Here is a 102500-nt window from a genome sequence, read left to right as displayed (position 1 = left end):
CCCTCCATCTTGTCCTGCGTCTGAGGGGTGGGCAGTAAATCATTCCATGGTAATAATTCCACCCAACTAGCCTACCTGTTTTGCTGTCCGTCCGTCCGTCCCCGCGAAAGAAAATAAAGTTGGCAGGTCGCCAAAAGCAAGTGGCCAGGTAGACATCGCTGATGACATCACCAATGCCAACACAAAGTCGTCGATGATGGCACACCGATGACATCACTGATGACATCTTCACAGATGACATCACAATTTTTCAAGTGACGTCACTGATGACATGACTGATGTTTGTACTTTGTGTTATGATTATGCTCCTATGTTGTCTTTACTGTGGATTTGTGGTTTTATGTTTGGAGCACTGGACCAAATGAATTTCCCTGTGTGGGATAATAAAGTTGATCTGAATCTGAATTAAAGTATATATAGTATACATACAGCTAGGGCCATAAAAGCAGTAAGCTAACATCTAATATTAGCCAACCACTTTTGACTCCAACCAGCTGTTTATTCTGATTACACAGGCCTTCTACAGACAGTTTAATACTGGTAATATAGAAAAAACATCACATGGATGCAACTGGGACATATCATCAGTGATGTACCCTGGGGTCATAGGATGTTTCGGGTACTGCAACATCATACACCCTCGCCCAGGTGACCCAGCCGGGGTTGATCAAGCCCCGACTTACGTCCCAGTAGCTACCCACGGTAGCTACTGGCCCTCTTAGGCAAAGACAGGGCCACTCAATCCGCTGCTCCGGAACTACTCTGCCGGGACCGGGAGGCACGTGGAGGGACTGGGCTCTGTGGGTTGACTCCTGTTCGGGCTCCTATGTCTCACCAGGTCCAGGACCTGTGCATTGCACCAGACTCCCCCGCTCCCAACATTTCATTCCGGTATGATGTTTCTTGGGCCGTGGTGGTACTGCAGGCTCCACTTGTGCCTTGAATGGCCCTCCTAAAAGGCCTCGTGGATTTAATAAGCTAACATGGCAAAACTACAAGCTAAGACAACAAGCTAAGGTCCCTCCATGAATCAAAAGCACGATGTTGACTCGTTTTCTGACGACGTTGGTCACTTGCTGCTGTTTGGCCAGACGGGGTCACTAGATACAGCTTTTTTCTTTTTGTGCTTATTGGATGTTTCTTGCTTATTGTTGGACTCTTGTGGTGGGTCTTTTGATGACGTTAGTTGGCATCTATCTCACTGACTATCTCACACCAGAGAGACACCCAGAGATGGAGAGGGACACACACACACACACACACACACACACACACACACACACACACACACACGCTCCAATGGGTATCAGCAATTAGTGATAGTACTGTGATAGCAGGTGGTGCACACACGCACGCACACATGTGCACACACGCACGTGCACACGCACACGCACACACACACACACACACACACACACACACACACACACACACACACACAGTGATTGCATGCTCCAACGGGTATCAGAACTAGTACTTTGGATAATGCTAATCACCTAATAACATACTGTATGCTAAAGCGTGTCCACTAGTATCTACCAGGGACACAGAGATGATTTTGGTGCCAATGCTCTAGTCAGATATTGGGTAAGGTCACCAATGGGCCAAACCATATAGGCATCATTTACACTGGGGATCATTTGGACATGTTGCCATCTGACTCCACCACTTTTTAAAGCTCCTTTAATGCAATCAGCCATGCCACAAACAACCTTTCAGCACATGCAAATGAACCCTCAGATTAAATACAAGCTGTCAATCATTCCCACCTGCTGCCAGCTCCGTCTCCCTGCCAAGCGGTGTTTGATGTTGGCGGGTACAGCTGTCTGACAATGCTAGACGGGACAATTGCTCTAGGCCGGTTTTTACCGTTTTAAAGCGCAGAACCTTTGGCTCCCTTTTCTGGCGCTTCTGGCAGTGAAGGAATATGTGCTGCATTCATCTAGTGTCGGGGAAAATTAGTCCCCAACTGTTTCCTTTGCTATTTGTTGTCACGCAAAAACTGGAAATGGCTATCAACGTGTTGTTTAAAAGTTCTGAGCAATACAATACAATAGGCTACATCTTTGTAGTGTCCATGTTGTTTCCACATTATGATTTAAAAGCTCATACACACCAAGGAAGAACAAGCAGCGTTTGTCACAGGCTACGCCATAGCTATAAAACAGTGGATAAATAGTTTTGAACGTCACACAGCCCGCACACAAAATGACTTGTTGATACATTCGATCCAATAACATTTGGAAGGTCTAGAAGAGCCGCATGACTGAATTATTTATCATTGAGCCAGCTAGGCAGGGCAGAAGTCTCTGGTGTGCATGTTCCATCCCAGTGTGGGAATGTCGCTGGACGACAAGGCTTCATCAGCATTGTGGGAACTCATTTGGCAATGGCTTGAATGTAACAGATGTTAGGGCGTCCGGGTAGCATAGCGGTAGATTCCCTACCTACCAACACGAGGGTCGCAGGTTCGCGCCCCCGTGTTACCTCCGGTCGGCCGTCCATACAAGCACGATTGGCTATGTCTGCGGGTGGGAAGCCGGATTGGGGATATGTGTCCTGGTCGTTGCACTAGCGCCTCTGGTCGGTTGGGGCACCTGCTTGGGGGGGAAGGGAACTGGTGGGAATAGCGCAATCCTCCCACGTGCTTCGTCCTACCGGTGCTACCAGGTGAAAAGAAGCGGCTGGCTATTGCGGATGTCTCGGAGGAAGCATGGTGCTAGTCTATGGCTCTGCCCAGATCAGTAGAGGGTGGAGCAGTGACCGGGACAGCAGGGGGAAATTGGCCAAGTACAATTGGGGAGAAAATTGGGAATAAAATCAGAAAACGTTCATTCATATCTAAAATGTACGCACTCTAGCTTTAACAGGTAAGACCAGACTTAAGCGTGAGAAGGGTGTAGCCTACTAAATATATAAATACCTAAATAAATCGAATGAGTCACATTTTCACTGTCCCAAATTTACTTTAACTCTTTATAGTGTAATCCAGTAGGTGAGAGAAGAATAAGAGAATAAGAAAAAATGAGAACAAAAACAACAGAGCAGAAGAAGAGAGAGAGATACAGAGAGAGAGAGACTGGCTTCCCATCTCGGCTCGCATCAAATTCAAGACACTGGTACTGGCCTACAGGGCAGTCCACATGTCAGCCCCTTCGTATCTGCAATCTATGGTCAAGTTCCAAACTTCTCATCGCTCCCTCCGCTCCTCCACCCGTCCAGATCGCCTCGCTCCTCCACCGCTACGTGGGCTCAAAAGTCCCGTCCCGATCGCGACTCTTTTCGTCCCTGGCCCCTCAATGGTGGAATGAGCTCCCCCCTTCGGTCAGAACGGCCGAATCACTGCCAATCTTTCGGCGGAGACTAAAAACTCACCTTTTCAGGCTACACCTGGGCCCTTCTTGAACTAACATCTTTTAATAAAAATAATAATAATAATAATAATACTAATGCTACATGTTACTTATTCCTTCTCAAACTACTTCCTACATGGTGCTAGTCTATCAAAATATCTTAGCTGTCATTGATTGTGTTGCATAGTGGTTTTCTGTACTGTTGACAAATTGTGATATTGTAAGTCGCTTTGGACAAAAGCGTCTGCTAAATGACGTAATGTAATGTAATGTAATGTAATGTAATGTAATGAGATAGTATCCCCTCACCTGAGCTTCCTTCACGGCCATGTGGCCGGTGCCTCGGCTGCTGTTGACGCCCTGGGTCACCCTCCACACCCTCTCTCCTGGCCGCACCCTCTGGACAAAGTTAGCAGGGAAGAAGCCCACCTTGTCGCCACTCTTGCCCTGGAAAACACCGTGTTGCAATAATACAGTAAACACTCCTTAAACGTGGTATTATGAATTGATGGTTCGATGATTACTTTCATGCTCAACCCAATGTGATTTAGTCTCAGTGTTAAAATATTGTTTTTCTAAAAGTGAAAATTTCCATTATTTGGGTGAGGTAACAGTTTGTTTCCAACATGAAGTCAAGAAGGCAGATCACGCACATCAAGAATTGGAAATAGGTTGTTTTGCAATGGAAACAAGTGAAGTTATTTAAGAAATTTACCACGAGAGGAAGGGGGTTGTGGCCACATTTACCACTGGTACAGGGTTGTGGCACGAGGCGAATAGCTACCACATAATATAAAAAATACACAATTGTAACATTCAATTCATTTATTTACAATCATTACTGGTTTCAGAATACATTTATCCTTCCGCCACAGAATATAGTTCCATTGACAGTCCCAGGTTCACTCCGTGACAACTCAAGCTCAGCCAGTTCTCTCTCCCCAATTTCACCATGTCGTTCTTTGTTCACTTCACCTTCATCTTCATCTAACCACTGCTCAAAACTCAATCCACCCAGTAAATCAAACGTTACTACGAAATCGGACATTTCCTTGTTAGAGATTTGTAGACTGACAGGCTAACAGTGGGCGGAGTCAGCACAGGTGTTCTTCATTCATCAGGGAGCGGAGTGATACTGCGGTTGGAGCCGAACTGTAGATTGTTGGCCTATTTACCACTGTTGCTAGCCAATCAGAATCCAGTATTCACTCATGCTGTTGTAGAACTTCAGTTATTGTCTCTCCATGCAGGCATATTTTCTCCACCAGTTTTAAGAGGAATATGTCTCACCAGTAGCTGAAATGCCTTGTTAAGATACAGATACATGTTCTATTATTGATTTGTTTTTTTTATTTATTTTTAGTCTTTCTGTTTTGTCGTTTTTTTTCTTTCTCTTTTTTTCCTTTCCCATGTGAACTGTAAAATGCATCCAGATTTTACTTGTAAAACTGAAAACTTAATAAATATATTGTAAAAATAATAATAATACAGATACAGAGCAGCTGCACACCACTTTTGTCTGTTAGTGAACAAACAAGACTTCATTAGAGACCGTTAGCCTGGTATCATAGGAGGCTAAGAAAGCGTCTCATTATACAGCAATATTTTGCTGTTTATCACCCTGAAGCCTCCAGCTTTGATGTGTTTATAAGTGATTCACAAAGTATACATAAGTAATGAAGTGTTGATTCACAAAGTGTGAATAATTTAAAAGCTCCCATGGAAAGGCAATGTTGGTTTAAAGTGTTGCTACTTTACTTAAGCTATTCATTCTCCTGCCCAGTTGGCCCGTTAACAGAGGATGTGCAGACTTTGCGCTTTAGCCAACAATCTGGGCTTAAGCCTGAGAGTCTCTTCTTTTCCTGTGACACACACACGCGCACGCACACAAGCACGCACGCGCGCGCACACACACACACGCACACACACACACGCACGCACGCACGCACGCACGCACACGCACACACACACACACACACACACACACACACACACGCACGCACGCACGCACGCACGCACGCACACACACACACACACACACGCACGCACACACACACACACACACATACACACACACACACATTTCCACTGGGATTGAGTGAAGCTCATTACAGACTCAAAGACCTTGCAACACTACTTAAGTTGATTATGTTAAACTCTTTTAGTAATTTTCAGGGGAAATGATGTTCTATTTCTGTCCGTGACTGCCTGCGTGTTGAGAAGCAAAAATGGAGCAGGTGTTGCAGTATCACACAGAGTTCTCACTCAAACACACCTTGTGTACACTTCAAAAAAACACATGCTTACGCATGCAGCCAAACAAACCAATGCACATGTACACAGTGCACGCACGCACGCGCGCACACACACACACACACACACGCGCGCGCACGTATGCACGTATGCACGCACACACACACACACACACACACACAGACGCACGCACGCACACGCACACACACACACACACACACACACACACACACACACACACACACACACACACACACACACATGCACACACACACACACACACACACACACACAGATATGAGTCAATGATTTATTACCCACCTTCCACCACTCCTCATTGGAGTCATCAGTGACCTGCACCCGATCACCGGGTCTAGGAGCGATAAGACAAGATAGAAGATGAGAAAGAGGAGGCATATGAGGGGTGGTGAGTGGGGAGCAGAGGCGAGGAGGAAGGAGAGGAGATGAGGGAAGGACACATGATGGGGAGGTGAAGGAGGAAGGAGAGGAGAAGAGGGAAGGACACATGATGGGGAGGTGAAGGAGGGTAGGACACATGATGGGGAGGTGAAGGAGATAAGGACACATGATGGGGAGGTGAAGGAGGGTAGGACACATGACGGGGAGGTGAAGGAGGGTAGGACACATGACGGGGAGGTGAAGGAGATAAGGACACATGATGGGGAGGTGAAGGAGGGTAGGACACATGATGGGGAGGTGAAGGAGATAAGGACACATGACGGGGAGGTGAAGGAGGGTAGGACACATGATGGGGAGGTGAAGGAGATAAGGACACATGATGGGGAAGTGAAGGAGGGTAGGACACATGATGGGGAGGTGAAGGAGATAAGGACACATGATGGGGAGGTGAAGGAGATAAGGACACATGATGGGGAGGTGAAGGAGGGAAAAGATAGAAAAAGAGAGAAAGAAGCGGATGGAAGAGAGTGAGTGAGCACACATAAGATAACATGATCAAAGCCCACACACAATGCTGTAGCAGCTAAAGCTGACAGTTTAAGTGTAGATGAATCCCACTGCCTGCCTTTCTGGAGTGCAGTCAGACTAAATGACACCAAAGTCATAAGGTTGACATGAAATATGACTCTGTTCCGCCTACTGTAATGGTGAAGGGCGGATCTGATCTGCAGCCAACCTGCCTGCAAATGATACTACTGATTTTATGATGAGCCTTGATAACATTCCCTATACACACACGCTGTACCCACTGTCCTAGATACACAGGCACTGCTGTCCCAGTTGCACTCGTTGTGTATATGTGGCGTCTCCCGGGTGTCTGCTCTCACTACTGCCCTATAATGTCATCCATCACAAACAAGTGTGCACACATAAACTAGGGTTGGACCGAAATATCATGGAGGAGATTGGCCTTGTTCACCTCCGATATGATGGAGGCTCCTCCGTGACCACAGCTACATCAAAACTGTAAAACCTGAAATGAGATTTTCTAACCAAAATGCACGTGGCCAATTCCCCCTGCTGTCCTCGGTTGTTGCGCCGCCCCCTCTGCTGATCTGGGGAGAGTTGTAGACTAGCACATGCTTCATCCGATACATGTGGAGTCGACAGCCGCTTCTTTTCAGGGGTTTCAGCTTTCAGCGGCAGGACGAAGCGCGCCGGAGGATCACGCTATTCCCCCCAGTTCCCCTCGCTCCCCCCGGACAGGCGTCCCGACCGACCAGAGGAGGCACTAGTGCAGCGACCAGGACTCATCCCCTCCCAGCTTCCCACCCGCAGACATGGCCAATTGTGTCTGTAGGAAAGTCTCACCAGGCCGGAAGTAACCGGGGTCTCCGCGGTGGTAGGCGAGTCCTCTACAATACCCAGATGCCCCTCTTCTTTGCATATTTCATTAATGTAATTGTTCATGTTAATTCTTAATTGAAAAAGGACCCCAGATATTGCCTCGAAGAGCTGCTAGCCCCCCCCAAAAAAAGGTTTTTTTAATAAAAGAAAAAAAGAAGAGGCAAACGCTTGCATTTTTTGGTCATAATTTTTTTTTAATTTAAATGATCAATATTAGTACAAAATATCGACTATTACTGACTCCAATCCCAAGATATCAGCATCTGCCTTCAAAAACTCACAGTGGTTTAATCGTAATGCTAATGCAGAAACATGCTAGTAGCTCTCTTGCCTTTATTGGTTCCCTTAATTTGTACACTACACCCCTCCATACGATTCACCTACTACCCCCCAACACACACACTCTCACACACACACACACACACACACACACACACACACACACACACACACACACACACACACACACACACACACACACCTCCATACGATTCACCTACTACCCCCCAACACACACTCAAACACACACACACACACACACACACACACACTCACATCCCCTCCATACGATTCACCTACCCCAAACACACACACTTAAACACACACACACACACACACACACACACACGCACACAAACACACACTCACACCCCCTCCATACGATTCACTATACTACCCCCCTCAACACACTCAAACACACACCCTGCCCTGGTTTTACTCCTCCCTCCTTCCTCTCATCTCTTCCTCCTCCATCTTGGCTGCGTTCACTTCTCCTCTAGGTGCACTGATCACCGCATTACTCCCTCTGTTTCTCTTTTGTCTTGTTCCCTCTTTGCCTACGATGATCATCTGAAGCTGTTTTCTCTCCATGCAGTCTCCCCTTTACACCTTTACTGTATCTCTGTTCGCCCTTTCATCTCTCATTTGTTGAGCATCTTTATTCTCTCCCCCCTGCTGGGAACACGGCTCTGCTGCCAGCTCTACGTGGGGACAGTGATGGGCTCGCAGTTTATAATTAGTCGTCCTTAAGGGCGCCCCGGCACTGTCCTCTGCAGATGGTGGGGACATTTTCGTCCTGCAGAAATGACAGCCGTGCAAAACACTGGGAGGGAGGGATAAACACACACACACACAGAGACACCCACAAGGGGCCCGCGGACACATTCGTGCACATGAAAATGCTCCCTCACACACACACACACACACACACACACACACACACACACACACACACACACACACACACACACACACACGTCTCTTAGGCTTTGACTCACTGTAGTTCCAGGTCATTGTGCTCCTGAGGCAGGAACTTGTAGAGCGCTACGTAGGTGTGGATGGAGTGCACCTCAATACGCTTGGGGGCCTACAGACACAGGGAGACACGGATGGGACGGGGTGAGCGGGAGGGCAAGAGTGGGAGGGACCACTCTGAGGAGGAGGAAACATTGTGCAACAAACACGTGTAACCTGCGCTGTGTTGACCGCACTTGCAGCAACCCTGGGATTTGAACCGGGATTCGAACCGCCCACCTCCCGCTTCCAAAGCGCACACGCTAACCACTATACCAAGAGAACTAGCTCCCTGATTAACGGGCCTTTATACTGGGGGGAGTGAGTTTAACCATCCCACTCGCTACCACTCGGGACTCATGAGGACTCTAGTCATTCGGTTACACACGGACAAACACAGGCAAACACAGATGTTTGTTTGGTGTGCCAAGGCTATCTTTCCTTGTTTGGAGATGTTTGATCACATTGGACATGGTCATTCCTGGTTTGTCTGTGTTTAGCCCATGGCACACCAAGTAAACATTCTCCAACAACTGCCAACAAAAATGTTGACATTCTCCAACAACTGCCAAGAACAATGGCAGTTGTTGGACAATGTTTGATCGGTGTGCCATGGGCTTTAGACTGGTCAGCGGCCTACTTCAATATCAGACATTAAACAACCTCTAGCGGTCGCCTCTAACAGCCAAAGAAATGTTGTAACAATTTTAACACAGTTTCTGTGAAACCACGTTTTTGGGCTGTGGACCACAGTTTTTTGGAGACTGTGTGGGAGTGGTACCTTCACACTGCTGTCCTCCGCAGGAGTCTCAGCTTGCTCACTGCCCCCGTTCTCCTCCTCATCGATCTCATTCTCAGGGACCGCGGTGTCTGGCAGGGTGAGAAATGTGCTTAGACAGTGCTAGTCACGCACACACACACACACACACGCAGGCACGCACGCACGCGCACACACACACACACACACACACACACACACACACACACACACACACACACACACACACACACACACACACACACACACACACACACACACACACACACACACACAGGAAATCATATGTATGTAAAACCATAGATATACACTTATAGATATGCAAATTCACATATGAGACAGGCACACAGCAGTGATTACCTCCTGGCTCCTGAGGTATCTCTTCCTCCATGCTGCACTCTCTCTGCTCCCTCTCCTCACTCCCCTCCCCCTTGAGGGGAAAAAAGGGAAGAAAGAGGAAACAAATCAGGACAGGAAGAAGAGCTGGTACCAGGAAGTTATACGAGGATACGATACATTTGGGAGTGGGAGTAAAACTATCTCTCTTCTGAATTATTCAGGATGCACACAGAACATCAGTAGTTCTCACTCTCACTTCGAAACCAATAGTGTTAGCATAGCACTTATCTTATTGTTCTCATAAAACTGTTATTTTCAGATGAAAAGTGCTGATGTACTAATGTGGGACTATAACCCCAATCTCATATATGACTGACTTCATTTGCATTTCACATTAAATCATGAACTCATTTGGAAATCGTGCTGCCAGATCAGATTTTTATGCTGGTCAATCATGTATTCATGGGATATTAAAGGAATCTGGGAGATTGGCCAGTGGGTGAATTTACCTGTGAAGTGATGAAAACGGACAGTAAAATCACCCATCTGTGTCCCCACCCTATAGTAGATCTTTGTTTTAGTACTCCATGAACTTCACCTAAAAACAACGCAGATTTATTTTGCACGCGATCTCACACATATCCAAAATTGTAAACCGTTTTGCAGACAGTTATTGAGAGTTGATACTGGTCCACAACTGCATTGTTTTTCTGTAAAGTTCTCCTTTAAGCTACGACTATCTCAAAAGCGAGAAACATTGCAGCAGCTCTAAAGCTAGATGATGATTTCTCTGGTTCCATAGAAAGTGAAGGTGGTGGGTGACTAAAATCACTACACTGCGGTTGAAATGATGCTCACCAGAAATAAAACTGGTTACATCAGCTATATTTGGTTAATGATATTCACATTAAAGATCAGTCTTCTTATATTGGATACTAGTCCTATGTGCCTGCTATCTTAACATAGCGTATGCTATGCTGTTAGCATGGAGCAGTCTGGGGGACATGGATTTTTGTTGTTGTCCATGTTCTCATTACTTAATGGGAAGTTGACCCATGGACCAATTTCCCAGAAGCCTTCTATATTTCTTAAACTGTCCCCTGTCCCCGCCCAGAGGGTGATCTCATACCAGGCTGCGCGTTGGTGACTCTGACACACTGCCGAAACTGGATCGGCTCATCTGCGCCAAGGACGTCCCGTAGCGCAAGGCGGCGTAAATAGGGTCTACACGCCGGGCAGCCTCTGAAACTACACCCCCCCACACACACACACACACACACACACACACACACACACACACACACACACACACACACACACACACACACACACACACACACACACACACACACACACACACACACACACACACACACAACATGAGAGTCACACTTATACTGTATACATTGAGTACATGCAAGTATGTACATATGCCTGCATGCCACACACAAACACTAAGACACACACCGCCACACACACTTTCACAAGTACCGTCCATTAGTCATTGAGATTATGCTGTACATCATGACTATTCTGCCAATCTGGAGGAACCAGATGGTCTAAATATAACTGTAGTAACGCCGTCAGTCCCACACCAAAGTGACCCACTTTAAATCTGATAGAGGACAGCAGCCAGTCACACGTAAAGGTGACATCGAGACAGTCGAATGAAACTAGTTTTTAATTTATCTTTCAGTTTTAATTGAAGTAATGTATCCGGGGCTAGTTGAGTTTTAATTGAAGAAATCTATCTGGGACTAGTTGAGTGCCGGGAGTGACACTGACTACAAGATGAGATTCAAAATATGGAAATCGTCAAAAAGCCGTCATGGTAGAATGTCATGTTGATGGCAGAGCTACAACACTTTAATTGGAGTTAGGAATTAGGCCTGTTTCCATCCAGTTCAACACGAGCCAAATGAGGCTGGATCGACTTTTCTGCATGGCTGATGTGCTGTGTGTGTGTGTGTGTGTGTGTGTGTGTGTGTGTGTGTGTGTGTGTGTGTGCGTGCTCGTGTGCAGGCTTTAGTCATGGTCATTTGCAGTTTCATATTAAAACACCAGTGCTAATTCTGCACCAGGAAATTGTAGCGTGTGGCTGGCCAAAGTCGCTGGACGTGATAAAGCTCATTGCATTCTACACACGAATTGAGTGTAGCAGTCTGAAGTCACGTCTAACTATAAAGCAAGGAATCTGTGTGTGTGTGTGTGTGTGTGTGTGTGTGTGTGTGTGTGTGTGTGTGTGTGTGTGTGTGTGTGTATGTGTGTGTGTGTGTCTGTCTGTCTGTCTGTCTGTCTGTCTGTCTGTCTGTCTGTCTGTCTGTCTGTCTGTCTGTCTGTCTGTCTGTCTGTGTGAACCACTCATCCGATGTACAGTACTTTACACATGGCGGGTGTGTTGCTGGGGACCCAAAGAGAGGCAGTGTCAGATTTGGTCCAATTTGGACACGTGACACATTTGACACGTGACATTGAATTGGAACCAATCAGAACACGGCTTCACCATACTCTTCCTTCTATGTCTATGAGTGCAGAAACAGTTTTAAGGTGAATTTGGCATGTGAGAAAGCTTCATATTTGTCTTCATCCATCATTCACACCTATCTTTGTCTACCTTCATCCCTCATCCAGTTGTTTCTTCACAGCTGCATAGTCCAACCTGTGACTAATACAGTATCTCAACCTCATCTATGGATTTGTGCACACATACATGACCACACTATTTATGACGCTTTTTTATAGGAACAGTTGGCTGTGTGTGTGTGTGTGTGTGTGTGTGTGTGTGTGTGTGTGTGTGTGTGTGTGTGTGTGTGTGTGTGTGTGTGTGTGTGTGTGTGTGTGTGTGTGTGTGTGTGTGTGTGGCAGGTTACAGGCTCGGCTGGCCCTGGCACAGGCCCATGGTGCGATGCTTGAGGTGCTGGAGCTGTATAGGTTAATTGAGCCCTGATTCATGGATAGTCCAAGGAGGTGACAGCATGAGGCGCTATAGGCCGTATTCAGTGAGGAATGCAGTATGTGAGGTGAAGGACAATCTCTCTCGCACACACCTGTTCATTTGAAAGCAGGGCAACGTCATCTCTGAATAGTCACAGAAAGGAAGAACAAATGCAGCTCTTCGAGGCCAGAGGAGAGGACGCTCTAAAACCGTCTTCATCGGCACAGAAGAAGCCACGTGTTTTTAGCATAAAGCCTTCATCAAGGTTACATGACAGAGACTCAATGGATTTTAAAGTCATAATGAAGATCGTTTCAATGATGAACAGGACAAACACAGAAAGTGACTCTGTGCTGTAGGCATAATGAGAATCTTGAGCTTTCACAAATTCCAGATTCTTCACAAATGTGTAAATTTCAGCCAGTCGGAAAGTTTGACTCGATTCTACTCTACCAGCGGTACGGACCAATCAGCATCCGAGGAAGGAGGAGGCGGTCCTAAGTGGTTGCAAATAGGCCGACACACATTAAATCAATTCCCTACATCTATGGATATCACATTTTGCATTAGAACTCTTTGTTCATACCATTTAGAATACAGCTGAATTTCTTCCTCCTTTCAATTGCTTTTTTTCACTCACTCACACACATACACACACGCACGCACGCACGCACGCACACACACACACACACACACACACGCACGCACACACGCACGCACACACACACACACACACACACACATTTAATGGGGGAAATACATCTAAAAATTAACATACAACATACAAGAGCAAGCACAAAAATAAAAGACACAGAGACATGTACTGTATACACACAAACATTTGGTATTTGCTCTCTCTCTCTCACACACACACACACACGCACGCACACACACACACGCACACGCACACACGTGCGCACACACACGCACGCACACACACGCTGTGTACGCTCACCTTGGCTCGGTTGGACTTCCTTGACCACAGCCAGTTGGTCGTTGACGATAATCGGCGAGCTGTAGTTCCGCTTGAACGCCCCAGACTAATGGAGGAGAGGTGAAACCATGCAGGATGACTTTCCATCCCCATTACTTCCTGTTTATAGACCCCATTACTTCCTGTTTATAGACTGAGCTGTGCTGAGAAACTGCCTCTATGTAGCAATTCTAGGACATTAATGGAGTCATTTTAAAGCTACTGAATTGGAAACGCAGCGAGACCGCCAGTCAGTCACCGACAGTCAGTGAGGCTTGCGTTGACAGCGAGAGTTTAATTTCTGCCACCAAGCCACTAAAATAAAGCAAACATCAGCGTGGCCTTCCTGTGCCGCTACTTGTGAACCTGCACAGGTCCCACCTACCACAACGCTCGTTACTGCTGTGCTGACCAATCATTTGTGCACACACTCAGGCTGTACACACACAGGCACAGATGTGTGTGTGTGTGTGTGTGTGTGTGTGTGTGTGTGTTTCTGTGTATGTGTGTGTGCCCAGCCTTTTGTAATTTCACACTGAATTAAGCACAGTGAATGTCTCAGCTGAGATATCGACTTGTCCTCGCCCCTGACTTGCAGATGAGCTATTTGCTTTGTCATAATATGGTGAAGCGAGTAACACAATTTGGATCAATCATGTGAACGCCTTTGTTCCTATGAAGATGCTTTTTCAATCACTCCCTTCCTCAATCTCCTACCAGTCTCCGTCTCTCTCCCTCCCTCTCTCTCTGTGCTCCTCCACTAAACTGCACTAAACCCTTCTGGATCGCCTGCTTTTCAAATTTTCCAAGTGTGTTTTTCAGAAGGTCTCGCCTCTCGCTGCATGCCAATGTCCTCTGCCCCGCACCAGAGGATAAACACACAAGCCAGGGTAACAGTTTAGATGGATATCCAGTGTTTCAGGCCGCGCCCCAAAGGGAAAGCGATGCCCACTGAGTAATGGCTCCGTTCCGGCCACATCAGCGCTATCTTTTCACATATGCTGACTGAATACGACATTCTGCCCTTTACCATATATATCTGCTTCCTGTTAGCATTTTCACTCCAATCGCACGCATGCGGCTGAGACCTTAAGAAAGACAGACTGAGCCCTCAGGCCAAGACTGCACGACTCCCAAGTCTGTGTGTGCACAATGCTGTTTGCACTGATGTAATGCTAACGTAATACTTGGCAACATTTCGATACAAATAAATGTCTGTTTATGATTGATACAAAACAGTATGATTCAACCTACTGGATACCCAGTTCATGAAAGATTTATTTGCTGTGATGATCACTGGTAGCTCTTTCATGGGAAAAATGCCCTGGGGCCGAGGAAGTGATGTGTTTTCGTTTGTTTGGAATAAACAGAAGAAGAACTGGGTGGTTAGCATGAGCAGCTATACCCACAATGGCTGAACAAAGAAGAGAGCGCCACCTACAATGTTTTGTGTGCGCAAGCAAATATTGGCAGCAAACGCACCTTCCCGTGACACGGCTGCTGCGATAGCTCTGAAGTGCACCACAGGTGAGCAGCCATCTTGCAAGTTTTGCATCGAAGAGCTTGTTTGGAGTTACCTGCGGAAAAGGAGGGAGACGGGAGAGTGAGAGTGGAAGACGCAGACAAGAGTGAAGTGGGCGACACAGCAGACTGAATCCAGATAATGACACTCTTGAATACACGTATCTGATTTTTCATTATCCTATATGCAAAGTTTTTTTTATTCACAAAACAAAGGTTTTCTAAATCAATACCTGAGATCTCACCTTTTCTCATAGAACTGAATTCTCTACTTAAAGCAGCTACGGGGAACTTTCATTTTGTTTTGACTGTAGCGGCGCCTGTGGACAAAAGTGGTACTGTTCGCCGGAATGAAAACTGCATTTCCTGAACACAGAGGCTCCTCCCGCTGTGACGCATGCCAGACAGGGCTTCTCCGAGTCAGCGAGCCTCCCCCGCTGTTTTATTTACTGCATAAGTTTAACGACCCTTTTCATTCGCTGGCCGGAACAAAAGTGACAGTTTCACACGGACGTGACATGCGATGGACGCTGTGCCCGCTCAGCACGCAGGCATTTGGAATAACAATATAGAAATCGCCGATCTCCTCACCGATGGTCACATTTGCTGATGTAGGTAAGCTGTATGACATCAGTATTACAGTTTGACTGTTTCATAACCAGTTAATTCTCGTAGCTGCTTTAAATCACTCAGTGTATTAAACAACAACAACAAATAATAACAAGCTATTGAAACATTATGGAACTTTTTCCCTGAAACCTCAGACATGCTTATAGTTGTGTATATATGTACTCTGTTTTTTACCGTGGCGCTGGACCAGCCGGGGTCATAAGGTGGAAAAGTCAGTCAGTCAGTCAGTCAGTCACTCATGGACGTTTAGTGAGTTTATTGGGAAAATGGCCGTAACTAGGGATTGGAAGGTGCTAGAGAGTCGGGATTCAAGGGGTGGGTATGATTAGTGGCTGGCGGATATGGGTGGTGTTTGGGGGGGAAGGGCCATGGTCTAAACGTTTTGCGCTTGTTTATTTTTATTTAGGGTGTATTCACACCTATCTCGTTTGGAGCAGTTGTTCCGAAACAGAGAGCATTTTACCCCTTGGTGCAGTTCGTTTGGGGGAGTGTGAACACAGCAATCGCACTCGGATGCGGGACAAAACAAGCGGCCCGAGATCGCCAAGAAAGGGTGGTCTCGGTCCGCTTTAAACGAACTCTGGTAAACCAGCTGCCATAATCAGCTGCGCTGTGCGTAATGGCCTGAAGAATGATAATTTTTATCGTTTAAAAACAACATCTTCATTCAGATCCTGTTTTGGCAACCTGTGAAACTAGCGTTTGCATGGATAAACTTTGGGGGATGTTTGCATCATCACTTAAGCAGTTTGAACTCGATCAACTTATCTGGTCTCCATTAAATAAATGAAAACAAGTCGTGGTAATCAGAGCCAGCGTTCCTTGTGATAAGATTGTCTGGTTCAATCAGACAATCAGACTGATTGCATGTCTTCCTCGAAATGTCCGTAGGCTATTATTAAATTATTTATTCATATTTTATTCCTGACAGGACAGGTGTTCATATGCGTAATCCTCTGAAGTCTCCATGATAGTAATAGCAGAAGTTGCAAGGGTCTTTGATCTTCTATCTCCAAATTCACGATAGATAGCCTAAATAAATAAATAGTAAATAAATACCTTTCTCCCTCTGTCTCTCTCCCGATCCCTCCCTCTTTCTTTCTCTCTCTCTCTCTCGCCCGACGTAGCCTACAATGTAGCTCTAACAAAACGCATTCTTATAATCATATAGGAAAATCTCTGGGAATTATTTTTTCCATCCCGAGAGGCTATCTCCTGGCCAATCCAGGAGGCTTGGCAATACTATTTGGACCGTTTGATTTGTGGCTGTGTGAACACAAACGAACCAAGGCACAAATGCAACAATTGTATCAATTAAGCCCCTGAATCAGAACAAAGCAAACAACCTAGAGGTGTGAATACACCCTATATTGTCTTTTAAACGTTTCTTTCTATGTTCCTCATATACATTTGTCCTTACATTTGATCTGTGTGCTGCTGTTTACCTGAATGTTTGTATAGTAGCCTTTTATTAATAATAATAATAATGATAATAATAATACATAATAAAAATCAACACACAAACACACACACGCACACACACACACACACACACACGCGCACGCACGCACGCACGTACGCACGCACCCACGCACGCACGCACACACACAGCCAAGGAAGCAATAATAAACAAAAGTGGCCTGAGGTTATACAAGCACATTCTGCTCGGCTCAGGTAGAGAGTTTAATCAAGCACGCTGGCCCAGTTATATTAAGCCATGGGCAGCCATGCTAAATGAGCAGCAGCTCCTCTTCCAAAACAACATGCAGAGCAGCTGCAGATATTTCAGTTGTAATCAGTTTGGCTTTGACTCGTCCACTGTTCATCTCTCCTACCACATGCCTCGCTAATACAAGCTCAAATTTTGTCCATATAACACACAGGGAGGTTGCCAGCAAAAGCAGTCAGCATGCTGACTGGTACCACTGAAGTCAATGCTGACTGGTTTTCTCTCGAGTGGCAACCTCCCTGTGTTTTACATGGACAAAATTCCCCTGTGTTTCAACTGGCATGAAGGTGAGTAGATGATGACAGAAGTGATATTTTTGGGTGAACTGTTCCGGTCCTTTACGTATTGAGATGTTCCTGCTCATTCTTCAGCTATTGAGATTCCTGTTCTGTAGTGGACATTTTTAAGATGAAGGGGTTGAGTCCACGTTTACCCCTCCAAAAAAGCAGGATACATTTGTAGTTTTATAGTTGATGTGGATTATATCACTGGTGGTGTCTGTGACTGAGCAAAGCCAATACACAAACAACAAACAAACAAACAAACAAACAAACAAACAAACAAACAAACAAACAAACAGTGTGGCTCGATGCAATTGCTTTTACTTTGAGCAAGAACTAATCTTTGTTAGCTCCTTGGCTGGCTTCACAACAGAGATAGAGCTGGGTCTGTGCATGGGGGGGCGGTGATGAAATACAGCTAGAGTAAGCTGGTGTGTTACAAAAATAAAACCATGATGTGTGCAAAATAAAGCTCTGGAGCACAAGCAGGCTGAGGAGCGGGACGGGGTCTGTAATCAATCATGGCAAGTAGAGAGCATAGAGCATGCTGCCTGGGCTGGGCCTGCTGCCTGTCATGGATAAAAGCATTCACACACCAGCACCGTCTGTTTTCACACAACAGCACAGTCTGTTCAGCTAACCATTTCTTCAGTTAGGCTGTAGTATAAACACTGTGCTGCCATTGCGCTGAATGTGAAGTGTCTGTGAGAGGTTGCAAATACCCATCGTAAAACAAGTCATTTAGTCTAGTCTTTCCTTAATAACAAGTGGGAAAAAATCTGCTGGTGAGGTGAGATCATTCTTTCTAATACAGTTTCAAGAGCTTTCTTAAACAAGTGACACTATCTTCATCGTCTACAGGAGTCATCTATCTACATCTCACGCTGGTCTATCAGACCTTTGCTACAGCAGCTTTAAAGATTATTCAACACTAGACCAAATGACTTGTTGATGGATATTCTTTTGCTGTAGTAATGTAAGTTGCAGGTAAGGTCTAACATGTTTAATGGTCTTATTTATAAGAGTTGGTGTTTACCATCTGCACTGAGAAGCCTAAAGGATAGTATAGAGGGGCCCGACATATAGTGAACACTGCGGCGGAGCGTTCTTTCTCCCTGGGGGGGTTAGACTCAGCAGCACCTTACCCAGTATCATGATCTTGCAGTGCTGGCAGTTGGTGGGCTTGCGAAAAGCATGCTCCTGGAAACAGTGGGTTATCTGAGGCCTGGGAGGCTTGGTGGACAGCGACGGGGAAAGGCTGAGGGAGGGCGAGTGGGAGCAGACGGACAGGTTCGGGCTGAGCGAACTGGGCGAGATGGAGGGCGAGCGCTCGTCGACGACAGGAGAGCCGGGCGGCAGCGGGGGGGACGGGGGCGGAGGGTCGGTGATGAAGTCCGGGGGTAGACGGGCCTCGCTGTAGGACCTTTGGAAGAAGTTCTCCACACTCTTACTGCGCATGATGCTCTTGAAAGACAATGAGCGTTTCAGTCTCTGGAGCTACACGCACACACACACACACACGCACACACACACACGCACACACGCACGCACACACGCACACACACACACACACACACACACACACACACACACACACACACACACACACACACACACACACACACACACACACACACACACACACACACACACGGAGACAGAGTAGGGGGAGAAAAACATTAAGAATAAACAATGGACAAAGCAAGAAGAGTGCGCTACTATTGACCAATTACCCCCTCAGGAAATCACAGGCAATATAGCAGCCTCCATAAACGCTCCACGTTGTTCTGATGTGCACACCGTGGGGAAAGAGGAGGACTCGTGAAATATAATAACGTCTCATCAGGAAACAACACAATAAAAGCGGCGCCGCCTGCACCTTCCCTCCAGTGAGAACAAGCCTTGCTTTTGCACAGTCACATTGAACAGGGTGGCCTGTGCGTTTGGCCCGTGGTCAAACAAGATAAGGCCTTTCTTTGACTTGTATGTATCGAGGAGCGGCGTGTGTAAATGCCATTTCCTTGGCATGGGATTGGGCGGCAGAGGGCTCGGCAGATGAAAAGAAAGAAGACAGTTTGCACAGCCTTATCTTCTATCAACAGCCTGTCCTCTGGCCCCTAATCTGAATTATCTGATGGAGCCGCTTCATGCTTCCCACTATACACACAGGGCCCATGGAGCACCTTACCTCATTGGCAGGGCTGCTCTCTATACAGTGAAGACTGCTCTCTATACATTAAAGACCGCTCCCTATACAGTAAAGACTGCTCCCTATACAGTGAAGACTGCTCCCTATACAGTAAAGACTGCTCCCTATACAGTAAAGACTGCTCCCTATACAGTAAATACTGCTCTCTATACAGTAAAGACTGCTCCCTATACAGTAAAGGCAGTGATTCACAACCTTAATCATATCAAGGACCCCCTCATGTAGTAGGCTAGACATTAGGCCCACAGACCCGCATTTCACACAAATCTGAGAATATTTGTATGCCTCCGCCGGTGATAGCCAGGCCAGAGGCATTATGGTGTATTCCATGTACGTACACTATGGCCATGTTCACATTACAGGCCAATCTGATTTGCTGATAAAGTCATTACAGTAATCATCATTATCTTGATTGGTTTCCCAAATCTGATTTGAGAGTGTGTCCGCACTGCCACAAATCTGATTCTCAAGTCGGATCTGTGTGTCCAGACCTAAACAGCCTATCTGCATGGGTTGCTATTGTAACGATGTGGGCATCAGTAAATACGTACGTTGGTGACATGGTTTTCCTGCACAGAAGCATTTGATGACGAGTTGCGAGTGACGTTCAAATCAGATTTGGTGGATCTGCGCGTCCGCACTGAAGTTACATCAGTCGAAAGCAGATTGGAAACTACCTCCTATGTGGTTTGGGACAAGTGACACAACTCAGACTTGGAGCGTCCAGACTCATAAAACCAATCTGGATAAAGTCACTAATAGGTCACTAAAGTTCACAAATCAGATTTGGCCTCCTAGTCTGAACATGGCCTAAGTACACAGTATCTAACCGAGTGAATGTGAGTCCTCTTGAGTCCTGAGTGGTAGCGAGTAAGTTGGTTAAAGTCACTCTCCAGTATAAAGTCCCATTCACCAGCTCCACCAAGGGAGCTAGCTCTCTTGGGCTTGCGGTTAGCGTGTGCGCTTTGCAAGCGGGAGATCGGTGGATTGAATCCCACCTCCACCCCTGGGCTAGCAGTCAACATGGGTTCCTGCTAGTACTGTCAACACAACGCAGTCCGTCCATCCCTCCGATGCTCGTTAACGCAATATCTCAGGAACGCCTTGACGGAATCTCTTCAAATTTGGCTCAAACGTCCATTTGGACTCAAGGATGAATTGATTAGATTTTGGTGGTCAAAGGTCAAAGTTCCGTTACATGCTCGTTAACGCAATATCTCAGGAATGCCTTGAGGGTATTTCTTCAAATTTGGCGCAAACCTCCACTTGGACTGGCATGGGCATAGTGAGGGAAAGGGGCGGGGGACTTGTAGAGTGGGGAACCGCGAGGCGGTTATTTCTAGTTTATTGTTAATTGCGATTTTCTTATTTCTTATTATTCTAGGTATAGAGATGACAGTGAAACGAATAGCCTAGTCTACATTTATTCTACATTCTCTCATTGTGTTAACTTATTGTAAATAATGGCGAAGTTTAACAATTCATACTTTTGCTGTGGACCCCCTGGAAACCCCTCAAGGTCCCCTGGTGGACCCCGGACCCCATGTTGAGAACCACTCCCCTATGGCCTTCATGATTTACACACACACACCCACACACGCCTGCAAACATACAACAACATCGCATCACATGTTGCTGTATCCCTCTGCTGTGAATTGACGTGACTAGCCTTGCTTGTATCTGTATCTTATTAGCTGTATTGAGTGAAAGTTCCTGGATGATTGATGGCCACTGCATTTCAACAGCCGGACGATCAGCCGACAAAACGTCACATCAATGACCATCACTCCTGGACACTCTGCTCTCAGCATCCAGCCAGCATTGATTAGCTAGATAAATGCATGTCTCCTGACACTCGGCCCTGGGTCTGGGCACAGAGAGGATGATGCTTTCCCCCCGGGGAAGCGGGTTATTTGATACCAACATGCAGTGGCAAGGGGGCATCATAGACAGACAGGCAGACAGATAATCAGTAAGCCACAGACAGACAGACAGGCAGACAGGCAGACAGACAGACAGACAGATAATCAGTAAACCACAGACAGGCAGACAGACAGACAGACAGACAGACAGGCAGACAGATAATCAGTAAGCCACAGACAGGCAGGCAGACAGATAATCAGTAAGCCACAGACAGGCAGACAGACAGACAGACAGACAGACAGATAAACAGTAAGCCACAGACAGGCAGACAGACAGGCAGACAGACAGATAATCAGTAAGCCACAGACAGGCAGGCAGACAGACAGACAGACAGACAGACAGACAGACAGACAGACAGACAGACAGACAGATAATCAGTAAGCCACAGGCAGACAGACAGACAGATAATCAGTAAGCCACAGACAGGCAAACAGGCAGACAGACAGACAGACAGACAGACAGACAGACAGACAGACAGACAGACAGACAGATAATCAGTAAGCCACAGGCAGACAGACAGACAGATAATCAATAAGCCACAGACAGGCAGACAGGCAGACAGACAGACAGACAGACAGACAGACAGACAGACAGACAGACAGACAGACAGATAATCAGTAAGCCACAGTCAGACAGACAGACAGACAGATAATCAGTAAGCCACAGACAGGCAAACAGGCAGACAGACAGACAGACAGACAGACAGATAATCAGTAAGCCACAGGCAGACAGACAGACAGATAATCAGTAAGCCACAGACAGGCAGACAGGCAGACAGACAGACAGACAGACAGACAGACAGGCAGACAGACAGACAGGCAGACAGACAGACAGACAGGCAGATAATCAGTAAGCCACAGACACTCCCTGTGCACACAATCTGTCTGCCTGCGCTCATGTCAGCTCCGCTCCAAACATAATGACTTCACAGAGAGATGCTGTTTACAGCTCTTTGTCCCTGGGAATAACAGATGAAAACAGTTTGTCACTGTGTGTGTGTGTGTGTGTGTGTGTGTGTGTGTGTGTGTGTGTGTGTGCGTGTGCGTGCGCGCGCGCGCGCTGCGTGCGTGCGTGCGTGCGCGTGTGCAAGGGCACGTGCGTGTGTCTAGCACTTTGTTGTTTTTTCCTTATCTGCCTTATTCCAATGCTTCCCTATACAACTGTGCTCTATCTCAGTGGTTCTAAAATTAAGTTTCAGGGGGTCCCCATTAAAAAGGGGGATCATTTATTTTCACTATAATTCCATCCATGAGTAACACATTACAGAATGCATGACTATTTTGGTCTGTAATACTGTAAAACATCTAAAAGTAAAAAAAAATATATATATATCTTATCAGATGGGGGACCCTGGGAAAGAATCATATCAAATGGGGGTCCGTGGTCTAATTTGTGTCAGTTTAGGGGCCCTTGATGTGAAAATGTTTGAGAACCACTGGCTTATCTCACTCTTTACTGGAGCTTGATAGAGTGTTATGACATGTCAGCAGTGAGTGGAGAGATGATGGAGGACAGCAGTCTCTCTCTCTCTCGGAGGCAGTTCCCTGTGCACGAGCCAGATATTATCATGACATTGCAGGCGATCAATATTGCATATTGGACTATGACACATTCTACCAAGAGTATATAATGTAATTTGTAACAGTCTGGTTTTCACTCTGACTCACTCATCCTCATCCACGAGACATCCCACAGACATCATCACAGCGACTGGAATGAGATGACACACATGATTGGATACTGTACGTACCGATGACCTGGATCAAATGTGGCGTCACATTGGCGTGGGCTCAGAAGCGTCACCCTCTCTGCTAATATTACTGTAAAATGCAAGTTAACAGGACTGATTTTCAAGCTCGCACACTCAGACACACAGCCACACTCAGACACACAGCCGATTCCATTAGCTGTAATTGAGACACATGCTCTATAGGCGCAGCTCGAGCTGCCACGCCAACACTCATCTGCTCTGATTGGGAGAGAGAGAGAGAGAGAGAGAGAGAGAGAGAGAGAGATCAGTGCAAACATGTGAGAAACTTGGGAACGCAACTGTGTGTCAAAGCGCCTTTGTGTCATGTGCAGTGTGACGGCAGATACAAGCCCTGGGCACAATCATCAATGTTAAGGCTTTATCTTGTTTGTCTAGGGCTTCCAACGGCCTTATTGTGTTATACATTGTAATTTTTGAAGCAAATACATAAAGCAACTGCTTTCCATCCTGACAGAACCGGAAGTTCCAGCTTATGTATATTTGCTTTGAAAATTAAAATGTCTCGTAATTTTACATTATTATTTCATAGCGTGGTGAATGCACGAGTCACAACATGTACATGAGAGTACATAGGAGTGTTTTGGTGCTGTTGTAATGTGTATTTGGTGACTTAACGGGGGTAGTAGGCTAGCGATTCCCGCGGCTACCAGTCATTGTGCTAAGCTAACTAGCAGGAGGGGCGCATCGCTACTTTATACTGCACGCACAGAGAAGAGAAGGGCATGTATCTTTCTTCTTGTCTAACTATCTGGAATATGGCAAATAGGCGAATCTCTCAAAATGCATGTTCCTTTAAAACGGACATTTCTACAGCGTAGCCGGTCTTCATCCATGTATGCTGATGAACTGAGATGTATGGAAGGGATGTGGACAATGCAAACGCGTACTCAATTACATCCTTACTCTTCGTCTCTCTGTATTTCGTGATGCACCTCCATTTATGTCTTTGTCCTTCACAAACATACACACACACACACACACACACACACACACACACACACACACACACACACACACACACACACACACACACACACACACACACACTTCATGACTGTTTACTTATTTATACTTATTTATGAGGTGCTTGCAGTACAGAGTATGTGAAAAACGTGTGGTATGCTCTGGAACAGTTACAGCGCCAGTGACGCACAGATCAATCTGCTAAGTTTCAAATCTGTTTTACAGCCTCCGAACTGCTGAAAGTCCCCCCCCCCCACCCCAAAAAAAGACCTGTTTTCTATGCAAGTGTTTATCGCTCAATAAATGATTTATGTGACTCACAAATGACTCACGACAGCATGTCAAATGCATAACATTGCTCAGATGTACGCGGACCTGCACTGTCAATATCCTCCGAGCAGCGCAAATCCCACTCTGATGCAGACCAGAGGCATTCTTGCTGTCTCAGTGGAGGCATAATTGCCTGTGTTTGTCACCTCTTCGATCCATACACCAGCCCCCATACATTCTCACGTGTACATAAATGTCCAAAATCAATGCAGTATTGAGGGATCAACAGGCTATATGGCCATAATTCAGTGAAGCAGCTTTTAAAATGTGATTCTTCCTCTCTCTGTCAGAATTCACCGGGCACAGCCGGAGATATATATATTCCAGCATGCCAAGAGGTCAAGACTGAGCAACGAAGGCTTGGTCCCACTGGGGATGCAATGATAAACACCCGCACAGCTATAACGATTTATTCTAGACTGTGCTAGAGGATTCACCCAATGTCAAACGTGAGAACAAAATGTCGAAACAATGTCACAAAGGGAATAGCTAATTCACTAATTCCAGGTATTTCATCATTTTAGAGGCTGTAGGAGGGGTGGCAGGGTGTAACAGTGCAGTGAGGACGTAGTCTCCTGGCTCGATTCAGTTCTAGGTCATCAAAGAGAATAATGTGGTTACAGACCACATCATCATCCTCAGGTGCTAGGTGCATGATTTCTTTGGGGATCAAATTCTTCGGGTCTTTGTCGCACAGCTTGCGTCGTAGGTGGTTGATTCAAAACGGAACAAGCAAATAATAAACTACTCTCTCTGACTTTTTTCAGTTCAAAAAAGTCCAAGCGTTTATTGTTACTATGCTTTGGTTTAATGGAAGCAAAGCTCTTTGGAAAATGTAGTCTCTGTTCACTTTCCTTTGCCAGTTGCCACTATGCAACCCCCCCCCCCCAGACTCAGCTGGGGCCCTTCGTCTTCGCCCACTAACCGATCAGCTTCGCCCCAGCAACTCATCATTCCCCCATTTGACTCACCCAATCACTGTCCACACACCAGGCCCAGGCCCAGGCCCAACACAATGCCTGTCAGTCTCACACAAAGGGGGATGCTATTTCTGAATGAGGAACAGTGACGAGTATCTCCCAAACAGGTACTTTTCTTCAAATGGTTAGTGACGCACAACTCAAGGTTCAAGTTTTCTTTATTTTCATCTCCCTAGGGAGACATTTGTTTCAGAGTAAGGGCCAGCTGCATACATACATACATACATACATACATACATACATACATACATACATACATACATACATACATACATACAGTTTAACAATACAACATACAACATTACACCATTGCACATACACCCGTTATAAAGTGCTCACTGCTCACTAATTAATTTCATTTATCAGTCTGATTGACTGAGGAACGAATGAATGTTTGTATCTATTATACCTACAGTACACAGAGGTACCCTGTATCTCCTGCCAGATTGCAGTAACTCGTGCTCAGAATTCAGTACATGAGAGGGGTCAGATAAGATTTTGCGAGCTTGTCTCATCGTCGCATCGTCACAATAAAAGCGTAGACACGGTGAATGTGTGGCCGTTTCTTGTGGCCACACGCACTGTGTCCAGCTCACACCCTTGTGACAATGCCACCAAAGTGTCACATCAATTTTCATCACAGCAGTGAAGGTGTTACATTAATTAATGAAGACCTTGGCCCTCTTCGACTAACTGCCCTGCTCAGCTCTGTCGACTGTCTTACCCCCCTGCATCTGAAGAGAAAACACAACCATGTAAATAAGCATTAACTGACCCTTGAAGATGAGCTGAACCCAAAAATGACTTTTTATTTTATTTTAGTTCAAATACCTGGGTATTCAGTGCACCTATTTAATAATGTATGCAAAAAAATACACAAAAATTGAATTTAATATCAGACACATTAGTTAAATGTTAATTAAGGGTTAGTTCATGCCTATTAGGCATAACCCTTACCCTGATTGTAAAGTGTTACCATTATTTTTATAGCATATTTTGTGTGTGTGTGTGTGTGTGTTTTTTTTATCAATCACAAAGCTGTCAAGACTTGGGCGCGCAGCGCATATCAATTAACATTACTTACCATTTCACTTTAGAGCTGCTACAACTTCTCATTTTCTCTTTAGAGATAATGCTAGGCACCTACTATCACTCCACATACAGAACTGGGGTGAGCAATCTACCAGGAACACATTGAGGATTTGGGTGCCTATGTTCTTATCACTTATAACAGGTAAGTTGGCCAATTTCCCAAACCCTTGCTGGACTCCTGTACTCCTGTAAGGCTCTTATATCTCTCCTCCTGCGTTGGGCTTAGGGAACAGCTTCACCACCACCTGTGCACTTTGATTACAGGAGAGGCACCTGAAGCGGCAACAGGCCTGGGAGTTTGTGCGGCTCTGAACGAGGAGCCACACACTACAGGCTGATGGCTGCTGCTGCTCAAGCATCTCAGCTGCCTCTTCACAGACACACATCTGCCAGGCTTGGCGATGGACCACAGTGCAGAGTCCCTACTTCATTCACTGTTAATCCTCTGCCACCATCTCCTGCACTGTTTTTTATTTAAATCTCTCATATATCCATCTATGGTAAATCTGCTGCAGGCTGATTTCAGGCAGCATCTGTTATCACAACTCCCTCTGTCTCCCTGTCATTCTTTTGGTTGGTGTAGCTACACTGTGTGTAGTATATATGTCTCTGATTAGATCGCTTCATGAGAATCAAACCCAGAGGCTCCCTTTTGATTTGATTTGATTTTTATTTGGATCTCTTTTAGCCTATTGGCTAATCTTCCAAGAGTCCCTTTTCACTTGATTAATTAGAGATGGACAGCTAGATGGGTTTAGGCGGGCATACTGAGGTAAGGGACATGGGGCCGGTTGCACAAAGCACCTTAAGTTAAGAGTTTCCTTAGAGTCCGAGTTAAGGTGTCCATAAAATAAAATTGGTTGCACAAAACACCCTTAAATCTTGTGCTTATGTTTTCCTTAAAATGTTTAACCTTAAGGAGAAGATTTAATGGTGTTTTGCGCAAACCGATTTTATTTTATGGACACCTTAAATCGGAAAGGAAAGTCTTAACTTACAGTAACGTGCTTTGTGCAACCGGCCCCTGGTGTATATGAGGCCATTTACACCTGGCGTTAACATGCGTTTTCTACAATCTGATTGCAGAAATGGTTGCCCTCTCAATCCGCATAAAGTTGCTGTATCCAGATTGAGAGGACACATTGCATTTACACTTGTGTACTGTGTACACAATGCATCCCTGACCACCTCCGGAGGTGGTTTGGCCGATTAGATTGCAATCCTTCTTCAATGCGTTTTGGGGGTGTTTACACCTGGCATTTCAAGTGATAAAACACAATCTGATTGCAATCTGATCACAGAAAATGCATGTTAACGCCAGGTGTAAATGGCCTCTATGTGTATTATATGGGCATTTGAGGAAGACATTCTCCTGAACCTCAGCATCTCCTGGGACCAGACCTTGGTTCACGTCAGAGAACAGCTGATATTTACTGCAATATCCTCCTAATAGATTCCTAAACAACTATATGGGTGCAGATTTGCGTCGACCCTTCAGTGGGTGCTGGGCTGATTGAATTCTGGGCATTTAAAGGGAGCTAAAATGATGTGACAATTAACAAACTAACCTAACCTAATAATAGGTGGCTTGTGAACAGTATGTACAGTATGTACAGTATGTACTGTGTGTGTGTGTGTGTGTGTGTGTGTGTGTGTGTGTGTGTGTGTGTGTGTGTGTGTGTGTGTGTGTGTGTGTGTGTGTGTGTGTGTGTGCGCGTGCATGCGTGCGTGTGCGAGAGGGGTGAAGGTAGGCTGAGACAAAAGCTTGGTTCAAGGAAAGTTGTCTTCATAGGCCTAATAATGAATGAAGTGTTGTAAAAGCATTCCATGTGAAAAGCATGCAGCCCTTCACAAAGCTTTATACTGGGTGGGCTCTTCAAATCTCGTTTGTGTCAATAACTAAAATGGAATCATATTGTGAAGATGATTGAGGCAGAGCTATACACAGAAACTCAAACTGTGCAGGCTACACAAATAGAGGAATTGCAGCTATTCTGAAGGTTACATCTCTGCTTATTGTAGTGTGATCACCTACAACTTGCTTGAAAGAGTTATTATTTGACACAATGAGCATGAACATGCAGCGATGTAGTGTGTGTGTGTGTGTGTGTGTGTGTGTGTGTGGGGGGGGGGGGGGGTCTCAGGGGGTCATTAATCACCATAAAGCAAAGAATCACCAATACAATACATAATAAAACATTAATTCAGCTTAAGATCCATCCCTTAAGTAACTTCCACCTGATACTCCTTATTATAATGTATTCAGTGAATTTATACTGCAAAGATTCATAAACACTATTTGACAAAGAAAAGGGTGGGTACAAGGCTGGGTTTAGTCTGCATTGAATCCGGAAACTGACATCAGACCTGACGTGAGGGGTTATGCACTCATGATGAAAGCACCTGAAATCATGTCATGATGTAACAATGATGTAATTATTGACATCAAATACATGGGTTAATAAGAGTACAAAAATAGCCATAACCACAAAACCATCGATTAGTCTACAGGATTCCTCCAAGGAGTGGAGGAAACTCAGAAAAGTTTCTCAGCTCCTAATTCGCTTAGAGATTCATGTAGGCTATCGAACATTTTATGAAAAACAAACAAACCAAATAAACAAACAAAACAAACCCAGGCCCGGTTCTACTGGGGTGCAAGAGCATGCATTGCACCCCAGTTTAATATTTTGCACCCTCAGTTAAAATTTGAATCCACAGCCGATATTACGGTCTTTCAGAGGCTGTAGCGGCCACATTTTTTTAAGCTAGTGAAGATACTGATGTCATATGAAACTAGAAGACCTACGGCATCCAGTGGTACCAACCATGTTAACCTAACCTGTCGAGAAAGGGGCTAAATAATGCTCCAAATGTAGGCAAAATGTTAGCGAGGGAAAAACTGGTATGACCATTCTCAAAGGGGTCTCTTTCAGAGGCTCAGTTTTAAAGAGAGTGAATATATCATGGTATCATATGAAACTAGAAGACATAAGGCATCCATTAGTACCAAACATGCCAAGGGAAGGGACCAAATAACGCTCCAAACTTAGGCTACATTTTGATGAGAGAAATACTGGCATAGCCATTTACAAAGGGGTCCCTTGACCTCTCACCTCAAGATATCTGAATGAGAATGGCTTATATGGCCTACCCACAGGTATCCCCTTCACATGCCCACTTTATGCTAATCCCATATAGTTTTTGACAAAAACCATGCCATTTTTTTGCATGCAATATAAATGTATTATTTCCGCATAATTCTATTTGAATATTTCTGCATAGTGGGTCCCTAAACCTTGGAATTGCACAAATTGGGTATGACTGGAAAGCTGAGACTCTAGGTGGATTCAATGAACCCAATTGTATTCATTCATGTGTGATGTTAGTCTCCATCCTAGCCATTTCATTAGTGAGACCATTTTTCGAAACCTCATCTGTTCATCAGGGACCACGCTCGGGACCCCGACCATAACACCTATACTACACTATTATGTTTCATTGATGTGATGTTGCCAGCCTGCACTCACTACTGCACCCCCACTAAATCCAGGTGCACCAGTCATTCACACACACGCACGCACGCACGCACGCACGCACGCACGCACGCACGCACGCACGCACGCACGCACACACACACACACACACACACACACACACACACACACACACACACACACACACACACACACACACACACACACACACACACACACACACACACACACACACACACGAGACTGTGTGTAGCCATAGGCTGTTGCCTGCTTACCTTGGATGCATGCGTCGGGTGGATGGGCATGGTGTTTGGAGAGCGCTGGAGCTGCGGCTCGCTCTCCAGCTCATTGTTCTCAGTCATCATCGGTATTGTGGTAGAAGATCGGTTGAGACACAAAACAGTAGACAGTTTTAACTCCTCAAAGTGTGACGTGTCGCTAGGGAATGTCCGTCTTCAGCCATATATGAGCTTGACAAAGTGTGACAGATCCACATCACAGGGACTTGTGCGCGCAGCGAGGTGAACGCATGATATCCATTTGCTCTCCACACACACAAAACTATAGAGGTTGATTATCCGATTTACACACACACATAAATGCACACACGCATAGCCTACACAGCAGGTTTATATCTTGAGCAAGTCATGTATTCCGGAGGTTTACTTGCATTGGTCCTTGGTGCGCAAAGCCCCAGTGTGGTACAGTCCCAGATGCCAAAAGGTTTCAAGCAGCAACAACAGCACCGATGTGAAAATATCAGCTTTTATAACCAACTCCAAAGAACGGACAGGTTGTGTAGAAGAAGGTATGGTGAAGTGTAAGTCCAGAACGCACTGTGCTTTCCACCGCATGCAGGTAATTTAATCTAGCCGAGCGCAATCTGAGGCACGCCTTCCCGCGCTTCTGAGGGGCATGATTGGGGCAATTTATTTTACAACTCTGCTCGGATTCGTCTATGGTAATAAAATTGAAGTTGTGTGTCTGTGTGAGTATTTATGCCCGCCCACACCCCAGCTCGGATTGGGTTGAACTGTTGCATGGCGGTGGGTTATTATGGGGTCATGGCCAGGCCAGGTCATCAAGTCCTGAAACCACCTGGAAAGTCCTGGAAAATCCTGGAAATCACCTCAGGCCCACACCCCACCTCGGATTGATCTGGAATTTTGCATTGTGGTGGTTTATGATATGGGGAAGGTTATGGGCAAGTCATCAAGTCCTGGAACCACCTCAAAAGTCCTGGAAAATCCTGGAAACCACCTCATGACCAGACCCCAGTTTGGATTAGGCTGACAATTTCCTGGGGGTTCCAGAAGATCTCCAGAAAATTTCTGAGATGTTAAACTTCAGCATTCTTTCTTCGTTAATGCAATTAGAGAAGGTAGAAGAATGACAATTTTGATCATATATTTTCACGTTATCTCTCTGACTGCAATGCATGGAATTGTGGACAAAATAATATCTAACACTAAAGACAATCTCAGATTTGAGTTCAAGAGACATAATCTCATCGAGTGGGGGTCCATGGCCCTAATGTGGACTAAATTAGGGGTCCTTGATATGAAAAAGGTTGAGCATCACTGCTATTAAGATGCCCTAAAGCAGGGGTCACCAACCTTTTTGAGGTCGAGGGCTACCTGAAGGGTAGAGAGTCATGTGGGGGTCTACCTGTTGAAATTTGCTCGCTTTACCTTTAAATAATGAGTATTATGCATTTAATCGAGACATACACTATTTTCTTTCACTGTTGTGAAGGAGAACTCTTCCTCCCACTCCTTGTGAAATTGGTAATGTTTTTTCTTTCGCTTTTCTGCCATTGTTCTTGCTTTCCATCATTTAGCTTAGCCAACTGATATAATCATTGGCAGCTGGCAGTCGCACTGTCGCAGAGTGAATGACGTAGTGTAAAACTAAAGTTTGACCCCAGCCCAGGCGGATCAAAATAGTGAATCAATAATTAATTATACAAGGACAATAAATTATACAAACAATAAACGTTTTTAAAACGTATGCATTACCAATTATTTTCTACATTTGTGTGTTATTGTGGGAAGGGAGGAGAAAAACAAATAAAAAATACATTTTTCTGATTATATTTTTTTGTTTTGTTTTTTGTTTTGTTTTTCCTTTCTTTTCCCTGTGTCTGAGCCTGTTTGTCTGTTTTGTCTTGTTTGTGTAAATTTTTTTTTTTTTTTTTTTTTTAACATTTTTCCGAACGTGGCCTGCGGGCGCCACAGCGCCACCCCGCGGGCGACCAGGTGCCCGCGGGCGACCAGGTGCCCGCGGGCACCGTGTTGGCTACCACTGCCCTAAAGCCATACGTATAACAAACTCTCTAAACTTAAACTCACTACTCAGTAGGCTCCCACAGACACACTAAGTCCCTATTAGAGCAATGTTACCGGGAACGAGAAGTAAAAGTAGCACCTGCAGAACTTTGTCTCTTTGTAGCCTATTTGATGAAGTTTTAAGGTGGAGCAGTCATCCTTTCCTGAGCACATAAATGACCCATATGGGACAAGTTGGACTACTTTCAGCTTGTCTGAGAGTGGGAACAAAAACAGCATATCTGTTTTTAGCAATCTTGTATCTCTCCACACCTCATTTAGTTTTCCCTGTTTGGCCCTGTAAAGTTATTTACAGAGAGCCACCTGTGTTACTATCTAAAGCATCCAAATAACCTAGTTGTTATTTTAAAACACAGAATTCAGAAGTTGAAGGCAAGGCTGCTTTATAAAGGTGACTGCCCTGCCTCTGGGTTTAGACCTTCATCAGAGACTCGTCTCTCCGGTCTTGAGGCAATTGCAACAAGGCTAGAGGTGTGATAAAGCTGGAGGTGTGTGAGGCCTCTGATTGGAAGTTCATTTCCCACCTAGTTTTTACCAGCCACCTTGGATGAATTTCTATTGATTGCTCCTCCTGTTAGAAAGCCACCTTGGAAAGCGAGAGGGGCAAGGTCATGGACACAGACACTGAACTTCTGTAATAAACTGACGAAGGTGAAAGAAGGGGAGACAGCCTGTAGGGTGATAAATGGCGGTTTTGAGTTTTGTCTTATAATACAGCATGCATCACAGGGCGGACAGGGAGGGCTATATTTAGAGAATACTGCTGAAGAATGTCATTAAAGGTACTTTTCTACCTGCGTTGTATTAACCTATTTCACCTAAGCCCTCCATCAACGTTTGTTCCGTGCTGTCACAAGATGCGAAGGGTGACAGAGTGTGTTGGAGGAAAAGAGAAGATAAGAGAGTCTCTTGATAACATTAATTATTCCTGAATCATAGCACCTGAGCAGTGCCACAGCACAGGCGCTGTAGAGTGACTGCTGAAAGGAACACACACACACACACACACACACACACACACACACACACACACACACACACACACACACACACACACACACACACACACACACAACTCAGAAGTGGCTTTGCTGACTAAAATAAATGCAAGCAATTATCCGGTGATATGTATAGCGACAGTGAGCTCTGATCTGATCCCTCTGTTTTCCAACTTGGAAAAAACACAGACAAAACTCCCCCATCCTGACACCCACTTTCCATCCTCCATCTGATACCCCAGGTCTGTACAAGCCGGCTAAAAATAAACATTCGAACCAGAGTGATACACAGCGACCTCTCTGTGATTTGGAAAATGGGGAAATGATAGCTGGATGCAGGCAGTGAGAGGGGTAGAAAAATGACTCCCGTGGGGGTCGAGGAGAGGCGAGACAGCGGTCGTCATGGTGCCGCCACATCAGGACCAGACCTGCTGCTCTTTCCGCTGATGCATTGATCCTGCTCATTCATCTGTGCTTCCATCTCAGATGCACGCACGTAAGCAGACGTAAGTGCATGCGCGCACACAAACACACACACACACACACACACACACACACACACACACACACACACTAGGGCAGACACAAAACCACTAAAAATCATTCACTTTAAGTGCTCTATTTTGGGATCTAACGGTGACTATAGTTTGCATCCCTACACACACACACACACACACACACACACACACACACACACACACACACACACACACACACGTCCCCCCCCCCACACACACACACATGACTTTGCATGCATTACCCCAGGAGTTCCAAAACGTCCATGTCTATGACTAGACCACCCAAAAAAGGCACACTTTAGACCACACATCCCCATCTAAAAACCATCAGGTGAAGGTTTTTGCATTAAAGTTTTTGTTGTTGTCTGTCTACACTGTAGATGAGAAGAGACCAGTGAGAAGTCAATCCTCTTATCAATGTATTCATATGTACAGTACTCCCATTCTTTTCTCACCCCATGTCATTTGCAGGACCACAAACCACACACCATGGTTCACAAACTATAGAAGTTCACAGGGCCATCTTGTCACAGCTTAAAAAAAAGGAAAAAGAAGGGCATAAAACAACAACAAAACGAAAAGAAAAAAGATGCCAACAGTCCCACTAAATAGCCTATGCAACATAATACAACTGTTTTGTAGCTGGCAGTGCTGGTGCAAAAGTCCAGCATTTTTGCCATTATCTCTCATATTAAAATAAAGGCGATACTGAGACACATATTTGTCTTTTGGGCCCACTTTGCAATCATTTTGAAAAAACAACCACAAACAATCACCAGAATGGAGGATTTTGATGGACATTCTATGGTTTTGAGATGGCCATTTAATAAATAGTTTGGGGGAAGGCTTAACGGTGGAACTACAGCGCTATGTGTTTTGTGGCCAAGTTTCAAATGATGTGGGAACGAAGAGATAATAATCTTTCCATTTTCATTTTGGGGTGAACTATCTTGCTGAATTATTCCCTCGGGAATGATGAGGCCAGATATATATATAGAAGAAAACCTAACGATCTATGATGAGGCCAGTTTGGGAGCCACTGGTGTAACCAATTTGTCTCTTAATGAAAGCAAATCAATGACATGTTGAATAATAGTACATTACATTCTGAACCTTGTTGCAACCACCTGAGCACAGCCATGCCATCAGACATGATGTGAAGAGGAATCCTTACAAGTTGCCTGTTGCTGCCATCTAGTGCTGCACTAAGGTTAAACAGCCATCAAATGTGAAACCGATAACATCCAATACACTTCAGACTGCATCACAGAGGAGAAACGAGACAAAGCTTAATAATATAGGTATATATTTATTCATACGTACATATTCATTTATATCGGTTAATTGTAAAAAAAAAAAAAAAAAAGTAAAGAAAGAAAAGAAAAAGGGAATAGATTTACAGTAATTATATGAACTACAGTCATTGTCAAAATTGTATTTGTAAATCATCAGGTGTCAATCTACCATGGACACACTGTAGATTCACCCCTTGCCCTCTGCTCTAACCCTCAGCCTTACTCCAGTGTTTGGGACCAAAATGTGCATGAAACAAACTGATCCAGAGCATAGTAAAGAATTGTTACTGTTGATACCGTTAAGCAGAGACAAAATAAAAAATAAATAAATAGAACAGTGTTTTTTCTCTCTGCAGACAACTCTGTAGTGTATTTTATTTCATTAAGAGACAGATGAGAAATTAATCCTTCTGTTTGCAAAGACTATAAATGCTTCGGGAGGTGATTGGCTGTACGTTTGAATCAAAGTGTAAATTTCCCAAAAAGCAGCGTACATCTGGGCCGGTGTGTACAGGGTTTGATTGGGGCCAGTGTGTATAGGCTTTGATTGGGGCCGGTGTGTATAGGCTTTGATTGGGGCCGGTGTGTATAGGCTTTGATTGAAAGCGCGCGGCGTTGTCAGCGGCACTGATGACTCGGCATGCATCACATAGAATGCAGGAAGAGGGTAACATCCAGGCTCATACATTAATATCCTATGGCTTCCCCCAGTTCCCCTCCCCATCTAGTTAACTGTCTAACCCCCGGAGCACAGGTTCTAACCCCGGAGGCGAGTGCATTTTACATACCTCCGCCATTTTGGCTCTTGGTTGTCCCCTAATCCTCCATAAAACCCCATTCAAACAAAACAGATCAAACTGGATTACGCTGGATTCTTCTCAGCTTGCATTATCCTGGCCGTCAAATCACAAACTGAATAGAATCACCATTCAGGGGCATCTGGGTAGTGTGGAGGTAAAAGCACTCGCCTACCACCGACCCGGGTTCAATTCCCGGAAGCGGTACTTCCGGCTTGGTCAGACGTTCCTACAGACACAATTGGCCGTGTCTGCGGGTGGGAAGCTGGTGGGGTGCTATGTGTCCTGGTCGCTGCCTCTGGTCGGTCGGAGGCGCCTGTTCAGGGGGATGGGGGGGAATAGTGTGATCCTTCCACGTGCTACGTCCTGCTGGTGACACTCCTCACCGTCAGGTGAGAAGAAGCGGCTGGCGATTGCATATGTATCGGAGGAAGCATGTGTTAAGTCTACGGCTCTCCCCAGATCGACAGAGGGGGTGGAGCAATGACGCGGACAGCCAGGGGAATTGGTCAATTACAATTGGGGAGAAAAGGGGAGAAAATTCCGGGATTTTTTTAGGACAATAAGAAAGTAATCACCATTCATAGTTTTGCTGGTTGGCTTGAATCTTAAACAGAGACAGGGTGTGAAAAGGGGACGTTTCAGTTAAACATTCCACGCTCGGTATACCAGTTTTTGTTCTGTTTGAAATGGAAAAGCAAGGCATATTAAGTTAAAGGAAAGCACACAAAGGGGAGGACTGTTTCTGTTATATCGGCAACACCCATCTGAGGACGACTCCTTGATGGAAACACATTCAACTTGTAAGAACCTAGATCGTACACACACACACACAAAACCATCGCAAACTCCTCCTCAACTCACATTGAACATTTATTACAATTGCACTGGCTCAAACTCTTCCCCTGCACAAAGGCTACACTCTGGACATTTAGTAACATTGGACTCTTAATAAAAACACAAACTCCATCAGACCCAAACGGAGGACTGGAAGACGGCTCAAACTCAACTGGGGAGACACTGAACTCATGACTTCAAATACAAAACAGGCCCACTCCAAACCACACCAAAACAGAAATGCCAAAAGAAAAAGAAAAGAAAAAAGTGAGTAGAGAGCGAGAGGAAACCATGTTGAACAGAAAAGAAAAGTGGTAAAAGACACAATCATAAAACAGACAGGAGACAAACAGAATAAAGCAGGTGCGGGTGCAGGAGAAGATCATCCATAAGAAAAGGCTTCAATACTTCATACGGGGGCTGAAGTCCGTCAGCCCGCCGCTGTGACAAAAATCATTCCATCAGGTCTGTCAGCAGGCCAGAATTGTGCACTTGCTTCAGCTCAAGATTCAGTCCACTTCCTCCTGTAGTGACTCCGCCTGTCTGATTCAGTCGTAGCTGTGTCCCACCAGACAGACGGAGGGGGTCAGGGTGGGGGGGGGGGGGGTGGAAACCCGCTGCCCCCTCTGTCCCCCCCCCTGCAAGGCCTCATGAAAACCGAGGGCGCCGCCAACGCCGCCGAGTGCCTTCCGCTCAAGGCGCCTCCTCTCGACGCTGCGCGTGCTTCACCAGTTCCTCGTAATCAGAACCGTCACCGATGCAACAAAAAAAACAAAAACAAGAGCAACCAAAATGAACCAAACTGAAACTGAAAATAGATACTTTGATTGTTTTCAGTTGGCTTTTTCTTTCCATTGTCCTCGTCTGACAGCACAAACTCATGTAGTGCCGTCCAACTTTGCTTTTTTTTTCTTCCGTCAAAAAGAGTGTCTATATTATTCCGTTGTTGACATGGGCCAGCTTCAGTTCCTCAGTCAAAGTCCAGGTCCGCTACTGGCTCAATGGTTGAATTTTCTCTCCGAAGCTCGGGCACATGCACACTCCGAGGTGCATGTGCGTGTGGTTCGCTATAGTTCCCACTGCGTGACCCGTCGAAGGTGATCTCCACCCACCCCAGTCTCGCGTCGTATTCTGTGGCGCTGCTTCGCTGGCTTCGGCGCTCTGCCTCCCACGGTCCTTACATATATACAATTACATTTAAAAAACTAGAGTTGTTACATGCAACATTTGGCATCTTCTCAAGTCCCCACTTGTGTGTCTCAATTGGTGTCCATTTTAGAAAAATATTTAACTTTATCTTTTTTTCCCTCTTAAGTACGATGAAGCTTCTGATTGTAACACAGAGAGAGAGAGAGCTGAGTGTATAGTGGGAGCAAGCTCAGTGTATGCATTTGGATTTGTGTGTGTGGTGTCAGTAAAATAACAGTCTTATATTCTGAGACGGTTCAGATTCTCTTGGTAAAGTGTCTCATTCATTCTAATGTAAGTGCAAATGGTGCAAATTTACATTTTTAAATCACAAAATGAGCGTCCACTATCCAAACTTTATATGCCTGTGTGTGTGTGTGTGTGTGTGTGTGTGTGTCTGTGTGTGTGTGTGTGTGTGGCGGGGCGAAGGTGCGGGCAGTTCATGGCTGTGACTCTGGCCTTTTGTAATCAAGTACCTGTAGAGGGCAGTCTGTGGAACAAAGCTAGCACAGGTCTTACAAAGGGCAGCTGGAAATTAAGTGCAGTTCTGTCTGGAGGTAGCTTGTAAGTGACCTTCAACGCCGAGGGAGGGGCGGAGGAGGGGGGGCAAAGGGGGTGTTTCAACCTATTCAATAGTCTGCCATTGCAATCTGGCTTGTCATGCTAAGTCAAGTGTCTGGTTGCTCACAAACGCCCCCACATGGTCACTGGAGTGGACGTCACAAAATAAAAATGTCTAGTGAGAGCTTTTGCATCTTGTACTCCTGCCATCCCCAACCTGTGGGCCAGGGCCCACTGGTGGTCTGCGAAGGTATTGCAAGTATTTTTTTGAGATTTTCAAGTGGGCCATGAGTCGGAAAAGGTTGGGAAGCGCTGCTGTACTCCATTTAATGAAGAGTCTAATCCCTTAACAATGGTGATCAGGTTGGATCTTTATGTAACTCTCTATGTAATACTGGTTTGTCTATGGAATACAGGCCGTGGGGATAGCGAGGACTGGACTAGCATTCTACTAGTGGTGGTCTGTCGGTGTGTGTGTACATGTGTGTGTCCAGTCAGTTTGTGTAAAAGTGGATGTGGATGGATGCGTGTGTGTGTGTGGGCTGTGGGGGGTTTGGGAATGTTTTGGGAAAGTTGTCGGAGACCCTGTAGCGTTGTTTGGCTCTCTCCCTCTCTCTGCAGCTCCAAAAAAAGGGGGGGGGGGACACACACCAGCATGTACTTTATAACAGGGGGCTGGAGAGGAGAGGTGAGGGGGGGGGGGGCAGGTCAGGGTATCAGGGGGTCACATGATGGGCTGCGGGGGGAGTGTGCATGGAGAGGGGAGGTGTTGTCTTTACATCATAGCAGGACGCAGCAGCGGCAAAACCTCTGACGGCTCCCCCCGACCGAGGGGGGCGGAGTGACAGGAGCGAAATACGCGTGCACTTTGATGTTAGGCAGATGGGTCTGTGGAGAGAGGAGAGAGAAACAAACACATGGCAATGTGTTAATGCTTCATACCCACACGTTTAGAGAAACAAACACATGGCAACGTGTTAATGCTTCATACCCACACGTTTAGAGAAACAAACACATGGCAACGTGTTAATGCTTCATATCCACACGTTTAGAGAAACAAACACATGGCAATGTGTTAATGGTTCATACCCACACGTTTAGAGAAACAAACACATGGCAATGTGTTAATGCTTCATACCCACACGTTTAAACGCGGTTGCACCAGGCTAGACTCCGTTTCCAGTCTCTATCCGCGACGCGTTGCTCAACTAGAGACTGAGAACTTTCTCCCAGCTTTCATGGTTAAAACTGGGTCAAAATAATTTTCAGAGTTTGGAAAAAGAAAAAGAAAAAAAGACTGCATCGCAGAACCAATCCAGAGTCTTTAGTGCTTGTAAATGGATAAAATGGAATCAAATAATGCAACGTTGCCCGGGACATCCATTTTCAATGTTTTAAAAAGCTGTCTCCGTGTTACAAAATGATTTGCTGTATCTCCTGTTCGTTTCACTACGGAGGATAATGGGGAGAGTGTCATTCCCGGTAACGTGACAAATGGGAAATGGGGGTTTGTTAGCCGCCATTCTCGCCGCCGTTCAAACTACTATTTTTGACAATAAGTTCCCAGACGATTGGTAGGCGGAGATCTCCAATTGTCTGGGAGCCTAAACTAGCACCAGGCAGCTCTGCACTGGAGGCTCCAAATCGCAAAGGGAGGTAATTGTGGGGGGGGGGAGGGGAAGAAGAAGAACTAAAGGCCTAAACATGGTCGTCCGTCCGCCTCGAATTGGAGCCATCTCGCCGTCTGGCGGCGCCAGCGAGCCCTACATGCTCGGACGCCACTACGCCCTCCCTCCTCCCACCCTCCCTCCTCCTGTGGAAGCTCCGTGTGAAAATGGCGGAGATTGTGTGCCAGGCAGTCTGAATGAAATTGAATGTAACGTTCCCAATTCTATGTATTAAATTCTAAAAAACGACCCTCAACATTTGGGAAGGCTAAGCCACACAACTAGTTCGTTATAATCTAACGTCATGCTTTGAAAGGCGACTTTACGACGATGAGCCATGGCAACGGCCAGTCACAACTCTCCTGCAGCTGACGTCACGCACGTATCGTCGGCGCTGAGTCACATTTTCGAGCAGCCCCCGTCAGCCGACGGCGCCCCCTCCCCGTAGGACGGGGCTCCACCCGCCGTCATACGGGGAGGGCGGGGCGAGGCTCTGACAGACGACCATGTTTAGGCCTTAACTTTGATACCCAGAAATCCAGTTATGTGATGTTAGCAAACTACACACTAATCTCATGTTCGGTAACCTGGTCGGGCTGTGATGCTTTATAACAAGGGACAAGAGAGGCTAAATATTTGTGAGTTCAGGTTTCTCTCACGGCTGTATAGACGGTTTCAACTCGACAACATAAACATTCTAAATTGCCCCCAGCTTACTTCCTGTTGCAGGGGTCTGCTAGTACAATAACTGACAGCACATATTCTATGATAGCAACACAATTCTGTGAAAACTGTCTATAGGAGAGAGCTTGGATTTCACATCATGAGAAATATGGTTAGGCAATTAAATGTTTGTCTCTAGTTCCACTTTGTCTTTGAATAGAAAATAGAAGAAGGAATTATTACAGCTGACTCAGGATTTCCATATGACCCAGATTTGTCAGCTAATAAACGTTAGGGTTAGCATGGGGGTGGCTGTAGCTCGGGAGGTAGAGTGGGTCGTCCACTAATCGCCTTGGATAAAAGAGGTCGGTGGTTCGATCCCCACCTCCTCCAGTCTTCATGTCGAAGTGTCCTTGGGCAAGATACTGAAGCCCAAATTGCTCCAGATGGCTCTGCCAGCACCCTGCGTGGTAGCTTGCCGCTATCGGTGTGTGAATGTCTGTGAGAATGGGTGAATGTACCTACTCACTGTAAAGCGCTTTGGATAAAAGTGCTATATAAATGCGGGCCATTTACCATTTAAAGCATAGTTTCAACATTGTGTCTTCCAGCCATATGATTATAGAATATATTTGGGAAACTGTAATTATAAATGAACATTATAAAATGCAATCAAATTGAGAAATTGCTAAAAAATCTTGACCCCAGAACAGACCGACTGAAATGCCCACAAGCGCCTATGGCTGCACAATGAATTTAATATTAATCAAGATCAAGATTTTGGCTTCCCACAATTATGAAAACAAGAAAATCCAAGATCGAGATAAAATCTGCTGCATTCCGTTTATCAATGTTGCTCTCATTTTGTCTTGTGTTGTAAATCCAGCGCACCCCTTTCCCTCGCAGTGGTGTGCTCCGCCCCTCCTCCAAAGCCCAAACACCCTGTGGTGCGTGAAGTTTTTCAGCTAAAGTTGAGAACGGAGAGCCGGCTATTTGTCCAATTATTTTTAAACCTCCCTTGGTAGAAGATATCAGTTCAAAGAAATCCAGTTTTCTTCTTTGTTGTTTTTCATTCAATAAATGCACGATGTTCCCAAAGTTAAATAATCATGATCTCAATATTAATCAAAAATAATCGTTGATTATCATTTTTGACATAATCACTTCAACATTCAATTCCCTGTGTGGCTCCATGGGTTGAGCCTGGCACTAACACTGTTCAGATTAGGAGCTTGATTCCCTCTGGGGCCATACATGCTGAAAATAGATGCACTGATCCTGATACTTTGTATATCATGCACCAAAATAGCATATGCTAAGACAACTAACCGGGTGTTTACAGTACATACTGCATATGAATCGGTGCTTACTCACTGCTGCCAGCCCACGCAACTCACCCTTAGTCTCTTGATGCCGGCGCGGGTGATCTGCTGGCAGTCGTAGAGCTCGATGCGGTCCAGGCTGTGGCAGCTCTTCAGGTGCTCCAGCGAGGCGTCTGTGATCAGGGGGCAGTTGTCCAGCTCGATCACCTCCAGACGGTCGTGAGCGCACGGGCCGCTGCCGAGGTGTCGGATGCCGTCGTCGGTGATCAGCTCGCAGTGAGACAGACTCTGACGGAACAAAGCAGCACCGAGAGACAGGAGCTCCGTTACTCAGCTGCCCATCAGAACAACTCGTGCTCCGTGACTGGAGACATGACGCAGTGGTGGTCGAATGAGACTACGGGAGCCCAGGATGGTCAAAAGAGAAGTGACAGGCACACACTCACCAGGACTTGCAAACGAGGGCAGTGGATGGACAGCTGGATAAGCGTTCCATCTGTGATCTGATGATGCAACAGTAAAAGAAAGAAATATTCACAAGTGCAGGCTCAGTACAACAGCCAATAGCAGGACTGACTTATTATGTGCAGCTCTGACGGAGGTTTTACCTGCACACATTCTTCTAAGTCCATCTTCTCAAGCTCGTGACAATTCTGCAAGGAGAAGAGGAAAAGCACCGTTATATGAATCTTTATTAATGTGGTAATTGAGTACATTTTTAATATAAAAACACAAACTGCACTTGAGCTATTCTATCTATGAAACTCGTTTCTGAGACACTTTGAGTGACCAGTTACTCTATGTGTCTGGGAAGATAATTGCTACCTCAACTTGTTCAGATATTTGAATCTGTGTATCAAGAGTCAATAGTTTGGGTGTTTTTTTCTTCCAAAGGGGTCCTCTTTTTCACAGCCTAATGTTGCAGGTGTGTGTGTGTGTGTGTGTGTGTGTGTGTGTGTGTTTGTGCGTGTGCGTGTGCGTGTGCGTGTGCGTGTGTGTGTGTGTGTGCGTGTCTGAGTGTAGGTGTGTGTTTTGAATCAGTAGCCTTGTTGTTATTTAGCCTTTCTGATGCTATTGAATGGTTAAATCATTACATTTTATTTTATGGTTAAAAATGGTATGCACAATGGTATGCACAATGGAAGTGGTCCCTGGGAAACTTGGTTTGGTACATAGTGGTACTTGGACTGAAAGGTTTGGGAACCCCTGCATTAATGCATGCCACACTCACCCGTGCTAATGTAGTGAAGCCCACGTCTGTGAGCTGAGAGCAGCGAGCCACTTCTAATATTCTGCAGAGAGAGAGAGAGAGAGAGAGAGAGAGAGAGAGAGAGATGCTCAATGACAGCCTCACTTACAGTCTTTCACTCTTGCACGCAGAGGGTGGATGGGATTTTAAAGTAAATGGATGAAGTATGGCTTGAGATGGGACTTTAAAGTAGCTGGATGAAGTATGGCTTGAGATGGGACTTTAAAGTAGCTGGATGAAGTATGGCTTGAGATGGGACTTTAAAGTAGCTGGATGAAGTATGGCTTGAGATAACGATATTGCCACAAGGCCCTTTTATCCATTCTTCTGCATAATTCCCATCATTATCTCAACCTTAGCAGCAGCTTTTAATAAGTCAAGACATTTGCAAAAAATTATCCATCTTAGCAAGACAGTCTGAAAGTGAGTATTAAAACCTTGCTTCCTTATAACAAGTGAAAAACCCGCCAGTCAGGGAAGAGAATACCACTTGTTTCCAGTGTGAAGTTAATAATATCACTTCGCTAGCATCAAAGTACGGTCGATCAATTTCAGTAAATTCTTGAAACAAGTTGATTTGCATTGGAAATGAACTCGCATTGAAATGATCTCGCACTATTTGTGGATTTTCCATCCCATATGCTTTAAGAAGAATTTGATTTTAGACTCCATACTAGAACAAAAGCCTTGTTGAGATGGCCATCTTGTTGCAGTGTATATTATGGTAGCAGGTTTGATCTCTAGGAAGTAACCCCCAGGTAAAAGTGGGGAAAGTGTCAGCATGTGAGGTGTGGAGGTTTACCTGAGGCGGGGGCAGTTCTGTCCCAGGGCGTGAAGGATGGCGTCGGTTATGTTGGCACAGCCCGACACACACAGGGACTGCAGGCGGTGACAACCCCGACAAATGGTGATCAGACCCTCATCTGTTATCTGCTGCTCAGAAAGAGAGAGAGAGAGGGGGGAGAGAGAGAGGTGTCACTCAAATCAACATCCACAGTGAAACGCACACCTAACAACTGTCACACAAATCTGACATTGAGGATAATTGGTTATATGCATATTTTCTTTGTTCACTGGTTGCTATCCATTGATGACAATTAACTCATGACCTACTCTATGCATATGCCACCTTGATGATGACAGCAATATCTCTGACATGAACTGTTCATGTCTTTCTTTTCTCTATTCACCGTCGTTTTAAGTAGCACTAAAGATCAGACAAGGAAAGAATGGCTGAGAGAGAGAGAAAGAAAAAGCAGAATAACAAAGAGGTGTAACCAGGACTGTAGTGGTAAAAAAAAAGTGGGTAAACTAATTATAAATGTCTGCGGGAGCTCTCTCATGCGGTTATAAAAAAGGTGGATAAACTAGAAACTTCAGTCACCCCTGAGACTAAATGGCCTGCATTTATATAGCGCTTTTATCCAAAGCGCTTTAGTGAGTAGGTACATTCACCCATTCACACACATTCACACACCGATGGCGGCCAGCTACCACGCAGGGTGATGGGCAGGGTGTTGGCACAGCCATCGGGAGCAACTTAGCGTTCAGTATCTTGCCCAAGGACACATCGACATGCAGACTGGAGGAGGCGGGGTTCGAACCACCGACCTTTCCCCCCCAAAAGCCATTAGTGGATGACCCGCTCTACCTCCTGAGCTACAGCCGCCCCTAAGACTAGATAGAGTATATGACACTAGAACAATTGAAACTGAATCATATCCCGATAAATATAATATTATCATCACCATCATCATTTTCTCTAACAAAGAGGAACCACGTTCTCCAGGTTTTGTACCCAGAGAACCCATTCTTATTCAGATATCTTGGAGGTGAGAGGTCAAGGGACCCATTTGAAAATGTCCATGGTACCAATAGATCTAGAGGTCTTCTAGTTTCATATGATACCAGTAGCTTCACTGTCTCTAGCTTTAAAAATGAGCCCGCTACAGCCTCTGAAAGACCGTCATGTCGGCAGCCTGGGCCCTGGGTGTAACAATTGGCACAGGATGAGAGGAAGAGTTCCCGAGGTGATGGATGAGAGGGAGAGGAGGGGAAGAGGAGGACAGGTGATGAATGAGGAGAGTCTTGGAGACAGATGCCGGAGCAGAAGACACCAGAGAGAAACAATTGCATTGTCTGAGCAGGTTTCACACACTATTACCAGGATGCACACACTTGCTCAGGAGTTTCATAACCGTGTTTACAGGGAGGCATTCCATTTCACCAAGATGAAATGTCAAGTATGATTATAGCGGCCAAACAGGAGCACCGCTGATATGAAACCAAAGCATGAGAATAAAGTTGTTGTGACTGTGAGGTTTTGAATACGACGTGCGGCAGCAAAACGATCATCTTCCAGGCGTGTCGAATGTACTTACTGAGCATGTCTGCAGGTTGAGTGTGACCAGCTCTGGACAGTGAGCCCCAATATGCTTCAGAGCCTCGTCTTCTAGCTGCAGGAGAGATGGACAGTGTCACCTGTAATCAAATTACACCAGCAGCCCTATGATCTAACCCGCTTCCCGCACTCCATCTCACTGGCTATGTGCCATTTACAAGGTCAACGACAAGGCATGTAATGTGATTTGATACATGCTTTAAAAGTAATATCATCTGTGACACGTTCATGTAAATAAATGTCTTGTTTTGATACTCTATCACCAGCTGATACAACACAGTAGTGATTCAACCTACTGTATACCCACTTCATTAAACATTTTAGCATTTGCTGTTCTAAACCATGGCTGAACAGACAAAGAAAAGAGCGTCACCTACAGGAAGTCAACTTCATCAACAGAAAATCCAAGGGAAAAGACGTCACCATAAAGGACAAACAGGGAAGTGCAGTGAAAAAACATCGCAACAATAACCGCTTAGCACCAAAAACAAAGTGAAACAGAAATATGGGGCCACGGTCGCTACGTCACATTATTTAGGAGTTGTCAATGCTCAGATAGATGTCATCTGATAAGGTCACATCATTCAGGCATGTTGAATTCAGGAACAACCATTGGTTTAGTTTGGCTGTTAATCAAAGTCACCCATTTGCGGGATTGGCTAAGCGTTCACACGTGTTAGGGAAGTGTGGACTGTGGTTGGTTGGGACCTGGCTAAGAGGGCGGCCTTGCGAGCTGTCCATCACCATTACCCCGAGGAGCGGGTGTGGTTTGAGGTGATTGAGCGAGAGACAGACACAGAGAGAGAGACAAAGGAGGCGTGTGGAAACGTTTGGCAGACGCTGTATTGAAACACAATTCCACATGGGACTCAGAATGGACTGAAGCAAGTGGACGTTTATGTGTTTGTGTTTCTGGACCGGAGGGTCCCTCCTTTCACACGGTGAGATTCCAGCTAAACACAACAGACGCTTGGACACACCGAGCAGCTGACCGAGAGCCAAGGTGCCCCGTGACCGGGAAAGTGGCGTGGGTCAGCGCAGAGATCGCGACGGGCAGATCTGCGTTGAGGAAAGGCCGCAAAGCCTTCACTACTACTGCTAAATGCTACTCCAGCCCAACCCAATGTACATTTCTAGATTGCGGTGGGATGGCTTTTGAATGTGGGGACCCTAGATAACAATGCCAAATTAAAGATAATGATAGATGAGATAAACAAACACATTCAAACCGTGGCGTAATAAAACAAAACAATTATTTTGGAGATTACTGCTTTAATTGGGTTCTATGTTACGTATTTGTTTACTGTGTTCATTGTGTTTTCATTATGTATTTCTAGAGAAAAACCTGTCTACAAACCAAATGCCCCCTTTTCAAACTGAATTGAAACTGGATCCTGGACTTTCTGACAGACCGCCGCCAGGTGGTGAGAGTGGACAACCACACCTCCTCCCCACTGACCATCAGCATAGGAGCGCCTCAGGGCTGTGTCTCCAGCCTCTTCTGGTACGACCTTTAAACCCACGACTGCGTGGCGACACAGACTTCAAACACCATCATGAAGTTTGCAGACGACACAGCAGTTGTGGGGCTGATCTCCAATGTTGATGAGACGGCCTACAGGAAAGAGATGGATGCCCTGGAACAGTGGTGCCAGGACAAACACCTCTCCCTGAACGTCTCCAAGACCAAGGAGGTCATTGTGGATTACAGGAAGGGGAGGGAGACTCACCCCCCAGTCACCATCAACGGCACAGTGGTGGAAAGGGTGGACAGCTTCAAGTACCTGACATGGGCCAGCCACACCGCCACTCTCGTCAAAAAGCCCAACAGCGACTACACAGACTCAGACGCTTAAAAGAAATTTGGCCTGAGGCCCAAAATCCTCAGAGGCTTCTACAGAGGCACCATTGAGAGCCTGCTGACCGGCTGTTTCACTACCTTGTACGGGAACTGTACCACCATGGACCACAAGGCGCTGAGAAGGGTGAGGCGCGCGGCCCAGCACGTGACAGGATGTGAACTGCCAAAACTGCAGGAACTGTACAATCAGCGGTGCCTTGGGAGGTCCCGGAAGATCATCAAGGACATGAACCACCCGCACAACAGCCTGTTCTCCCTGTTGCCCTCAGGGAGAAGATACAAGGTCCTGAAAGCACGCACAAACTGTTTGCGGGACAGTTTCTTTCCGCAGGCTACGAGACTCCTCAATAAATAAACCCTCAATAAACCTGGATTATTGACATTTGCACACCTCTTTGCACATCTGGACACTTTTATATCTATTCCATCTTATTCTATTTTAATACCTTATTATTCTATTTTAATACCGTATTTTAATACCTTGTTATTCTATTTACATACACTGTTTACATTGTTTTCCCTAGTTAACTATGTTGCACTATTGTTGTTGTTGTGATTGTGTTTGCTGTGATTTTGCACATATTTTACCTACTGCACCTTGTCTGTAACGGAGCCTACACGGCATATGAATTTCACACGTGCGTTCTTGTACCATGGAGGGACAATACAAATCTTGAATCTTGAATTAAAGCAGACATTGAGCTCCGTCAGTCTCCGCCCTCAGCCCGTCCCCGTACCTGTGTGCAGCCCTTGAGGAAAAGGCCTTTGAGCACGGGGCAGGATCGCACCAGAGCCTGGATGCCGTCCTTGGTGACCTGATCACACCAGGAGATGTTGAGCTGCTCCAGCAGGGGACAGCCCTCACTAGGGGGGAGGGAAGAGTGGAGAAACAGGTGAGAAGTTGAGCCATAACTTACACACCAACATTCAACCCGTCACATTATTCCCATAACCTGCCCACAATGCATGTGCTCAGCACAGAGGCAACCATCTGCTGCAAGTCAGAGGTGCTTCCTACTCAACATAAGTTGACCCCTGGCCTGCGCACCTGAGAGCTTTGAGGGACAGGTTGGTGATTGAGGTACAGGAGGCGAGGTCCAGGTGCTTCAGCTTCGGACAGAACTTGCTGAGGCTATTACATGTGCTGCAAAAGAGACAACAAGAGAGTGCTTTGATGGAGACGTGGCCTTACACTGGGCAGCACCGTTACAGGCAGTGTTGTAGTCAAGTCGAGTGTCTGACGTGTCCTGGACTCATTTTCAGGACTTGAGCAGTGATGATGATGACGACTCGGCCTTTGACTTGGACTCGAGCATTCATGCATTCTGACTCAGAAGTTGGAGACGAGGACTCGGACTTGTTCATTGATAAAGACTGTTTTTTGTTTTGTTAAGTTTTTTTTAAAGGCCCTAATAATTTGCCATTAGATATTGTTACCTATATTAATACCATGACATTATTCAATTGTTACCTATATTAATACCATGACATTATTCAATTTTGTGCAAGGGCAGGCACGTGTGTTCCACTTGCATGTGGAGTCACGCTCATGTTCAGTAACTCCGGATTCAGGTGATGGGGACTTGACATGAACCCGACTCGGACTCTTCTATGGTGACTCGGACTTGGACTCGAACACTGGGGAGTCAAGACTCGACTCGGACTCGAGACATAGTGACTTGACTACAACTCTGGTTACAGGAAACAATAACACACAAACCTGTCAGTGATCTTGGTGCAGCCGTTCAGACTCAGCAGCTCGATGTTCCTGCAGTTCTGGGAGAACGTCCTACAAACAAACAAAGAAAAAACAAACAGAAAACATAAGCACTCACATGTTTGCTTGTATGTAGGCTCGTCCCTCTTTCTACAGGATCTGTCCTTGAACAAACCCCACCACTGTGACGGCACAAACTCACCTCAGGGCACTGTCTCCCACACCCAGGCACCCGCGCAGGCTCAGCTTCCTAAGGAAACCCCCACATCGCTTTGAGATGTTCTCCACCACCCGGCCCTAGGCATACATTACAGTTTGAGGTGAAAAGGAGAAAATACAGGAGGAAAGACAGACTGAAGTTACTGGTTCAGACAGAGTAAAGCGGGTCCGACTCACTCACCTCAATGTCTCGCTGAAAGTCGAAGAGGTCGATCCGTTGCCAGTTGCTGCCATCCAAGGCCAGAACATTCCAGGACTGAAAGTAGGGAGGGAGAAACAGGTTCAAATAAATGTTCCTCTCAAACTTTACACACACACACACTGAAGGACAGACAAACACACACACGTTGAACACAGACTCACCCGTGAGACCTGGGCACAGCGGCAGAGTGTCACCACATCCAGAAAGGAGAAGATTCTGGAAGACAGAAAGGGACACACACACACACACACACACACACACACACACACACACACACACACACACACACACACACACACACACACACGAGTGAATCTGCTAATATTGTCTTTGACTGTCAGGCAGGATAGATGTGTTTACCCTGTTTGCAGGAGAGGCCTGTTTACTCTAAGCATGACGGCGAGACGTGCCATCTCCTTTTGGAGCTGGAGAGGCTGTGAAGGAGCCACAATGCAGGAAGAGAAACGCTGCTGTTAGGGCTAAAGCTGGAGAGGCTGAAGGAGCCACAATGCAGGAAGAGAAACGCTGCTGTTAGGGCTAAAGCTAGAGAGACTGAAGGAGCCACAATGCAGGAAGAGAAACGCTGCTGTTAGGGCTAAAGCTAGAGAGACTGAAGGAGCCACAATGCAGGAACACAAACGCTGCTGTTAGGACTAAAGCTGGAGAGACTGAAGGAGCCACAATGCAGGAACACAAACGTGCTGTTAGGGCTAAAGCTGGAGAGGCTGTGAAGGAGCCACAATGCAGGAACACAAACGTGCTGTTAGGGCTAAAGCTGGAGAGGCTGAAGGAGCCACAATGCAGGAAGAGAAACGCTGCTGTTAGGACTAAAGCTGGAGAGGCTGAAGGAGCCACAATGCAGGAACACAAACGCTGCTGTTAGGACTAAAGCTGGAGAGGCTGAAGGAGCCATGCAGGAACACAAACGCTGCGGTTAGGACTAAAGCTGGAGAGACTGAAGGAGCCACAATGCAGGAACACAAACGCTGCTGTTAGGACTAAAGCTGGAGAGACTGAAGGAGCCACAATGCAGGAACACAAACGCTGCTGTTAGGACTAAAGCTGGAGAGGCTGAAGGAGCCATGCAGGAACACAAACGCTGCTGTTAGGGCTAAAGCTGAAGAGACTGAAGGAGCCATGCAGGAACACAAACGCTGCTGTTAGGACTAAAGCTGGAGAGACTGAAGGAGCCATGCAGGAACACAAACGCTGCTGTTAGGACTAAAGCTGAAGAGACTGAAGGAGCCACAATGCAGGAACACAAACGCTGCTGTTAGGGCTACAGCGGGGATGCAGCGAGCCCAGGCACAGCCCCACAAATCAGGCCGCTGCACCTGGCCGGGCAGTGCAGAGTCAGCAGCCGCAGACCAGGCAGCTCGGCTGGCAAGGCCCCGGCTTGAGTTATGGCCTCCATTTTCTGTTTGCTCAGGGGCTCTTCACTTTTTGGGTGTCTTAAATCGATTTGAATGTTTTATAGCCTCAAGCATCTGTTTGTAATTACACTTTTCTCATGGGGGAGGGCAGAGGAGGGTACATTCGCAGCATGGTGGTCTGTTGCCTTGGTTTAGTTGACGAATTAGCTGAGGAGAAGTGAATGGCTTTATCCATTGCTCGAGGTTTTGTTGAGCTCTAAATGTCAATAACGTCAAGTGAGTGTACTATGATGGGGAGCTGCACGGTGTGTGTGTGTGTGGTGTGGAGTGTGGTTGAGAGGTTGGGTGTGTGTGTGTGTGTGTGTGTGTGGGTTGGGCTGGTGGGCTGCAAGGTCATTGGTGCCCTTTGTGTGTGTTTGGACGTGCTAATCGGGACCAGAGAGTGGGCGGGGAGCGTTGAGTGCGCAACACGCCATTTTAACCCTGGAGAAACTGACTGAACCATTTAGAAACATCACTCACCGTAGCAACAGCTCCTTAGGTAGCTTCTTGTTGATGACGGCCTCGTCGCTGTTTGAGAACATCTGAAAAGGGGGCAGAGGATAACGTTAGCCCTCGCAGGCTGCGTGGTGGTGGTGCCTCCTCCATCCACCACGTGACTCAAGGACGCCTCCAGCACATAACCAAGGTTAACCGTCACAATCTCATCAAACACGTCCAATGTCAAGGCTCGGAAAACACGGAGGCCGGCAGAGGATGAAGCAGATGTGCAGGAAGGGTTTTCTGTCTTCTAAGCAAAAATAATAGGACCTTGTACCTCCTCAAGAGCTGCGATAGCCTCTGTTTGCATGCATATTCTTTCCTTATTCAGTTTCATGTTGTTTTTAGACAATTACATTCGCACAGTGTCCACACATCAGCATGTACTGAGGATGTATATTGGAGTTAACGACAATTATATCTTTTGTGGCTCTCTGAAGAATAGCGGCTGCTTATATAATTGCACGGTCTGTGAAGACAAATACTAGCCTATATTTCATGGAAATGCCAACAGACAGTGAATTAGCATTTAAAAAGACCCAGCTACCCACTCAGGACCGCAGGCTTCCCACAGTTTGTTTGGAATCTTCCGCTAGATTGTAAAGTCCAATCGGGTGAGAGGACGACGGTCTATAAGCTAATCTGTGAGCAACATCTGGCTCAATCCATTTTACTCTATGGACTCAGACAGATCAATCTAATGTTTTTATTTATTTCTTTTCTTTTTTTCCTGTCTTTAAAAGGAGGAAGGAACAGGAACATGATATTCACAAGAGGCAAACATCTGTACACTAAATTAGCTAGTCGTTATTTGCACTTCCTTGCAGATAAATATAATCATTCAACAGTAAATGTAATGTTTCTTCACTGACTTTAAGGCAAAGGAATGATTCACAAGTCCAATGGCAGTATATTAGTCAAATTGGGCATTAGTCAGTCATTTGATCAAGGGAGATACAGTATATCTTAAAAACATATTCACAACAGCTTGTTCTTCACCAAGCAGATATATCAATTCGGCAAAACAAACTTCTGCCTGTTGAAATTTAATGATGGGACTTTCAAAAACACAGCGAGCTCTAGGTCAAAGCCTCTTCTATGTCTCTCACACACACACACACACACACACACACACACACACACACACACACACACACACACACACACACACACACACACACACACACACACACACACACACACACACACACACACACACACACACACACACACACACACACACACACACACACGCAGGGGCTGCCTGCCAGCACCGACGTGTAAATGTTGAGGGAGGATGGGGCAGACATTTTGCATTTGGATTTGGGGTAAATTGACTGTGACAGCTCGCCTTTCAGAGCACTACTCAACCGGCCAAATAATCCAGGGCCGCTTCCAAAAGAACCAGATGCGCATGGTCAACGGGCAAACACTGTCCCCTTTTGAACCTGATGCTGCATGAATGTGAGCATTATGTTTCCTCTGCTGGTCAGTGATGTGGAGGGACATTAAGAGATGGGTGAACTGTGACCTCCAGCTGGTGTTTATTGTTAAACATCACAAAAATCAATTATGTATGTTGCCTTAAAGACCCCATTCCCAGAATAAATTTACATCCGTTTGAATGATACTATGGATTTATGTAGGTAATTTATGTCAGAGTGGTGGGTAAAGTGTGTTGGGTTAGTTTATCCCTAAATCTATGAAATGCCCATGGGAATCTGTCAGCAATAAATTTAGATTGTGATGTTGATTGCAGCTTAAATGGCTACACCCTGCTAACATCAAGCCCATATGGACAGCGGAGTGGTTAGGTAATGTCAATCACAACTAGTTATTATTGACAAATTCCATTGACTGACAAACATAACAACATGTGCCCAGTTTCCAGACTGTTGTAGTCTATTGTTGTGGTGCTAATAAATGAACTACAGATCACGTAGGCTTTCTACCGCAGGGCTGTGTCAAGCCAGCCAGAAAACATAAACAAATTTTCCGGTCACAACTTTCAAAATAAAACTGACCAGCATGGGTTTTTGATGGCTGATAACAACCAACACTTCTGTTTTGCAGTGGAGCTCCTAAGAGCTAGCCTGGCATTGCCAGACATGGGCTTGCAGATTCGTCAGGTTCCCAGGCTAAAGAGCTGATGTTTTGTGGCAATATTCTATATTTTTTAGGGGTGTAACATGTACCCCATATTGAATTGAACCTTATCGTACCATATCGTATTGGACCAATATGCATTGCAAACCGAACAAATCTTTCACTGCTGAACAATTCAAGTCTTTTATCACAGTAAACTAAAACTGAGACAAAAAAGACGAAAGGTGAAGGTGACTGAAAATAACAAAATAAATAAGTAGAATAAAGAAAATAAATAAAGGAAATTTCTCTGGCATTTCTACTTGTTTGCTGTATCGAAAAACGTACCAAACCGTGACATAACTGGGACTCTCCACTGAAATCCAGGATAATAGTAATGTCTATATTCAATAATTCACATTTGTGTGGAATCCAGTCAGTAATCATGCAATCTGGGAACCCTAGCCCTACCGTTTTCCCCAGCTTCCTGTACAGCGAGCCTCTCCTGCCACCATCACTTCCTTTTCAGCGCTCCATTGTTTACAGTCTAAATAGCAACTTGCGCCGCAACTTTCCAGTAATTTTCCACTGTTGTTTTAAGACGAGTTGACGTCTTCTATGCAATGTGTTTATGCGTTAACGTTATTACTAGTGAATAGCCAAAATGGACGCGGAAAAGGAAAGCGGAAGCGACGGAAAAGCCACCGTCACTTCCTTTTCCGCGTCTGTTTCGGCTATTCACTAATAACGTTAACGCATAAACACACTGCATAGAAGACGTCAACTCGTCTTAAAGCAACAGTGGACAATTACTGGAAAGTTGCGGCACAAGTTGCTAAGTCTGTAAACAGTGGAGCACGGACGCGGAAAAGGAAGTGGCGGTGGCAGGAGAGGCGCGCTATACAGGAAGCGCGCTGTACAGGAACCTGGTAAAAATGGTACGGCTGTCCCAGAGTCTATTTTTCAAATATAAATAGACTCTGGGTTCCCAGATTGGTAATCATGTTATGGGCTTCCCATTGTCAAACAGTGTATCATTGTTTAATCATGCAATACAAATTTAATTAAAGAAACTGCATCACATATGATGTTCGCGGTGAATGGCATTGTCTGCATGATATCCAATTTTGAAGGCAAATATCGACCTGAGATGTCATCAAATCAATAAATTAGACAAACCCTAATTGCAATATTTAGTAATAGAACATTCCAAAATGAATATATACAGAGGAATTTGCAGTAAAAAAAAATGCTGGGGATGTTTCAAATTTCCTAGGCTAGATTAGCTCCTTTCAGGACTGTGTTGTCACTTTGCTCCTACACAGTCCCTTATACGATTGTTAGGAGAGGCACACAATTAAATCCTGAAAGAGGCTTAAAGACCAATCAGAAAATTTGGAAGGGTGACTGCTGTCTTATCAAATTCTGTTTAAACCCATTAGCTATTGCACATCTGTCCCTAAAGTTTTGTTTAGGCCAGGGCCTAAACAGACCACAGAAGAGGAGCTCCGAACAGTGGCAAATTTGCGCTTTTATTTTGAAGGCAAAATCGCCTTACTTCCGCTCGTCACCTGTCTGACTGCCGCTAGCTTCACATAGCTCCACCGCAGCTGTCGGGCCAGAAGGTAACGGCCTGAATCTTCTGAGTCGTCAGCTGTTGCACCGTTAAAAATAAATAAAACCACACACAAATCCCACGCTAGCTAGGGATTAAACAACACCGAGTGCTCTCACTGTAAAGGCCAATGTCACGGGGCGGATACATAACGTTAGTGTCTTTTTTCAAGTTTTCACCATAATATTTCACAACGCTGCCTGCGACACAAAGTTTATTATCTGCGGTGAATGCTGGTGAGCATTTATGTATGTGTACAGGTCTCTGCTCAGTTCAGGTTTATATTGTGTGCTGTGTAAGCCATGCTAGTCCAGTGGAGCTATAGTATGGCTGATCCAACACCGGGTCCATGGTTAGCAGTCACAGCCTGAGGCCCCCCGCAACCGCAGCGGCCATGGACAGCTCATCAGACGGCCCCAGAAAATGACATAAAACCCCATTCCCGAAGATATAGACGCACTTATAAAACACCTAGCGCGTCGTACTAAAGTGTAGCCAGGAAATACACGTTCGTGCTTGATGTTTGAATGTGTATGTGAGCTGTCTTCGGCGTGCTGTGTGTACAGCCTCTTCATTGTCTTTGTTTTGACGGGGCGAGGACATTTGAGGACCTTTAAAAACCCCAAATGTTTCATTATCGAACAGCACGGCAGGCTAAACGGAAACCACCCATTCGGGTCCTCAACGAAATAACATGCTAGCGTTAGCTGTATAATGATGTTGTTGTTGGGACAAAACAGCGTTTGACCTAATCCAAAACACTGACTGCGGAAGCTGCACCAAATAGCCGTTTTACACTAAAATACAGCGACGAACATCAAGTAGGCCCGCATCCTAACGTTAATGAAGGGTCAGTTGAATGTATGTCAGTCACTGTCAATTATTATACATAGTCAACTCACCTCAAACCGGCTCCGAGAAACGCCGTTTACCTCCTTCCCCATGTCGGACGTGGGTTTACAGACTCAATGAAACTGCTGTAGGCGCAGTAAAATGTAGATACGGGCCCTCTTCTTGCCGATTCCCTTCCACAACTATCATGCTACCGTCCTCTCGGTAGCTCCAAAGGTGCAATCCCGTTGTTTTTCGGCCTGTAACACAAACGCAAGAGCTCTCTTTTTCTGGGATAAAATATACACCAGCCGACAAGCCAGCTCTCTTATCTGCTCACTTCTCCCTCGCCGCCTCCTCCTCCCCGTGTAGCCTCCCATCCACACAATAGCCCGATATGATCTAGCCTAAAATGAAGTTGATACGCCTAATGTTACATCAATTAAAAAATATCAATAGCAATTATATAGCCTAATATTGCCCAAACATAAACGACTATATAGGCTAATTGCATGTTGTTTACATAGGCTACTTTTTTAGTTTGCCTTTTATAACAAAAGCTCAGGCGTACTGCAGGAGGCCTTGTACATGTTTATCAGCACACATAATAAAGTGGTCTGTCAAAAAACATATAAATAGTATGGCTACCCTCATTAAGGTACCAGTAACGTTAAACTCAAAGAGGTTTGTGGACAGATTATTATCGTTTTTAATGCCACCTAAAGGAAGACACCCATGAGATATAATCAAATATGTTTTTTTTATGACAACAAGCGTCCTAGAGTGCCTGTCTAACTTTGGTCGGGCTCCACTTGAAGGCCTGTGACCTGTGAACCAATTGTTCATAATTCGATTTATACACAGAGACCCTCAGATAAGATACTGTATGGCCTCCCGTGACACAATCTACCCATCATGTGCCATTTAAACCCTGATCTCCATTCTGTGACATTTATTCAGCAGGGGTTGTAGCCATTTATTTCCACCAAATATACTAATTGTAACTTTTGTTAGACTAGTAGGAAAACGCCACTTCCCGTTTGTCGCTGGCCCCGCCCCCAGCATGGCAACGCATCCAACCAACACGCGCGTCAACCGCGCGTCATCATAGCGGGAAAGGACTGGCGTAAAAAATGTAACAAACCCCAAAGAAGCAGATAGTAAAATGTAACAAATGTCACGTAAGTGTTTTTTTCTTCTTCTGTCGCACACATAGATGCGCATTAAATAGTCTGTGATCAAACATTTTCTGTAACACTACTGGCCTGACACAAAATACTGCGTCGCTGGCGCGCGACCACGAGTACAGAAGGCGGGTTATCTCTCGTGATAGGACGTTGCTAAGATACGTCGAAGATTGACAGCGTCCCGAGTTTCCGGTTCATCCCACTGTGCGGAAAACCTGCTAGTCACACAGGAGGAGCCACAATGGCGTTTGTAGTCTCCTTCAGACAGGGCTGTGGATGTTATTAAATCCACCAGCATCGCCCTAAATATAGGCCTGGTTGATTCCCAGAGCCATTGATAATAAACTGGAACATTTACTGCACACGAATATACTATGATTTCTGATCAATATTGAGTTTATAGGGGATAAAATTGACATTAAAGGGAACATGTAAACAGTACCAACCGGGTCAAGTTTTCATTTTGTTCGAGAAACAAGAGCGCCTTTTAATGCCGGCCTTTGCTTGTTTCTGAACGCCAAAACCGTAATTCTGTGGAATAAATACACCTTTACTTAGCTTGGCACCGGACAAGGACAGCTTTGACAAAGGGACTTTTTTCTTTTCCACGAATCAGCACGCTAGCTGCTCAGCATTAGCTAGCAGAGCTAGCTAGCTAGAAACGGAGACGAGACCACAATGCTCCGATGTTTGGTTTGGATCTTTTTCATTCATTGACTAATTCAAAGCACAGACTTTACTGCACTGGAAAACCACCTTGGCATTTTTCTACTTTGACAACTATGTTGGCGATCTCAGTGGAATGAACTGGCGTTAAGGAGGACTGGACGTGAGCGGCCTGGTTTGTTTATTTTGTTTATTTTCTCGTCTCGTTTCTGCTTGTTTGTAACAGTTTTTTGTTGGCATTTTGGGGTACCGTTCTCCCGTGAATGAATTGGCTGGGCCACCGAGGCCCGGTCGCACGAGCGGTACCGTCGCCGACGTGAGGGATGCCTGGGTCGGACCGACACCATGGGACCAAGAGGAAACCGGAATCGAGCCTCAGCGGTGGGCTACAGCAGACCCAGGCCCCGCCTCAGACCTCTGCGGGAAGCATGACGAGCAAAGACGACAAGGTGCAGGTAAAAACGTCAACGTCTTCTGTCTCTTCCTCTGCGAGGCGCAAACGGCATAAAGCAACTAAACATGGCCGTGGATCCGCTGTGGCAACGGGCCCTGAAGTTTCTGCCCTCGGTGATACGGCGCCTCCTGCTGTCAACACGGTGAAGCCTCTGGTGGAGTATGATGATATCAGCTCCGACTCTGATACCTTCTCGGACCCACCTTCCTCCAAACCCTCGGAACAGGGGGCCCGGGGCCGGCTGGAGCCCTCCCCAGACTACGACGTGGGCAACGCCGGAGGCAGAGAGAATAAGGGGCAAAGGCAACCTCGAAAAAAGCCCAGGGACCCTAGCAAAGTTAAAGACGCTAGCAAAGTTAAAGACCCTAGCAAAGTTAAAGACCCTAGCAAAGTTAAAGACCCTAGCAAAGTCAAAGATCCTGGGGATGGGGATCTTGGTCAGAAGAAAAAGAGTAGCAAGGACCGTGAGAAGGTGAGCTCTGGAAAGAGCAAGGAGAAGGTTGCCTCTGTGGCACCCTCAGTGCAGGGCTCCTCATCCAGGCGCCAGGACCAGCCTGAGGGGGACTCTGGGTCAAAGCGCGGGGAGCTGATGCTCTCCTCCCAGTCCCAGTCCCAGGTACAGCCTGCAGCCAGTGTAGGTAGCACTACTTCCTCCACATCCTCATCTCGCAGCAAGGAGAGCAGCCACTCAGGGAAGTCTCGCAAAGACAGGCAACAGCGGAGAGAAGGCCGTGGGGAGGGCAGCCGCAGCTCCTCCCAGAGGAGCCGGACAGACAGGAGCCACCGCAAGTCCTCTAAGAGCCACAAGTCCAGCCCCAAGGGCAGGCCTTCGAGCAGGGGGAGCCCCCGGCGGAAGGGCACAGGCTCTGCCCGGTCCCCCAGTGACAGTCCAGTGGGCAGTGGGTACGGGCAGGGAGAGGACAGCCACCACAGGCGCAGGGTGGCCCAGAGCCCCAGTCCCTACCGCAGCAGGCAGAGATCAGACAGCCCCTACGGCAGCAGACACCGATCCTCCAGCTACGAGAGGGACAACAGCCCCTACTCACGGAGACGTTCCATCAGCCCATATGGGAACCGCAGGTCCTCCAGCACCAGCCCAGTGTCACGGTGAGTATCTAGGATCCACTACATACTGGCGTATGTACTGAGAAGCCACAGCTTAGACTGATGGGGAGGCCTTGCAGGTCAGAGCCCTTGATAGCTCAACTGAGGTGACACTGAGCTCCCTATCAAGCAATTACAGTACACATTTTTGCATAGTCGTGACTCGTGACAAGACCAGTCATTCCATCAAAACACATGCATATTGTCTAGGCCTGTCCTTCCAGATTACCATGTATCTGTCAAACTATAGATATGAGCAACTTGCAGATAAAAATTTAAAGTCAAACAGACCTGTTCAATCTGCAGTGGTCTCCCTCCAGCTAAACCCTTGGCTTTGAATAAGAAGCTCCAAACTCCATCGTCCCATAGAGCAGAACAATCCTAAGGTGCGTTGGAGGTCTGAGTGTCAGGAGAATAAGAGGTAGCTTCAGGACAGGAGCATGGCGGCACTAACATTCAGCCATTTTATTTTGGCTTTGCAAGATATGAGCAAACTCGGAGCTGCGGTTGGTATGAGGAGCTTGCAAGAGAGCTGACACTGTGGCGATAAATATAAGATAGTGACAAGTGATAAGATAGACTGGGGGGGGGCTGTACTGCAAAACTGTGAGGACAGATGATACATTTTAATGAAGCTGATGAACTCAAACTCTGCAGTCTTCTTCACTTGAGTAATGGTTAGATTTTTGTGTCTGATGTGATTAATAATTTTTTATTTAAAACAAAAAGACAACACAGACACAACAACAAACATGCCTCAACAACAACAACAACAACTGAGTAATGGTTAGATAAGCCTAAATTAATGGCATCTACAGTAAAAAAGAAAGAAAAGGGAAATGAGACGGGGAACAGGTTATTGTGTCACCCTGATTCACTCTAGTGTTGCATTCAAACATTGTCTGTCTGTTTGCCTACTTCACTCTGTTAATTGCTGATTCATTTCCAACCATAAGGACCAAATGGTTTTGCTTTAATTACAATATGATCAAGAGTCAAGACACATTTTATCTTATGGTTGAAGAGGTTCTTTCAGCTTACTAACAACTATGCACTAAATCTGTTCCTCCCTTTTTAAAGCATTTTCAAAACCCACCCACATACACTCTGCTGTTTTCTACTGACTGCTCACTTCAAGAGGAAGCAATAGGAATTGAATGACGGCGTTCTTATTGTTGTTATTTTTGTAGACGTTCAGGCCGCTCCAGGAGTCGCTCCCCCCTGCTGTACTCCTCTTCCCGTCGCTCCGACTCTCGCTCTCGTACCAAGAGACACACTTCCTCCGTGGCAGCAGGGGGCGCCTCTCCTCCTTCCTCCTCCCGTCTGCCGCTCAACTCCAGCCTGGGAGCAGAGCTGAGCCGCAGGAAGAAGGAGCGGCAGGCTGCTGTAGCGGCTGTGGCGGCCGCCCGCGGCAGCAGCGGCGTTTCACCCCCTCCGCCGCCACGCAAAACCACAAGCTCCTCCTCCTCCGCCTCCTCGTCTCGGCCGGCTAAAGCCGAGGCTCCACCACCGGAGAGAGACTCGGGGGCGGCGGCCGAGCCTCCACCCCCACCGCCACCCCTGCCCCCGCCCTCGATGCATTTACCCCAGGACGCTCCCAGTGGTGAAGATCAGGGTATTGCACCTCCACCATCCACTTCCCCCTCCTCTCCTGCACCACCTCTGCCACAGGCCTCCCCCCCTCCGCCACCCGCTCCCGTCACCCAGGCGCCACCACCTCCACCTCTGTCAGAAGCAGGTTTTCCACCCCATCCCACGGCACCACCAGTCACATCCCAGCCCAAATCTCCGGCTCCTCTTCCTTGCCGCAGCCCGGTCCGCCAGACACCCCTCCTTAAGACCTCCACCCTGCCCCTGCTGCCTCTGCCACCCATGCTGCTGGGAGACGCTCAGGACAGGTGAGACACCTCAACACCTACATACGTCATGCTGCACACTAGCCCCAACACGTGTCAATCGCTTGTATGGAGAGAACATCACACTAAACGCCATCTCTAAGATGTAGTGCCATATTTCTCATTATGTTACATACCTCATAGAACATCACTCAAGTCATCACCTGTTTTGAATCGTTATGATCCACAGGTAAATTCTGTATACTAATGCTGTACCATGCAGTTTGTGTTTTAATAAGATCTCAACTTTTATTTTGTTATTCCTTTTTATTTGAATTTCCCAACTTCGGCTCACTAAATGAAACAATGTTTCAAGTGAAAATTATTTAAAAAACGAAAACATTGTCTGACAAATTCTGCACTTGTGGATTTTTTTCTTCAAAACTTCTAACTAGACTTCATATAAGGAGTTTACTGCTGACCATGTGAGACAGAATTGGCATATTTCCCCTTTAACATTCAAAACATTTACAAAAGTCAAACATGTTTTGGGGGGGACATTTGTAAGCCAAATCTATGGCTCGATCTTTGGACGATTTGGAAAATGTCTTCAGTGATGTTTTACAAGGTTTATAAAGCGTGCAGATAAAAAAAAATACACTACATTATAACAAGAGAGATTGGTGCACGTTTGGGTTGAGTGCAAATACTGTTTCTGTTGGGTTTCTTAACAAATGCCTTTTCTTTCAAACTCAGTCCAAAGTCCAGGTCCACCCCTCCTCACAGGCAGTCCAGGAAGGAGAAGGAGGTGCGCAGCCGGCCGTCACTAATCGACCTCCCCTTGCCTCCCACCTTGGCTGGAGGTGACGCCTCACCCCCGCAGTCCCCCATCCGCCATCCTCCTCCGCTGCCCCAGACGGCCCTGAAAAAGAGACCAAAGTCAGTGTCTTTTATGACTCCAACCCCACGCTAATCTGCCTTTCTTAATCCCACTGTAAATCGAATCTGTTTTTGATGGTTTCTAGGTTTTGCTCCGCGCGATATGGTGAGCGCAAACAGACCCAGAGTGACTGGGGGAAACGCTGTGTAGATAAATTTGACATAATCGGCATCATAGGGGAGGGCACCTATGGCCAAGTGTACAAGGCCAAGGACAAAGACACTGGTAAGAATATGAGCTGGACTCAAGTCATTGTTCTGCCTACATGGAGCTTGTTTTATATTGGAATAAGGGGAGAAGACACCCTAAATGTGACCTGCTTCTGAATATACACTCTCCCTGTACCAGGAGAGCTGGTGGCTCTGAAGAAGGTGCGTTTGGACAATGAAAAGGAAGGTTTTCCCATCACGGCCATCAGAGAGATCAAGATCCTGCGACAGCTCAACCATCGCAGTGTTGTCAACATGAAGGAGATCGTCACTGACAAGCAGGACGCGATGGACTTCAAAAAGGACAAAGGTAAGCCAAGATCAGGGATTCCGTTAGCCGGCATCACGTGCAGCGAGCCGGCAGATTGAAACATCAACGGCCACAGTGGCCGGTTGGAAATATGGCAAATAAATGCATTAACATATTAAATAGCCTAATTTTGTGTGACCTGAATGCAAGCATTAATAGCATATTATAGGCTATCATGATATTGCGTGACTTATTCACCTTATTCTTTGCTCACACATGGACGCTTCCGCATTACGTCATTTTGTAATAGTATTTCCGTTTTGACTTGCCAAAAACTCCGCAGGCAAGATGGCTGCGCACAGTCCGCATTTAAACTGGCAGAATTACTCTGCCATAAACTAACATATCTTGGCCAATACGTATGTAACATGCAAAATAAAACAACCCGTAATATCTTAATTTTATGTAGAATGCAGAGGATATGTAACTGTTTAGTTAAACTTGCATTCCAGGAATATTGTGCTCTTAAGACGACGTTAGTGGAGTGGACGTTAGGTTGCGCACCAATGTTAGGTTGCGTAACCTATGTGCGATTCGAAATAACGCATCCGAGATAGAAACGTTATGAATATAGCCACGTTATAAACAACAAACTAACGCTGGTGATCCGTATGGAATCAGTGTTACTCGAAATGGTTAACGGTTATATCAATTTGGTCATTCAGTGGCATTTTACTGCCATATAACATAACTAACTAGTGGCTAATATTATTAGCCACTAGTGGCCTTCGCAACTAGCACTGAACCGGAAGAACAAATACGTTTGCGTTGAACGCGGAAGAGAGAAAAAGTGGGCGTGGTGAATAAGGTGAATAAGATAGGCTATGTTGCCAGGCCCACCGCAGATACAAGGGCCAAGTAATCCGCAGTTCCGCACAGCTTAGTGGCAACTAAAGCGCAAATGGCCCTCCCGTATAGGCTACCAAACAGGATTCTGGAATGAAATGCAGTCGGGCAACAAGCGCAAGCGATTGATTCATTCATTCATTCATTCGCGCAGGCTGTCAATTTAGTGGAAGTAAAAAACGCTCCTTGAAATGAGGAGATTAATCAAAATGCGAACCACAAATAAATCCAAATGGGAGCCGAGAGCGAGTGCAGGAGAGCTGACGCAGGTGCCAGGTGTGGAGTGGGAGAGATGAAGGTGCGTACGTAGCCTAGGCCTATATAGTGGAGATTCAAGTCGTGCACTGTCTGCACTGACACTGTCGCAGTTATTCATTTTAGCTGCATTGTTTTCTCATCAAGGCAATGTCCAGGCGAGATATTGGCTCATATTAACACATTCACTGCCAGCCTTTTTTTTTTTTACTGTAGGTAGGTTCTGCCAGAGGGTTTTTTTGAGGATTCTGGCTCATTTTACAAGAGCCGAGGATTATTTTCTGCTTGGAGTTTGTGAACACAAAGTTCACAAAAGTACTACCGGTAATAGAATGTGTGCTTTCTCTGTCTAAAAGAGTTAGTTGGTAGAGTTAGTAGTTATGTAGATATTAGCCGTTGAGTACAGCATGGTTTCAGCGTCTGAGAGTGAAAGCTGAGATAATCGCAGTTTTGTGAAATTCAATCAAACAGGCAGAACAGTCACTTTAACCATTTATTTTTGGCATCAGTGAGAGATCAGACATCTAAACAATATAGTTCTGAACGCCCTCTCCTTCAAACTCCTCCCTCCGTGGGCGTGTCTGGTGGCTTTCAGCCTGCGTTTGTCACAAGCGAGTGTTCTGCTGCTGCTGCTGCGAGTTTGAGCAGCCTCCCTCCCTGGCAGCGAGTGTGGATAGGGCTCACTTGTTTCTTGGGTTTGAGAGCTTTGATGAAGCTTTGTGCGATTCTAGGCTTTATGCTGCGTGTTTCAAAGTGTGTTTTCCACCCAGTCTATTTTTGGAATCCCCCACCGCCAGCTCCCAGCGCGATAATGCGCGAAAGTGAAAGCGTTTTCGCCAATCCATTTTACAGTAGAGAATGGTTTCCTCGCGCGTTACCCTACAGTTTTGGCTCTGCTTTTCCTAGTGTGGAGAGCACTGTCGCCACTTAGTGGGTCCGTGGAATGGGTTGTACACGTTCGCTGACTCCAATATTTTTATAGGAGACGTGGGGAGCGTTGATCCACGTCCCACTGTCAAAAAAAAACAAAAACAATTTAAGCCGAGATAACTCGTCCTTGGCAGTGAACCGTTGGATTCTGTAAGCCGAGATAACTCGTCAATGGCAGTGAACGTGTTAAGTGTCCGCAAATGCACATAGATAGCTACAGTAGGAGCGTGCATGTTGTCTGTGTTTCAATAACGAAAACATCCTTACCGAGAATGACATGCATGCCCTGTTGAATGCAAACCAATTAAATTGTCTTGCTGCAAATAATAAAGAATGGAATAAAGATTGACTATAGAGGCTATAAAGAATAGACTACAGAGAAATAAATGGATTCAAAACGTTTATTTAGTAAACAATTATTTTATAGCATCCTTTTTTTAATACTGGTCGGTAGATATTCGATATGGCCGGGATTCTGGACCGTTACCGGCCGCATTGGCCGTCTGAAAAAATGCCTAGCGGAATCCCTGGCCCAGATATGTATGAGTTCAGGGCCTTTTCAGCACGGGATTGCAGGTATTGCACATCATTTAATCACTTATAATGTGGGAAATTCCCGCACACATTGTCTAATAATGTTCAACCAACATTTGCACAGAATGCTGGGCACTGCATCAACGGGCCGAGTCCGACTTCCTCTGACAGCACACCTGGCACACTCCAGCCTCTTTCCCCCTCTGTACAAGGCTGCAAGCCCCTTCTGCTGCTGCCGTATCTCTCGCTAACATAGACTGGTTCTAATGATGTGAACTTGAAGGCATGCAAACATGAACCGCTGGCTAAAAACATCAATCTTAACACTTGCTGTTGGAGCGCAAATGACCGTAACGTTACCAGTGATGTCATTGTTAACGACGTTAATTGTCCGGGTCCTCAGTCAGGCAACGGTAAAGTTACTAAAGGCGCTGACAGGGTTCTGCGCACCCTCGACTTGGAGCCTTGCCGGCGACTAGCGCGACAGCGAGACTGTGCATACTCGAACGTGACTCGCCGCGTTGGCTGCGGTACACGTCCAAAACACTAGGTGGCTTGTGGTACACTTATGTCCGTTACATATGACGTTATCGTGTCGTTTATCACGAACTTGCATGTCGGTGGGGGGTCATTTTATTGTCCCTCCATTTCAAAACTCATTCCGGTGAGCCTGCAGAAGGCTTTGCTAGATGAAGGACAAGCACTGTTAAATGAGGAAATGGCATTTCCTCATTCCTCACAACAAGTACTTATGTACAAGGGAATATGTGCGCGGCCCAAGGCAACGGCCAATCACAGCTCTCGTGCTGGTCACGTCACGTCCGCGTTGACGCCGTGGAGTCACATTTTCGAGGAGCTGCACACCCCCTCCGCCGAGCTGCGCCGAGGGGGCCGCCGCAGCTGAGCGTCCTATCCAGTCAGCGCGGGCGATTTCGTGTGAGCATAATTTGCACTTAAGGGTGAAGCAGACACCTGGTTCAGGACAAAATGCAATCCATGGCTGTCCAGACATGGAGATGTACGGTACACTGCAACTTGACTTGTTGGCAGAGGCATACAACCGCAAGGCAGTTATTTCTAGTTTTACAGTGTAATTCAGCATATTTCACCGCTGCTGATGTGCTGAATGCATATAAGGGAAACACTGAGACTTGTAATTAAGCTCATTAGTACAGTGATTCTCAACCTTGTCCATATAAGTCCATATAAGTCCATACCCCCATTTGATGATATTGTGTCTCCACAACCCAACTCTGAACATATTTTTATGCCACAGACCTTGTTGTGAGCAGTTTCATGTAGGAACTATTTTCTTTCGACCGAACTGCACCCACTAGCTGCTAGCTCATACATGGGCAAACTACGGCCCGCGGGCACCACCTGTGTGGCCCGCGATGGAATTGCAAAAAAAACAGTTTTTACACAGTGCACCTGAACGCAACATGCAAGATACCCGCTGAATAAATGTCCAAATGTTCATGTCATTCTGGCCAATACTCCACTTCTGTTATAGCATTTCAGTCTGGAATATGGAATATCTTTCAATAATCTTTATGACTAAAAGGCTACATTGAATTAGAAATTTAAATAATTAACTCATTGGTTTTGGATTTATTTAGCTTCAAGACTGCATTTTTGTTCTTGTGTGACCCTCAACACAGGCTTTGATCATCCCGGGCCACTTACTGATACTTATGCTTAAATTAACCCACTCATATTCTGATTTATTTCAAGAAAAACATTTTGGCTAGTGGAAATTCTAATTGGCTGGTAACTTTAAAATCTAGCAGCCATATTGGCAGGTGGTCAAAAAAGTTAATTTCAAGCCCTGAGAGCAGGTGGTGACATAGGAGTGAGTGAGAAAAGGATGAAATATTGGTGGTTAAGACTGAATAATGACATCACAACTGGTAATTTAAAATGAGTTATTCCTCTAAAAGTGGCTTCAAATGCACCAAATTTTTCACGCTGGTGCCGTTCAGCCCTCAGCAAAACCTGGTAGCGAGGACATTTTTTGTGGCCCTCTCTATCATCAAAGTTACCCATCCATGGGTTACAGCATAACAATATTTGTTCGGCCCCCGGCAACAATCTGGGTTTCTCATGTGGCCCCCCATGAAAAATAATTGCCCACCCCTGTGCTAGCTAGTTCCCACATGAAACTAGCAGCAGCTAGAGCAGCAGCTAGCTATTGGGTGTAGTTCGGTCAAAAATAGTTCCTACATAAAACTGCTCACAACAAGTCTGTGGATTGTCTTGGGTAACCAGGCCATGATTTCTGGAAAGAGACATTGCTGTTGAGTTTTTCAATTCTATTCTTTTGGCGCTTTGAGCACCACAAGCCGAGTGCAATCCAGTTCCATTGTATTGGAGAGAAGGCAGACATCTCTACGGCTGATATCTCCAAAACCCAGACAACAACACAAAACAATCTAGATGGATAGCACTACAGGTGAGGGGAAAAATATGTATTTTGGATTTTAGGGTGAGCTGTCCCTTTAAACTTTTTGACCTAGTTACCTCTGACCTTCCTCTGCTCTACCTCGTGGTGAGAGAATAGATCGCTTAGCATGTGAAGGCAGCTTTTAGCGGCACAGTTTTCACCCTAGGAGGCTGAAATTGATGGCATGGAGGTCAAATGTGTGTGTGTAGATGTGTGTTTGTGGTCATTCTTATTGGTTAAAAGAGGGGCAGTGGGCGGGTTTAGAAATGCAGAGGCAGAAGGCTGAATTTTGGTATGGAGGTCAAGTGTGCATGTATGTTTGAAGGTGTGTGTGTTTGTGTTCAGGTCAATTGGTTAAAAGGGCAGTGGGCAGGATATTTCAAAATGTAGGGGCAGGGGGCTGAAGTAAGTGTTTGTGTTTTTGCTCATGCTCATGCCAATTGGCTAAAAGGGGGCAGTGGGGGGGGGGTCACATTTTTAAATGCAGGGTGGCAGAGTACAGTGGGCTGCCCCTAGCATCCTGCTTTCTGGAAATTCGCACATGTGGTCGCAACTTTTGCAAATTCACACTTTTTTCTAACTACTGTACCACCTAATGGCAACTTTTCTCAAAATTTGCAATGCAATTTGCAGTTTTTTTGTGGTAAAATTGTTACCACAAAAAAAAGAAGTGTATAAATCCCACCCTATGTTTATTTGTTTATTTGTTTATTTAAAAGGATCCCCATTAGCCGCCGCCGAAATGACCGCTAGTCTTCCTAGGGTCCAAACACAATACACATTATGTTACAAACAATTGTAAACAGTAGACAGTAAAGTGCAGTACTAAAATACCCTATTAAAAATTATAAGAAATATTAAATGCATTGCAATACAGGAAAATCACAGAAAAACAACTAGTAAAAACCGATACAAAATAGGATAGTAAAACAACAATAGTTTGGTCAGCTAATTATATATCTGGCCTATTGCGCAGACATCAACTTGTCTAAAAAGACACTACTATTCAAAACATAAAATTCCAAGTAGTGTCAAAGTGTAGTCCTGAGCATCAATGTGTGTTTGTGAGTGCAGCTGGGATCTTAACTTCCTTTTAAAACCAACCATGAATGGAGGAAATATTTCCTGGTAGACAATTCCAGGCCTTTATAGATCTGTATATGACAGTCTTCTTCATATAGTTGGTGTTGGGTCTAGGCAAAATCAGTTGTCCCCTACTAGCCCCTCTGGTGGAGTGTGTGTGAGTACTTGAGCTATAAAAAATGCTGCTGAAAATAAAACCAGGAATTTGGGTATGAATAACTTTGTGAAAATGTAAAAGTAGGATGGATGATAGTCTCTGCTCCACAGTGAGCCATATGAGACGTGTATGCATGTCAGCTATGCTAGACCTAGGGGAACACCCAAGGACCAGCCTAGCTGCCTTGTTTTGTGCAACTTGTAACTTATCAAGAAGACCTTTAGCTGCAGATGACCACACCACAGAGCAGTAGTCCAGATGACACAAAACTAATGAGACAATTTGGCGAAGTGCCGATGATGTAACAAATGATACACATTTCCTAGTGATGGCAACAGCTCTTCCCATTTTCGCGACCACCTTATTGATGTGATCCGACCATGACAATGTGCAGCTATGTGAAGCATGTAAGGGGTGAATTTCCGCTTATTTTTGACAAATTAATTTCAGGGCCTGGACTTTGTGTGAGAGTGTTGGTGTGGCTGGGATAGTAATTGTACATTGTCTAATCCAGGGAAACCTGGATTTTTCAGGAACACCTGCTTCACAATCACACAGTTCCACTAGGGCTGCCATGATTATTGCATTGCAGAGTCAAGCTGTTTACCGCTTCACCACTCGCAAACAAGCAGAGACGCAGATAATTAATTAGAATTGCAACACGGCTAATACAAGGGCACAATCGAAAGAACACAACAAAGAAAACACGAGCTTTAGAGAAAATATGTATTTTACACGCGCGCCAAACAAACATCACTCTGGAACGAAAGTGAATGCAGTTGGGCACCAAGGCGATTGATTGATTGATTGACCGGAGTAGTTGTCAATTTAGCAGAGGTGAAAAACTTGTATGATATAAGGAAATGAATCAAAATGCTTACCACAAATAAAGCCAAATAGGAGCCCCCACTTGGAGGAGCGAGTGAGGAGAGCCTGGCTGATGCAGGTGCCAGGTGTGGGAGAGAGATGAATGTATGGTTCCCAGTAGGGATGTTCATCAATTATCGAAAATCGATAATTGATCGTTAAGGAATTGAATCGATCATGTGGAATTTTGATCGATTATTGTTATTATTTAAAAAAAAAAATTTTTTTTTTGCGGACTACGTTTGGGTGCAATTCGTTCCTCCTCGCCCCACTCCATTGCACAGCCGACTAACGTGAGGTGGAGCTTCATATAGTCTCTAGTTTTCTGGCTGGGCACGGGCCTTTGTGCCAACAAAACTGTTTTAAACATGGGGAATTCACACCGGCATGCGCCGGGGACACAAACAAACACACCCAGCGGTCTGCGGACCTCAGTGAGGCTCAGGCCTGTTGATTTGACTCTTGTGCTGTCAGCTAAGCTGGAAGACGCCGATTGCCTTACATCATGTAACCTGACATGTAACATGTTTGTTTACCTGGCCACAGCGCTAGTGTCTGATATTCTTACTACACAGCGGCATCGCCATTATAGCTGGCCGAGAACGTGCAACGTTATTACCAGACCAGAGTAAAAAAAAAAGAAGAAAAAAATATATATTATTATTATTATTATTATTATTATTATTATTACGCTATCGATAATTGATAGTAAATTTTCCCGATTTTCGATTATGGAAATTGTTCAAAATGATCATCCCTAGTTCCCAGTTCAAAAAAGAATCATCCAAAATAAATTAGGACTTGCCCATCAAATCATACATAACATCCACAGCTATGCTACTAGAGGCAGCTCAACAGATAGACTTTTTAGATTCAGGATTTTAATAGGTAAGAATACCTTCTTATTAGGGATGCACCGATCGATCGGCACGTGACCGGAAATGGCCGATTTTCACGTGATCGGCCTCGATCGGTGATCTGTTCCGGTCACTCTAAATAGCCGATTCTGTGAGCCGATTTTCACATGACGTGCGCGCAACTCAAAGCATCGAGACAGGCACCCAGCCACCACACCACACATGCCAGCATACCTTCCTCGTTGTGGATTTTTTTCACCGTCAGTGAAGTAGACAAATCTCGCAGTTTGTCACACATGCAAATCGAAAATAAGCCGTGGAGACAGAGATGCGGCCGAGTCCCGCTCGGCTGGAGTCCAATCTGAGCGGCTCGCTTCACCTCACTGGCCCCCCTCTCTCTGCTCTCTCTACCCGGGAAGCAGTGCTGCTGCACCCGGCCACAGTGCACAGCCGACTTGGCGAGGTGAACGCGAGCATTGTGTCCAGTCCGACCTGCCTTCTCCATTCCACATCAGCGCTGGTGCCTCAGCCTGTCAGTCATGTTGTAACGTTGATACAGGAGAGACTATTTGTTTCGTATTGCAAATAGAACGACGGACATAATAATAAAAATGCATCGGACTCACAAGTGTGCAAGGATTTCTGTGCGTGACGATATTTTTTCAGATGGCAGATAAAAATATGCATACCAAACTTCGGACTGTGTGTAAACTCCGCCTGATATTCAGACTGAAGATCGTTACTGTAACTCATAAACTCATTTCCCCTCTACTCAAGAGGACTGGTCTGGAGCCAGTCTATAAACTCCTTGTCCATGGATCATTTTGTTCTGTTGCACCTGTTTTCTTTTGGAAAAGTAAATGCATGATAGCTGTGGGATATAGGCTATTGGATTTAATTTAATTTTTGTATTCATTGTATTTGCACAAAAAAGCTCTGTCCAGTAGCCTAACCTGGAACACTTTTATTTTGAGATGTGTTTGAGTGAGATGGTCCTACTTCATGCAAATGATAAGATAAGATTATTTGGATCCCCATTAGATGTAAGAATTGTTCTATGAATCTTAATTTTCAAACAAAGTTACAAAAACGTTTGTGTAAGCTGTCAATTGTTGTTTTTAGAAAAAAAATCGGAATCGGCAAAAATCGGTATCGGCAAGTCAGACTATTCAAAAATCGGAAATCGGAATCGGCCAAGAAAATGGCAATCGGTGCATCCCTACTTCTTATACTCTGCTGCCAACGAGTGGAACAAACTCCCAGCATCATTGAAGCTCATTGAGGCACAGAGCAGTTTTAAGACAGCGATTAAAAAAGGACCAGCTTCCATTCTCTCAAAATAGCGACCTAGCACTGGTAATCAGTTTTTATTTCACTGTATTTTGTACTTTTGTAATCTTCTACTCTATTTTGTACATTTCTCTATATATTTCTGTATTGTGAGTGCGTGATTATTGTATTTGCACCTGATAATCTGTTGATTATTTCTTCGATTAATCGATTAAAAACAAATGCGTGGATTTTATTTCAACAATTTTATTCGAAAACAAAATCTCCCAAATTGACAGTATTAGAGCACAAAAGTGCTGCTTGACTGGACCAGAGTTGTCTAAACAATATTGAAAAATTATAAATAATAAAAAAAGGAACAACGTAAATCCCTACGTAAGTGTTAACAGGATTTGCTACTTAATAGGAAGACGGAACTATAGGAAGGTTGAAACGCGTTGTGTTTTTGTGTTTGCCCGTATCAATTGAAGATGTATTCTGGTTTGTAACTCTTTGCAGTACGCAGATACAATTACTTCTTATTAACTCATTCTCTGCCAGGGTCATTTCGGTCTGTGTGCTCCCAGTGCCAGGATTTTGAGCATATTTCCTGATCTTCCAGGACCCACAGAATATTCTATGCTAGGAATAAAATTACACAACATATCTCACAATAAAGCAGAGACTCTCTTCTTACCCCTTGTAAAAAACTGAAACTCTACCATGTTTCCTTGTTTAGTTACAAGCAGTGGAATTTAGCTTGTTTTCACTAAAAATGCCCTCCTTGGGAGAGAAATAGGAGAAAAAGAGGTTTTTAGTGAAGGACACTGTTTCAAGCAGAACTCTCTTTTGAGCCTTTTATTTTTTGCGTCAGTGACACATCAGACATATACAGTATTTGTTTTCCCAAATAAATAAATAAAAAATAAGAGAATGTATTTGAGGGAGCTGTGTCGGTCCATCCCGCCCAGTGAGCGGCTACAGAGAGAGAGAGAGAGAGAGTCTGGCCCCTGGGGTTTCTTGACAGATGAGGCTTGGCCGCAGCCTCCTTGCTACAGTATTGTCAGTAAAATGGAAGAACCTCAGAATAAGTTGGAACCTATTTCGAGACATGGTCTTTCCGAAATAGGTGGTGTAGGACTACACACAGGACTAGGACTGGACTGCCCCTCCATCGACTCAGAGTCTGAAAACACAAAATATCAAAGTATGATAAATATGTGCACAAAATCAAATAAATAATTTACTTTTACAGTTGCCATGTGGATTTTTAGCTTAGCTTGATAAAAGCATAAACAAATGGAACGAACCCTTATGTGGTCACACTCACACACTCTCTCTCTCTCTCACACACACACACACACACACACACACAGGAATAACGAGTGCTGTAACGTTAACTGCTGTCACGTTACCTCTCATAACTAACGTTAGCACAGAAGATCACACAATAGCTACGTTAGTGCTGTAAACTTTGAAATGTTTATGTGACACAGACGGCTGTGTGTGATCATTTGATCTCAAACGCGATACAAAAAATAGGCTACTTTTTACCATCGTCATCGCTCTCTCCAAGTGGCACCCATTTCTCCTCCTCCGATTCATCTGTGTCAGACGGATCAGAACGCTGTGAAGGGGAGCCTTCGTCGCCCTGGCGCTCCGTCGTGGAGCAACAACAAAAACGCCGGCGTCTTCCTCGCCATCGTCGCCATCCGAGAACTATGGGTCGGACTCTGTTTCGACCACAGGCTCCACCCATAAATACTAAACTAGCGGGTTCCTTTTATCAGTTTGACTTGAAACAATGTCACAGGCGGGGAAAGTGTCTGATGTAATGTAAACAGACATGAAAGTACGTCCGAGTACGTCTTTGGCACAGAACGCCATTGTTAAAAGTACGTCCAGGTACGTCTTTGGCAGAGAATGAGTTAAATAATAAATATATTAAATAATATATTCTTTTCAAACTCCATGTAGCTCCTTTTTTTGCCTTGCTTTTTTTACCTGCTGAGCTGCTTTGGTCCACATTTTTTGTGCTTTCCTACTTAATAGGCTACCTTTAACAGCAGGCCACGGACTATATGAAGGTAGATTGTTTCTGCAGTAACACTTTCTCCTTCTCTCTCTCATACACGCACACACACACAGACGTGCCAAGCTGATCACAAGCAGCAGACACCGGCTGTTAGATAACGTTAACTGAGACGTTTAACATTTCCTCACTTCAAAACTCAAAGCACTTTTCTAATCTCGTTTACAGTTTTTTAGAACGTTAACCAGCTTAGCCTGCTTGTTGAGCCCATTTCATCCATGGCTAACGTTACGTTAGCGGTTGTCCTCATTACCGTGTCATGCGAGGTCGATTTTCATAGTTTGCAGCTAACACGTTCTACTTGTACAGAATCTGAAGTGCTCCCGTACTTTAGATGGAGTTTAGTTGGAAAGTTTTCACTGCCTCCACCATCTTAGCCCCGGCATGGGGCTCCCGTCTCGTCTCCATGGAGACATGTGACGACGTAGTCAGTCCGTGACAAAGAAAGTGGCCAGCTGCGCGACAGACACAGCAAGTCCGACATAGTAGATATATAAACGTATAATTATTTAGCCCCTCTACCCAACGAATCGCAACCCAACGAATCGATACTGCAATTTGTTGCCAATTAATTTAATAATCGATTTTGATTGATTAGTTGTTGCAGCCCTATTTGGGTAGCTTCACTCATTTGTGTGGTAAGGAGAAAAATCGATATCACGGCAGCTCTAAGTTCCACGCTTTCACAAATGTGTTTCGCAGTGCAAACAGTGTTTTGCTGTTGGCCACTGAGCAGCTACATTGTAGCAGCTTGAAGGAATTTATTTTTATTGTTTTATTATTTTATCTTTTTACATTTTCCATCCCTAACGGGGAACTTTCGTTTTATGTTGATGTTCACCTGCCGGAACAAAAATTACAACCCGTTTTACAGACGTAACACGTGACGGACGCTATGGGAGACCCTGACCAATGACCATATAGTGTTTCTATATAGAAATCACGGATCTCCTTGCTGATAGTCTTATTTGCTGATGTAGGTAAGATGTGAGGCATCAGTAGACTTATAGAGTGTTTCATTACCAGTTAACAATTCCCCCTAGCTGCTTTAGTGTTAATTGTGACAGTTTTTACATGCATGTTCCATGATTAAGTTTTACAATTTTAATTTTATTTCATACTTGCTGATTTCTTTTCTACTTATGATGTTATACTTATTCACAAGTAGAGGCCTCGTATAGGCCCTTGTGGGTCTCTTGCCTCTACTTTGCACATTTATTTTCTTTGTTTATCTTGGTAACTTTCAGTATTTCTGTATGTTTTAATATGTGCTAAAAAAAACAAGAGAAAAAAAGTTAGTTCCGGCCGAGCAATTTGATTGGACAAGAGGTAGCCTAGCCGTGCGGTGTGATATATACACACTGTGTATCACTCCGCTTCACAGCTGTTCTAAACATTTCCTTGATTAGGCTGCGTTCAAACAGCGCTCGCACCCAGGGACGATATGGATTTAACCTTAATTATGAATGCTAAGCTGAAATCCTCTGTGCTAACCTCAAAGTAGCAAACGTTAGCGTAGCTAGCTTGCAGTCTGGAAACTGCAGGCAGCAAGTTTACCTGTTGTTGCTTGCTTGGCAACACTTGGTAGTGCAATCCTGGGGGAACTGTTTTTGTTGGCGGAGGCGAATAACACACAGAAATCATCTGTTGTCGCAAATTATTTAAAACAATGTAATTATTACTTGATGAATTGCTTTCTTTATGCTGTACAACTGTTGTATAAAAGCAATATCACACTCGAGGTCATGTTGTTGTCTAATATCGTTACGGCTGTGCTGTGATTTAGGGCTGGGCGATATGACGATATATTTCGTCTGGACGATAGAAAATGTATTTCGTCTCATATGATGCTCTATCGTTTATCGTTGTGTTGAAAATCACACTCTTTACGGCAATACTGTCCGTCATTTGGATGACGCTGTGCTATCTTGATTCTGTTTTATTTTTTACTCTGCTTTATAAGTGGCACAAATCAGCCGGTGAGTAGGCTAAAGAGCAGGGAGTTGTTACCTCCACTCCGTCCGCCTAGTCTACCCAGGCATTTGCGCTGTGTTAAGTCCACGTTTGATCCATATTTGCGTGTGTCCTCCTAACGTTAAACCTGGCAAAACATCTCCCATCCTCTCATCATCCCAAGGAAATCCATTGAGGGCCGACAACAAAAACGTCTATCGTTAGCTTTAGTTTATAGCTTTCCCTGGGTTTAAGAGTTGTGTTGGTTGGATAATCGTGAAATCCCGGAGTGGAGTACTTTTGTTGAGTGAACTGAACTGGTAACATGGAAATCCCGAAGTGGAGCATTTTTGTTCCTTTTATAAACTAACTGAGAGAACTGGACTGAACTATAGGCTAAATAACTTTTATTCTATCCGTTTTGCTCTAATGTAATCTTTGAAAATCGAACTGGTGGTGTGGTTCAGTTTGTGTTTCATTCTACTGCCCTGCAACTAATTATTATTATTTGTGCTTATCTGTATTCTGAATGCATGTATCCTTTGTGAGGTTTGACAACATTTTAACTGGTTTAACTGCTACTTAAATAAATGGCCATGTGGTCATTTTATATAAACTATACATTTAATTTACAGAAAATATGCTATATCGTGATATACATCGGTATCGGGATATGAAATGACCTATATCGGGATATGAGATTTTGGTCATATCGCCCAGCCCTACTGTGATTATCTTCGGCACTCGGCCTCGTGCTTACGACCCAATCACAGCTCTGACGATATTAGACAACATCACTCCCTCTCGTGTGATATTGCTTAAATATATAATTTAATGCAGGCATTGCGGAACGTGGCAATAGCAGAGACAGGAAGGGGTTCTTACTAGGGATGACCCGATCAAGTTTTTTTTGCCCAGATCCCGATCCGACTAATTTAATATTTGGTATCTATTTTCCTAGATAATACAGTTGCACAGTGCAGGCCTGGAATTAATTAATTTTTAGGCCAAGGCCATTTTGGCATTTGATTAGGGCTGGGCAATTAACCAAAAATATATCAAAAACCAACATTTTGAACCTCTAACCGACTTAATCTTGCTCATGTCAATTAATTGATTGATGTTAATTCACTTAATACTTTCCCAATGTATGCATTCATGAACTGCCTGTCCCCTTAACAAAACTACGTCGTTTTCAGTCACATGCCTCCACCCTGTCCAACTGACATTAATTAGTCCACATTCAGGTGAACTTTGATTGTTAGCGGGCGCTCGCTCCCACGTGTCTGCTAGGACACAGAGGAGATCTGACATCAGTGATGATGTCATCTCTGACATCATTGACATACATGTAATGACATCACCATCTACTTGGCTATGTCATCTGTGGATGATGACATCCTGGTGAGGTCACTTGCATCTATCAGGCCAGAGGCATCTGTCAGTGCTCACTGCCCAGGTGGGATTCAAACCGACGCCTTCCCGGGATGAGGCAACAGCGTTGTATATGGCACCAGCTTTATCCACTGTTCAACTGTGCCTCATCCTCTTGAGCACCTTGACCGGAACCTTCTAACAGCTAGCTTAGTTGGCTAACTTAACATTAACATGATGGCGTTTGGATGTTTTGCTAACATTTGTCATTGGTTTTGGGAGAATGCACTCACCGGAGGCTCATTGGAGCTCCTTGAATAGAGTGTGAAATGATCCATTGGTGTCTCTTTTGAGTAGCCAGTCCTTCACCCACAGATGTTTAGCCTTATGAGCTCGTGTTTTTTTCCCCTCCAGCATATAATAAGCATTAATGCACTCTTCCTATTCTCCCGAACAACCATTATGAAACAAAGTAGGCAGCCAGTGCAAGAGGAAAAAGCAATACAACACATCCGAATTGATATGATCCAGCGAAAAACCATATGGAATAAGATACTAAGATTACAATGACACTTCCCACTTGATATAGTCTAGTGAGGAAAACAATACATCTGAAAAATAATGATATAAAACAATAAGGGAATGCAGAAAAGGAGCAGGTACACTAGATGTCAAGGGAGGAGATAGGATTTCTTATTCACTTTCCTCACCCAGATCTTCCCCAGTTCAGATCTGGGGATTCAAACACGGCAACTTCCAACCTCCTGTGTGTGTGTGTGTGTGTGTGTGTTAGGGAAGGAACGATAACCGGTTTTAATGATAACCATGATAACCGTACCGTTTCAAATTTTCATTATCAGTAAAACCGTGGTACAGTGATTACCGTGGTACCATGATTACAGTGCTTTGAAAAACATGGTCAATACTGTCCATCATCAACCAAAGTTGGGAACCGTCTCCCAGATGCAAACGTGCATCCTTGGAGACATGATTTCTGTTAGTGTATCAGTACTTTTTGAACATTTGCAGCACTTTTTTTTACGAATACCGTGATAATACGATAACCGCGATCATTTTGGTCACGATAATCGTGATGTAAAATTTTCATACCGTTACATCTCTAGTGTGTGTGAATGCATTTAGTTTGTGACGATATATTCCCTGTGTGTTCAGGTGCATTTTACCTGGTGTTTGAGTACATGGACCACGACCTGATGGGCATTCTGGAGTCGGGCATGGTCCAGTTCTCACAAGAGCACATCCGCAGCTTCATGCGCCAGCTGATGGAGGGTCTGGACTACTGCCACAAGAAGAACTTCCTGCACAGAGACATCAAATGCTCCAACATACTGCTCAACAACAGGTAGGGTACAAGCCACTGACACCAGCATCATATACAGTGTTGGGGTAACTCATTACAAAAGTAACATATTACAGGTTATATTACTTTCAGCAGTAACTCGGTAATATAACTTATTACCAATAGGATTTCCGTAATATTATACCAGTTACTTTGTCAAGTAACACAAGTTAGAAATTGAATTCATTTTTTTAAATCAAAGCACATATTTAAATAAAGATACAATCATTTCTGTGCATTTTATGCAAATAACCACTATAGATGACAATAACAAATGAAGGATAACATTTAGAATTTTGGACGGTTACACTGACTTCAAGATGATTGAAATTATTTTTTGGGAGGGTTCCGGGGCGGCGATGTCATTCTGCTACTGCTGTTATTTTGGTGAAAGTAATGCAATAAGTAACGAGTTACTCTACACTGACAGTAATATTGCAAAGTAATTTATTACTTTACAGAAAGTAGTAGAGTGATCTCTACTCCGCTTGTATCTGCAGCTGGGGATGCTCCGATCCGATATCCAGTAGTGGAATATGATCTGATCCTTGAGATTTTTTTTTTAAATTGACGTAAAAAGTATTTGCCATAAACAAGTGTCCTCTACCGCTTACAGCAGCGTGCCACATGGTTTGAATTGAAAGCCGTCATGTCTGCAGTCTGGAACTACTGTAAACTCAACACCGAAGGCAATCAAACAGCTAATTGTAATGTTTGCAATGTGAGTGTTTCAAAGGGTGGCAGCAGAAAAGCTAATTACAATCAAACTAATATAATCAGGCACTTGGACAAACACAATTTTAAGGAGTGCAGTGAGTTCACATGAATAGTAAAAGTAGGAATCTGCACCCAAGATGAAAACAAAACAAGATCAACTACCCCACTACAGAAATAGAGTAATTGGAGAAATCTGAGTTGAGACTTCTGCCCCGTGTCACTTTTGAACATGCACTGGAATCTTAGTTTAGTTTTATTTACTTGCACATATTTTAAAATAGTAAGAGACAAAATCAAAACAACAAAATAATGTTCCAGTAGAAACAGGAGGAAACACTAAGTGTGCTTATTCTGTCTACCTCAGAAATTAAAAGCAATCTTACAATTGCTCAACTGCGCATGCCAGTTGCCAGTTGAGCGGGTGACCTCATCTGCGAGCCCTCGAAGTAGGCGAGACCTTGAGGGTAAACCAACAAGGCACGGTAGAAATGAGAACTGCCAGTTCAGCAGACGAGCCAGTTAGGGATGCTAGAAAGGAGCGCGCTCACTGATGATGTCTCTGTGACACTTGAGGAATTGTGATGTCGTCATCTCTATGACATCATCAGTGATGTCACTTGAGCAGTGGTGTCATCAGTGATGCGAAGTTGTGCAATTGTGCGCTGCGCATGCCAATAGAGCAGGCGAGGCCACGCAGCAGCCGAGCTGCGGGCGATGCCGAAGTTGAGCAATAGACCCTTCTCACGGGGGCCATTTTGTAACATAGGTGCAAGCAAAACACTAATGAGGGTTTCCAACTTCCATGATTGGAATTTGGAAACCCTCATTAGTGTTGGCGCTGCCCATGCCAATAGAGCAGGCAAGGCCATGCAGCAGCCAAGCTGTATGCGAGCCCACGCAGTGTGTGAGCTGCAGGGCGTGCGAGCTAGCGCTAGGAATCGAGCACGCATAGCGCATGAGATTTCTAGTTAATAATAATCTGGACGAAGCATACAGTCTAAACAAAAACAAGAGAAAATAAACAAGCAAACAATAAGAAAAAGAAAGGCAACAGTAAAAAAAGAAAATAACAAAAAAATGAAAACAAAAGAGCAACCAAAATCACAGATAAGTATTCAGTTAAAAAGGCTGTCAGCTGTGTGTGTGTTGTATGTGGGCTATGTGTGATTCATCAGAGAGTTTCTAATCTGCAAATCAATTGTACACAACTATCATTTTATATCTTGCAAATGCAATTGAGATTTCGGCGAAACACCTGCCTGACTAAGGTAAACGATGCACTGAGCTGGATTTGAGCTTTAGATAGATAGTGAGTATTGTGTATGCATTCTCACCCCCATGGTACTGGACTGTCTCCTAATCTCAGATTTGTGCGATCTGTGTGTGTTTGTACAGTGGTCAGATCAAACTGGCTGACTTTGGTTTGGCCCGACTCTACAGTTCGGAGGAAAGGTAAGATATGAATGTTTGTCATGTGCATAGTTGTCCTTTTTGTGTTTTTGCAGTGGGTGGGGGAACACAGCCGCTTGATTCTACATAGAGAATTTCACATTTGCGCTCAATGTACAGTTGAATGTTGTCTCTCTCTATGATGGTTGGTGAGGTAGTTAAACATTGCCATGATGAGCTTCCATTTCACTCCACTCGATACAGGGTACCCTCGGGGCCTTGAAAGTATTTAAAAAAGCATTGAATTTAATATCCTCAAAATAAGGACTTAAAAGTGTTGAATTTAATTTACAAAGTATTGAATTTCATTTGCATGTTTAAATCTTTTAAACATGTATTTGGGAGGAACAGAAACACTCGGGAGTGTTCGGCCTGTTGACTGTTGACTTTGCCACTCTCGTCTATTTTACAAGTGAACAGGTAGTCATCTTAAACGAGCCTTTTGATAAGCTACGTTAGCCTCATCGCGAATGTTAGCTTTTAGTTAAGTAGTTTCCTAATCAGAATCAGAATAACTTTATTGATCCCAGAGGGGAAATTGAGTCATGCTACAGTTGCTCGCACTCAGATATAACAAGCTTATCTGCACAGTTCTCGGGAAGGGGGGGGGGGGTCTGGCTGCAGACCTCTTCCGCTGTCAGGCCAGCTCCACGCTCAGGTCTCTGTCAGGCCAGCTCCACGCTCAGGTCTCTGTCAGGCCAGCTCCACGCTCAGGTCTCTTGTCAGGCCAGATCCACGCTCAGGTCTCTGTCAGGCCAGCTCCACGCTCAGGTCTCTTGTCAGGCCAGCTCCACGCTCAGGTCTCTTGTCAGGCCAGCTCCACGCTCAGGTCTCTGTCAGGCCAGCTCCACGCTCAGGTCTCTGTCAGGCCAGCTCCACGCTCAGGTCTCTGTCAGGCCAGCTCCACGCTTTGGTCTCTTCTTCGTCAGTTATTTTGGACTCCCATTAACATTACCTCAAGCTGCAGTTGTGTGAAACTAGTCTTGTCGCCCAAGCGCATTTTATTCTCAAAATAAAAGCCCTGTGAGGCTGCCACAAAACATACTGTAGTTTATAAAGTATATTTGATTAAATCTCTCTAATGATTTAGCTAAATGTTTTAAGGCAGCAGCATAGGCTATTTCATGACAGTCATGATTTGGGGATAGTGCTAACCAGGAGATATGTAATAGCAGAGCAATAGAAGTTGAAGAAAAGGCACTATGTGAGGCCATGGAGAGGGATGGGGGCTCTGGTGACAACTATGCATATTTATTTTATATTATTAGAGTACACACGTACCCTCATAAAGTTATTGTGTATTACATGTGAATTTCAGTATTATTATAAAATGTTTTATGGAATTCAAGTACTTGGTCAAATCCATGCTTGTTTTCCATATCCTTCATACTTTTGCCAGTATGGCAGGCAGTGAAGTTGACATTACATTTCATTTTAAGTGTTATATTAAAAAGTCTTAAATTTAATTTTGAGAACCCTGGGGGTACCCTGTACATAGTGCTGTCTGTCGCTTTGTAGTCCCTCTCCACTGAAAGCTGAAGTTTGTACATTGGGCACTGGGGGGCATACAGTCTCTATGAAGGTGTGCTGACTCTCTCTGCACTGTTTCTTTCTTCCTTTGCCCCTCAGTCGGCCGTACACTAATAAAGTAATCACTCTATGGTACCGCCCCCCTGAGCTCCTGTTGGGAGAAGAGAGGTATTCTCCAGCCATCGATGTATGGAGCTGTGGGTGAGTATGACCCTCACAGTCATGGCAGCACATCTGCATATTCATCCACTTTAGCTTCTTTTTTATTCATACTACAATTCTAGGGTTGAGACTCTGGAGAAACTACCTTTCCCCTTAACTCACCCTTCTCCTTCTTCTTCTTCTTCCTCTGTGGTGTTTTAACTCATTCATGGCCAAAGACGTCTTTGACGTGTTATCAGGAATAGCCCAGAGGGCCAATGACGTGTTTGACGTGTTTTTGTTTTTATTAGTGCAGCGCGTAGTTCAAACACTTCCCCAGCCTGTGACATGTTATCAGGTCCCTAGCCTCAAAGCCAAGCCGACAACACGCGATCAAACACATACCGCAGCTGTTGTTTTGAAATGAGCAGGAGGAAAAACAGAGAAACGCGCTTCCTTGTAGAGAGGAGAAACGCCATTGAAACGCCCCTCGGCGCGCTGCACTGCTCGCCTTGCTGCAGGGCGAACCTGGATTGTTCGCAGTAGTCAAACCTGTGACGAACATGATCGATCCGGTTCCAGCGCCTGGTCCCAAAACCAAGCCGGACCCGTTCCTGTGTCGCAGCCATGGATTGTATGTCGCAGCATTCGTCCCAGCCCGAACGAGAGGAGGAAAACGATGCAGCAGAGGCAGAGGAGGCTAGACGCTGATCTCAGACCAGATGGGTGTTCCCCTCCTATGCTAATTTGTGGGGGAAGGAGGTGCGATCCAGCAGCAGCTGTGGACAGAACTCTCTCTGTGTGTGTGTGTGTGTGTGTCTGTCTGTCTGTCTGTCTGTCTGTCTGTCTGTCTGTCTGTCTGTCTGTCTGTCTGCACACTCACTCACACTGAGTAAACTATTACTGTAAAAAAGCACTTCATGTATATATGTATATATATATATTTTTTTTTTTTGTCATTTGTGTCATAATGAATAATATTTACATGTCTGATGTCAATACAGTTCAAAATAAAAGAATTGAGAGCGAGTTCTGCCTGAGATTGTGTCTTTTACAAAAATTGCCTTTTCTGCTGTTTCTCTTCTCCGAGAGACCTTTTTGGTGAAAACAGGGTGTATATAAATGGCTATAAGTAGAGTACAGAACATGCTAAAAGCTCACTTTTTTTCCCCTGGTGAACCCAGAGACGTACATCTTCATTTTGAGGTATTGCAAATCACTTTGGTGCTAATAGATAATTTACTGTGGGTCTTGAAAGATGACCAACAATTATGAAAATCTTTGGCCTGTGCTAAATATTGGCAGTCCTAAACTGGCCATGAATGAGTTAAGGCAGTGGGCATCCTTTATGTTGCATTACCGTCTCCTTCTAGATTGATCCATCAACTGTTTCCCTAAAAATGTTTAAACCCGATCGGTTCCCACTCAAATGAATCCTTCCTTAACTCACCCTTGTCCTCTTCTCCCTACTTCTTCTTCTAATGGCTTTCCGGCAAACTGGATGCCTTTGCCACACTTTGCTGCCTCTCACAGAATATTACACACTCGGGGGGTCCGCCCCCTCCTCAATGTTCCTCCCTCCGGCCGCGTTGGTCTCCTATTCGACCTCCGTGTTCCCGGACATCTCTGCTCTCGTGCCAGCATGACGGCTCCTCTTCTCCCTACTTACTGTATACACCCACCACTTATATAGCCTCAGCCAGGAAGGATTTATTACATAACTGATGACATCACAATTGGTAGAGTGACATCACTAATGACATCATGTGACATCACTGATGATATCACAATTGCTCACATGAGATCACTGATGTCGTCATAATTCACCGAGTTATGATGACATCACTTACAGTTGGGTGACATCACTTCCGTCACAAATCGTGACTGACACTGCCCGGACAGACAGCAGAGCCCACTTATCCAATTTTAACTAAATAAGGAGATACATTTTATGCACACTATAACTTTCTTCTTCTCATGTAACGTAGACATATTGTGTTGCAAATAGAACATGGGAAAGTAGCCTTCTTAAAGGTACCATTTAGTGTAAAACAGGATCTTAGATTATAGAGGGCTTGGGCATGCTATATAAACATCATGGTCGTCTCAAAACACATGGGGTCTCATTTATGAATAGGTGCCTAGAATCCCTATTAAAACTATGACTATAACTTGTCCAGTTACTGTCTACTACACGATCCAATCTGTGTTTCACAATCTAGTGTCGTCTTGCAAAGTTATTCCATGCATGAGTAATGACGTAAAAAAATAACGCTTATAAATTAAACAAGACAATTTAGACCAAAAATTTTAGTCACTTCTGACCCTTGCTTAAGCACATTTTGCGACACAAGTGCCCACACCTGCTGCAGCAAATTACCAGTTATCAATCACTGTGGGACTTTCTGCATGTGGATCTGCCACAATCCAACCATAAATGGTCAATGCCAATTACCACATGACGCATATAAATTTGCCTGATTATAAATTGAGCAGGGAAATTGCATGCAGGTATGCGTGCAGCCACTGGCATAGTTTAAATGTCATTCAAACTGTTTTAATGTTTATTTATTGATTCCTAAATAAATTCTGCATGCAGAACATACTTGAAATCAGAGGTCCTACCCAAAAATATTAAGTGGCGGACACGGATCGCTACATCATAAAGTGTTAATAAGAAATGACAAGCAATGTTGATAATATGAATATGACTTGTGTAATGGTGTTTTACACCCCATAAACCATAAACACAATATTTTAAACAACTAAAAAAGCATAAAATGGGACCTTTAATGAACTAGATTATGAGAAAACATCCGAGCTGCCTTGTGTTATTTTTAAAAAGTGATCCACAAACTAGAGGTGTTTTACCAGAGTACAAACATGCCTACTCAAATAGCTCCTCTCACTGGAATAGATGAAAGCTTCCTTACCCACAGTGCTTTGAAAGTCACTGCAAAGAGCCGTGACCCTATTTGTTTTTGTGGAAAGGGAGGAAATCTAGAGGCAGTAAAACTCTTAATTTATACTTAGGAATTTTCACAGCTCAGCCTGTGTTCTGTTGACTTTGTTTGATTACTCGTGCCAACATCTGAGGAACAATCTTCTCTTTTTTGGATCTATACTATTGGAAATACATTACTGTAGTAGTACTGGTATGATTGTTTTGGTCACAATTCCCCGTCTGATATGGATTAGGACAAATATTTGCACTTTTACAATGCGTTTGTTTTTCGCTAGCTAACTGTAGCTTGTACTACCACAAAAATACACTCCGGGACTGTACTTGTTTGTACAGTGGTTAATGACAACTATCCAGTTGAGTATTCCCTTGTTGGTTACTAACTATCTGTACCGATTGCCTGTGTGGCTCAGGTGCATTCTGGGAGAGCTTTTCCACAAGAGGCCCATCTTCCAGGCCAATCAGGAGCTGCTGCAGCTGGAGCTCATCAGGTACACTGCTCTTCCCTGAACACGACCCCTCAAATAACGCCCTCTGCTGGCAGGTTCACGCAACATTCCTCTTTTTCTGCCCCCTACCCAATATTTGTCTCTAATGCTGTCTTTCTGCATAGCCGTCTGTGTGGGAGTCCCTGCCCTGCCGCCTGGCCTGACGTCATTAAACTGCCCCTCTTCAACACCATGAAACCCAAGAAGCAGTACCGCCGACGGCTGCGGGAGGAGTTCGCCTAGTATGTAGCTCTACCAACCCTGCGCCGTGGCCGCAATCGCACCTTTTTGTCCGTTTCCAGTGTTGACAAATCTCCTTCTCTCTTCCCCTACTCAGTTTGCCTGGTCATGCTCTGGACTTGCTGGACCGCATGCTGACCCTCGACCCCGCACGGCGCTGCTCATCGGAGCAGGCTCTCAACAGTGACTTCCTGTGTGACGTGGAGCCAAGCAAGATGCCGCCGCCCGAGTCAGTAGCCACATGGCCTCGGCTTTCACCTGCTGCATCACCAGAATATCAATCTGTCCACTTCATTACTCTCATTCACCTGTCCTTGTAGCTCATAAATACACATTTTCTCATTTGATGTGTTGTGTATAACTGGATTATTTAGAAAGAATGCAGATTTTCATACAGCATATAGTTGTATTTGTGTATTTTCAAATTGTACAGTTTTCATTTTTTGTCTTCTTTCTCTGTTATACTGCTGTTATTTGCACATCCTGCATAATTAATATATTTTCATACTTTTCATTCATATAGTTCAACTTTTATATATTGTAGTGTTGTCGGTTGCTCTATATTTAATTTTCTCTATTCTTATGTGGTTTTCTTTTTGGGCTGTATCCCGTTACTAGCAACTAAATTTTGCCTGTGTGGATCATTAAAGTTTAATCCTAGGCTTGTTTTACTTCTCTACTGCTCTGTTCAGTGCTTCTGTTTCTATCACTGTGGCCTTTCCCTCTTATTTACTTTGTGTATCTGCCCTCTGCATCTCCAGTCTCCCGCACCACCAGGACTGCCACGAGCTGTGGAGTAAGAAGAGACGCCGTGCACGTCAGAGCGGGCAGCCCGAAGATGTGCCTGTGCCCAAAGTGCCCCGTAAGGACCCGACAGGGACCTCTAGTGGAGAGAACAGTCGGCCCCAAGCCAGCCCTGCCGGCCCCCCGCCCCCTCCACCCGGAAGACCGCCCGCCACAGTTATTGCTGAGCTGTCAGGTAACAGCTACCACTCAGAGAATTGACCGCTCCAAGCGGCACATGGGGGGGGGGGGGGGGGGGGGAGTGGGCGTTTGACTCCGCCCACATTGAGGTTCTGCACACTGCAGTCAGGGGTGCTTGCAAGCATTTAAATGCAACAGCCTTAGATATCCTTGGTATCTGAGACACAACAATCCTGCATTGTTTCACAGTGTCTACTCTACAATCATGCAAAAGTCGAATATACCTTTTGTAGGCAGATTTAGGCAAGTTTGATGGAATAACCCAAATAAAAATGTGTTTATTTACAGTGATACATCATTTTATTTTTTATTTTTTATTTGACCTTTGTTTAACCAGGTAGAATCAATTGAGAACCAGTTCTCATTTACAATGATGACCTGGCCAAGCGGCTTCAGCAAGAGTATACTGTATAAAATAAAGAGTCAACACAAAACAACCTGTACAGTACATAAGGAACAGCAAAAGACAGCGTAGGTAAGTAAAAGAATCAATACATACTATGTGCAAGAGAGGCTGAACTCTGAGGAGTATTCCTTGTGGGAATATAAAGGGGGAGAGAGGAGAGGGCTGGTCAGCTGGTACAGCGGTCGGCTCTGACTCGTTGCAGATTTTGTTCGAACGCCTAAAGTGAGGTGAGAGCTGTGGGTTTTGAGTGTTTGTAGTGTGTTCTTATTGTTTCCACTCTTTTTCTGATTTCCCCCCAATTGTACTTGGCCAATTTCCCCCTGCGGCCCCGGTCGCTGCTCCACCCCCTCTGCCGATCTGGGGAAAGCCGTAGACTAGCACCATGCTTCCTCCAACACATGCGCAGTTGCCAGCCGCTTCTTTTCACCTGACAGCGGGGACCTTCACAGGCAGGATGTAGCATGTAGGAGGATCATGCTATTCGCACCAGTTCCCTTCCATCCCGAACAGGCACCCCGACCGACCAGAGGAAGCGCTACCTGCAGACACAGCCAAAACGTGCCTGTATGGACGCCCGACCAAGCCGGAGGTAACGCGGGGCGCGACCCTGCGACCCTCATGTTGGTAGGCAAGGAATCTACTGCTACACTACCTGGATGCTCCCAATTGTTTCAATTCTGATTTATCTCCTAGTATTAGTTGTTTGTTTCCAAAGCAAACCCAAATAATGTAAACACAGCTGACAAAGTTGCACTGCATGTGCATGTCTTAAAAATTAATTTGATCAAGGAAAAATGTATAGGAGCATAGACTATAGACTCACTGAAATCATTTCACCAAGTTTGATATTGAAAACTCAGACCCAAAAGGTACTGATAGGCTCACTGAAATCATTTCACCAGGCTGCACGCCTGCGTCTGGGAGACTGTTGCTAACTTTGGTTGATGATGGACGGTATGAGGGGGGCGCAGTGGTAGCGCTGTCGCCTCACAGCTAGAAGGTCCTGGGTTCGATTCCCACCTGGGAAGCTGTGAGCGCTGAAGGAGTGCGTGCCCGTCCGCATGTCCTCGAGTGCACACCACACCGAGTGGGGTCGTCAAAAAGGTGTTTCTGTGTGGAGTTTGTATGTTCTCCCCATGCCCCCTGGGGGTTTCCTTCATATAGGAACCCCTCACCAAAAAACATGCAATATCCTGGTCGCTGAAGTGGTGCCTCCTCTGGTCATTCGGGGCGCCTGTTCGGACGGAGGGGACCTCGTTGGAATAGCGTGATCCTCCCACGTGCTATGTCCTACCGGTGAAGCTTCCCCTGTCAGGTGAAAAGAAGCTGCTGGCTACTGCCCAGGTCTCAGAGGAAGCATGGAGCCAGCTTTGGCTCGCCCCAGATCAGCAGAGGGTGGAGCAGCAACCAGGATAAATAAATTAAAATTAGCACTAATGGGGGATAAAAAATCTGGGAAAAAATGAGATGTTGGACAGTATGTGTTTTTCAAAGCGCTGTAATCACGGTAACAGTTTCCATGACAATTAAAGTGGTAATTGAAACGGTAATACTAACCTTCAGGGATTATATCAGTTTATCATTATAATGTCATTGTAATTGTTTCATCCCTACTTGTGCTGTTCACGACGGCTGCATCGACCCGACGGTCCGTCACATTTTTGGGGAGCTGCACAACGGCAACGCCGGTCATGGAGAGCACGGCGAGGGCTTTCATGTCTGATCATGAATGACGCTTTAGCACATCTACTGGTTGTGACTGTAGATTTGTGTGTGTGTGCTTGTGTATGTTCAGGCCTGGGAGCTGCAACAGAGCAGTTGAACCAGACCGAGATGGCTGTGCTGCTGAACCTGCTCCAGGGGCAGACGGACCTCAGTCTGTCCCAGATGGCTCAGCTGCTGAACGTCTCCAACCCAGAGAGCCTCAGCCAATCGCTGTCCGCCCTCAATGAGGCCTCCCACCACCAGGGGGCTCCAGAGGACCAGGTGGCCCGATCCCAGCCCCCGGAGCCGCCTCCTGAACCCCAGGAGCTGTCGCCGGCGTCCGGGGAGCCGCCCCTCAGCCAGGAAGACCAGGCCAACCTGCTGGCTCTCTTACTGGGCCATATCATCAAGCCGCAGGCCGAGGGGGCGGAGCAAGCCGACGAGAGCAATGGCGTCCAGTCAGAGGAGGCAGTAACACGCGGTTCGTCCGCCTCCACTGCCGACCGCAAGGGCAAGTCTGGGTTTAGTGTCTAGGGGGTGGACACAGGGGCACCAGGGTCAGGTGGATATCACTGGTGACTGGAAGAAATGACCAGAGGAGGGCAGAGAACAAGCAGAAGTCAATTGAGTTTTCGGTAATGAAGATTCCTCTTATGATCCTAAACTACCCTATGAAGTTAACAAAATGATCAATTAACCAAATGAGCAAGCCATGATACATTTAGGAACATTAGTTACTTTAGTTACATTACTTAGGTTGATTTTTTTGAGTGGTCGGTCCCCCCTTCCTTTTCCCTGACAGTCGTGAAACACACATACTTCCCCTATCCCTCTACCCATCTCCCCCGACAGAGGCGCCTATTACCGCCTCACAGATACCGGAAACACGTTAAGCTGGCAATCCTGGCAAGATGTCCGACTAGTGTTTGTCTTCATGTGACCCTGGTAACTGGGAAAAGGCTGTGTGCACATGGACATCTCCCGCCAGTGTACGGGATAACGCAGGAGAAAGCGTAGTGTTAATATTTAGGGTGAAAAGAAAGGTTCACACTGTACTGTTCCCTCTCTCCACTTCTCATAGCCTGTTAAAACCATCCTGATCACATGACCTCACATTATGTTTGGACTTTCACCCGCCTCCAGCAAGTCCCAGAATTTAGAATGTAACCGGGCCAATCAGGGACTGCGCCGTTGTTGACAACATAACCGGCCAATCAGGGACAAACATTAATGGTGTGTCCCGAAGCAACGAACGGTAACGTTAGCCTTAGTAGAGTAAAGACAGCCGTAAGTGCGGTTATTGCAGAAATAGATACGTTAAACAAGAACAACAGTATGCAACAGCAGAGTTTCTCGGCCGTTCTTCCGAGCTGAGTTGGCGACGCTGATTGGCTGAAGGAGTTGTCTGTCAAGGCAAATACTCCCACCCACCGAAATCTATGTGGGCGTCTGAAAGTCCAGACTGATACGTTGAGCGAAACAGGATGTGAGGTCATGTTATCAGGATGGTTTGAGCAGGCTACACTTAACCCTCCCTCTTCCCCTTTCAGTCTTTGTTTCTGTATCTTTCTCATTCCCACACGTGTCTCTTCCTCACTTCATTTCATTATAAAGCAGGTGTCATGGATTCTTCACAGGAAACAATGTTGCTTTAAAACGGTCTGTAATGTCAGCGTTTTTATGAAGAAAGTCTAATAAATTATCAACTGAAAATAAATGTTTTGAATCTTTAGACTTCACCTGCATGTGTTTCTTTTAACTTTGGTTTGTCACACATCTTTTCTTTTTGGTTTTCAAACTGTTCACACTGAATCAGATATTAGTCGATATGTGTAACCAGTAAGCTGAATAAAACTATTTTCCATGCTGCTGGCACTGGAAGCGAACAGTCCTGTTTCCTTAAACAATCTGGTTATCTCTCTTGGCAGCAGTGGCATCGTACCGTCACACCTCACTTTGCCTCGCTCTGCTGCAGACTGGAGCGATGTCAGACTAACCTGGTGTCAGTTTTGTCCAATCGCTTAATAATATTTATAAATCTACATAAGTCACCCTCTCTGTTCATCCAGCTCAACGTGCCCTTCCCAAAGTTTTCTCACCCACTTTCCCCCCCGTGTCTTTTCAGTTTGAGGAAGTTACTTGGGGCGAGGGAGGGGGAGGGGACTAAAGGTCTGCATCTGTTGTGCCTACATTAATGCCTCTTTAGGTGTTTTTTTTACATTGCATATTAGAGTCCTATTGCACCCATAAATTAAACATGGTCCTGCCTGAACTAAATGCTTTTAGTGTGTGATAAACATTCTTTGTCATTTACGACTAGGTTCACCGTAAAGTAAAAGCAAAGCAAAAGTTGGTATGCTTCCCACTTTTTGAGGTTATTTACTGTACTTGGATAGGTTAGGCTTGCATAGGCTTGTCACACCCCAAATCATTGGTTTATGGTCTGAAGTATAAATAACACAGTTTACACAAAAACAAAGGGATAATAGTATGCATGTACTATATCCACACAAAGCTTCTTAGATCTCTAAAATTGGCCACTGATTTTTTAATAATAGTTACAGATACTCTTCAGTAACCTCTTATAATATTACTGAAATGTACTTCATGTGTAGATGCATCTTATAGGATGCTCTGCTCTCCCTCTTGTGGTGAAGGTAGGAATGTTGACAATGTGCAACCCATTTGCTCACAATGAGTTTCCACTTTCCACTCATCTGATGACTATAAAAGATAACTCTAAAAGATGCCAGATGAGATGACGGCTTGTGTAGATCTATTTTGTTTGCAATGAAACGCTGTGTGCCACTTTTTTCCCCGTGATGCCTAATCTGCTGTCTCGTGTCTTTTTCACCCTGTCCAGAAGGTGCAGTGCTAAAAAGGAAACCGCTCGGGGCCAGCCAGGTGTCTTCATCTGCCAAGCAGCGCCCTCCCTCTCCACCTGGGCCTCCTCCGTCAGCTCTCCTCCTTGGACACGGTCAGCAGCCCGCCTCTGAAACCCAACCCGGTCAGGCCATCAGCCCGGCCGTGGCGGCCGCCTTGCTGCAGCTCCTCACCCAGCAGGACTCCGAGGCCCCCTGCAAGGTCCCCTCTCCAGCCGTGGACGCGCCGGCCCGCGGACAGCCGCCCGCGCCCTGGGTGGCAGACTCTCCCGCAAAACCCCCTACTGCAGCCGAGGCCCCAGCAGGACTGGTGACGGCCGCTTCCGCCACCACAGCACAATTCCCCAAGGACCAGGACCTCCGCTTTGCCCACGGAGGCGCCCGCTGAGTCTGGATCCCCAGAGAGAGAGAGAGAGAGAGAGACAGAGAGATCTGGGCATCGCAGGACAGCGCCAGCAAGCCTCGCCTGCAGGGAACGGCTGAGGACCAAGGAAGAGGGACACCTACAGATTATGACTTAATGGACCATCTCTGAGTGAAACAAAGCTTCTACGTAGGTTGTGAATGTTGAATGAGAGATTATGACAAAGTGTGTCTTTGTGATGAATTGAAACAAAGCGGTCACGGGCCTTCTGAGGTATGGTACTGAGCATCACTGCCCTGTGAACAAAACAGATAAGAGTTTTGGTGAGTTGTGGACTTGAGGTTGGACTGGCTGGCCTTATACACTCCAGTGACGGGCCGTTACCACCTGCTGCCCCTCGCTGTCCCGTCCACTGAAGGTCCTGACTTGAATGAAGTTGGAAGTTGTTTCTGAAGTGAGTGCCACACATGAACTACGATCAGCTGTGACTTAGTTTTATTGTTTCGTTTTTTGTTTTGTTTTTTCAAATCAAATGATTGTTGCGTCTACTGCAGTGCCCACTAATGAATAAGATGTCGGTGTGTTGGAGAATCAAAGCACTGTCCCTCCACGTGTGCGTAATTGGCTGGGATGGAGTCAGAATGCAGTTTAAAGACATGCTGAAGCACTGGGTAAAGAGTAAAGACATGCTGAAGCACTGGGTAAAGAGTAAAGACATGCTGAAGCACTGGGTATTGATTAGCGACGAGGCAATGAGAGAGCACTGATCAAAACACTGGAGGAGAGTGTGAATGTTCTATTGAACCTAATATGCTGTTCCCTGTTTTCAGCCTCGTGCCTCCTTTGTGACCTTAGCGACCCCTGAATGATCTTGGCCTAACGCAGACGTGTGGGTTCAGTTCTCCGCTTTGGATGGCACATGCAGCAGTGTACAACTCCGGCACTCGAGTTTTCCCTTCATCTCTAGCCAAAGGCTGTTCTATAGAATAACATCATCAAACCCAACTTGCACATGTATGACATGCCAACCCGGTTAATTTGACTTCCTTTCACTTGGCTAACCCCCTGTCTAGTAACACGCCTAAGCCTGTAGTCCTCATGTTCCTGTCTCTCACCTATGGATTAAACCAGTGGTTCTCAACGTGGGGTCCGGGGACCACAGGTGTCCTTGAGCAGGTTCCAGGGGCTTCCCAGCCAACTGATGAATTGTTAAACTTCACCATTATTTCATTTACAAGAAGTTAACACAGAGAATGTAGAGAATGACACTTTTTTAAATCATAGTTTTTCTGTTCTCTCTCTGGCTACAATAGAGGCAGTCATGGAGTTATGGACAAAATCATGTCATAACAATACAAAATGAACGAAGATGTTAAAGGTATGAAAAAGGTTGAGAATCACTGCATTAAACCACGTCCTGATGGGAGCGCTTCATAATACAGTACATTACACTACTCTGCTAGTGGCAGCTTCATGCCAGACACACGTGCACACACAGACCTCTAAAGCCTTTCCTGGTGGGCGCTGAAAGCCTGGTCTGACATGTCTGCCAACCTGTGCAGCAAAAGCTTTTTTGTGCGATTATTTTCTACATGAAGAAGAAAAAAACATACACGCTTAAAAAAACAACGGTCCGTGGTTCTGTTTCTATTTTCTTGCTTTGGGAAAGAATAGGGAGGAGCGACATGATCGGGTTTCATGTGTCTGTAAAAAAGAAATAAGAAGAAAAAAAGTTATTTTGTAATATGTGTTTTGTTGGTTCAGTTTATTAAAAGAAGTCATGCGACCAGTTGAATCGTCTCTCCTGCCGTTTCAGTAAAAATATTTCTCTGACCAGACACTAGATGGCAGGCATTCACTCAAATGCGTAGCTCCGTCTGCAATGGTCCACACACAGTCATGCCTCCATAAAGCCGGGTCAAAGTTGAGAATTGCAATGTAGGCCAAGTCACCCAGTGGTTTCTCCTCATGTCTCATTGTTTTTATGATCTGGAAATTCATGTTTGCTTATTTCATTCTGTAGAGAGCAGATACATGTTAGCTTATTTCATTCTCTAGAGAGCAGATACAAAAGTACAAGCAAGTAAAGTAATGGAGATTTGAGAATTGCAAGTGATGTGACAGTTTCATAGTGCCAATGGGACTGTGCTTATAGCAGAAGATAAATGAAAGATGTACATATTTAGACGTTTGACATGAAAATTAACAAGCTAGTCTGCTGATTTTATTAGAGTTTAAAAGCCATTTATCTGTGTCACTCACTTGGGTCTGGTCGCCGTGTTGGAGGGTTCAGCTTGGCTTAGTGTGGCCTTGGCTGTAGGTGATTTATTTACCTGTCATTTGATGGCAGGCCTACGGTTAAACCTTTGCCTTAGCTGTAATGGTTTTTCATAATTCAAGCCAAACTTTACTTGACTTTTTGTAGCTCTATGACTATGAACAAGGCCTACACATTTTCTCAGTGTTGATGTTGGTATGAAATCCACATTTCAGAAAAATGATTAATTGTATTTGTGTTCATGTTTTGTCCTCTGGATTCCCTCTCATCTCACTCCCATTTTCTCTCTTTAACAGACACATGTAGTCTATTCCTGCCAGCGTGGTCTGAGGTGATCAGTGTCTGCTGTTGTCACGATGTAAGTTTTGGACACAAGTAAACTCGTTTCCCATAACAGTTGATCATAATCTTGTGTAACAGACATAACAGCTTGAACTTTCACTGTAATACAGTAGGTGTGGAGTCTGTAATGTTCCCGTACACTACCTGCCTAATGTGTCAATTATATGAGTTTGACCTAGCCAAACAACGATGTGAAGTGCTCTGTGCACATCAATCTTATTTACGATCTGTGTTGATTCCTGCACCGCTGTGCCGCCGTCGGCTTGATCTCTTTATGGAGATCTTGACTAGCAGACAAGAACCATAAACTGCAGATTGGCCAAGCCTGTAAGCTTCATGCAGACTGCTTGTGTGTGCACGTTTGCCTGTGTGTGTGTGTGCGTGCGCGTGCGTGCGCTGGGATAGGCCTCATGCATACCCAGACCAGTCTCTCACTTGGCAGGCTTACAGCGCCGCTTACCCCCCTGGCCCACCAAGCAGACACTCGCCCAGCTGAGCCCTCTGGGTGAGAGATCCTTTTCGAGTGGAGGCAGTGGGAGGCTCACCTGCCCTCTAGCACAGACCCAGTGTGAGTGAGACGAGACTGTGTGTGTGTGTGTGGTGGTTGAATGAGAGTGTGTACATGTATGTTTCTGTCTGATGCGTTTGCCCACCGGGACTCCAAATAATAGTGAATGTGCCCGCAGGGAGCTTCCACGGGAGAAGTATAGTGGGCACTGCCAGTGCCAAGTCACAGAGACTAGACGAATAAATCAAGGCTGAGGAGTGAAGGGAGGGAGGTGCAGCAGGCCCCGCCATCAATCAGGAAGGCACCTTATGGGGGGAGTGCCCATAAACGTGCCATGCTGCCAGTCTGGAGTGGCGCTCTGCATGGCAGAGACGGGCAACAACAGCGAGGAGCCTCCATTTTGAATTTGGTCGCTTCACTGTGAGCTGCGTTGTCTCTGGTTGGTTTGGAGAACCATGGCGGATTGATTGATTGACAGTCAGTTTTAGTCAATTTACTCAACTTAATTTATGAAATATATTTTTGTGTATGTCGTGTTTGGTCCCTTCCTCTCTGTCCAATTTGCAGCTGTTTTTTGTAACTGATTGTTAGGGCTAAGGTTAGGAATCTATTTCATACTTTAAGAGAGCTCTGCCTTTGAGAGGACTCCGGTTGTTTAATTAGTCTGTGTTGTTGATGCAGTAGATATTTTTTGTCCATTAAGTGAAAACTGGCATCCTATAGAACAAAAAGTGCATCCCCAGAAATGATAGGCAATAGCTGTTTTCGGAATGGCTGACTCACCACCACTCACTATTCCCCATGTAGTGTTTATCATAGTGAAGTATATATGGAGACCGATCAAATGAGTTTTGGACACTACCTCTTCTTCTCCCGTGATAAACATACATGACCGCATTGCATTGTGGTATACGGGAGAAAATGTAGTGTGACTTTATTATTGTGAGGACATGTGTCTGTCAGCTCATAGCACCAGCCAATGCTGATTTTTACTCATGCAGCCTGGGGAATTTGTCTGTTCTACCTGCCACGTTAGCCAGCAGCCAATCATGATTATGTTCTATTCTAAAGAATTATATAATAATAATAACAATAATAATAATATAATAATAAAATCTCCTAGGTTGCTGGTAAAGCTGAAAGTGACTTGTGAATGATCAGATCCAGTCCTCTGCCCTGCTTGTAACCTGCAAGGCCTCACTCAAGGCGCTAAGCTGAAACTCGCTTGGCCGCAATTTCCATCCTCATTCTTCAACTTACCATTGGAAAACAGCGAAGGAATCCATCTCAAATGTCTGGCAACTAATCTATCTCAGTTGGTGCTACATTTTAATTTGGCACCGGCCGTAGAGCAGCATTGCTTGAGAAGATGTCTTGTCTGTAGGCAAGGAGAGAGAAGCAGGCAGGGACGAGGAGAGGAAGAGATTGATGGACAAGGGAAGGAGGAGAGGATAAGCACCAGAGTGGCTCTTGAGAAGAAAGTAAGCAACCCCGTGGTATCTTTCAATTTTTTAGTGTGAGGGAACATTTGAGTAGATCACACTTTGAATTACATTATACACACCATTTATGCAGTGTTTAGATGCAGCCTACTGGGTGCCCTGTCACTTAGCTTTACAAATATTTGCAGAGTGTGTGAGATGATGCAGGCTTCTCCAGACTAAAGATTCAAATTGTGTATTTTACATTGCTGTAATTATTTTCTCTAATATGCTGCCTGGAGAATACCACTTTTCAAACCCCTGGAGGGTTTTAGGCAATTCTCCTTCACATTCACTTGCAGATTATAGCATTTGTGTCCTTTTATTCTCAGTTTGGATGTGGAAATAAAGAAACAAACTAATATTTGGATACCTAAACACTACTGTAATACTAAATAAATACACACAGTAATCTGATCATGCTTTTACTCAAGGTTTACTTTAAGACAAAATAGTATTTTTTTATCTTCTATTTTACTCTAAATAGAAATGTAATAAATTAGAAATGAGCTAACCTTGCAAGGCAGCTGGATTCACGGATACCTAAACACTGCTGGAATACTAAATAAATAAACACAGTAATCTGATAATGCTTTTACTCAAGGTTTACTTTAAAACAAAATAGTATTTTTTTATCGTCTGTTTTACTCTAAATGGAAATTAAATGAATTAGAAATTAGCTAACCTTGCAAAGCAGCTGGATTCGTGCGAGATCATGAAAAAACAAACCATTTGGCAGCATCAGGTTAGAAATTAGCTAGAGAAAAAAATAAATTTGAGCAAGAAAAGTGCGCTCAGTAGAGTGCAGATCTCCGCCAGGCACCGCTACGCCTAAGGCCGTGGCCACACTGATCCGTCAGAAATTGTGAAATAGGCTCCACCCACCAAACTTTGGAAGTCAATTATATGAAAACGTTGTGGACTTTCAAAAACTGTGACAGAGGTTTTGTGCAGAACAGTCCAGATTATGTGTAGGAGGAGTAGCGGAAAAGGTTGTTTTGGACATAATTGTAAATGGCAGCAAACCTCATGGGCGGAGATTGGGCGAGCCCTCAATGGATAGAGGTGGCTTGACCAAAGGAAAACAACAGTCAAGCAATAGTGTTTCTATGATTTACAACCACCGAGTTATGGCCTTTTAAATGTTGAAGTATTGCTGTAGCACCCCCTATAAGCGAAATGACGCCCACAAAATTGTACTAGCTCAGAGTACACACCTGCACACCTGTACCAAGTTTGGTTCGCATGGCACAATGCGTTCTTGAGTTATGGCGATTTTTGTGAAATAGGCTCCACCCACAACATTTTGCAAGTTGATTATATCGCGATTATAACGGTGCAGACTTTCAAAAAAACGTGAAAGAGGTTTTGTGCATTACAGTCCAGACATGCTGTGTGTCGTGGATGAGTCACAGAGGCCCGGCAGATATCTAGCAGGCTAAATATCTGGTCGTGTCGGGAGAGCCATCAACATACTACAGCCAATGAGAGAGCAGTGAGGCCGACACATCAACATACGACAGCCAATGAGAGAGCAGTGGGGCCGACACATCAACATACTATAGCCAATGAGAGAGCAGTGAGGCCGACACGACACGACCGTCACACGCTGTCATCTGCAGCAGGCTGCAGGCAGGCACTTGTAGCCTAGGTAAACCCAGCCCCCACGTGACCTGCTCTCTCAGTTCCCAGTCACATAGTGACTGAGAACAGGTCTGAGAGCAGGTCACGTGGGGGATGGGTTTACCCAGGCTAAGGCACTTGGTCTGAGGAGCAAAGTATTTGGGCCATTCTACCGAATTGGTGCAAACTGCTGTCGCACAACCAAAAAACAAATTTAATAAGCATTTCAAGGATGCAAATCTTAGATGTTTACTAAGATCATTATCTATTGGAATCCAAAATAATCTTTGAGATAGCAGTAAATTTGACTGTAAGTAAACTGACTTTGAACCAATTCTGTAGAATGGCCCATAATATCCTATATTGTGCCAGCGTGTGTTTAGAAAGAATAAAGCCGTTGTGAGTCAGTGAGACTGCGTTTGTGGACTCGTCAGGGAGTCTTCTGGTGAAATGTCTTGTAATGTGTGACCCCCTGTCGCAGCAGAGGTCATATAGTGTGAAAATCACCACTTCAAGAGTCCAGATTACATTTGTGCATCTGAACAGAACAGTGATTTGACGACTGTCGGGTAGTATGTCTGTGCCATTATACATAGCACATCTATGGCTGCAAAAAGAAGCCTGATGGTATAGAAGTCAATGGGGAAATGACCCTACTTATCAATTGATTTATGACCTTGGTAAACACTTTCCTAATGCATTTATGGTCTCAATCGCTAGTTTAAAATCTTCAATACAGCACGATGTTCATTTTGTAAATTATGGTCCCATTTAGAGTCAAATAGACGATAAAGCAGACTATGCTTGGGGGCGTGATTAACAAACAGGTCGCGTGTCCAGTAGTGATCGCAGAGTGCGCTGATTACAGGACTCTGTGGGGGTGGGGGTGGGGGTGGGGGGGTCAGCCCACACCGATCAGGGTGGGGTAAATCCCCCGTTCTATCCATTCAGCAAAGTTAGAATTTAGCTGCTAGCCCAGCCCAGGCAGACACGATCAGGGATTTAACTACCGCAGTAAACGCACACCTGAGCAGAGGTCTTGTGTTCTGCTCTAGAACCCCCAAACCTGTAGTTTAGAGCCGCAGCACCGTCCTTTGGTGAGTCAGCCCATGAGATATATCGGCGGTTTTACCCCACTCGCGCGCCAGCCGTATAACATTTTGTGGGCGTTCCCACACATGCCGACTGTCTCTATAGGTGATGTCACGGAGGCCACGTCCATATTTTTTATACAGTCTACTATGATGTGTGCGTGTGTGTGTTGTTACTTCCTGTGTGTGGAGTGTAGGCTGCAGCCTATGGTTTAATGTTTGATGACTGAGGCTCTTTGATCAGATTCACTGGCTATGTGTAAACTCGAGGAGGGGATACAGGGTCCCATGTGGCCCCACTTCTAGATGCACCACACACGTGCAGGCCCCACACACACACACACAGTGATCAGCGAAGGACAGCTAAAGCAAAGCAAGAGTTGTATTCTGTGAAAGATGCGACATCAACAGATTTGGAATATAAATGGATATTTATGCCCTGTCGCTCTCTTAGTCAAGCCACTTATAAACACTGAAAAACGTGAATTATTATGAAAAGAACTTGACTAGTGAGAGAGTTATGGCATCTTCATCAGATCCCTCCTTTGTCTTCTTTCAAACAAAATTTAATATCAGTCGTTTAGTTTATGACAACATTTTTATTTATGTGATATTTCAAACATTGATTGACTTTATTCCAGCAGTGATATATGGTTTACTGCTGCAACAGCATTCTTTATTGATGCCATAACAGCATCTCCAGTTCTTCTCCGTTTATAGTGTCGACTGTCGAGGGAAACTGCTGCCACATTTGAGCAGGTTCTTGGTTTGGCCAGAAGAGATCTGTTGATTTAATGTAAATTAAATGGTCCCAGGCCAGTGGTGAGTGTTCACTGGTCCCAGCCTCCCAGGCCAGTGATGAAGTCAGAGGGACTGGACCCAGGCCAGTGGTGAAGTTCAATGGTCCCACGCCAGTGATGAAGTCAGAGAGACTGGTCCCAAGCCAGTAGTGAAGTAGTCAGGGGGACATGGTCCCAAGCCAGTAGTGAAGTTCACTGGTCCCAGGCCAGTGGTGAAGTAGTCAGAGGGACTGATCCCACGCCAGTAGTGAAGTAGTCAGAGGGACTGAAACCCATGGTAAAGTAGTCAGGGTGACTGGTCCCAGGACAGTGCTGAAGTTTACTGGTCCCAGGCCAGTGGTGAAGTCAGAGGGACTGGTCCCAGGACAGTGCTGAAGTTTACTGGTCCCAGGCCAGTGGTGAAGTCAGAGGGACTGGTCCCAGGCCAGTGATGAAGTCAGAGGGACTGGTCCCAGGCCAGTGATGAAGTCAGAGACTGGTCCCAGGCCAGTGGTGAAGTCAGAGGGACTGGTCCTAGGCCAGTGGTGAAGTAGTCAGAGGGACTGGTCTCAGGCCAGTGATGAAGTCAGAGACTGGTCCCAGGCCAGTGGTGAAGTCAGAGGGACTGGTCCTAGGCCAGTGGTGAAGTAGTCAGAGGGACTGGTCCTAGGCCAGTGGTGAAGTAGTCAGAGGGACTGGTCCTAGGCCAGTGGTGAAGTAGTCAGAGGGACTGGTCCTAGGCCAGTGGTGAAGTAGTCAGAGGGACTGGTCCTAGGCCAGTGGTGAAGTAGTCAGAGGAACTGGTCCTAGGCCAGTGGTGAAGTAGTCAGAGGGACTGGTCT

The 102500-nt window shown here is 45.2% G+C and overlaps 3 protein-coding genes and 1 pseudogene across 6 annotated transcripts in view; 2 read left to right on the top strand and 2 right to left on the bottom strand.

Moving 5' to 3' along the window:
• Positions 1-38, top strand: part of LOC310787806 (polyubiquitin-C pseudogene) — a 1602-nt pseudogene extending 1564 nt beyond the window's left edge. The window contains exon 1 of the transcript in view: positions 1-38. This exon is cut by the window's left edge and continues 1564 nt beyond it. The product of the transcript in view is annotated as a polyubiquitin-C pseudogene (transcript).
• Positions 1-31042, bottom strand: part of LOC310787650 (SH3 and cysteine-rich domain-containing protein 2-like) — a gene marked incomplete at both ends in the record, with an annotated part of 33621 nt that extends 2579 nt beyond the window's left edge. The window contains 10 exons of the mRNA XM_083649128.1: positions 3663-3800; positions 5928-5979; positions 8711-8799; positions 9508-9596; positions 9865-9934; positions 10973-11085; positions 13734-13818; positions 15234-15328; positions 19058-19409; positions 30953-31042. Coding sequence (XP_083505254.1) covers positions 3663-3800; positions 5928-5979; positions 8711-8799; positions 9508-9596; positions 9865-9934; positions 10973-11085; positions 13734-13818; positions 15234-15328; positions 19058-19409; positions 30953-31042 — 1173 coding nt within the window. The remainder of the gene's footprint in view (positions 1-3662; positions 3801-5927; positions 5980-8710; positions 8800-9507; positions 9597-9864; positions 9935-10972; positions 11086-13733; positions 13819-15233; positions 15329-19057; positions 19410-30952) is intronic.
• An 8940-nt stretch (positions 31043-39982) lies between these two features.
• fbxl20 (F-box and leucine-rich repeat protein 20) lies at positions 39983-57158 on the bottom strand. 2 transcript variants are annotated; one of them, XM_083649126.1, is made up of 15 exons: positions 57036-57158; positions 52416-52477; positions 50682-50736; positions 50500-50574; positions 50302-50396; positions 50103-50171; positions 49431-49526; positions 49120-49246; positions 46502-46576; positions 44923-45053; positions 44103-44163; positions 43480-43524; positions 43318-43374; positions 42947-43159; positions 39983-40107 (listed from the first exon to the last, which is right to left on the bottom strand). In XM_083649126.1, the coding sequence occupies exons 1-15, from the start codon at positions 57075-57077 to the stop codon at positions 40000-40002; spliced, it is 1311 nt and encodes a 436-aa protein (XP_083505252.1). In that variant the 5' UTR covers positions 57078-57158; the 3' UTR covers positions 39983-39999. The 2 variants fall into 2 exon arrangements, with proteins under 2 accessions (XP_083505252.1, XP_083505253.1); XM_083649127.1 differs by lacking the exon at positions 49431-49526.
• A 1252-nt stretch (positions 57159-58410) lies between these two features.
• Positions 58411-95345, top strand: cdk12 (cyclin dependent kinase 12). 2 transcript variants are annotated; one of them, XM_083649865.1, is made up of 14 exons: positions 58411-60378; positions 61566-62273; positions 62967-63149; positions 63236-63375; positions 63499-63669; positions 79503-79692; positions 81802-81858; positions 83485-83586; positions 86902-86979; positions 87102-87218; positions 87314-87445; positions 87978-88195; positions 90402-90791; positions 93174-95345. In XM_083649865.1, exons 1-14 carry the CDS (start codon positions 59141-59143, stop codon positions 93578-93580), a joined length of 4131 nt encoding a protein of 1376 aa, XP_083505991.1. In that variant the 5' UTR covers positions 58411-59140; the 3' UTR covers positions 93581-95345. The 2 variants fall into 2 exon arrangements, with proteins under 2 accessions (XP_083505991.1, XP_083505990.1); XM_083649864.1 differs by having other exon boundaries at positions 90402-90821.
• Positions 95346-102500: the final 7155 nt, after the last annotated feature.

The sequence above is a fragment of the Poromitra crassiceps genome (genome assembly GCF_964638095.1).
Source record: "Poromitra crassiceps genome assembly, chromosome: 13".
NCBI classification, from domain to species: Eukaryota; Metazoa; Chordata; class Actinopteri; order Beryciformes; family Melamphaidae; genus Poromitra; species Poromitra crassiceps.
The sequence above is the reverse complement of the archived record's forward strand: the minus strand, read 5'-3'. Positions and strand labels throughout refer to the sequence as shown.

Excerpts from the sequence above, each read along its gene's own strand:
- cdk12 (XM_083649864.1), top strand. The coding sequence starts at position 59,141 with ATGCCTGGGTCGGACCGACACCATGGGACCAAGAGGAAACCGGAATCG. Across the intron at positions 60,379-61,565 it reads AGCACCAGCCCAGTGTCACG|ACGTTCAGGCCGCTCCAGGA; the intron begins GTGAGTATCTAG and ends TTATTTTTGTAG. Across the intron at positions 63,150-63,235 it reads GCCCTGAAAAAGAGACCAAA|GTTTTGCTCCGCGCGATATG; the intron begins GTCAGTGTCTTT and ends GATGGTTTCTAG.
- fbxl20 (XM_083649126.1), bottom strand. The coding sequence starts at position 57,077 with ATGGGGAAGGAGGTAAACGGCGTTTCTCGGAGCCGGTTTGAG. Across the intron at positions 50,575-50,681 it reads GCTGTGCCCAGGTCTCACGG|TCCTGGAATGTTCTGGCCTT; the intron begins GTGAGTCTGTGT and ends CCCTACTTTCAG. Across the intron at positions 50,397-50,499 it reads ACTTTCAGCGAGACATTGAG|GGCCGGGTGGTGGAGAACAT; the intron begins GTGAGTGAGTCG and ends ATGTATGCCTAG.